Here is a 109,303-nt window from a genome sequence, read left to right as displayed (position 1 = left end):
GCAAAATGAATTATTTTGAAATATTTTCTAGAAGAATGTTATATTATTTCTGCATAAAACATAAGACATCAGAGACCAACTTTGGTGACATAATATTCACAGGTAATTTAAGATCAAGTCCATATGAGATAACAACAACAATTTTTTAGTGAATTACTATCTCATTTAAAAAAATTATTTATTTGAAAGGCAGAGCTAGAGAGAGATCTTCCACCTGCTGGTTCACTTCCCAAATGACCACAACAGCTAGAGCTGGGCCAGGCAGAAGCCAGAAGCTTCTTCCAGGTCATCCACATGGGTACAGGGGAAATTAGTTACAATTTTTACAAAAATATTTTATTTATTTATTTGAGAAGTAGAGTTATAGAGAGACAGAGAGAAAGGTTTTCCATCCACTGATTGACTCTCCAAAAGGCCGCAACGGCTGGAGCTGGGCCTATCTGAAGCCAGGAGCCAGTAGCTTCTTCCAGGTCTCCCACATGGGTGCAGGGGGATTAAGTCACAAATTTTTTTTTTTTTTAATTTTTGACAGGCAGAGTGGACAGTGAGAGAGAGACAGAGAGAAAGGTCTTCCTTTTGCCGTTGGTTCACCCTCCAATGGCCGCCGCGGTAGCGCGCTGCGGCCGGCGCACCGCGCTGATCCGATGGCAGGAGCCAGGTGCTTCTCCTGGTCTCCCATGGGGTGCAGGGCCCAAACACTTGGGCCATCCTCCACTGCACTCTCGGGCCACAGCAGAGAGCTGGCCTGGAAGAGGGGCAACCGGGACAGGATCGGTGCCCCGACCGGGACTAGAACCCGGTGTGCCGGCGCCGCAAGGCGGAGGATTAGCCTGTTGAGCCACGGTGCAGGCCTAAGTCACAAATTTTTAAAAAATATTTATTTTGGGGCTGGTGCTGTGGCATTGTGGGTAAAGCTGCCATCTGCAGTGCCAGCATCCCTTATAGGTGCCGCTTCTAGTCCTGACTGCTTCTCTTCTGATCCATCTCTCTGCTATGGCCTGGGAAAGCAGCAGAAGATGGCTCAAGTCTTTGGGCCCCTGCATCCACTTGGGAGACCCAGAAGAAGCTCCTGGCTCCTGGCTTCAGCTCGGCACAGCTCTGGTCATTGTGACCAACTGCAGAGTGAACCAGCAGATGGAAGACCTCTTTCTCTCTCTGCCTCTCCTTCTCTCTGTGTAACTCTGACTTTATTTGAAACTGTTACAGAGGAGAGGCAGAGGTGAGAGAGAAAAAGAGAGAGAGACAGGGAGGGAGAGAGGTCTCCATCCACGGGTTCACTCCCCAGGTGCTGCAACAGCCAGGGCTGGGACAGGCAGAAACCAGGAGCCAGGAGCTTCTTCCAGGTCCCCCAAGTGGGTGGCAGGGGTTCAAGCACTTGGGCCATCCTCCACTGCTTTCCCAGTCACATCAGCAGGAAGCTGGATCGGAAGAGGAGCAGCTGGGAGAAGAACCAGTGCCCATGTGGAATGCCAGCCTCTCAGGAGGCGCCTTAACCTGGTACATCACAATGCACAGTGCCGTCTCACAATCGCATTTTTATTTTTATTTTAAGGATTTATTTATTTATTTGAAAATCAGAGTTACACAGAGAGAGAAGGAAAGACAGAGAGAGAGAGAAAGAGGTCTTCCATCTGCTGGTTTACTCCTCAGTTAGATGCAATGGCTGGAGCTGCGCCGATCCGAAGCCAGGAGCCTGGAGCTTCCTCCAGGTCTTCCCAAGCAGGTGCAGGAGCCCAAGGACTTGGGCCATCTTCTACTGCTTTCCCAGGCCACAGCAGAGAGCTGGATCAGAAGTGGAGCAGCTGAGACTCGAACTGGCGCCCATATGGGATGCCTGCACTGGAGGCGGTGGCTTTGCCGGCTACGCCACAGCACTGGCCCCACAATCTCGTTTTTAAAGGCTGGCTATTTGCTGGGTTCTTTGGCCCCGATTAGCACTGAAGACAATGAGAGCACTTGGGCAGCGTAGCCGCTGTGTGAAATGCAGAGGTACATGTGGAGAGGCACACCTGCTAAAGATTAGATCACACACTTCAGAGTCAGTAGAAAGCTGAGTATCAAAACTGGCTCCCTAGAGCTAATATTTGTTCTAACATTAAAAGTAATAGTGGGTCCCAGTGATGTAAATTTGCTCCACTGATTATAAGGTTCTTTATGTTTTAATTTAGCGAACTTCCTTTCTATGCCTTCAGCTATTTTTTTTAGTGTGGTTGCTGTTTTTTTTTTTAAAGATCTATTTATTTATTTGAAAGGCAGAGTTACAGAAAAGTTAGAGGCAGAGGCAGAGAGAGAGAGAGAGAGAGAGAGGTCTTCCATCTGCTGGTTCACTCCCCAAATGGCTTCAATGGCTGGAGCTGGGCCAGGCTGAAGCCAGGAGCCTGGAGCTGCTTCTGGGTCTCCCATGTGCGTGCAAACAGCACAAGGACTCGAGCCATCCTCTACTGCTTTCCCAGGACATATCAGAGAGCTGCATCGGAAGTGGAACAGCTGGGACTTGAACCGGCGCCCATATGGGATGCTGGCACTGCAGGCAGTGGCTTTACCTGCTATGTCACAGTGCCAGCCCTGCTTTCAACTATTTTAATATGAATCTGATTTCCATGATTATATACTCCGGTGACAAAAGAAGTGATTCAGAAAAACCAGTCTTCCGCTGCGGCAGAAGGCCGAGGCGGATAAGAACGACAAAGCGGTCAAGGACCTGGTGGTGCTGCTGTTTGAAACTGCGCTGCTGTCCTCCGGCTTCTCCCTGGAGGATCCCCAGACCCACTCCAACCGCATCTATCGCATGATCAAGTTAGGCCTAGGCATTGATGAGGACGAGGTGACAGCAGAGGAACCCAGCGCAGCTGTTCCTGAGGAGATCCCCCCTCTCGAGGGAGACGAGGACGCCTCCCGCATGAAAGAAGTAGATTAGGAACTCTTTGAAGCTCCTGCCTCTGTACAGTGTCCCCGTGGCTCCCACAGCAGCCTTGAGTGGCCCTGTCCCACCTGGCTCCCCTGCTGATGTCTAGTGGTCTCTCTCCTGTCCTGTGTCTTAAGGCAGGAAACAAGGGCCTCAAGCCCCACCCCCTCCTTAATTTGACAGTGGGGTTGGATGTTGTGTATTGTTTTTTTTTGTTTATTATTTTGTTCTGAAATTAAAGTATGCAAAATAAAGATGATGCTGTTTTATACAAAAAACCAAACCAAACCAAAACAAAACAAAAAAAACACAAAAAACAAAAAACCAGTCTTCATGGGGAAATCATCCAGGGATTGGAGAGTTGAAGAAAATCCACCAAATGAAAAATGTACATTTCCTTGGTACAGAACTGACCATATTTTCAGCTGCACTGAAAACAAACTTCTATAAATAATCAGTTTGGAAGAATCAAATTGAAGTTTTTGTATAATTATTATATACTTATTCAATCTGAAAAATCAAAACTTTATTTGGGAATTGAATAATAATAAAGTTTGACTTCAAAGAAATGTGTGTTTACAACCTAAAAATGAAAAATCTGATGGTATGATCCTACTTTCTAATCATGGGCATGTGACATTGCACAGTGGAAAGTCCTTGTAAACAAAGTCCTTGACTCAAAAAGTAATTTAAGACCCACATGGAGCCATGTTTTTTTCACTTAGGGTAGGTTTGATTAAAATTAAGTGCGCCGGCGCCGTGGCTCAATAGACTAATCCTCCGCCTGTGGCGCCGGCGCACTGGGTTCTAGTCCCGGTCGGGGCACCGGATACTGTCTGGTTGCCCCTCTTCCAGGGCAGCTCTTTGCTGTGGCCCGGGAGTGCAGTGGAGGATGGCCCAAGTGCTTGGGCCCTGCATCCGCATGGGAGACCAGGAGAAGCACCTGGCTCCTGGCTTCAGATCAGCGTGGTGCGCCGGACGTGGTGGCCATTGGAGGGTGAACCAACTTCAAAGGAAGACCTTTCTCTCTGTCTCTCTCTCACTGTCCACTCTGCCTGTAAAATAAATAAATAAATAAGTGTAACTGAGAGGCCGGGGCTGTGGTGTAGTAGGTTCAACCGCCACCTGCATCCCATGTGGGTGCCAGTTTGACTCCCGGCTGCTCCCCTTTGGATCTAGCTGAATAGAAATGGCCTGAGAAAAGCTGTGGAGGATGGCCCAAGTCCTTGGACCCCTGCACCCACAGAGGAGACCCGGAGGAAGACCTATGCCCAGGGTCTTAAAGTCTCAAGAAGGCAAAAAGAGCAATGAGCTAGCAGCACATCCTCCTCAGAGGGATCTAATGTTATTCTCTGCACTGAGCGGTTTCTTGGCTCAGTTTCTGCTTTTTTGCTGTGCTGTGTGATGTGCTAGTCTTCTCTGAAGTACACTGCGCAGTCTGTAATCTCTCCGTGACAAGAAATCTTAGCCCAGATGATCTTATGAGTAATATTAGCCTGTGCTCATTATTTAACCATTTTTATTTTACTTTGTTGAAACTGCTTTCATGTCACCTGTTCCTCGTCACATGGAGGGAACAGACTCAGGTGGCAGCTTAAGTGACCTTCCAGATCCAGGGACAAGGCTTTCTTACTAAGCTTCACAACTGCAAACAACACAAGGGTGAGGACAGCACACAATTTAAAAAAAATATTTCATTTACATCAATTTCATATATGAAGTTTTAGGAACAGAGTGATACTTCACACCCTACTCTCCCTCCTGCCCACGTTCCCACCCTTCTTCATCCTCCCTCTCCTATTCCCTCTCTAATTTTTACAAAGATCTATTTTCAGTTTACTTTATACTCATAAGATTCACCCTACACAAAGTAAAGAGTTTAACAAATAGTATGAAGAAAAAAACACTGTTCTTCAACAGTAGAGACAAGGCTTAAACAATCATCAAATCTCAAAATGTTAATTTTACTCCAATACATTACATTTCAGGTACTCTATCGCTTACCACAGATCAGGGAAAACATATGGTATCTGTCTTTTGGGGACTGGCTTATTCCACTAGGTATAGTGATTTTCAGTTGCGTCCAGTTTGTTGCATAAGATAGGATTTTTTTTTTTTTTTAATCGCTGAGTAGTACTCCATAGTGTGTTTATACCATACTTTCTTTAGCCAGTCATCAGTTGATGGACATATGGGTTGATTCCATATCTTAGCTATTGTGAATTAAGCTGCAATAAACACGGCACAGTCAACTCTTTCACATGCTGATTTTATTTTGTTTGGGTAAATTCCCAGGAGTGAGATTGATGGGTCATACAGTAGATCTATTTTCAGATTCCTGAGGTATCTTCCACAATGGCTGCCCCAGTTTACATTCCCACCAACAGTGGATTAGGGGACCCTTTTCCTCACATCCTCACCACTATTTGTTGTTTGTTGATTTCTGTATGAAAGACATTCTAACAAGGGCTAAACCTCATTATGGTTTTGATTTGCATTTCCCTGAGGGCTAGTGATCCTGAGCATTTTTTTAATGTGTCTGTTGGCCTTTCAGATTTCCTCTTTTGAAAAATACCTGTTTAAGTCCTTTGCCCATTTCTTTTTTTTTCTTTTTCTTTTTCTTTTTTTTTTTTTTTGGGAAAAGTTGGTTTATTTGTTTTCTTAGTAACATTTCATAGGGGGGGGGGGACAAGAGGGGATGGTGGGAGTCAAATCCCTTGGGGGGAAGCTCCCAGAATCCCTTGTCCCTCCCCACTTTGGGCACTTGGGGGTGTGTGTGGGAGGGACAGGGAAGAGGCAGGGCGTGATTGATAAAGCTAAGCATAGACAAAGGCACTGGTGGGTTCCATCTTCGGCCTGTGGGAGGGCGCCCATGGCGGGGCCCCAGGTGAGGCCAGGGCTCCTGGGCTTCCCAGTCTGGCCTCTGGTCCTTTGCCTTCCCTTTCTTGCTTTGCCCATTTCTTAACTGGGCTGTTTTGTTGTCACTGTTGCTAGATCTCTTTACATGTTCTGGTTATTAATCCTTTATCAGTTGTGTAGTTTGCAAATATTTTCTCTCATTCCGTCAGTTGTCTCTTCATTTTGCTGAGTGTTTCTTTTGCAGTACAGGAGCATCTCAATTTGATGTCATCCTGTTCGTCAATTTTGGCTTTGATTGCCTGTGCTTCTGGGGTCTTTTCCAAGAAGTCTTTGCCTATGCCAATGTCTTGTAGAGTTTCCCCAGTGTTCTCTAGTAATTTGATGGTTATCAGGTTGTAGATTTAGGTCCTTGATCCATTTTGGGTGGATTTTTGTGTAAGGTGAGAAGTATGGGTCTTGTTTCATACTCCTGCATGCAGAGATCCAGTTTTCCAGCACCATTTGTTGAAAACACTGTCCTAGCTCCCGGGACTGATTTTAGATTCTTTGTCAAAGACAAAGATAAAAATTGGTTGTGTATGTGTGGATTGATTTCTGGAGTTTCTATTCTGGTCTATATGTCTTATTTTGCCAGTACCAGGCTGGTTTGATTATAACCGCCCTGTAGTATGTCTTGAAATCTGGTATTGTAGGGCTGGTGCTATGGTGTAGTAGGTTAAGCCTCCACTTATAGTGCTAGCATCCCATATTGTGCTAGTTTGAGTACCAGCTGCTCCACTTCTGATCCAGCTCCCTGCTAAAGGCCTGGGAAAGCATGTAAGATGGTCCAGGTCCTTGGGCCACTGCACCCACATGAGAGACCTTAAGAAGCTCCTGGCTCCTGATCAGTCCAGCTGCACCATTGCAGCCATCCAGAGAGTGAACCAGCAGATGGAAGACTTCTCTGTCTCTCCCTCTCTCTGTCTGTAATTCTGCTTCTCAAATAAATATAGAATTTGATAATTTTTTTTTACCAAGTCTCTTTAATACCAGTTAGATTTCTTGGTATATTTAAATGATTCTTCTTGTAATCAATTACTAACTTCTGCTTTTATGGAAGATGCAATCACTGTGTAGTTTCAGATCTGCTATAATGAGTTCAAATCAAGGACAACATCACAGTGAAAGCAAAACTACTTTTTCAGTTGCAGTGCAAAGAATCATTGACCACTAGAGTAAAAGCCCTTAGAGATTGGTCATTTCATGTTAGGATTTCCAGACCTGGCTGGACATCAGATTACTTGGGAAGTTGTTCAACCTCATCCAGACTTTAGTATCCAGAATTTCTGAAGATGAGGTTTAAGAATTTGTACTTTATGAAGTTTCCCAGTCAATTCCAAAGCAGCCAACCTAACTTTACACTACAGAGAGAAATACGGGAACAACTAATTGGCTGCCTACAACTGGCAATCAGCTGGGAGCTGAATATCAGGTCACAATGCTAGAGATTTTGATTTCATAGGTCTAGGGACATTGCATATTTTTAAGAAACAGTCACATGATTTTGAACATCACACATTAAGGAAGAATAATGCAAATTACTGATTTTTCATCTTAAAAAATTCCCAGCCTCATTTTAAAAAGATAAAAAACTCCTGATCCTCACTGAGAAGTCACTGATCTGATTTCCAAGAATGCCTTTCTGATCATTTTTCTAGAGTATACTGATCCTGAAGCTCATTGCTTCACTTTCCCACCTGCTGTCACCATACAGCACAAGTTGTCTCCTGTAGCTATAGCTCTCAACTGAAGTGCCCCACCCACAAGGGTGTTACCACTGGTTGTAGCAGGATGCATGGTGAATAATTTGTTCATTTGTTAATGAACTCTAATGCTTGCAAATTGGCTTTTAAAGCTCACATCCAATATTAGGGTCATCCTTCTAATAAACTTATTCATGACAGGTAAACGGAGAAGTTGACAGTTATGTTGTGGGTACACTATGAGGAGGTTTCACCCTCAGGGATGTCAACTATCAGATCCATTAGTGGACAAAGGTGGCCACCTACTTCAAGGAACACATCTTTTAGAAGCAGTTCAAGCCTGGGGCACAGATTCCTTACCATCAAATAAAAAGTTATGGCATAGCATGAAGGCAATTTACTGATTCCTGGTCTAAAGCTTCCTAAATGACTAGGATAATATTGAAGTATGTAGGTGCAAAGTGAAACCATGTCTGGAATTTGTTAAAAAACATAGTTAAAAATCCACAAAAGATACATGATGCAAATACAGCAAAATTTTGATAATCAAAAAGGAAGTGATGGATCTTTGGGGTTCATCAAATTATTTTCTTTACCATTGGTCTAGCCTCAAAACTTTTCATAAGTATAAAAATGGCTCATTATATAATTAAGATATCACTATGAAAATTTTGCTTTTCATGGGTGTTTTTCCTTTTCACATGCAAATAATCCATGCTCAAAAACTCCAAATTTAGTACCTTCAGTGTCTTTTCCAGTTAGGGTTGTCTGTGTCAAATCCAAAAGGAAGTACCATAAGAAGAATATGTGGTCAAAAATCTCAAAAGACAAAATCTCAAATGGTACAAGGGAGAAAAGCTAGAGGAAGAATGAACATTTTCAAGATAGTTTTGTTTTCACTCATTTACTTTTCAAAATGCTACTCTGTTTACTTAAGGGCATTGTCAAGCTTCTAGAACAGGAAAGTTACCATTTTTCATAGCTACACATATCACTTTATTGATTACTTATGCACAGCCTTTTAATAGTTATATACATAGGATCTCATCTATTAAAACATAATAGCTTTATAGCAGTCTCTTGGACTAGAACTTATAATAACACTTTTGTTTTTAGTGAATCCAGTTGTTTTATAATTTGTTACTGGAATTAAGATTTAGAATATGACAGGTGATAACTGCTTCAACTATAAAAGGCGTGATACACAACACTTGGTGAATAATGAATGAAGTTATTATTTATACAGTCACCATCACCTTATTTAAGGAAGCATTAAAAATAAGTATTTTGTTTATTTTTACATATTTATTTGACAAGATCGCCATTGCCCAACAAAATGCATTTACTATCATTAAAGGAAGTGCTTTTTTTGATGGAAACATCTTCATAAGTAATGTAGTTAAGGAGTGTAAGAAAATAATAACAAGAGTAGTATTCAAACAAGTATTTGTCAGCAAGAACTTATATTCTTTGCTTCATAGTACGGTGTACACTGATTTAAGAATCCTACAAGCCCAGGATGGGAAACACATGCTGTAAATAAAAGATATACACAATGCAAAATTTCCAGTTTTTATACAATATTAATAGATAATGACAGAATTTTACCACTATTTGTGAACAAGAGTATATGACAAGTACTATATGAAAAATTTTGTAATTTATATCCTTTATTTGTAATAGTCCTATAAGATAGATTTTGTTGTTGTTGTTTTTGACAGGCAGAGTGGACAGTGAGAGAGAGAGAGAGAGAGAGACAAAGGTCTTCCTTCTGTTGGTTCACCCCCAAAATGGCCGCTGCGGCTGGCATGCTGCGCCAATCCGAAGCCAGGACCCAGGTGCTTCCTCCTGGTCTCCCATGCGGGTGCAGGGCCCAAGCACTTGGGCCATCCTCCACTGCCTTCCCGGGCCACAGCAGAGAGCTGGACTGGAAGAGGAGCAACCGGGACAGAACCAGCGCCCCAACCGGGACTAGAACCCGGAGTGCTGGCGCCACAGGTAGAGGATTAGCCTAGTGAGCCGTGGTGCCGGCCTATAAGATAGATTTTTAAAGATGATTTAATATCACTATTTTCTTAGAATTCTATCTATGAACTACATTGAATCTGTTCTCTTTGTATTACCAGATTAACGTAAGAAATCCTGAGAACTGTGTTGGAGTAATTATCATGCATTTCCTGTGACCCTGAGAATCTAATGTATTAATAAATTACTTAAAAAATAACAAAATAAAAAACTTTTTTAAAGATTTATTTATTTGAAAGTCAGAGTTACTCAGAGAGAGAAGGAGAGGCAGAGAGGGGCCGGCGCTGTGGTGCAGTGGGTTAAAGCCCTGGCCTGAAGTGCCTGCATCCCATATGGGCACTGGTTCTATCCCGGCTGCTCCTCTTCTGATTCATCTCTCTGCTATCGCATGGGAAAGCAGTGGAAGATGGCCCAGGTCCTTAGGCCCCTGCACCCATGTGGGAGACTCAGAAGAAGCTCCTGGCTCCTGACTACAAATCAGCTCTGGCTGTTGTGGCCATCTAGGGAGTGAACCAGCGGATGGAAGACCTCTCTCTGTCTCTACCTCTCTCTGTAACTCTGTCTTTCAAATAAATAAAATAAATCTTTAAAAAAGAGAGAGAGAGAAGAGGCAGAGAGAGAGAAAGAGAGGTCTTCCATCTGCTGGTTCATGGCTGGAGCAGCGCTGATCTGACGCCAGGAGCCTGGCATTTCGTCTGGGTCTCCCACATGGGTGCAGGGGCCAAAGAACTTGGGCCATCTTCTACTGCTTTCCCAGGCCATAGCAGAGAGCTAGATCAGAAGTGGAGCCGCCGGAACTTGAACTGGTGCCCATGTGGGATGCTGGCACTGCAGGTGGCAGCTTTACCCACTATGCCACAGCGCCAGCCTCAACCTTTATCTTTTAATTAGAATTTAGGCCATTTACATTCAAGGTCATGGATAAGTAATGACTTGCCCATGCCATTTTCCCATAAATATTTCTTGTTTGCTTTGGATTTCCTTTGTACTTTTACTGGAAGATTCTCTGTCTTCACATTCTTTCATAATGATGACTATGTTTGCGCTTCTGTGTGTAGCAAATCCTTAAGAATCTTTTGTAAGGCTAGACAAGTGGTGACAAATTTTTTCAATTATTTTTGTTGTAGAATGTCTTTATTTCACCTTTGTTCACAAAGGAGAGCTTTGCAGGGTACAGTATTCTAACAGTTTTTTTTTTTTTCCCCTTAAGACTTGGACTATGCCTCTCCATTCTTTCCTAGCCTGTAGGGTTTCTGATGAGAAGTCTGCTGTGAGTCTAATTGGTGATCCTCTGAGAGTAATCCAGTATTTCTCTTATGCACATTTTAGAATATTTTCTTTATGTTTTACTATTGAAAGTTTGACTATAATGGGTTGTGTTGAAGTTCTTTTCTGGTTATGTCTATAAGGAGTTCTGTGTGCTTCATGTACTTTCTCCAAATTGGGGACGTTTTCTATAATTATTTCACTGGATAGACCTTCTAATCCATTCTCTCTTTCCATACCTTCAGGAAGTCCTATGACTTGCATGTTGTGTTGTTTGATAGTATCTCCTTTTAGTCTGGGTATTCTTTCTTTTGCCTCACTGAGTCTGTTGTTCAGATTTTCCACTGTGTTTTTTATTTGACATATTGAATTCTTCATTTAAATAATTCATTTTTATTTCTCTTCAAAAATCTCAATTTCATGGGAGAATTTTTAATTCACGTATGGATTTCTTTAATTCATGAATTTGCTTCTCATTCCTTCTGAATAATCCTATGATGAACCTTTTGAATTCTGTTTCAGGCATTTTGTCAATCTCTTCATCTACACATTCTAATATTGAAGTGTTTTTGTGTTCCTCTGATGGGGTCGTGTTGTCTTCCTTGTTCTTGCTTCTTGATTTTTTGTGTTTATTTTTAAACATTTGTGATAATATTTGTTGACTTTTTCCTCTGATGGCTTTTCTCTTTGAACGAGGCCTCTGTGGCTTAGTGGGGTGTCTGCTCTTTCAGTGAATATCCAGAGATCTGTGTTCGGTGTGGCCAGGGAGCTCTGGTCATTGCTCCAGGGTGGGGCAAGTTACTAGGGTAACACCCAAGTTGGATGTGGTAGATCTCTTTTTAGCAGAAGGGAGAGTATGATGACCTCTGTTAGCATAATCACACAGCACACAGTCTTAATCAGGATTTCTCTTTCCAGACACAATCTACAATGTAGCAGAGACAAGGATCCTTATTTGTGAACCTTTGCATCTGGACTAAGAAGCATCCCAGATGTTGATGCAAGAGACTGACAGGCCCATGACAGTCTTCAGAGCTTTGCTGGTCCTTGTGCCCACCACTCTTGCTCATGACTTCAGCACCCGACTCCTCCTTCATCCATTATTATAAATACAAACTGCCCAAACAACAGTCGATAATGTGCAGGAATTTGGTTTTGGCCAGCTGCTGCTGACACAAGCTAGATTTCAGTGATCTCTCCTCCTCAAGCCCTATAAAAATTTCCTCTTCATTTCCTGTTTCCCACCTTAGAACACTCCTTGGAGAAGGCCTACACCACCATTTTTAGATAGAGGCTCAATTTGAGAGCTTTTTCTTTTCACATTACATTCACAAATTAGCCAACAGCTATAATAGTGGAAGAATGCAAAAGAGTAGAAGGTGACAGGCAATTTGAATGTTGGCAGGCTTGGGTTTGAATCTAGATCTGCGTGTCACTGAACATCTGTAAAATGTGACTAGCAGCATTGATTCTGTAGGGTAATTAAAAGTGGAAATGAGGTAGTGTTTATGAAAATACCTGTCACTTGGTGGGGCCTCAACCAATACTAATATGCCCTCTTGGAAAAGTATTTCTGGGGGCTAATCCTCTGCCTATAGCGCCAGCACACTGGGTTCTAGTCCCGGTCGGGGCACCGGATTCTGTCCCGGTGGCCCCTCTTCCAGGCCAGCTCTCTGCTGTGGCCCGGGAAGGCAGTGGAGGATGGCCCAAGTGCTTGGGCCCTGCACCCACATGGGAGACCAGGAGAAGCACCTGGCTCCTGCCTTCGGATCAGCACAGTGTGCCGGCTGCAGCGCGCCAGCCGTGGTGGCCATTGGAGGGTGAACCAACGGGGAAAAAAAAAAAAAAAAGGAAGACCTTTCTCTCTTTCTCTCTCTCACTGTCCACTCTGCCTGTCAAATATAAAGAAAGAAAGAAAGAAAGAAAGAAAGAAAGAAAGAAAGAAAGAAAGAAAGAAAGAAAGAAAGAAAGAAAAGCATTTCTGGGACAAACATAAGGACTGTCATGGGCATGGCTGGTGTCTTCATGTGAGAGATGCAACCAAGATTCATGGTTTCCCCATCAACTGCTTTGTCAGGGACAACTGTCTGAATAATGCTGACAGACGGAAAACTCCAGATGCAGAGACAATGTCTTGTCCCTGTGTAACTTCAGGCCTAGCACTCTGCTGCCATGAATGACACGACCCTCACAATCATCACCTGCTCGCCAAGCACAGAAGCAGCTCCACTCATTAGCTTGCTTAGGCAGGACAACCTTCCTGTGAGACAGGTGTTATCAACTGTTCTACAGAGGAGTGACCTAAGGCTCAGAAAGGTTAAGTAAGTTGTCCAAGGTTACAAAGCCAGTGAGTGGGAGAAATGAGTTTCTTGGCCAGTTTGCCTTTAACGTTCTTTTCACTACACCACAGTGCTTGACCCAAAATAAAGATAACTTGGTCCAACCCACTAATGATGGTAACATTCAAATGTTGTTAAAACCTGAATTAAGCCTAAGAGAATCCCTTGCTATTTGGCTTTTCATTGTTTTATTTCTATCCTAGGCTCTACTTATCCCTTAATCCTCCAGGTCACTGCCTACCCTCTGAACATGACACCACAGAAACCAGAGGGACATGAGGACCAGGAAGCTGTGGCAGAGTGGTTCTCTCCGCTTCCCAGGTGAGAATGCCGAGTGCTCAGAGAGTGACTGCCTCCCACCTACGATTCCGCTTTTTTCTAAAGGATTCCCTCTGAGTCACATGCTCATAAAAGGCTAACATGAGCTTTTTTTCATTTCTAAAATGAGCTTTAGTTGCTCCTGTTTGTTAGAAAGCTAGCCATGCTTGTCTCAGAGTTTAATAAAAATTTATGAAATGGGGAAAAAAGCAAACAATTCAAGCAGAAAGCCATTAGAGACACATAAGACTTAATAAACAAGACTCTATAAAACACCTCACTCTTAAATCAGATGAAAATGCACCCTAATGGAAGGCCTCGTGGCTTAAGCTGTAAGAAAGGTGGTGGATTTGAAGGTATTATTGCTCCCTGCTCTGTGGATTTGCAAGAGTCATAAGCCTCTATGATGGAGGAATTGTCCCCTTAAGTACCATCTCCTGTGGGTCTCTGTAAATTGCATACTTAAAAAATTTTATTTATTGAAAGGCAGAGCCGCATAGAAAGAGGTGGGTGGGAGAAAAGAGCGAGTGAGCAAGCAGTCTTCCATCTGCTGGTTAATTCCCCAAATGCTTTTTTTTTTTGACAGGCAGCGTGGACAGTGAGAGAGAGAGAGACACAGAGAAAGGTCTTCCTTTTTGCCATTGGTTCACCCTCCAATGGCTGCCGTGGCTGGCGCACCGTGCTGATCCGAAGGCAGGAGCCAGGTGCTTCTCCTGGTCTCCCATGGGGTGCAGGGCCCAAGCACTTGGACCATCCTCCACTGCACTCCCGGGCCACAGCAGAGAGCTGGCCTGGAAGAGGGGCAACTGGGACAGAATCCAGCACCCCGACCGGGACTAGAACCTGCTGTGCCGGTGCCGCAAGGCGGAGGATTAGCCTGTTGAGCCACGGCGCCGGCCTCCCCAAATTCTCTTAATAGCCATGGCTGGCTCAGGCAGAAGCCAGGAGCCAGGCACTCCATCCAGGTCTCCCACACTGGTGGCAGGAACCCAAGCACTTGAGCCATTACAGGGTGTGCATTAGCAGGAAGGTGGATTGGAAGCAGAGGCAGGAGGGGTCCCAGACACTCTGATAAAGGAGCCTAACCTGCTGCACCACAACCTGTCAGTTGCAGATTTTTAAAGCTGCAGTTAGTAACTGTGTTTTTTTTTTTTAAATTTTTTAAAATTTTTTTTTTTTTGACAGGCAGAGTGGACAGTGAGAGAGAGAGACAGAGAGAAAGGTCTTCCTTTTGCTGTTGGTTCACCCTCCAATGGCCACCGCGGCCGGCGCACTGCAGCCGGTGCACCATGCTGATCTGAAGGCAGGAGCCAGGTGCTTCTCCTGGTCTCCCATGTGGGTGCAGGACCCAAGGACTTGGGCCATCCTCCACTGCACTCCCGGGCCACAGCAGAGAGCTGGCCTGGAAGAGGGGCAACCGGGACAGAATCCGGCGCCCCAACTGGGACTAGAACCCGGTGTGCCGGTGCTGCTAGGCGGAGGATTAGCCTATTGAGCCGCGGCGCCGGCTTTGTAACTGTGTTCTTTAAAATTCTGAAATCACATACAATTTAAAATGTTCCAATAAATGTGCACCTTATTAGAGAAATTGTCTACAATCTTTCCTGCTCGGTAATTCATATTACCGAATGCTACAGAGCATTTCCTCAGGATGCACCAAAATGCGGACCTACTGTAAGCATGTTTGTTTTCGTGCGTGCCATCACTTTGCTAGTAGATGTCTGTCAGTTTGCTTTTATCTATTTCTAAGACATATGGTAAGAGGCAGTCATTCAGCCGGCGCTGCGGCTCACTAGGCTAATCCTCTGCCTGCGGCACCGGCACTCTGGGTTCTAGTCCCAGTTGGGGCACCAAATTCTGTCCCAGTTTTTCCTCTTCCAGTCCAGCTCTCTGCTATGGCCCAGGAAGGCAGTGGGGGATGGCCCAAGTGCTTGGGCCCTGCACCCGCATGGGAGACCAGGAGGAGCACCTGGCTCCTGGCTTCGGATCAGCCTGGTGCGCCGGCCGCGGCGGCCATTGGAGGGTGAACCAACGGCAAAGGAAGACCTTTCTCTCTGTCTCTGTCTCTCACTGTCTATAACTCTACCTGTCAAAAAAAAAAAAAAAAGAGGCAGTTATTCTATTATTGATTACAATAACCTAATCTATCACAGGAAAAACCTACAAGCAATTTCAGGTTAACTGCTTCTTTCATTCATCTACCTTATCACTAAATAAACACAAATACCTAAAAATGATAACTATCATTGCAATACCTAGCTTAAGACACTGAATTTTTTTTGAATGTTTCTCTTTTTTTTAACTTTTATTCAGTAAATATAAATTTCCAAAGTATAGTTTATGGATTACAATGGCTTTTTCCTCCCCATAACTTCCCTCCCACCCACACCCCTCCCATCTCCTGCTCCCATTCCCATTCCATTCACATCAAGATTCATTTTCAACTATCTTTATATACAGATTGATTTAGTATATATTAAGTAAAGATACCATCAGTTTGCACCCACACAGAACATAAAGTGTAAAATACTGTTTCAGTACTAGTTATAGCATTAATTCACATTGGACAACACATTAAGGACAGAGATCCCACATGAGATGTAAGTGCACAGTGACTCCTGCTGTTGACTTAACAATTTGACACTCTTGTTTATGGCGTCAGTAATCTCCCTAGGCTCTAGTCATGAGTTGCCAAGGCTATGGAAGCCTTTTGAGTTCGCCGACTTCGATCTTATTTAGACAAGGTCATAGTCAAAGTGGAAGTTCTCTCCTCCCTTCAGAGAAAGGTACTTCCTTCTTTGATGGCCCCGTTCTTTCCACTGGGATCTTACTTGCAGAGATCTTTCATTTAGGTCCTCTTTTTTTTTTTTTTTCCAGAGAAGACACTGAATTTTTGTGAAGTTACTAAACTTATAAGTTGTTTAGTTGTTTACTAAATTTAGAAGAAGTTTAGTTTGGCATAGTTAGAGACTACATAATTTTGAAATAATGTATTTAAAACTGGGAGGTCACTAAAAATTAGTTTTAGGTAAACTTTAGGTGTTTTTGTCTTAACAAATAGAAAGACAATTGTTCTTAATAAAAACAGCATGGTCTTTGACAAAAGGTCCTAACAAGAACTAGGACCAACTGGTTTCATAAAAAGCAGTCCAGCAGCAATCATATCAACACTTACGTGAATTTAGTAGGTAATCTACCAACATTTAAATGGTCATTTTTAGTACAGCCAATGTGTAAATTTATTTGGCTTACTGAAGGTATATATTTCACAAGAAAACTAATTCCTAAGGCTTTTGGATGCCATTCTGTTTTTTCAGAACTTCTTTTATTGAAGTATAAATGCGATTTAATAAGCTACACGTATTTAAGGTTAGATATATGCACATACGTGTGAAAGCATCATACAGGCAAGACAGCAAACACGTGGCCCTCAAAGCTTCCCAAGCCTCTCTGAATTCTGCCTTCCTGCACTCTCTCTTCCCAGGTGACCAGTGCTTGTCACTGAGGGTTTGTTTGCATTTTCCAGAGTTTTATGTAAATCATACTATATGTACTTTTATTTGGTTTAGCTTTTTGAACTCAGTGTAATTATTTTGAGGTTCACGCATGTTATGATGTGTATCAGCGGATCATTCATTTAAAAATTGCTTAGTAATATCTGTATGCAAAAGCCATAATTTGTTTACTCATGTGTTGATGGACATTTTGGCCATTTCTGGCTTCTGGCTATTACATATAAAAATGTCGCAAACAATTACACAGTTGTGAGTATGGACATATAATCTCTTTCTAGAGTACAAAGACCTAGGGGTAGGATGACTGCATGCTATGGTAGGCAAACGTTTAAGACACCCCACACTGTGGTTGTAGCATTTCCCATTCCCACCATCAGTCCATGAGCTCAAGTTGCTCTACTTCCCTGCCAGCAGTTAATATGGTTGGTTCTTTTAGTCTAACAGGTTTTATAGTGATATTTCCTCAGGACCTTAATTTGCATTTTCCAAATGACCAATGGTGATGAGTCTCTTTTTGTGTGCATATTGACCATCCTTATATCTTTTTTGGTGAAAAAAATTTTTTTAAATATTTATTTATTTGAAAGGCAGAGTGATAGGGAGGGACACACAGAGAGATCTTCAAACCACTGGTTCACTCCCCAAATGGCCACAATGCCAGGAGGGTGGAACTCCATCCTGGTCTCCCACGTGAATAGTAGGGCCCCAAGTACTTGGCCATCTTCTGCTGCCTTCCTAGGAACATTAGCAGGAAGTTGGATTGTAAATGGAGCAGCTAGGATTGGCAACAGTGCTCCTTTGGGTGACGGCACCATTGCGGGTGGCAGCTTAACCTTCTGTATCACGAGAACAGCCCCTGGCGAAATTTCTGTTAAAGACTTTGGCCTATTTCATTATTAGTAGTAGTAATATTTTACATAGTGAGAGAGGGAGAAGCAGAATTCTTTTTTAAAAAAAGATTTATTTGAAAGGCAGAGAGAGAGAGAATTTTCCATCCTCTGGCTCATTCCCCAGATGGCTGCAATGGCCAGAGCAGAGTGTCTGAAGCCAGGAGCCGGGAGTTTCCTTCAGGTTTCCCATGTGGGTGTAGAGGTGCAAGCACCTGGGCCACCCTCTGCTGCCTTCCCAGGCACATTAGCAGGGAGCTGGGTCAGAAGTGGAGCAGCCAGGACACAAACTGCTGGGGCCACAGGTGGTGGCCTTACCAGCTATGCCACAACCCCAGCCCCTGGCCTATTTTCTATTTTTTTTTTTTTTTTTTTTTGACAGGCAGAGTGGATAGTGAGAGAGAGAGAGAGAAAGGTCTTCCTTTTTGCCATTGGTTCACCCTCCAATGGCTGCAGCGGCCGGTGCATCTCGCTGATCCGAAGCCAGGAGCCAGGTGCTTCTCCTGGTCTCCCATGCGGGTACAGGGCCCAAGGACTTGGGCCATCCTCCACTGCCTTCCTGAGCCACAGCAGAGAGCTGGCCTGGAAGAGGGGCAACCGGCATAGAATCCGGCGCCCCAACTGGGACTAGAACCCGTTGTGCCGGTGCCACAAGGCGGAGGATTAGCCTATTAAGCCACGGCGCAGGCCTGGCCTATTTTCTAAAAATTAAGTTCAGCTGTTGTGGTGCAGCGGGTTAATGATGTCATCCCATATCACAATGCCAATTTCATTCTGCTGTTTCCAATCCAGCTCTGTATGCACCTGGGAAGGCAGTGGATGATGGTCCAAGTACTTGGGCTCCTGCTATCCACGTGGAAGACCTGGCTTCTGGCACTGTGGCCATTTGGGGAGTGAACCAGCAGATGGAAGATTTCTTTCTTTTTTTTTCTCTCTCTCTGTTGCACTGATTTTACTTGAAAGGTAGAGATACAGAGAAAGAAGGAGTAAGAAAGACAGATCTTCTGTCTACTGGTTCTCTCCCCCAAATGGCTGCAACAGCTGGGGCTGGGCCAGGCAGAAGCCAGGAGCCAGGAGCCAGGAGCCAGGAGCCAGGAGCCTCTTCTGCGTCTCCCAAGTGGGTGCAGGGGCACAAGCACTGGGCCACCTTCTGCTGCTTTCCCAGGCTCATCAGCAGGGAGCTGGATTGGAAGTGGAGCAGCAGGGACTTGAACCGGCGCCTATGTGGGATGCCGACATCACAAGTGGAGGCTTACCCCTCTATGCCACAGTGCCTGACCCAAATAAAAAAATCTTAAAATAAGTATGACTGCATGTTTTCTTTTTTAGTTTTAGTCATTTGATAGGCAACAGAACAGAGACAGAAAGAGAGGGAAGGAAGGAGAAAGAGGTATTTTCCACTTACTGGTTCACTCTCCAAATGCCTGCAACAGACAAGGTGGGCCAGAAGTGCGGAACCCCATGGTGTCAAAGCGCTTTAGCTGTCACCTGCTGCCTCCTAGGGAGCTCACTGGCAGGGAGCTGAAGTCAGGAGCAGCGAGGACCTGAACCTAGGCACTCCAAGATGGGATGTGGGCATCCAAGTGGTGGCTTTACTACTGTATCACAATTCTTGCTCATTGCTTTGTTTTCTTATTGTTGGGTTTTCAGTATTCTTCATATATTCTGACTGTAAGTTCTTTATCAGATAAATGTTTTGCAAATATTTTCTCCCCATATGCAGCCTGTATCTTCATTCTCTTAAAATTCTTTTGAAGAACGAGCATTTTTAATTTTGGTGAAGCCCATTTATCAATTTGATTTTTTTTAGAAGATTTTATTTATTTAATTGAGAAGCAGAGTTACAGACAGAGGGAGAGACAAAAAGGTATTCCATCTGCTGGTTCACTCCCCAAATGGCCACAACGGAGCTGAGCTGATCTGAAACCAGGAGCCAAGAGCTTCTTCTGGGTCTCCCACGTGGGTGCAGAGTACTGACCACTTGGGCCATCTTCCATTGCTTTCCTAGGCCATAGCAGAGAGCTGGATCAGAAGTGGAGCTGCCAGGGCATGAACTGGTGCCCATAGGGGATGCCGGTGCTGCAGGTAGAGGCTTAGCCTACTACACCACAGTGCTGGCCCCATTAATTTGTTCTTTTAAGGATGATCCTATTGGTGTTATATGTAAGAAATTATTGCCAGAATAGGTGTTTGGCACAGTGGTTAAGAAGCAACTTGGGGTGCCCATGTCCTATGTACAAGTGCCTGTTCAGGTCTGGGCTCCTCTGCTACCAATCTGACTTCCTGCTAACGTGCACCTTGGGAGGCAGTAGAGGATGGCTCTAGTGCTTGGGTCCCTGCCCCCCACGTCAGAGATCTGGACTGAGTTCTGGGCTCCTGGCTTTGGCCTGGTCCATCTCTGGCTGTTACAAGTATTTGGAAAATGAACCAGAAGATGGAAAACCTCTGTCTGTTAATCTCTCTGCCTTTAAAAAAAATTGAAAAACTAATAGAAGTAGTTTAAAATTTTCTTTAAAAAATAAGTTTTTGCATAACTTGAAGTCACAAAGATCTTCTCCTTGTTTTCCACTAGAAGTTTAAAGTTCTACTTGAAATCTATTATACATTTCCAGTTAATTTTTATGGATTAAGGTATATTTTTTTGGTATATGGATATCCAATTCTTCCATCATTATTAGTTGAAAAGACTACTTTTTTCCACTGAATTGCCTGTATACCTCTGTAAAAACTCAGATATCCATATGTGGATTTCTTTCTGTGCTCTCTAATCTGTTTTTTGGTTTTCAGTAGATAAGTGTTCTACAACTTTTCTAAGATTTTTTTCTTAAGAATGTTATTAAAAGTTTTTTTTTTTTTTTTTTTAAATTTAAGAGACACAGACAAGCACACATACATGTACACGGAGAGGTGTGTTTCCATCTGCTGGTTCATTCTACAAATGCCCCCAACAGCTGGCGGCTAAAGCCAGGAGCCAGGAACTAACCCACATCTTCCACGTGGGTGACAAAACTCAATTACTTGAGCCATTCCCACTGCCTCCCAGGGTCCATATTAGCAGTCAAGAACCGCTAAGACCCCAACAATCAAACCTAGGTATTCAGATGGGACACAGGCATTTTAATTGCTAGGCTAAAATGTCTGCCTCATGTCATATTTTTTAATGGTAATGTCTTTTAATTACTATTTCTAATTGTTTGCTGCCAAGATAGAAATACAATCGATATTTGCAATGTTGACCTTCCCTGCAACTCTGCTAAACGCGTTAGTTCTAGATTTTTTTGTAGTCGATGAGATTATCATGTCTCCTGTGGATAGTTTTGTAGTCGATGGGATTATCATGTCTCCTGTGGATAGAGTTTACCATTTCTTTTCTACCTAACACAGATCCTCTTTCCTTTTCTTGTCTGATTGTTCTGGCCAGAATCTCCAGCACAATGACAGAAGTGGTTGTGGGCGTGAACATCCCCGCCTCGTTTTGGATCTTGAGAAGAAAGCATTCAGTCTGTTGCTACTAAATATGATGTCAGCTATAACTTTGCTATAGATGCCCTTTACCATTTGAGGACATTCCCCTCTATTCATCACCTACCTAGGGAAGTAAGGTGAGTCCTGGGGCCAGTGAGAAGAGAGGGGACAAGAAAGAGGGGAGAGCGAGAGGGAAAGGAAAAGGGAATGGAGAGGAAGAGTTAGAAAGGAGGAGGGAGGGACAGAGAGACAGTGAGAGAGAACGAGAGAAGTCATTTGGGGCATCTACTAAAGTCCTAGGGAGGGGCCGGAGCTGTGGCACAGTGGGTTAACACCCTGGCCTGAAGCGCCAGCATCCCATGTGGGTGCTGGTTCTAGTCCTGGCTGCTCCTCTTCTGATCCAGCTCTCTGCTATGGCCTGGGAAAGCAGTAGAAGATGGCCCAAGTCCTTGGGCCCCTGCACCCATGTGGGAAACCCGGAGGAAGCTCCTGGCTTCTGGCTTCAGATTGACGCAGCTCTGTCCCTTGTGGCCATCTGGGAAGTGAACCAGCAGATGGAAGACCCCTCTCTCTCTGTCTCTACCTCTCTGTAACTCTGTCTTTCAAATAAATAAAAATAAATCTTAAAAAAAAAAAAAAAAAAAAAAAGGTCCAAGGGAACATCTACCTGGAACACCCTTTCTCTGCCCAGGCTGAGGAGCAGACATCCCCTTGAACAGTATGAGCAGGGACCACACACTAGAGTAGACAAATAATGCTTAACCGTCCCCAATCAGTTCTATTTCTGAATCTTCCCCTAAGAACCACTTAGATCTGAGTTTAGGAAAGAGTGGTCAGGCACTGCCTTGAAGACTAAAATTCATCCCCTAGCTGGTTATCAAGAGATTTTTAACAATTAAAGTAAGGCATATTAAAAATTAGTTTGCACAAACATCAGTTCATGGATCAGGTAACACCTAATACCCAACTATGCTTTGAGGTTTGGGGTTCTGTCAGAGGGGCTTGAAGAAAGGGATTTTGTAAGGGTACTGAGGAAGCCAAGAAGTAACTGGTTGGTTAGTTTTGTAGTTGCTGTAGTTAAACAATTCTGGCAAAAATTCCTAGGTATGTAACTAGAGATTAGTTGTTGGTTATTCATTGGCTAAACTTGTAAGAAATGCATCTGACTTAGGTTTCAGTTTCCACAGATACAGACCAAGAGCATTAGTCTCTTCACTCCAGTGGCTTCCTATTGGATTCTCTAACAGGAGGCAGACGTAGTGTCCTCCTGATTGGTGGATGGTGGGGACAGTCACCCAGCTGGGGGAACCAAGCGATTCCTCCCATCACTCCTCTCTCCCTGGAGCACTGAGAGCCCCAGTGGCGATGAAGACAATTACAATGTAAGTGACACTGGCTTCATTTTTGAGGCAAATACAGTCCTCTAAGAGGAGGCTTCTAAGAGGCTCTGAGGGCTCCCCACTTCCTAGTTCTGTGTTTGTCTAATCCCCTGCACTTCAGTGCGATTCAAGTGTCACTTCAAAGACTGGGTAACTCGAAGATTCTCACTTCTGAGAGAGATCTTCCATCTGTTGGTCTACTCCCAAGTGCCTGAACACCCAGGGCTAGGCCAGGCCAAAGTCAGGATCCCAGGATCCTGATCCCACACGTGGATGGCAGGGTTCCAAGTACTTGAGTCATTAACTGGGTGAGGATTACTAGGAATCTGATGGGAAGCAGAGGAGCCAGGTACTGCAACACAGGGTGTGGGTCCCAAGTGGTGTCCCAACTGCTGTGCCAAATGCCCGCCCCTCCGTTCTTTTTCATGAACCTGAGTTTGAGAGGCATTATCAGCAATGTAAACCAAAGTAAAACCAAGTATGATTCTTGGTTATCACCGCAGCCAGCCATGAGAGGGGTCCTGGGTGCACAAATCAAGTGGCTCTCTGCAGTATTTATCTTGTTAAATACCAGTTTTGTCAATTACCTGTTAAACATTGATTGGCGACTAGTGTCAGGTCTATAATTGCACTATCAAGTTGATGAAACTTTTAGAGTACTCCTGTGTTAACAGGCCATACTTCACTACTATCAATAAAAAAGAATTCAGGTCCCACGTATATGGATTTCTGACTATGTGGTGCGTTACTAAAAAATCCAGTTCTTAGGCCAACCGCCTAATGTGCTTAATTAATTAATTAACGTCCAATCTGTCTCCCAGGCACTGGAGTTATGAAGATGGGCCACTTCTGCCTCTCGAAGGTTCTTAATCAAGGTCCTGGGTATGTAATTAAGGTCTGCTGTGAGCACGCTGGTTCTGGCAGTGTCTAGATCAGGCTCCTTTTGGCAGTGTATACATTTTGAACAACCAGTGTTTACAATATAAAGCCTATTTTACCTCACTTGAAGCATAATTTTGTGTCCCTATCACCAAAGATTTTATGGCTGTTTCTTTGCTGTTATGACTCAGATATGCGGCCCACAATAACAAACACTGTTCGAAGGGGAAAGATCATACCAGGTTCATGTTGTGCTGTGTTGGAACGCACCATGGTGAGAGGGACGGTCGCTTGTAAGAACAAGAAACCTTTAAATTGTGTTCATCTAACTACAGAATCAGGAGTAAGAATGTCTAAGACCAGGCAGGCGTATGAATCATTTTGAATACCACGTTCAGTTGTCTTCAATCTTGCTTTTGCCACAGGCAGACAAAAGATAAACATAGGCTAAACTGTTTGAACATGAGTAACTGCGTACCTGCTTTCTTTACCAAACTCCCCTAAGATGTCTGAAGACAAAATGTTTGTTCTAAGCGGAGGGTTCTTCACACTGAAGTATTTATGAGGTTTTCAGAGTAGTAATTTTGGACATGGCTTGGTAAAGAAAATATTTCAAAAAACCTAAAACGATATCACAAAAGGAAAATGTTACAGTCTCACAAAGAAACATATTCACTTAAGAATGTTTTGAAACAACGATAATTTTTATACATTCATTTTTGTTATAGCGCTATACACATCACACACTAAGGCTTTTTCTCTCTCAAAGTGAACCTAACGACAGTTGATTAGGGAGTTCTTGGCTGTAATTATGCTGAAGCAAACTGTGAAGGGGTCACACACAGCAGTGCCTTTCACATTTTTTAGGTAGAACAAAAAACCCTGTGGCTCACCTGGCTCCTCTTTTTTTCTAGTGCAAAGTTGAACACAAATAATTAGAAGTTTTTGGATTTTGTGTTACTTGCTTGTAAACAAAAATAACAGAAGACTTTGGTAGCTACTTACTGGTGGGCACTGGATCTTATTTTTAGAAGCACTGACATCAGCCGACTTAGTGTTATACGCTGAAATGTATTCCTTTGGCTGAACAATCAGTCTTATGAATCATCAGATTCTTGGCTATTATTACAACCAGAAAAATCCTGATTCTTAAAGGTGTACATTCTTTAGTGAAGTTGTAATAAATTCATATGGACAATCTAGCTCAACTGGTAGCAACTGTCTTTCCCAATCCAAATTATTCTGTGGCTAGATCAAGAACATGACATGCAAAATTCCCCTCTTTTTCTTAAACTTTCTCTACATTCCTACTATGGTCTGAACGTGAGTGCCCTCAAGGCCCATGTTAAAGGCACATTTCCTAGGGCGCCATTGCTGGGAGGTGGTAGAACCTTTACAAGGGGGGCTCTAGGTTACTGGGGGCCTTCCCTTGGAAGGTAGTTCTTACGTAATCTCTGGAGTTTCCACAAGAGGCTTGTTAGGAAACCCTGAGTTTCGGCTCACCACGTGATGCCTCCCCACCACGTGCTCTGCAGTTGCCATCTGCTGCCCTCACCACAGCCAAGCCAGTGGAGCTACTGATCTTGCACTTGAACCTCGAAAACTATGAGTTAAAGAAACATCTTCCTTCACAAAATTAGATGTCTCAACTACCTCATTGTGACAAAAGGCTGATGACGCAACTATTCCCTTCGCTACTTTTTCTCTTCAGCACATTTCATCATCTAACAACACACATTTAATTTATTGCCTGACTTAATCAATAAACTGTATGCTTCCTGATGGCATGCACTTCTGACTATTGACTGCTGCATCTCCAGTGCCTAGGAGCGTTCAATAAATATTGATCGATTTTCAGGGTACTCCAGTGCTTGGTTCTTTCCTGTCTCCAAATCCACTACTTTGTCTCCATCCCACTTCTCACTCTTGTCAACCCAACTCCAAGTGCTCTTAATGCTCTTAATGAATACCTTCCCAGCATGATTTATAAAAACACATCTGACACTAAACACTTGCCTTATGCTTAATGGTGAAACGTTAATTTACGCTGCTCTAAGGACTAAGAAAAGGATGCCTATTATCACAGCTGTTAACATGGAGGTACCAGTCAATGCCATCAGACACAACAAAGAAATGAGAGGTGGATCAGATAGAGGGAGCAAAGCACAAGATAAGGCTGGTGCTGTCCAGGAGTCAGCTTGAGGAAGCACTCACTGGTCAAACCTAAGATATCTTGAGCTCTCAAATAAATGAGGATTTAGAATTACAACCCACTGAATAAAACAGAAATCCATGAGCCCATACTGATATAAATGAATCAATAAAAGCCAAAGGAAGAGAAAGCACTTTCTTATGATGGAAACAACTACTGAAAATAAATGTACAGGAATGGTAGAAATAGATAATTCCTGTTTGAAAACTACATCGAGGTGGTTCAACCAGGTGGGAGTTGCCACTGGACGCTAAAGGTCAGTGAACGTGAGTTGATAAGGAGATTGATTTGCAGTGCTATCAGACCATCACTTCCCAAAATCCAAACCAAATACACAAGGAAAACAGGCGACTTGAACAGGCGATCAAAGTTCACATTAGCTGGGGGTGGGACAGGTGGCCCTCATGTGTGGCCCTAGGCACTGAGAAAGGCAGTGTCATTGTTGTGATCTTGCCGGCAGCTCAGCCTAAGTCCGTCAGGAGGAAACATCAGCCAGCCCTAAGTTCAGTGTCTTCCTATAGAATGAGAGGCCTGAGCTCATTAACACAAACTCTTTGACCCAAGGTTAAACAGAATGTTAAATGAATGGAAATGATCTGCCCTTGCTTAGTGACAAGGTATTCTATAGGTAAGATGAGCAACTCCTAGAGCTGTCAAGAATACCATTTCAAACATCTTATCTACCTTTAAGACTGTGTGTCCCAATTTTTTGCTTCAGAAGTTTGGATACTCTAAATATTGATGAAGGAAAAATATTAAGAGTAGCAGGGGGTCAGCACTGTGGCACAGCAGGTAAAGCCATTGCCTGTAGTGCCAGCATCCCACATGGGCACGGGTTTGAGTCCCGGCTGCTCCACTTCCAAGCCAGCTCTCTGTTATGGCCTGGCAAAGCAGTGGAAGATGGTCTGAGTCCTTGGGCCCCTGTACTTGTGTGGGAGACTCGGAAGAAGCTCCTGGCTCCTGGCTTCGGATTGGCCAAGTTCCAGCCATTGCAGCTATTCGGAGGAGTGAACCAGCGGATGGAAAACCTCTCTCTCTTCCTCTGCCTCTCTGTAACTCTTTCAAATAAATAATCTTAAAAAAAAAAAAAAAAAAAAAAAAAAAAGAGTAGCAGTACGCCATGGAAGGAAAAAGGACTGTGAGATAAGATACGAGAGTTATATTCCCAGCTCTGCCAATCCAATAAGCTGTTTGGCCTTAATTGATTAAAGTAAGAAATCAGTTGATTTGTCAATGATTTCTAAGCCCTGGTTGAGCCATCAAAATTCGTAACTGAAACATTCCTCTGTATGCCAGAAACTTCAAGATTTGAGAATAAGAAAATATGTTATGTCCAAAATTAGGATGGCCATAGATTAGCTATGTAGGTTTTGACTACTTAATTTTTATATGGGTATTTATTTTTGATGAAAAGCTTGAATTTATTTCAGACTGACCCCAGACAGAAGCTCCTTCAGGGTAAGCAGCTGTGTCTCTCTGCCTCCACCCAGTGGTGGCAAAGGCCAAGCAGAACTCGACGCCAGTCCCGGGAAGGCCCCAGGTCACTTCGGGACTGCCAACACTTAGCTCCCCTGCTGACACATTTCTTTTTAATTTCCAGTGTTTATCTGATCTTTTTTTATTATTACTAGAATTTTTACCCTTTCTTAATAAAAAGACATTAAATATCTCTTATACATGAGATTATTAATTTCATTCATTCTTTCAACACATATCTGAGTGCTTACTATAATGCCAGGAACGTGAGAAGTGTGGGACTCCAATGATGAACACAAACAGAAATGTTTGCTTTTGTGGCACTTATATACTGGTAATAAAGTAATTACAATAGTCCCTGGTTGAAGTGTTTTAAAGGAAAGATAAGCAACTGTGCGAGGATATATCCTAGCAGGATATCTATTTTTAGAATATGTGCCTACACACAGTGATACATACTTTGGGGGATGGCACGCAAGTCTAACCATGAATTCATCAGTTTTACAAATACCCAACAGACTTGGAATTTGGAGCATTTTGGAATTCAGATTTCAGGATTCTCACAGCATCCAGCAAGCCATCCCTCTGAGCGCTGTCCGAGTTGAGAAGGGAAGGGTCAGTGGGACTAACTAGAAAGACAGATGAGGAGGGAAAACACTGCAGAGAGAAGAGTGCGTGGCCTGGTGGCCAGCGGAGGCCCATGCGGCCGAGGCCCAGGACAAAGGCCAGGTCCCGGATAGGTGTGGAGAGGCATGTGGGTGGACCATGGAGCATACTGATTTCGATCATTATCCCAAGGGCGATGGGAAGCTGGCAGGAAGCGAGAGACAGGGCTGGGGAAGCCTGGCAGAGTTCGCTCCGCCTTCTGACGGGGCTGTTCTGGCTGCAGGGGAGAAAACAGGGCCGAGAAGAGCCAAGGGTGGCGCAGGGAAGCCAGTGAAGTAGTGCCGGAGGCTGAGCGCAGGCAGCGGCTTGGGGCAGGGACCAGGGGCCATGGAGATGTGCTAGAGACCCAGGAGACAACATCGCAGGGCTTGGTGATCCCTGGGTGCTGGGCTGAGGGAGACGGTCAAGGAGAAATCCTAGCCTTAGATGAGAGATGTCCCAGCTGGGGCTGGGTGTTGGGCGTGGCTTGCCTTATGCAAGGTATCTGAGTGACGTCAGGAGTGATGCCGCTCGCTCAGCTAGCTGGACGCGGGGGTTTGGGTCAGGGGAGGAGACCAGGTGGGAGAACTGGGAGTCAGGAGCAGACCGCCGGCACTCAGAGCTGTGGGCGCGGCTTTGTGCCTCGTGTCAGAATACAGGGGCCCAGGGGACAGCCGAGCGAGAACACCCAGCCCTGAGAAGTGCCCCCATCAGGGAGGCCTGAAGAGGAGGTGACTCGGGAGGGCACTGGGAAAGCAGGCGGGGGCCGCTGGCAGGAGCCAAAAGTGTGCAAGAGAGAGATGGGGACAGCAGCGTCCAGTGCTGCGGGAGCCCAAGCGAGGCGCGGCCTGCGGATGTCCGATCACCGGCGCTTTGTTTCAGAGAGGAGGGTGGAAGCCAGGCTGCAGTGGGGCGCAGGGTGAGACCCGGAGTATGTGATTCCTGACAAGCCCGCCTGTCGAAGGGATGCGGGATCAGACTGCAAACGAAGGTGGGGGGACCAAGGGCGACGTCCTTGTCTCCCCTTCCTTTTTGCAATGGGAGACCCGAACGTGCTTAAAGGCTGTGGGAAGGCGCCAGCTGGGCCGGAACAGGTGATCGCCCAGGAGCGAGGACGGGTCTCTGCGGAGCTGGAAGGAATGGGACCCCAAGCACGGGGAGGGAGTGGCTCTGGAGAGGAGGAGGAAGCCACGACTGAATGCCCGTGGCCAGCTGGAGCTGGAGGGCACGTGCTTCCCGCAGCCTGCTCCACGCAGAGGGGCAGGGAGGCCGGCGGGGAGCGCCCTCCTCCCGGGGCTCGGCACACGCCGGCCGCCCCACTCGGTCACTTGGGGCCTGGCCTTTTACCTGAGAGAGGAGGAAGAGTAGGGGCCGGGCGCGGGGGCGCGGGGGCGCGGGGCTGTGGCGTGCTGAGCGCACCTGCGGCTCTCAGGTGCCTACTGTCACAGCGGGCAGCGCAGGGCTGACCTTTGTCTCCATTTCAACTGCCCCCTCTGGTGCTTCTCTAAAAAGGAGAAAGTGGGGGGCACAGGGCTCGCCTTCCCGCACTACCCCCGCCCCCTTCCCAGCCGGGAGAAGGTTCTGGGTTCCTCTGTCCCGTGGTTCGGGGACACCGGCGGCACCGTTCGACTCTGAGCCTAACACAGCCTTGCCGACTTCACCTAAAAGTTGCCGTTCTCCACACGTGTGCTGACAACACGCATCTGGGAAACGTAAACTTCACACGACCCTCTCCTGGGGCTGGGAGAATCCGCTCTGGGGCCCTCGTTACCGGCCCCGGCGCGGCCAGCTGGCGAGGCCCACGCCGGGCAGGGCCGGCGCCGGGGCCCGGCGACCGCGGACGGAACCGAGCAGGGCCCAGCGCCGGGCTGCGCCGGCCAAGGGCTGCGGGCGGCGGCGGTTACCTGCTCCGCGCGGCTCCCGCAGCAGCGCCAGCCCCGCAGCCTCGGGGAGCCCGAGCGTCGCCCTGGAAACGCGCGCGCGGGGCCTCCTGGGACGCGGCGCATGCGCACTCGCGGACATGGGCGTGGCGGCGCGCGTGCGTCGTGCGCTGGCGCGAGCGCGAGCCCGTGCAGTCGTCGTGCGGGCGGTTCTGTGAGGCTGTGGTGAACGCGAGGCGAGTGTAGACGCCGGGACGGTGCGTGGGAAGCGGGTGGACCGCGAGCACGGGCCAGGATGACGTGTTTTCATACCGAAGAGGGTCTTTGGAGAAATTAGCTCTCGTCCCCAAACAGGGGGTGTTGGGTGTAGAGAATTGAGGATGTAAAAGCCACCCGGATGGCGGGATTGCCGGTGACCTTGAAATGCCTTGGTAGACACACGGCGCAATTTAAGCGAGTTAGCTGTCATTTTAAAACATTTCTTGAGGGGACGTTTTGAATTTACATGATAGGCAATGGCTTAATGGCCCTAAAGTCTAAACTCTCCACAGGCAAGGGCTATCTAGAAAAAACAAAATGGGCCGGCATCCCATATGGGCACTGGTTCGGTCCCGGCTGCTCCACGTCTGATCCAGCTCCCTGCTGATGCACCCGGGGAAGCAGCAGAGGACGGCCCGACTCCTTGGGTCCCCGCCACCCACGTGGGAGGCCCGGATGAAGCTCCTGGCTCCTGGCTTCCATGCATGCAGCTCTGACCATTGTGGCCACTTGGGGAGTGAACCAGCAGAAGGAAGAGCCCTCTCCCTTTCTCTCTCTGTGTAACTCTGAGTTTCAGATAAATAAATCTTAACAATGATCAAATAAAAAGATGTTCAGCTTCACTCATGTAAAATTTAAAACGGTCACAAACCATTGAAGCTATAGTAATCTGTAATTCCTATTAATTTGACAACTTTTAAAAGGAAGAGTTATGGAGAGATCTTCCATCTATTAGTTCACTCCCCAAATGGCCGCAATGGCCAGGGCTGGGCCAGGCTGAAGCCAGGAGGCAGGAGCTTCATCCGTGTCTCCCATGAGGGTCCAGGGGTCCATGCAGGATGCTGGTATTGCAGGCGTTGGCTTGATCTGTTATGCTACAATGCTGACCTCCAAAGATTTTAAAACAGAATTTGACAAACACAGGGTGTCGGTTCCATTTCTCCACTTCCTTGCTTTTCCCCTGCCGTTGCATCTATGCCATGTTGGAGCCCATGTGGACTAATCTTTGGCGTCACCCTCTTTCCTCAGAATGAGTGCCAACACATGCAATTGCAGAATTGAAGCACATGTCCACCTTGAGGCTTTCTGAATTGGGATGGAAATTGACTTTTGGGCAAATGTTTCGAATCCTTGGCCCACGCTGGGGATTTTCTTCTTCCTTTAACTTTTTTGTGCACGTTTTATTGTCAAAAATTGGCATCTTTAGCTGTATCCAGTTGATTATAAGAATCACTGAGATTGATTTCATAACTTTAGTGATCCTGTTACAGAACCCCGGGGTGGGAAATCTCTCTCGTTTAAACAGATGCCAGAGACAGTGGAGGAGCCAGAGCAGTTTGTGAACACCAGTGGGCCCAGTGGGAATCATTTCCCGAGACAGAGCCCCAACCCTAGAGTTCTCATAATGTTTATAGGTTCCTCAGCATCGTACATTAACTGTTACAGCATTGGTGGGTTTAAATTGCAGCCTGCGTGACTTAGGACCATACTTCCGATGGTCTGTGGGTCTGGAATGTTTGCAAAAGAGATACCTGGGGCAGATTTATAGGACAGATCTATGACTGGAGTTACAGAAGCAGAGCTTAGGAGGACATCTTCCCTCCCTAGGTAAGATAACTGCACACAGCTGCTTCCCCAGGTACCTGGGAGAAGCCACTTTTCTGGGTTCGTGTCTGGGGTCCGCTTTCCTTCCTTTATCTCTGGTTGCAGTGTTATTTCCCTACAACTGCTCGTCCTTATTTTGTGATTTTGAGATCTATGTGTAGTTTCTTCATGATACGTGTTTTCCATGGACTTTTGGAAGACCCCCTGTATGCATGGATTTCAAATTTTTTCTTGCACCCATAAACTTATCTTTTAATTCCATTTTCCACCAGCTGTTTGAAGTACCCTCTTATGCTGGGAATGTTTCCTCAAGATTGTTGTTTACAATGCATTTTGGTATTTCTGTCTAGTTAGGTTTATCACATTTCCCTTTATAGTTTCTGCGTTCAGTTTTTATGGAAGAGGAACAGGCACTTTCTTTTAAGGCAGACTGTTTAATCTACTTTTGATAGGGGTGGGTTGGAACAAAGCCTTCCCTCCCCATCCCTTTCTCCATCTGCTGACTGAGTATCCTAAAACTGAGGGTTTTAGGATACTTTTCTAGAAGGTGGTGAGTTACCTGTATAAGGTGGGTGCTGGGTGATGGTGGTTTTTGGTGGTGGTGGTAGGCTGACAGCATCTCCAGGTAGCCAGATTTTAGACAAATGTCACCCTAGACCTGCCAGTCTGGTGGCAGGTGGTGCTTCCAGGGCAGTATTGAGAGTGAGTCTGTTGTTAAAGAGAACATTTCCGTTCTGGTGTTCGTGTAACAGCATCCCGCAGAAGGAGAGACCCAGCTTCTCCCCCAGGGCCTGCTTTTGCTTCCCCTGCTAACAGGAAAACAAATGCCTCAGCCTTGTTACCATCTGCAACTTGTTTTTCTCCCCCTTGGGCACCTCCCCTCCCCCTTTCCTTCCTCTGTCAAATCCTTCAGCCATGTTAGGATCGATCTGCAAGGTTTTTTTTTTTTTTTTTTTCAGCGAAAAATTCTTTAAAGAAGGAAATCATTACTCTGGACAGAGCATATATGTCACCAAGGCTGCCAGTGAAGTGTCTCCTCTGGCTGATGGCTTACCTCTATTCTTTTTCGTTGATAGGGAGTTGGAAGTAGGGTTAATAAAACAATGTTTATTAAAGTACATTCCAAGAGATGAATGGGCCCATTGGCAGGAGAGCTGGCACGCTTTCTTCATGGTTTAGGGATTTTATCCCTAAAGCTTAAGGTGTTCACTTGTGATGTGGCTGTGGTGCTCATGATTTACACTTGTGGTTGACATCTGGGAGCTGCATACTTTTGTTCTCTCTGCACATGTGGCTATAAATTAGACTTTTTGGGTGTGACTGAGCTCCCATTTTGTCAGAACACTTTAACCACAAGTTAAATTGCAAAGTGGGCAGCCTTGGGTGGGTCCTGGCCAACAGCAGGGTCCTTGGTTTCACTCTCGGGGGAAGATCTTTTTTTTTGTTTCTTTGTTTGTTTTTTATTTGACAGGTAGGGACATAGAGAGAGAGACAGAGAGAAAGGTCTTCCTTCTGTTAGTTCACCCCCCAAGTGGCCGCTATGGCTGACGCTGTGCTGATCTGAAGCCAGGAGCCAGGTGCTTCTTCCTGGTCTCCCATGTGAGTGCAGGAGCCCAAGCACCTGGGTCATCCTCCACTGCCTTCCCGGGCCACAGCAGAGAGTTGGACTGGAAGAGGAGCAACTGGGACGAGTACCCGGCGCCCATATGAGCCCCTGCCACCCATGTAGGACACCCAGATGGAATTCCTGGCTCCTGGCTTTGGCTTGGCCCAGACCTGGCCATTACAGCCATTTGCAGAGTGAACCAGCAAATGGAAGATCTCTCTGTTTCTCTGTCCCCTCCCTCTCTCTGTGTCACTCTACCTTTCAAATAAATAAATAAATAAATCTTAAAAAAATTAAATTTCTTGGCAGAGTGAAATTGTAGGTCCTCTTAGAAAAAGGCTCAAATTTCCCAGCCCTTGGTAAAATAGTTGAGATTTGTGTTATCAAGAGGACACAGACTGATTTCCTACCTGGAGGGAAGTCTTGATGAGGTGTGATCCCTGTGACTGGGAGACAACTCCAGACATTCCTATGTATGGCTTGCTTTTGACACATTCCCGACTTGCAAACCTGTATTAAGGGAGAGGAACAAGAGCCCTGGGCATGGACTGTAAAATGTGAAATGGCATTCCAAACCATCGAAGATTTAATGACCATCCTGGTTCTAGGACTTCCTGATTTGAGGAAACCATTGTTGTGCACGAGAAACAGGGTGTGAGTCCGTGGGTCCTCACACAAAGGTTGGAGGCTGCAGATCGACCACTAGCATATTTTTCTAAACAGTAGATAAAGTAACTCGAGGGTGGTCAGTGTTCCTGTGAGTGGCTGCTGCTACTTGTGGTTTGCTGCTAGAAGCTGAAACGTTTACTCTGGGACAGCCTGCCACAGTTTACACACCCCACTGCCCCAAAGCGGAGCATTTTCTCTGGTCCAGCCAACTAAGCAAGTACTAGGGAATTCTAGACAAGCCCAAGGTGCAGCTAAAGCCTGTATCTACCTTACATACTGCTGCCTGCTCTGAGGAGGCCATTCATGACTTGCACAACTCACCTGAGAAGTCCATTCTAGGCAACCTGACTTGACTGCCCCATGTGTAGAACAGCCAGTGTCAAGGTGTCTATGGATGGGATCTGTTTCATAGATGGAGGGCAAAGGAAGGTCCATATTTGGTGGTAACTGAACACTAGGCCCTAGAGGGGCCTTGCCATCCAGGCCTTCCACCCAGAAAGCAGGAATCACACTTTCACTAGAATGCTCCATTTAGGACACAGAGAAAGACTGCCTACACTGGTTCAAAGTATGCCTTTTCTCTTGGACACCTCTACAGAGCTATATAGAAAGAAAGGTGCTTTCCTACTGCATGAAAGAACTGAAATATGCAGGAGAAATGTTGGCCCTTTTAGAGTTATTCATGCTGCCCAAAGAGGTAGTAACTACACACTGCTCTGGACATCAACAGCTTGACAGGCATGTTGCCAAAGGAAGGGGCAGAGCAGGTCAGATAGCAAAAATGACATCAAGAAAAGAGGAATGAGGGCTCAATCTTGCTGTTGGTCCTCAACCTCCAAATCCCCAAAGTCCTGAAATAGATCTAGATGGAGCCAGAGAACGGGGCTTTGACAGGATCTCCTGATTCAGGATGGTCAGTGCCTGCCTAAGGCAAGCTGGACCTGTAACTAGGAGGGGATCCTCTTGCTCCCTGAACACTTAATGAGAGATGTGATTGCTTGGTCCATACCACCACCCATTTGGGAGAGTTGCTGCCCTTCTATGGATGTAATGGTTCTTGCCAGGCCAACGCCTGTAGTAAACTACTAAAAAGGTAGTTGAGGGGCGTGGGCATTAGGTGCAGAGGTCGCTGCCACCTATGTGGGAGAATTAGATGGAGTTCCAGGTTTTGGCTCTGCTGGGCTCAGCCTTAGCTGATTGGTGGGCATTTGGACAGTGAGCCAGCAGGTGGGAGATCTCTGTTGGTTTGTCTCTCTCTCCTGTCAAAATTTTAAAATAACAAAAATTTAAAAAATAGAAAATCTAGATGAATGGTGTCTGATTACTGCCTGTGCACAGTAATTGAATCTGCTCTTTGCTGTTATTCTTAAGGTTTTTATCATCTGAATGAGTAACTGCTTGCTTCCAGCTGACTAAACCATTTTCTTTGTAAACATTAAAACTATGCAGTCACTGAGTGTTTCAGACTAGGATGCCTACTGTAGTTCTGGTTGCAACAATAGTGACTTCTACTGTCTTCACCATCCAGGGCCTGGCTGGAAACCTCCCAGGGTGTCACCCTCGGCCTTTCTCTGTGCTTCATCATGGTGGCCTTAGAGTTGTTCCTGTGACTGACTTTCCCAATGTCCATGAGAGAGAGAGAGAAAGAGACAGAGAGAGAGAGAGAGAGAGGGAGAAATCTCTTCCATCCGTTGGTTCACTCTCCAGATGGCTGCAACAGCCAAGGCTAGGCCCAGCCCAAACACTTGGGTTATCTCCCACTGCTCTTCTCAGGTGGATTAACAGGGAGCTGGATTGGAAGTGGAGCAGCCAGGATGTGAACTGGCGCCCCCATGGGATGCAGGCATTGCAGGTGGCAGCTTAACCCACTGAGCCTCATCAGATCTTCATTTTTCTAAATCGTCAGATCTTCATTTTCAACTCTGATATGCCCATTCATCTTTCCTACCAACTCAGCAGAAACGGGCTTTAAGGCCTTGTGCTTAGGAGCCGCCTCTGCAGGACCCTTGGCAGCAGCCATTGCTGCCTTCCTGGGTGCTCGCTCAGCCTGTTTCCCTCCCTGGCAGCCCTGATCGCTTGTTCTTGTTGAGCCTCTCCAGTTCCAGGTTTCTGATCTGTGCTGGCCGTCATATCAACCCCTGACACATTGGTGATGGCATTGACACATCGGTGATGGCCTCTGGCTTTGCACGGCAGGTGCTTTTCTTCTGAGGGTCTCCCCATCACCCCTTTTTGTGCTTTCTCCTGGAGAGAACAGTCCAGTTTATCGGCCGAGGATTCCTCTCGGCAAGAAACACCATCTCACATTTTGTGTTAAGAAGTTCAAAAACCATCCTGTGGGGCCTGGCATGGCACCTATTGTGTCCAGGGTGGGTCTTGCACCCACTGACACAGCACAGTTCAACCTTCACAGTAGGTGGGAGGAGGTGGGGGAGCGGGGAAGGGAAGAGGAAAAATGGCAAAGGGAAAAATTCTTTTTTTTAAAAAACAAGAAATTTATTTAAACAACAAGACTTTTAACCTGAAGGGAAATTTCTCTAGAATTCTTTTTTTTTTTTTTTGAGAATTTACAGATTGCCATACATGCAACAGCTACGTGCAAAAAATTGCTCTTGTTTTTACAATAATAAATGAAAAAACAAATTCTCCAAAGTCTGCAAGGATTTGTGTGTGTGTGTGTGTGTGTGTGTTTTGGTTGTTATTGTTAAAACAGAGCAAAATAACTAACGTATATGAAGGGTTGAATGAGCATGCCACTCATGGAGAAAGGGGATATTTTCAGAGAACCAGTGTTTTTCCCCATTCCTTCTTCATTTGATGTCAGTGAAAATATACCATTCGTCATTTAGTTAGAAAAAAAAAAAAAAACAAAACCGCAATACCCTTGTGCACACACACCAGTTACTTTATGTGTAATAAGGGAATGGGGACAGGAAATGAAAGAACAGAGAAAGCTCTACCGCAGCATCCAGGATGTGGTGGACCAAAGGGCGGTTTTCTAGTGAGAATGCGTCCCTGCTGCGTAAGAACGGGAAGTCAGCTTTACACGTGGGGTGGAACTGACTCGGGCCTGTGTACCGGGACCTTCACTCCCCTTTCTTGCCCCCAACAGGCGTAAGAATTCAAAGTGGAGGCATGATACAGCGGGCGAGTGAGTGAGAACAAGATTTATTTCAAAGTGAGAGTGAACGTACATGCACATGTGAGTGTGGGCTGCCCCACAAGGAGAGATACTCATCATGAGTGGGCCCAAGGGTTGCCTGAGAGGGGGAGGGGAAGGGGAAGGAGAGAAGGAGAGGATAAGGGGAGAGGGAGGAGTCTGAGCAGTACCTCCAAGTGTGGTCAGGAGCAAAAAGAGGTCTTCCCCTGCCTCAGCTTCTCTCTATCTGTAATTCTTTCAAATAAAGTCTTGAGAGAGAGAGAGAGAGAGAGAGAGAATCGGTCTTCCATCTGCTGGTTTACCCCACAAATAGCCTCAATGGCCAGGTGAAGTTACCATGCAGTGCTACACAGAAATTATGAAAAAGTTCTTCCAGCTTCATTTATACCTGCCTAACTCCCTATTTAGTGCCCTTATCAAACCCAGTGTAGTCATATGGTGATTACTTACGGCATTCCACATTAACAAACATGTCCCTTTGCCTGTCACTGTAGGTTACCCACGAAGTTACATAAACCAAACTGTAACAGCTGGTATCATTTATTGCGAGATCATCTGAGAATCTTGGCAAAGTGTGGAGCCAGTACCTCTTACTTTTGTAATCAAAGGGAGGCCAAGCCAAAAAGTGCCGCTATTTGACTTAAACACATCGAACTGAGCTGTTCAGTGACTGCCTGCTTCTTGACTGGGTTCCGCAGCTCCTGTCTGGAGTGGGTTTTGTACGTCAGAGACTTGCTAGATGTTATTTTAAGGCTCATTTGGAAGGTTTGCCGTTGCAATGACCTGAAGGTTTAGTGTAATAACCCTTTTACTGTAATAAAAGGTTCTTCCAGCAAGAATTCCACCTTCCGCATGTGAACATTTTCAAAACTTTCTAACAGAGTAAACTCCTTACAAAGAACCCATAGTGACATAGAAGGGAGCACTAGGAGTTTGTGGGCAGTGCCCCAGGAGGTGGTGTGGTGTGATGTGGTGTGGAGAGAACAGGGTAGGGGTCAAGTGATGGGTGGGACTTCCTGTTTACCTCCAGGTCGTTGTGAGCGGGGGTCATGTTGGAGCCCAGGTTTGGGGAGGTTTGCGCAAAGCTCCTAAGCAGACTTGGCATGTGGGTAATAGCTAAGAAGCACAGCTGGCGTCTCAGCAGGAGGGCAGCGTGTTTCTCCTGGCTTTGCAGGTGTCATCTGTGGAGGCAGCTCCTACCCTGTAGGACCAGGGGATGCGTACCCTTGGGAGATCATGGGAATCCAGCTGTGGTTATGTCGCTAACTTGCAACATCATTGAGAAATTGCCTAACATTGCTTTCTTGAGATTTGCAGAATAAAAGGCATGCTCATGTGACAGGCTTTAAGGTGGAAGATACACAATTTCCGTGTGAAAAAATAGAAGGTTTGAAAATACATGAGAAAATGAAAGTAAAAAATGATGTATAATCTTTGGGGTTTAAAATAAAATTTACGGGCCGGTGCCACGGCTCACTAGGCTAATCCTCTGCCTTGCGGCGCCGGCACACCGGGTTCTAGTCCCGGTCGGGGCACCGGATTCTGTCCCGGTTGCCCCTCTTCCAGGCCAGCTCTCTGCTGTGGCCAGGGAGTGCAGTGGAGGATGGCCCAAGTGCTTGGGCCCCTGCACCCTCATGGGAGACCAGGAGAAGCACCTGGCTCCTGCCATTGGATCAACGCGGTGTGCCGGCCGCAGCGCGCCAACCGCGGCGGCCATTGGAGGGTGAACCAACGGCAAAGGAAGACCTTTCTCTCTGTCTCTCTCTCACTGTCCACTCTGCCTGTCAAAAAATAAAAAAAAATTAAAAAAATAAATAAAATAAAATTTACAATTCTAGTGACTTAAATTTAGAGAACCATTAACCATCTTCACCAAGGACCGAAGTTTGGGGAAGTTAACTTTGCATGTTGAAGCCGGAAGTTAAATGTCAGTACTCCTCCCTGCTCCAGGAGAGCAGTGCCACCGCCTTCATGATGAGTGGCCGGGGACACTCAGTTACTTAAGAAGACTGCGCGTCTCCCAGGGTTTGGTGTAAACCACACTGTGGCTGATGCCCTGGATCTCGAGTCTGAAACTTCCGAAGAGTTTGGGCAGCTGGCATTTGGGCTTCTTCAGCAGACGGATCTTCCTCTCACTTTAGCACAGTTCTAATGATCTACATAAACAAGACAGGGGAGAGCCCGGTACAAACACCCCACTGATTCTTTCTCCCCTCGCCGTCCTTCACGCAGTCGGGGCCATTGCTCACCGCTGTCCTCAGGGCTGACAAGCCGGTGGCTGGTCCCCGCCTCGTCTGGGGTATGGGTTCCTGGGCTTTAAGAGAAACAGGTGGCAGAGGGTGAAAACTGGACACAGGCCACCGCTAAGGCGACTTGTATTGTATGAGTGCTTACGGAATTAAAAAAATTGCCGGCAGATTTTGAAACAAGGAATCTGCTTGTTACTGACAAGCTTCGGAGGGTGTTCCGACCCTTCTGGTTTGCTTGCCCGAAGCGCGGTGGCTGCAGCCAACTCCTGGCCAGCCGAGGGGGTGTCCTCTGGGCTCGTCCAGCCCCCAGGGGCTCCTCCCCACTGCCTTTCTGGTTTCCCTTTGCTCCTGGCCTGTGATTGGCGCGCTGCGCAGCCTGGCCTTTTAGGGAGTGCTGTTGGGCATGTGGAGTGATAAAGGGTCCAGAGGCTGCTTTTATCAACCAATCAAATATTTTCCTGACAGATCCCAAAATATTCCCGGGGCCAATGGAGGGGGAAGCCTGAGGTGCTTCTGTGCTCCTCGGGGAGGCAGCACCTCTTAAGTCGTGGAGGGAGGGGTGGGCCCTCAGTGCAGCCCTGGGCAGCCGCCAGCCCGCAACTGGCACTGGCCTGTCCCTGTCCCCGTCAGGATTTGTCTGGCGACGCGTTCCCTCACAGGGGTGTGTTGGGGGCAGGCCTCCCGCCCGGCTATCGACATGGTTATCAAAGTGTTTGTGGCCACATCTTCTGGGTCCATAGCGGTAGGTGTCTGGTGGTGTCCGTGGGGCTTCCCTCCTCGTCTACTTTCTGGGTGACCCAGGGCTGGGAGCAGAAGGAGCCAGAGTGGCGCAGCGCAGCTTCGGCCTTAGTTTCTCTTTCGCCCATCAGTCAGCTGCACCCTGCAGTGAGCGTGGGCACCCCTCGCTTTGTTTTCGTGGTGCTGAGAGAGCGTGTGAAGCGTGTGATCTGGACAGCTGGCGTGCAGGGGGGCTGGGGGCAGGAGGCGTGTTTGTTGGCGCTGGAGTTTTTAACGTGTGATTTGTTGCTGTTGCATGTGATGGAATCACAGATTTTTTTTTTTTTTTTTCGGGAGAGGGTTTCTGCCATTCATTCTACAAGACTTAGATTAATTTAAAGTTGCGAATAAATGACTCTGAAGGCGGTTTAGAGTGTGTGATGAGCCAGATTGCTAAGATGATTCCTGGGTGTAATTACTTGTACATGCGATATGACTGTACAGAAAGTATAAAGTTAACGTGTGTAATTCTAGTATTTGAGGAAGATGATGTCACAGCAATCAGAGCACATTTTTAAACACTCTGGGAATTCAGGCAGCCCTAAAATAGGAATTAAAAGCCAACCTCCATAACATTGGGTGGTCTGGTCTGAGACCACCCACCCTGTGATGCTGGGCTGCCTTTTGCTCAGCACAGACCGGTGCTGGGTCACCCGGGAGATCGAAGGGCCGTTCCTCCTAGGAAATGACTTGGACCTTGGCTTTAGCTTTGCTCCTGTGGTGTCCACCTGGGACTGACATTTCGGCCAGCATTTGGCAGAAGTTAGCAAGGCTGCTAGCACTCATATTAATCTTGAGAGCTGGAGATGGGCAAGGGGGCTGTTTCCTTTTATGTCGAGTCCCTGAGAATCGCTGTTGCCTTTAAGTGGGTTCCCAAGGCAAGATGCTGGCTGGAGTATCCCTGGCTGCTGAGAGCCGCCTCTCCCAGCCTGAAAGTTCACATGGTTCTCAGAGGCGGTGAGGGAGAGCAGGAAAAGGAGCTCTGGGGCCCCCTGAGCACTCGCCACCTGCGATTGTCTTAGTGATCCCGGGAACAGGTTAACAGAAAAAGACGAGTAAAAATCCCAGGTGTACAACTCTGAAAAATGTTCCATGACTCTTGACCACTGCAAAATCTTTGAGTTGACCTGTAGCAAATACAAAAATATTGAAGGAAAATGGCATTGATGAACTTTAAATCTGTTGTTCATGCTCATTGCTGAAACTGTTACCCCTCACCTGCCCATCCTCTGTCGGCTCCGTGTCTTGTGGCTCTGGCAGTGAACACATGCGCAGATTGCTTGCATTTATGGGATGTCCCACACTTTCAAAGTCTGGGAGCCTCGGAGGACCTGGAAGGATGCCCTTCATTCCAGGCTCCTGGAAAGGCGAAGTTAATTCTGGCTGCCTAAGTGCATGTTCCAGGGCCACTGTAGCTTCACGACCTTGGGAAAGGTATTTCACCTTGCTAAGCCTCAATTTCCTTGTCTGTAAAATGAGGATAAGAATAGTACCTGCCTCATGGCGTTGTCATGAGGAATTATGAAATCCAGGCTGCAGTGTCGAGTGATTACCCAGTCCTCAGAAAGTATTAGAGTTGTTAGTCAATCTTATAACTGCTGACCACTGTTAGTATCACTAGTGTAATTTTTACAATTATTAGTGTTAACTGACATTGATTAGAGTTATTATAATTACCAGCTAATATTTAGTAGATCTGGGCCTATAACCACTAGGTATCATAAGAACTGTTCAAAACCACATCAATGGAAGAATTTCTGTTCATAAAAAAAATGATTTATTTGAAAGGCAGAGCGCGGCAGAGAGCTTCCATCCATTGTTTCATTTCCGATGGCCACAATGGCTGGGGCTAGTCCAGGCCGAAGCTAGGAGTCCAGAGTTCCATCTGGGTGTCCCACATGGGTGGCAGGGGCCCAAGCACCTTGGGCCATTGTCCTCTGCTTTCCCAAGTTCATTAGCAGGGAGCTGGATTGGAAGTGGAGCAGCCAGGATAACAGTGTGCCGGGGGCCTGACTGTGCAGCTCTGGGCCCAGAGTACGAAAGCTTCTCCATGTATAGTCTTACTGAGTTGTCACCCCTCAAGAGGGGCTTTGCTACGTCCGTGTTGCAGATGGGGAAACTGAAGAGCAGAGCCTTTGCTCAGAGAGCAAGCTTCTGGGCTAGGATGGAAACAGGTTGTTTGTGACTCCAATCCAGTGTGCTTTCTCCTGTGGTACAGTGACCTCAGTTGGAAAGGCTCCTAACTGTACGAGACAATGAATGGGAGATGACAAGCGAGTGGCACCAAGAGGCACCGCTGTCAGATCACACCGACACGTTGGAGTAACTCACAGTGGCCGGGTGACCAGAGGTCAGAGAACAGCACTTGCTGATTGCTGATGAGCAAACGTGACAGGATAGGAAAACGGAGCTCTCCGAGCCTCTGCTGAAGTCCCAGAGGCTCTAGTGATACTGACCCCAGCTACCCCCAGATCCTGCAGAGCCGCCACCCAGCACAGGCAGTGCGGCCTTGGAGCTGGCCTGGTCCCAGGGCACTCGGAAGGGTGGAGAAGGGGCACAGGGAAGAGAGAGAGGGGAGTGGGTACTGCATAGCCCAGCCTTGAGGTTGCAGAGGGAGAGCTGAGGCTGTGTCCCCTCGGGTCAGCTCAGCAGGCAACGTGCCACGTGGAGAAGAACTGCACCACATGAGGGGTAGGAGCTCCTTGATCAGGGTCCCACCCAGGTCCCACGCTAGGGGAGGCAGAGCCCGAGCCAACTGCAGAGCGTCAGGATCATGGGCTCCCTTGCCACCTCTTCCCACTCTTCCTTTTTCTTCTCCCTTTCTTCGGGGGTGTGTGTTGGGGGTGGGGGCTGGGAAGTGGCAGTGACGCAGCGTCCCTGCATCCCACAGCCCCTTCCCTGTCCTGGGTGCTTTTGCTGTCGTGAGGCACCAGGACTGATGGTTCCTTCTAATGGAAGAATGCACTCAGGACTTTTGGAGAGAATTTTCCTCTCTTCAGAAGTTGTGAAATAAGATGTAATCCCTTTTCCATCCCACCCCAAGTCCTGAGGTGTGGGTAATGGAAATGGAAGCAAAGTTGGGGAAGTGGCCTGGACTGGGGCCGGCTGCCTCCTGGGCTGATCTGAGCTCCTGACAGTGACTCTGAGAGGGGTTTTGGAGGAGGGGAACATAGGGATTTGGGCAGCATAAAGGGGGTTGCCTTGGGAACTTCTCATCAAAAGCAAACCTGCTTTCAAAGAGGACACGTTGTCTTTTGGAAGCAGCAAGGTGATCTCTGAAAATGTCCTGGGGAATGAGGAATTGATAAAATGTCACACATAGTCGTGGGCAGGCTGGAAAGAGGGTGTAGAGAACCCGATTAATTAGACATAATGATTGGTGCAGACCCTGTCATCAGGGTTGATGAGAGTTCCCAGTGCTCAGCCAGCTGCGAAGCTGTGGAATTTGGAACCCAGTCTCTGGGCAAAGGAGTGGTGGGCCTGGAGCACTTGCAGCCAAGCCACAGAGGAGGGCGCCTCGCTGGGGAAGCGCAGTTCTTGTTCGTGGGGCCCCGAGGATCACCAGAGAGGGTCCTTCTCTGAGGGTTCTAAGAAGGTGAGGAGGCAGCCGTTTAAAAGCAGGAAAGACTTTTACTGAAGATAGGACAGTGTGACGGAGGGAAACAAGGTTGCCGTCGGCTGTGGGGTCTGAGAGGAGATAGCCCCTGAGGCGGTGGCTGTTTGTGGGGAGGGGGCCAGTGTGGGCTGGATCTGATCAGAGGAGGGTTTAAACCTAGGCATGAGGGATAACACACGCCACACAGTGTTATGTTGCCTGTGATGCTGACATCCCATATGGGTGCTGATTCAAGTCCGGCTGCTCCACTTCCGATCCAGCTCCCTGCTAAGGCACCCGGGAAAGCAGTGGAAGATGGTCCACGTGCTGGGGGCCCTGTGCCCACATGGGAGTTCCGGGCTCCTGACTTTGACCTGGTTCAGCCCTGGCTGTGTTGATTATTTGGGGAGTGAATCAGAGGATGGAAGATCTCTCTTTTTTCTCTGTCTCTCCCCCTCTCTCTAACTCTCTCTGCCTTTCAAATAAATAAAAATAAAAACGAATAAATCTTTAAAAAAAGTATAGAATCTAGACGTGAGCTTTGGGACTGCATATCCCTGTACAGCATTGACTGTGGGCCCCAAGTCCAGTTCTTGTACTGACCAGCTGGCCACAGGAAAGTAACCAGGGTCCTTGCCCCTGGAAATCATCTCCAAGGACTTGTTATTGGACTGTATTCTATTCAAAGGACTTTAAACCATTCAAATGTCAATAGTTTGGTGTCAGAGTAAAAACATTTAAAATTTCTATCTTACTCATAAAAGTGGCCATGTGTTTGCTTCTTTATCACCCCTACCACGTTCTAGATCTGTGTTGCACAAAGGACTGCTTTTCATTTTTTTCTCACCCAATTAAGCAGTTTGAGAGCCTGTTCACATCAAGTTCTTAGCTCAATGTCTGGTCAGCTGGGAGAGCCTATAAATAACTGCTCATTGATTGTCTTATTGATTACACCTTTGGGGAGTTTCTCCCTGGGGATTCTTTTTTTTTTTTTTGACAGGCAGAGTGGACAGTGAGAGAGAGAGAGACAGAGAGAAAGGTCTTCCTTTGCCGTTGGTTCACCCTCCAATGGCCGCTGCGGCCGGCGCGCTGCGGCCGGCGCACCGCACTGATCCGGTGGCAGGAGCCAGGTGCTTCTCCTGGTCTCCCATGTGGGTGCAGGACCCAAGGACTTGGGCCATCCTCCACTGCACTCCCGGGCCACAGCAGAGAGCTGGCCTGGAAGAGGGGCAACCGGGACAGGATCGGTGCCCCGACCGGGACTAGAACCTGGTGTGCCGGCGCTGCAAGGCGGAGGATTAGCCTAGTGAGCTGCGGCGCCGGCCTCTCCCTGGGGATTCTTAAAGGAGGGCCCAGGGTGTGCTGTGACTTGACACCAGTGTTTCTAAAAGGTGGCATCTCCCAGTTCCGAGAGTGGCTTCTTTGAACAGACAGAGGACATGATTGCAGTTGATTCTGCGGAAGGAGGAACAGCAGCTGGCACAGAGAGTCGTCAGGCGTGAGCTGGGGACTCATACTCCTATTTTCATAACTTTGAATGAAATGTGTTTTAGTATGGGTATTCTTGGTATTTTCAGTTCAAGGTAAATTATTGTTTTGCTTCTTAATCAGAACTCTTCTATCCTCAGTTTTAATTTATTTATTAAAATTTACTTATTAAAAATTAATTACTTTTGAAAAAGATGTTTTTTATTTGAAAGGCAGAGTTACAGTGAAAGGGAGAGGGAGAGGGAGAGGGAGAGGGAGGAGGAGAGGGAGAGGGAGATATCTTCCATCTGCCTGTTCACTTCTCAAACGGTCACAATGGCCAGGGCTGGACCAGGCCAAAGCCAGGAGCCAGGAGCTTCTTCCAAGTCTCCCACTTGGGTGCAGGGGCCCAAGCACTTGGGCCATCTTCCACTGCTTTCCCAGGCATATTAGCAGGGAGCTGGGTGGGAAGTGGAGAAGCAAGACTGGAACCTACACCCATATGGGATGCCAGTGTTGCAGGCGGCCATTTTACCTGCTATGCCACAACACTGGCCCCCAAAATTAATTAATTTTTTGACAGATATATATATATATATATATATATATAGAGAGAGAGAGAGAGAGAGAGAGAGAGAGAATCTTCCATTTCTGGTTCACTCCCCAAATGAATGCAACAGCCAGGTCGGCTAGGTTGAAGCCAGGAGCCAAAATTCCATCTAAGTAGCATGGGTGGCAGAGGCACAAGCACTTGGGCCATCTTCCACTGCTTTCCCAGACACATTAGCAGGAAGCTGGATTGGAAATAGAATACGGAGACTCTGTTATGGGATGCTGGGAGCTTAACCTGCTGTGTCACAATGACTCAGTTGATTATACCATGAATTAAGCATTGATAGTAAATGCCAGAATTTAAGTAGTTGCTCTGTTGGTCATTGATAACAAAGAGGTGTGATTTACGTTTTCCTTGTCTGAATACCTAATGAAACTATCAGTGTTGTATGGAAGCCCTGGAGAAAGGGCTGGGCACACAGGACACTTTGTGAAAACAGTTCGTGACTGCGTTCTCTCCTCTGGGGCAGATCAGGAAGAAGCAGCAGGAGGTGGTGGGCTTCCTGGAAGCAAATAAGATCGACTTTAAGGAGTTGGATATCGCTGGGGATGAGGACAACAGGAAGTGGATGCGAGAGAATGTTCCCGGGGAGAAGAAACCGCAGAACGGGATCCCCTTGCCTCCCCAGATCTTCAATGAAGAGCAGTACTGTGGGGTGAGTCTCCGGTCCTAGGAAAACCCGTGTGTGCGTGTGTGTGTGTGTGTTTGTCGGAAGTCTTTTTTTCTTTAAAAATTTATTTATTTATTTGAAAAGCAGAGTTAGAGAGAGAGAGAGAGGGGGAGAGACACAGAGAGATCTTCCTTCCACTGATTCACTCCCCCAAATGCCTGCGGCTGGCAGAAGCCAGGAGCCAGGAGCTTCATCCGGGTCTCCCACATAGGTACAAAGACCCAAACACTTAGGCCATCTCCAGCTGCTCTCCCAGGCACATTAGCAGGGAGCTGGACCAGACTTGCCTGGTGCCCATATGGGATGCTAGCTCTGCTTAACCTGCTGCACTACAATACTGGCCCTGCAAGTCCCCCAATTTTTTAAAAGTAGATTAATTTTGAGACAGCATTTGTAGTCTTAACCTATGTCTTGCACCTAATTCCTGGATGGTAGGTCCATGGTGGTTAATCAGTATTTAGGATTCAGAGAACTGTGGGAACATGATTCAGAAGTTTTTTGGATGATTTTAGGCACCTTAGTTTATTTTGGAGAACTGAGGTTAGCATTAGTTAGAAGGGGATTCTCTTCAATTCTGGAGGCAAGGTAAGTTTCACTTTAATAAACACTGACTTGCAGAAGTACAGTCTTTTTTAAATTTAAAGATGTATCTGTTGTTTGAAAGGCAGAGTTAGAGGGAGGGAGGGAGGGAGAGAGAGAGATCTTCCATCCACTTGTTTATTTCCCTGATGGCCGCAACCAGGGATGGGCCAGGACACAGCCAGGAGCTTCCTCCGGGTCTCCCACGTGGATGCAGGTCCCACGTGGATGCAGGGGCCCAAGCATCATGGGCCATCTTCCACTGTTTTCCCAGATGCATTAGCAGGGAACTGATCGAAGTGGAGGAAGTGGGACACAAACCAGAGCCCACATGGGATGGCAGTGTCACAGGCATCTTAACCCACCGTGCTGTGATGCCAGCCCCACAGGTAAAGTCATACCATTAATACAAAATACATTTGTATAAACAGAACTGTTTTGGACACTGTGACTACAACAGCACTTTTATTTTATACATTTAATAGTTTATTTGGGCACAAAATCACTTCTGCCTCAGAGTTTACAGACTATACTTAATAGATCAAATTATTGAAACGAAACATTAAAAAAAAAAATCAGAGGACCAAAATGCTGATCTGAATGCAGAATCGTGGTGGCTCGAGTCGGGGTGAGGGAGATGGAGGGGGTGGATGACAGACACCAGAACACAGTCAGAGGAGTTGTCCTGGGCCCCCACCACGGTGGGCCGACTCTGATTCACAATCCCCTGTTATGTATTTTTTGAATAGACAGAGAGGAGCTCCAAGGCTCCACGGGTGAATAGCGGCAAGGAGCTGATGGTAATTATCCTGATTGGATCAGCATACACGGCCTGCATGTGTTCAAACCTGACCTTGAACCCCAGAAGCGCACACAGTTGTCACGTTAGTCCCAACATTTAAATCTGTGTATGGAGACGGAAGTGCTTCCTACCCCGATTTGATCGTTGTATGTTTTCTGCATGGATTGGATTATCATACTGTACCTCAGAAATACATGCAGTGAGGATGAAAGACCCAGAGGGCATGAGCAGACGAGAGCTGTGCTCCGTGCGGGGAGGCGTAAGCTGTCCAGGTGGTTTCTGATGAGCAAGGAGGCCCCGGCACATCGGGGATCACCCCGTGTGTGCTGCGGCTGAGGGCTGGAGCAGGTGCAGGGGCCTGAACTCAGCTACACAGCACAGTCAGTTCCCTAGGGAAGGTTTTCCTTATTATTAAATTTTCTTTTTAATACTTTCTTCCAAAGTACCTGTCATCCAGCTCTAGCCAGAGGCCCAATCCCTGCCCCTGTCGGTCTCAGCAAATTCAATGGCGCTGGCTCACATCCACGCTGATTCATTGAGCTGGCGCCTGTGGCTGGCTCCACACTAGGGCAGAGCCGCCGAGCGGCCCCCATGGAGACCGGGGCGCTCACAAAGTCAAGTGTGCTCTTTCAAAGCAAGGCTCACGCACCTCGGAACTGAAGCAGGCGTGGCTTGTGGTGGGGGGCTCGTGTGGGTCCCCCTGCGGGTGCTGTCACAGAGGATCAGAACGAAAGGAGGGCGCTTTCTCGGGGTTCTGGTTGGCTGTGGAGGTCATAGGGAGAGTCTGTCCTGTGTCTCCCCTGACTTCTGTGGTTTGCTAGTGGTCACTCCAGCCCCTGCCTCTGTCTTCACACCGCACCCTCCCTGTGTTCACTTGGCCCGCTCAGAAGCACAACAGTTTTGCCGTGGGGCTCACCCAGACCTAGTATGACCTGATCATACAACCAGTGGCGTCTGTCAAGGTCCTGTGTCCAAATCAGGCCACTTTCTGAGGCTCCAAGTGGACATGGGTGTGAGGGGGGCGCTGTTCTCCCCAGCACCAGGCTGTGTGAACTCACGGGGCTGTATTGGCATCGTCAAGGAGGTTGCCAGAAGCCCCATGGCTGTGGGAATGTTTTCAAACCATCTTCATGTGGTCAGCACTGTTGAGGGGGCACATCCGGCCCCATCCGGCTCTCCTGTCCACAGGGTTTTCCTCTGGAAGCAAGAATCCCCCCTCTCCAGCCTCCCTCCCTCTACCTAACTCAGGTTTGTGAGAACTGGGGCTCTTCCTGGATGAGGAAAAGTAGAACGCGGGATGATGGCAGTGGTAGTGAGTACTTCTGATGTGATTTTTACAAAATAAATTAATGCACACATGGAGAAATTAAAGTGGCTGCAAAGGGTCTGCCGTGACTGTTCCCGCCAGGTCTGGCACCTGTCTCTCTGGCCCCTTCCCCCTGCCAGGCCTGCTCCACGGGCCTGCGACTGGGCTGTGCCACAGGACCAAGCTCAGGAGGTGCCTGTGCTAGGTTTCTTTCTTTCTTTCTTTCTTTCTTTCTTTCTTTCTTTCTTTCTTTCTTTCTTTCTTTCTTTCTTTCTTTCTTCTCTCTCTCTCTCTCTCTCTCTCTCTCTCTCTCTCTCTCTTTCTTTTGACAGACAGAGTTAGACAGTGAGAGAGAGAGAGACAGAGAGAAAGGTCTTCCTTCCGTTGGTTCACCCCCCAAGTGGTCTCCCATGTGGGTGCAGGACCCAAGGACCTGGGCCACAGTGGAGAGCTGGACTGGAAGAGGAGCAACCGGGACAGAATCCGGCGCCCCAACCGGCGCCGCAGGCGGAGGATTAGCCTAGTGAGCCGCGGTGCCGGCCTGTGCTAGGTTTCATACTCTGCCGCCGTGTCTTGAGATTCTTAGCAAACTTTGATCAAAGGGCCTCATAGTTTCATTTTGCTCTGGTCCCTGACAGTTGTGTCTCTAATCCTGCTCCCAAGCAGCCAATGTTGGCAGTTTCTTGCTTGGTTTTACAGAAATTTTCTCAGTATATTCGCAGTGCCCTAGCACTTAAAAAACAAGTGTGTGTGACCTGTATCCCCTTTCATTTGTTCGCTTAATAACGGTATCTCAGCAATCGCGGCATAGTGGCACCTGCTCCTTGTTGGAATGGCTGCAAAACTTTTCCGTTGTACGTGACACCGTTCTTTGGCATAGTCCTCTAGTGGAAAGCACTCAGGCTGTTTTTAGCCTTTTGTTATATGCACAGTGGTGCGGGAATCATCTCTGCACATACAGCCCCTTGTATCTACCACGCGTGTGCGGTCATGGACGTATAAAAGCATACACCTGCACATACTTGAGGGTGCTTCGAAAAGGTAGTGGAAAATGGAATCAGAAGATTCATTTATTTTGGCACAAAGGAAGTTAGAAGTCCATGCAGAGTTCTTTTTTTTCATAATATGCATTTTTCATGAACTTTTTAAAAAAGCTATGTTTATTTATTTGAAAGACAGCATTACAGAGAGGCAGAGGCAGACCTGCTGGTTCACTACCTAAATGGCCACAATGGCCAGAGCTGGGCAGGTTCAAAGCTGGGAACCTGGAGCTTCTTCTGGGTCTCCCATGTGGGCCCAGGGTCCCAAGGACTTGGACCACCTTTCACTGCTTTCCCAGGTCATAGCAGAGAGCTGGATCGGAAGTGGAACAGCCAACTCAAACCGGCACCCATATGGGATGCCAGCCCTGCAGGCACCGGCTTTACCTGCTACACCACAGCGCTGGCCCCCATGAACTTTTTGAGGATACTTCATCTGCAGGGATTTAAATTTTTTTTGCACCAAAATAAACATCTTGAATTCCATTTCCCATGAACCTTTTGAAAAGCCTCCGTGTGTGGGGGCGTTCCTGGAGGAGCGCGGGGTTACAGTGTGCATGCTTCTCTCACGGTTCTTTTCACAGTTGTTGGCAGATGGCCCTCTGCTGGGCTGCCCCGGTTTACGTTGTCACCACCTGGATTTGAGAGCACCTTGTTCCCTGTGATGCTGACAACGCAGTGTGCCGTACCCTGCTGGGTCTTTGCCAGTCTGTTACGTGAGAAATAGGTTCTCCCTGCTTTGACTGGGATTTCTTTCTTTCTTTCTTTCTTTTTTTTTTTTTTTTGACAGGCAGAGTTAGACAGTGAGAGACAAAGACAGAGAGAAAGGTCTTCCTTTTCCATTGGTTCACCCCCAAATGGCTGCTACGGCTGGCGCACTGCGCCGATCCAAAGCCAGGAGCCAGGTGCTTCTCCTGGTCTCCCATGCGGGTGCAGGGCCCAAGCACTTGGGCCATCCTCCACTGCCCTCCCGGGCCACAGCAGAGAGCTGGCCTGGAAGAGGGGCAACCGGGACAGAATCCGGTGCCCTGACCGGGACTAGAACCCGGTGTGCCGGTGCCACAGGCAGAAAGGATTAGCCTAGTGAGCTGCGGCGCCGGCCTGACTGGGATTTCTTTATGAGTGAGGCTGAGCGTCTTTTCCCACTATAAGCCACATGTATTTTTCTCTGTAACTGCCTGTATATAGCCGTTGTCATTCTTCTCTTGGGTTATAGCTAATGTTGATTGGTTTGTAAGAAACTTTACATAGGAAGGTGTTGTAAATATTTTCTTTCCCCACATTTATTTTTTCTTTTGACTTTAAAAAATTATTATTATTGGAGCCGGCACTGTGGCTCACTTGGTTAATCCTCCACCTGTGGCGCCAGCATCCCATATGGGTGCCAGGTTCTAGTCCCGGTTGCTTCTCTTCCAGTCCAGCTCTCTGCTGTGGCCCAGGAGGGCAGTGGAGGATGGCCCAGGTGTTTGGGCCCCTGCACCCGCATGGGAGACCAGGAAGAAGCACCTGGCTCCTGGCTTTGGATTGGCACAGTGCCGGCCATAGCGGCAATCAAGGGAGTGAACCAATGGAAGGAAGACCTTTCTCTCTGTCTCTCTCTCTGTATAACTCTATCTGTCAAGTAAATAAAAAAAATAAAAAATTATTATTATTATTTTAAAAGATTTATTTATTTTACTTGAAAATCACAATTACACAGAGAGAGGAGGAGAGGCAAACAGAGGGGGGGGGGGCTTCCATCTGCTGGTTCACTCCCCAATTGGCCACAACGGCCGGAGCTGCGCCGATCCGAAGCCAGGAGCCAGGGACTTCTTCCAGGTCTCCCATGTGGGTGCAGGGGCCCAAACACCTGGGCCATCTTCTGCTGCTTTTCCAGGCCAGCTGGATTGGAAGTGGAGCAGCTGGGACCCGAACTGGTGCCCACATGGGATGCCAGCACTGCATGTGGTAGAGGCAGGTGGCGGAGTGGGGAAGAGAGGAATCTCCCTTAACCGGTTTATTCCCTGATACCTGCAACGGCCAGGGCCAGGCTGGGCCGGGAATGGAAGAGGGGAACTGGGTCCCAGTCCCCACGTGTGGGGCAGGGACCCTGCTGAGCTTTTACCTGCTTCTCCCTGCCTTAGCCAGGAGTGGGGCCAGGACCTGACCCCGGCTGCTCCCATGTGGGATGCGAGCATCTTAACTGCCAGGTGAGACACCTGTCTCGTGTATTTTGAATTTTTTGAAGGGATGTTCTTTCTGTAGCTTAAAACTTTTAATGTTTTTGTGTGGAGAAAATTAGTAGTCTTTTCTCTTTCTGGTTCCTCACTCTGAATATTGTTTAGAAAAGGGTTCTGCACCCTAAAATTATATAAAAATACCCTCATGCTTTCTTTTAGTATTTTTGCAATGAAAACAGGATTTTATACCTGTTACTTTAATTTAAACCATCCTTTTAAATTAGGCCAGGAGCTGGCATTGTGGTTATAGCAGGTTATGCTGCCACCTGCAACACTGGCATCCCTATGAGTGCTGGTTACTGTCCTGGCCACTCCACTTCTAATCCAGCTCCCTGCTAATGTACCTGGAAAGCAGCAGAGGATGGCCCAACCCACTTGGGAGACCCAGAAGAAGCTCCTGGCTCCTGGGTCCAGCTTTGGGCTGGCCTAGCCCCGGGCTGTCGTGCTATCTGGGAAGTGAAACATGGATGCAAAGCCTCTCTCTGTCTCTGTCTCCGTATCTGTCTCTCTCTCTCTGTCTCTGTCTCTCTGTCTCTGTATCTCTGTCTGTCTCTGTCTCTCTCTGTCTCTCTGTTTCTGTCTCTGTCTGTCTGTCTCTGTCTCTCTTTCTCTGCAAATAAATAAATAGATAAACGATTTCTCTGCATTTCAATTAAATAGATAAACCTTAATAAAATAAATAAATTTAGGCCGGTTATAATGCAGGTAATTTGACGTATGCAGTTTTCCTCCTGTGTTACCTTCTAGGGTAAAAGTTATTTCTGCTCTTGAAACAAAACATCAAAGTCATCTGTTCTGCTTTGCTGTAACCTAAAATTTTTTTTCATTTTCATTGTGGAAGAGAAAAGTTTTCCCAAAAAATGACTTCTGCTTTAAAGATACATAGTCCTATTGCAAATGTGGCCTAATGAAATGAGCATGCAAGACAATTTAAGTTAAATGGTTTTTAATTTCTTTCAGTTTTGCTTTGAAAAAGATATTTTTAGTTTATTTCATGAAAAACCTCACTAAATTTGCTTTTCTGCAGTCTATGTATGTTTTGCTTTTTTGTTTGTTTGTTTGTTTATTTATTTGACAGGTAGATTTATAGACAGTGAGAAAGAGAGACAGAGAGAAATGTCTTCCTTTCGTTGGTTCACTCCCCAAATGGCCGCTATGGCCAGCACTGCGCCGATCTGTAGCTAGGAGCCAGGTGCTTCCTTCTGGTCTCCCATGTGGGTGCAGGGCCCAAGCACTTGGGCCATCCTCCACTGCCCTCCCGGGCCACAGCAGGGAGCTGGACTGGAAGAGGAACAACCGGGACAGAATCCGGTGCCCATATGGGATGCCAGCGCCGCAGGTGAAGGATTAACCAAGTGAGTCATGGTGCCGGCCCCATGCTTTGCTTTGTTATTAAAAAAAAGATTTATTTATTTATTTGAAAGGCAGAGTTACAGAGATAGAAAGGGAGAGACAGAGATGTTCTATCCACTGGTTTACTCCCCAAATGCCTGGGCTGAAGCCAGGAGCTGGAACTCCATCTGGGTTTCCCACATGGGTACAGGGACCCAAGTACTTGGGCCATCTTCTGCTGCCTTCCCAGGTGCATTAGCAGGGAGCTGGGTCAGAAGTGGAGCAGCCGGGACTTGGACTGTCACTCATATGGGGTGCCTGCTTCACAGGCAGTGGTTAACCCACGGTGCCCCAAGGCTGGCCCTGTGCGTGCTTCTAACAAAAGAGCATTCACAGGACAGAGTGTGAGGCTCGGATGGTCCAAGGAGACACGGCAGCTCTGAAGGACGTTCTGAAATGGTGTACATCGGACCTGCGCGTCCGTGTATCTTTGCACGTGGTTACACCGTGCATTACTGTCCTCTAAGGTTCCTGAGGGTTCTGAACAGTGGAGCAGGCGGTGGGAAACCTCAGGGACAGGCAGTAGCTGTCTCTGCCTGGGGCACTGAGGGGTTTGGTGTCAGGTGTCAGAGATAGTCCTGCCCTCTCACCCCTGCCAGCTTGGACTTGTGCAGTCCGTGCAAAACAGATGAAGATGTTATCCGGCAGCCATGGCACACGACTGTTAGAGAAAGGAGACACCCCATGAGAAGCCAGGCACAGCCGAGGCTGGGTTACCCCTCCTGGCAGAGGAATGCTGCCGGAGGGAGCAGAATCACTGTTGATGACAAGTGGGAATCTGTGCGTCTTAGTCCAGGTGAGGGCTGGGGTGGGACAGGGCAGCCTGGGCCTACACACGGCCAAAGGGGACCTGGCATTCAGCAGCGAGGCCAGTAGTCTCTGGCTACTTAGGGCTGTAAGGAGTGAGAGACTGCTAACTCAGGACGGAGAGAGGGCTTCTAGTGCAGTATTGTGACTGAACAAGCTGTTCTGTGTTCTTAAAAATGTATACGCTGTATCTGATAATACCCTGTGGTTTAAAGAGGAGCAGTGCGGTCAGCAGCTGTGTACTCACCTCCTAGTAGGAGATGATTTGATTTGAAAGGCAGAGTGGTAGAAAGAGGAGACAGAGCGAGAGAGCGAGAGTGAGAGCGAGAGAGAGAGAGAGAGGCAGCTGTTCCATCTCACCCACTGGTTTAGTCCCACATCCATGTTCACTGGTGTCACTCGCAGTGACAACAGCCAGGGCTGGGCCAGGCTAACATTAGGAGCCTGGACCTCCATCTGTGTCTCCCACGTGGGTGCAGGGGCCCAAGCTCTTGGGCATCTTCTGCTGCCTTCCCAGATGCATTAGAATCTGGATCAGAAGCAGAGCGGCTGGGATTCAAACTGCTGCCTCATTTTGGGATGCCAGCTTCGCAAGTGGCTGCTTAACTCTCTGTGCCACCACGCTGGCCGTGTTACTACAAACTTAGACGCCTGCTGGGTGCCTCTCACTGATCACATCCCTTCTCTCTGAGCCACAGATTGTGTTGTGGTCAATGTTGTGTTTCCCTTGGCCTTTCTTTCATGTCCCACCTACATTCTGTACACCTAACGATGTATTGTTTTACCTATTAAAAAGGTTCATATACGTGGACTCACACTCTCCGTATTCCTCTTTGTCTTGTTTCTTTCACCCAAGCCTCTTAAAGACATCCATATTCACTGGTGTCACTCATGCTCTGTTTATTTTCACCGCGGCAGAAAGGCCAGTCGGTCGTGTGGTTCCTGGTCTTTGGCTGTTCACAGATGTTCTCAGCAGGGGTCCTGGTGACATGCCAGTGTCCCTCGGTTCTGAAAGGAGTGGAAGTGCTGGGTGATAGCTCCGGGCATGTTTAGTTTCGGGGGATAATACAGTGCTTTCTGAAATAGTCCTGCCAGTTTGCACTCCTACCAGTGACAGGTGAGCGCTTTCCCGTCATCCACCTTGGACCTGGGTTTGGATGCTGGAGGGTATGAAATGGTAACTCCCCACGAGGCTTCCATTTGCGTCCTTGTTTACGAATGAGAGTGAACGGCTCTTCCTGTGACTCCTTTGTGCCTCCTCTTCATGTTTTTTTGGTGCGTTTATTGTTTTGGTCTTTTCCTTGTGATGTGCAAGGGAAGACACAGCCCTCCTCAGATCACACACTGTAGACGTCTTCCTCGGCCCCTGGCTTCTCCTTGTGTTCCCTCACCTGCAATCAGAAATCGATTCTCCTGTGTTGTCTTCTACAATTTTGCCTTCTCATTTTGGCTTCTTGTTGATAATTTTGACTTCTACTTCTTTTGTGGACCTAAAATTAAGTGGATGGTATGAGGTAGTACTATTCCAGTTTTTAGAAACGTGAATAGGGGCCAGCGCTGTGGCAAAGCATGTAAAGCCACCGCCTGTGGTGCAGGCAGCCCATATGGGTTCTGGTTCAAGTCCTGGCTGCTCCACTTCCAATCCAGCTCTCTTCTGTGTCCTGAAAAAGCAGTAGAAGATGCCCCAAGTTCTTGGGCCCCTGCACCCGTGTGGGAGACCCGAAAGAGGCTCTTGGCTCCTGGCTTCAGATCAGTGCAGCTCCAGATGTTGCAGCCATTTGGGGAGTGAACCAGTGGATGGAAGACCTCTCTGCCTCTCTGTAACTCTGCCTTTCAAATAAATAAATAAATAAATCTTTTAAAAACCCGTGACTAATCAATTATTGTACCCATATCCGTCCTTTCTCCATCTCTCCGCAATACCAGCTCTGTGAGCCTTGTGGGGTCCACTTATGGACGTCATGTCTATCTCTGTGCTCCAGTGTCACCTGTCTTTATGACTAGTAGCTCTATAATGAATCTTGTGTTTGTGCGTTTTCTTGGTTTTTCTCAGCCCTTGGCCTTTTCCTTTTAGATTAGTTACCTTGTTTGGCTCTATAAAAATCTCCGTAGGAATTTTGAGACTCTATGTATCAGTCTAGGAAGAATTGGCATCCTTAGGAAGCCTTTTTATAGAGATGCCCAACCCAAGGATATTTCTGAATCATCATATTTAGGTCTTATGTAATGTTTAAATATTCTTCCTACATGTCTTGCTGTTTTGTGGGAGTATCTCCTATGTTTCATGCCATCTATTTTTCTTTTTTTTTTGACAGTCAGAGTGGACAGTGAGAGAGAGAGACAGAGAGAAAGGTCTTCCTTTTGCTGTTGGTTCACCCTCCAAGGCCGCCGCGGCCGGTGTGCACTGCGCTGATCCAATGGCAGGAGCCAGGTGCTTCTCCTGGTCTCCCATGGGGTGCAGGGTCCAAGCACCTGGGCCATTCTCCACTGCACTCCCTGGCCACAGCAGAGAGCTGGCCTGGAAGAGGGGCAACCTGGACAGAATCCGGCACCCCAACCGGGACTAGAATCTGGTGTGCCGGCGCCGCAAGGCGGAGGATTAGCCTATTGAGCCGCGGCACCGGCCATACCATCTATTTTTCAAATTTATTTTTTCTTCCTGACTGTTGCTAATATAAAGATAATACTTAATATTAATATGAGTATCCATCAACCTTGCTGTACTCCTATTAACTATAGTATTTGACCTGTAGATTACTTGGGATATACTTATTACTTAAGGACAGTTTTATTTGTTGCTTTACAATGCGTCTTTTAAAAAAGGGTTATTAATTTATTTGAAAGGCAAAGTGAGAGAGAGACAGACACACATACACATATACACATGCAGGGAGGGAGGGAGAGAGAGAGAGAGTGAGCTTCCATCCATGGTTCCCTCTCCAAATGGCTGCATTAGACAGGGCTGGGCCAGGCCCAAGTCAGGAGCCTGGGACTCCATCTGGATCTCCCAAGTGAATGGCAGAGTCCCAAGCACTTGGGCCATATTCCACTGCTTTCCCAGGTGCATCAGCAGGGAGCTGGATTGGAAGCAGAGCTTCTGGGATTCCAAGTGGCCCTCTGATATGGGATGCCAGTGTTGTGGTGGCTTAACCTGCTGCACCACAGTATTGGATCCTGTGTGTCTGCTTTTCTTGGCTTACTGTGCTAATGAGGGCTTTTAGAATAGTATCAATCAGAAATGGTAATAATAGGTGTCTTTATTTTTCATTTTAAAGAATGTTTTCCCATAGAGTATAATTGTTGCTTAAGTTTTGTGTAAACTTCCCTTTATCCGGTTCACTTCCTTGTTTTCTAAAGCACTAAAAGATCATGAATAAGATGTTCACTTTTTCTGAACGTTTTGCTTTCTGCTGTAAATAGTTTGGCTTCCTCAACTCTAAATGTAATACACTACATCTGCAGATTTTTCTGTTAGATACCCATTCTGTTTTGTGGTTGCAGCATATTGCGTTCCTATGTATTGCTGAGTTTGGTCTGTTGATGTTTTATTTAAGATTGTTGTTTAGGATCCCTGTGCATGAGACAGAGAAAGGGATCATGTTGTCTGTTTCCAATTCTGGTATCCACGGTAGGCAGGCTGGCCTTGTTAAATCAGGTGGGGCCATCCTCCCCCTTTTTCCGTCTGTCTGTCCCTTTGTCCCTTTGTTGCTTCTGACCTCCAACCCCAGCCACTGTAACCTGCGCTGAGATGGTGGGTGCTGGATCCTTAAGCTTTTGTCCTTTGCAGTAAGTGCAGTGCCACGCTTGGCCAGTAGAGGGCAACAGAGGGGCATGGCTGGAGGGAGGGTCTTTCTGGTGGTTCTGGTGTTTGTATTTTGCTGCTTCCACTGGCACATGATGACAGCAGTGATGTGTGTGCGTGTGTGTGTGAGTGTGTGTGTATGTGTGTGCTCCTGTGGTGTTCTGCCTCTTGTGTGTGTGTGTGATCCTGTGGTGTTCTGCCTCCTGTGTGTGTGTGTGCTCCTGTGGTGGTCCACCTCCATTGTGTGTGTGTGTGTGTGAGTGTGGTGGTCCACCTCCATTGTGTGTGTGTGTGTGCTCCTGGGTGGTCCACCTCCATTGTGTGTGTGTGTGTGCTCCTGGGTGGTCCACCTCCATTGTGTGTGTGTGTGAGTGTGGTGGTCCACCTCCATTGTGTGTGTGTGTGAGTGTGTGTGTATGTGTGTGCTCCTGTGGTGTTCTGCCTCTTGTGTGTGTGTATGTGAGTGTGGTGTTCTGCCTCCTGTGTGTGTGTGCTCCTGTGGTGATCCACCTCCATTGTGTGTGTGTGTGTGTGATCCTGTGGTGTTCTGCCTCCTGTGTGTGTGTGCTCTTGTGGTGGTCCACCTCCATTGTGTGTGTGTGTGTGCTCCTGGGTGGTCCACCTCCATTGTGTGTGTGTGTGTGCTCCTGGGTGGTCCACCTCCATTGTGTGTGTGCTCCTGTGGTATTCTGCCTCTGCTGTGTGTGTCTGTGTGTGAGTGTGTGTGCTGGATTGGAAGTGGAGTCGCCAGGACTTGAACCAGTGCTCTGACAGCACTCTGACAGCACAATGAGACAGGTGTCCAAGTGGTGGTTCAGTCTGTTGTGCCACAATGCCTGCCTCTGTTTTGTAGTTTTTAAGTTTAGCATAAAGGTTGTTTGTTTTTCAAAATTGAGAGGAAGGTACAGAAATTTCCCATTAACCACCTGACCCCATATATGCATAGCCTCCATCACTATCAAATCCCTGGAAGTTTTAAATAATATATTATTATTTCTTGTTTAAAATATTTAGTGGTGTCCTCTCTTTGTTCTTAATATTTTTCCTTTGTGTTTTCTCTTATTCTTTCCCCTTGATTCACCTTGGTCATAGAGGGCATTTTTTTTCTTTTGGCTTATTGTTTCTTTTCCTTAATCTTTTTTGACTAATATTTGCTTACTTATTTGAAAGACACAGTGGCAGAGAGATAAGGAGAGACAGAAAGAGAGAAAGATCTTCCACTTTCTGGTTCACTTCCAAATGGCTGCAACATTGGGATCGGGGCTGAAGACAGGAGACTGGACTCCATCTGGGTCTCTTACTGGGGTGACAGTGGATGGGAAGCAGAGCAGCTGGGACTTGAACTGGTGCTCTGATGGGATGCTGGTGTCCAGTTGGTGGTTTAACCTGTTGTGCCACAGTGCTGGCCCAGATGTGGTTGTTTTAACTGGTGTCTTATCCACTAGGCCAAGTGCTTGTCCTGACAATCTTTAGTATTGGTTACAAACAGTCTGATGTTTGTTGCTGATATGAGTTATTTTACTCCAATGTGCAAGAAACTGTTCATTTGTCTATGTTTACTTGAAATATTTAAGAGCAGCACTACTGCTGGCACACTTGAAAGACTGTAAGATTACTCTGCTTACTAAGTAAATCGTGTGTTGCTTAGGGCCCCTTGGCCTGCTGGCCTTCTGTTACTCAGAGTGTGAAGAAACGTGTACGCTCTTGTTCACATTCTGATCCTAATACAAATCCAGTTTTGAAATCAGTCAAGAATTATTTGATCAGGAAGTCTCAAGAGTTGTCACCCCTGTGAAAACCTTGTCTCCTCTCACCACTGGCCCACCTGCAGACCCCCGCTGGGGATGAGTGGCAGTACCCCACAAAGGAGGGGGCCAAGAACTTGGCCCCAGGACCACAGCACCCTGCTGGCGTTGCTGGCTTCGGCACTATCACTACAGCTTTTGGGGTAGGAGTGTGGCGGTCAAACTGGTGAAGAAGCGCTTCAGCAAAGAACCATGACTTGTCCTCAGAAACAGTGATATAAAACTACAGCGCCAACATAAATCCAATGCACTCTGCATCTCTAGAAGCTGGTTTCATGTTTGTACAGTGCTCTTGGTCCATCACCCACCAGCATTCTCTGCATCTGTATGAGTCCTTTTATTAAGCTATGAAAATGGCTCTTTTGGCCATAAGTCACAGAAAGTTGTGAGGATTAGGAGAGTAGTTCCTTCAACCATTGATCTGACGGTACACTCACCAGCACCATGAGTATAGAGGAATTAAAAATGTAAATTCCTCACTTCTTTTAAAAGTGTTTAATTTAGGGGCTGGCGCTGTGGCTCACTTGGCTATCCTCCGCCTGCAGCACCGGCATCCCATATGGGCGCCGGGTTCTAGTCCCGGTTGCTCCTCTTCCAGTCCAGCTCTCTGCTGTGGCCCGGGAGGGCAGTGGAGAATGGCCCAAGTGCTTGGGCCCCTGCACCCGCATGGGAGACCAGGAGGAAGCACCTGGCTCCTGGCTTCGGATCGGCATAGCTCCGGCTGTAGCGGCCATTTGGAGGTTAACCAGCAGAAGGAAGACCTTTCTCTCTGTCTCTCCCTCTCACTGTCTGTAACTCTACCTGTCCAATAAATAAATAAATAAATAAATAAATATTTTAAAAAATGTTTAATTTATATTTATTTGGAAGACAGAGAAAGAGACACACACATGCACACACACACATATAGAGCTCCCATCTGCTCTGAGGCTGGGCCAGTCAGCAGCCAAGAGCTAAGCCCAGGCCTCCCACGTGGGTGACAGGGACCCAAGCATGTGAGCCATCACTGGTTGCCCTCTACGTGTGCATCAGCAGGAAGCTGGAATTGAGAACGGAGCCGAGCCTTGAACCCAGGCACTCTGTTGTGGTATGTGAGCGTTCCAAGTGGTGTCTTAGCTGCTGTGCCAAATGCCCACCCGTCTCTCACTCTAAACTGGACGCTGTTGCTCCTGAATTAAAATACCAGACAGCAGACAGAACAGTGGTCAGAACTTAGGAGCACTGTTTCTTTGAAGATTTAACAGAAGCAAGCACTGCCCTAAGTCCAGTGAGTACTGTGCTGCGTATGTGGGTTCCATTCTTTCAACAAGATACCCGACACTGGGCACTTTAAAAAGAAAAGAGGCTTATTTAGCGCATAGTTCTGGAGACTCCACAGCATGGTGCTGGCCTCTCTGGGCCCTGGGTGACGGTTGCATGTGATGGAGTCACAGTGCCAGGGGCGTGTGCAGAAGAGATAGAAGGGACAGAGAGGGGGCTTCCATTCACTGGTTCACTCCCTAACAGGCTGCAATGGCGGGGCTGGGTCAGGCCAAAGCCAGGAGCCAGGAGCTTCTTCCAGGTCTCCCATGTGGGTGCAGGGCCCAAGCACTGGGGCACCTTCCGCTGCTTTCCCAGGCGCATTAGCAGGGAGTGGAGCATCTGGGACTGGAACCAATGCCTATAGGGGATGCTAGCATTGCAGCTGGCAGCTTAACCCATTCGCTACAACACCGCCTCTGAAGCCGTTTTTTCTAATCAGTGTAAGCCCAGGCTCCACTGCCAGGCGGTGCACCTGTCCTGTCCCCCTGCTTGTGGACAATTGTCCTCCACGGCTGCTCTGCTTTGGTGGCCGTCACTGCTGCCAGCAGCCGTTGTGCCGGCTCTGGACGGCGCGGGGTCACCTGTGCCCTTTAGCTGTGCCTGTCATTCTGTGCCTGTTTAGATCCGCAGGCTTGGCGGCCGCTCCCCGGCAGGAGTCACGCACACGAGGCTTTCCCGTCCGTGTCATACGGTGGTGGACGTGACATTCCTGGCGACCTTGCTGCGCTTCCTCAGCTCTGGGCTGTCAGCCACTGGCTCTCCCCACACCTCAAAGCACAAGGCTTATCTCCCACGTGGGTTTTCAGGTGATGAAATCGCCCGTGCACGTTGCACACGCTGAAGGGCCGGCTGCTGTTGGAGGCTCCCACGCTCCCCCAGTCTGCCTTTGTGGGGAAGTGTCCTGTTGCGTGCTGGCCGGGCTGTCTGCTCCCAGTCATGACCACAGAGCCCACGCCTAGTTCCACCTGCTGACTGTTCATCTTTCACTTCACTCATGCCGTCACGAACTCTAGGGCTTGCGGGGCCTGGGGATTCTGTGGGTTCTCGTTCCTGGACACGGAAAATTACCTGAACTTCCTTGCTCCCTATCTCTGTAGAATTGCTCCCTGAATCTCTTGTTTCTTCCCCTGACCTTGGTGTGTGTGTGTGTGTGTGTGCCGTGCCGTCAGGACCATCACCCTGATCTCCAGTGGCTTCTACATCATCATCCCATGGCCCGTGGTCAGCAGCGTCTCCCGTGCAGCAGTTTATTTCAAGGCAATAGATTTACTTTTTGAGTGACTGCCATTTTCATCACATTTCTGAGGGCGATTTTTCCAAAAACCGGGTACCATGCGCCTGACCTGGGGACGTCATTAGGTGAACATCTTTTGCAGGCACCTCTGCGACACGCGTGTCGTCCAGGCCCCTTTTCCTGGGCATCACCACGTTGCGACTCTGTTTTCTGTGCTGCAAACCTGGCCTTCTGGAGAAGCTTCCTGAAACGGGTGCTGCCGGCGCTGAGTGTCCCGTGCTCAGCGCTGGCGCCACAGCAACATCACCAAACCCCGTCCAGGTGCCACTCTTCCAGTGTTCTCAGAAACAGAGCTATGAGTTTTGTGACCGTTGTCACAGCGTTTAATACAGACTCACTGACGAGAAAGTCCACAGATGACCAGACCATCATCCTAACGCCTTGCCTGGAACGCTGAGCTCCCGAGACCAGAGCAGCCCTGACCACTGGGGCCTCGCCGTGCTCGCCCACTGCCTGGGAGGACACAGATGTGGGTCGTGGGGGGCACGACAGGTGGCAGTGTTTGGATTTCCTTTTTCAGAGTTTGGGGAGGGAGTGGAGTGGAGGAAACCATGCGCATCCATGAGGGCAGAAGCCCCCTCCTACACGGCTTTTGTCATTTAAAACATTTTTTAAAAAAAACTTCTTTATTTGAGAGGTAGAAAAGCCGAGAGCCACCAAGTGAGCTCTCATCTGCTGGTTCACTCCTCAAATGACTGATGTTGTCCAGGATGGGGTTGGGCCAAAGCTGGGAGCCAGGAAGTCTCATGTTGGTGGCAGGAACCTTCCCAGGGTCTGCGTTAGCAGGAAGCTGGAGTCAGGAGCCGGAGCTGGGAATTAAACCCAGGCACCATGACGTGGGACATGCGTGTCTTAACTGATGTCTTAACCACTAGGTTAAGAGTGTTTAGCTCCTCGTGTAATATTTTAACAAGACCAAGAAATGGGAATTTCTTGGAATCAATGGGAATTTCTTCTTCTTTTTTTTAAGGTTTTATTTACTTATTTACAGAGAAAGAGGGAAAGAGAGAACAAGAGAGAGTGAGAGAGAGATCTTCTATCTGCAGGTTCACTCCCCAGATGGCTGCAAGGGCCAGCACTGGGTCAGGCTGAAGGCAGGAGTTGGGAGCTTCATCCAAGTCTCCCATCTGGGTGTAGGGGCCCAAGCACTTGGGCCAAACTCTGCTGTTTTCCCAAACCATTAGCAGAGAGCTGGATTGGAAGTGGAGCAGCTGGGACTGGCACTGCAGGCAGAGGCTTAACCTACTATGCCACAACACTGGCCCCTCAGTGAATATTTCTGATATCAAAGTTCTGTGTTTACCCATGATGCAATATTCTCTTCAACCAAGATTTGATCTAGTTTCAAAAAAAAAATGCATTCAGCATAAAAGAATAAAATTAATCGCTGAGAGACTTGAGGCAACAGGTAGGAAAATAATAGTTTTGGATAAGATTAGGGCATATGAATATGTAACATTTTCTCCCCACTACCAGTGGCCTTTATGTGGTTTTATGCTTCTTAACTAAGCAATGGCATGACTAAGTTGATTTGGGTATTGTCCTCTTCAAGCCGGGACAAACTGTTACTCAGTGAGTCTTTTCACTTAGTTTTCTTCCTTCCTTCCTTCCCCTCCCTCCCTTCCTTCTTTCTTTCTTCCTTCCTTTCTTTCTTCCTTCCTTCCTTCTTTCTTCCTTCCTTACTTTCTTCCTTCCTTTCGTTCTTTCTTCCTTTCGTTCTTCCGTCCTTCCTTCCTTCCTTCCTTCCTTCCTTCCTTCCTTCCTTCCTTGTGGACAATGAGAGAGAGAGACAGAGAGAAAGGTCTTCCTTTTTGCCGTTGGTTCACCCTCCAATGGCCGCTGCGGCCAGCGCATCTCGCTGATCTGAAGCCAGGAGCCAGGTGCTTCTCCTGGTCTCCCATGCGAGCGCAGGACCCAAGCACTTGGGCCATCCTCCACTGCACTCCCGGGCCACAGTAGAGAGCTGGCCTGAAGAGGAGCAACCGGGATAGAATCCGGTGCCCCGACCGGGACTAGAACCCGCAGGTGGAGGATTAGCCTAATGAGCTGTGGCGCCGGCCTTTATCTATTTATTTTTGAAGATTTATTTATCTGACAGAGAAGGAGAGACAGAGAGAAAGAGATCGTCCATCTGCTGTTTGACTTCCCAAATGGCTGCATAACCGGATGATGCCAGACTGAAGCCAGAAGCCTGGAGTTCCATCTGCGTCTCCCACATGGGTGACAGGGGCCCAGGCACTTGAGACATCACTCCAGGCTCATTGGCAGGGAGGCAGATTGGAAGCCAAGTAGAAGGGACTAGAACCCACACTGGTTTTGGGGTGCTGGTGTCTTAAGTGGCAGCTTAACCCACCGTGCCACAGTGCCTGACCCTTGATGAGTTTTTTTGGAACATTGTTAAAATTGCATCATGGCCTTGATGACAAAGATTGGCAGTAATAATGTGGTTGGGGGAATATCTTCTATGTTTTAATTATAAAAAGTTAAGCCCTTGTGAGCAGTTGACTGCCATGCTCCTGGCGAGCTGGTTAGGGCTGGACCTACCTGGTGAAGGCTCGGCCTTACCTGGGTGGGGTGGGGTTGGAGCTTCAGTGAGTTTGCTCCCAGGTCCCAGCATGCTCTGCAGTTTTTTCCATTGTGCCAACATAAGCCCTGCTCTAGGTCCTACATGGTCCTGTGGCCTGAGATGAATGTGAGTCCTTAGCAGCTACCGTGCTAATGGTAGGGAGAGTCCTTGTGGTCTCCATCTCGGCATTGGAGCCCAAATCTGTAGGATGTGGAGCTCCTGGAAAAGCCATTTGCTTTTGTATGTTGGATCTTGGGTATGTGTATGCTGGGTCTTGCCGGATTCCTGAGCAAACAGCAAGGGTGTGTGTGAGTGTGTCTGTGTATTCTCACTCTACAGGCACAATGGAAATATAGAAAACTGAATGTGAAGTTCACAGCTAGATGTCTTAACTCTTAGGGTTCATCACCTTTGACAAAACAAACTAGGATAACCTTCTGTTTTAGCTCCTAGCTTAATGACTGGTTAATAAAATCAACTTAATAAGATCAACTGAAGTAGTTTTCTGGGCTCACAAGTGTATAGTGCTTTAAACATTCTTTTTCTCTGCTTCCAGGATTTCGACTCTTTCTTCTCTGCCAAAGAAGAGAATGTTATTTACTCCTTCCTTGGCTTGGCTCCCCCTCCAGGCTCAAAGGTAAACTTGCACACCTTATCGTTATACAGGTTATAGTAACGGAAGGTAGGAAGCAGCCTGCAAGGTTGCTCAGTAAATGATAGTCTTACAGACGAACATTGTGTGGGTGTTGGGTTTAGCGGTTTAGACACCACTTGGGATGCCTGCAGCTGTATTGGAGAGCCTCGCTTGGAGGCCCGGCTCCCTCCTAATTCCAGCTTCCTGTGAATGCACACTGTGGGAGGCAGCAGTTAGCATCTCAAGTAATTGGGTCCCTGCCACTCATATGGGAGACCCAGATGGAGTTCTTGGATCCCAGCTTCAGCCTGGTCTAGCTATAGCCTTTGCAGGAATTTGGGGAGTGACCCAGTGACTGGAATCTCTGACTTTAAAAAAAAAAGGATAAACATGGTTTAACAAAATTTATGGGATGCTTCACAAATTTGCATGCCATTGTTGTGTAAGAACTTCACTCTATTGGCCTGATTTTAGTAGGGTCCTGCTGAAGTGAGCACAGACATGGTTTCTTATACCAAAAACATTCTTATGCCCAGGCATAATGCAGTTTTTTTTCCTTTTATCCAAAAAAATCCAAAAACTATGTTTTTCCTAATGTTGCTATGTTTTCATCTTTTTATAGTAAATTTTATAAGACATATGAGATATCATTGCCTTCAATAATCTTAAATACGTCAATTAAAAAGGTAAAAATATGAGCTCCCAGTTTCTGTTTATAAAATTCTTTCATGGCCGGCACCGTGGCTCAACAGGCTAATCCTCCGCCTTGCGGCGCCGGCACACCGGGTTCTAGTCCCGGTCAGGGCACCGATCCTGTCCCGGTTGCCCCTCTTCCAGGCCAGCTCTCTGCTGTGGCCAGGGAGTGCAGTGGAGGATGGCCCAAGTGTTTGGGCTCTGCACCCCAGGGGAGACCAGGAGAAGCACCTGGCTCCTGCCATCGGAACAGCGCGGTGTGCCGGCCGCAGCGCGCTACCGCGGCGGCCATTGGAGGGTGAACCAACGGCAAAAGGAAGACCTTTCTCTCTGTCTCTCTCTCACTGTCCACTCTGCCTGTCAAAAAAAAAAAAAAATTCTTTCATTATGAATTGACTTCTCGTATACTTTGTGTTGGTTGTTTTCGTGTATAATGGGATATGCCATTATGTTTATTATTTTATTTAAAATGAGTTGAACTTTGCTCTTTAGTCTGATAAAAAGGGAAAAAGCATCTAGACTCAAGAACAAGATAGATTTCCTCCAGCTTCCATGCTGTGTTGTCTCACATTTGATTGTGTCTGATTAAATAGAGGATGATGCTAACAAAGCCAATATTAGGAATTTGGATGTTGAATGCAGATCACGTGCTTCATTCTATAATGGCCATGCATTCCTTACCTTCACCAAGAATCTCACACATGATTGTCAGTTGACACAGACAAGTACACATTGTTTAATTCATTTATTTTTTAACTAAAAAAAGATTTGTTTATTTATTTGAAAGAATTAGCCAGAGGTTTTCTGTCCATTGATTCACTCCCCAAATGGCCACAATGGCCAGGGGCTGGGTCAGGATGAAGCCAGGAGTCAGGAGCTTCATCCAGCTCTCCCACATGGGTGGCAGGGGTGCAGAAAAACTTCTGCTGCTTTGCCAGGTGCATTAGCAGGGAGCTGGATGGGAAGTGGAGTAGCAGGGACTTGAATCAGTGCCCATATGGGATGTTGGTATCATAAGCGGCGACTTAACCCACTGTGCCATAACGCTGGCTCCTAATTCATTTAGTTTTTAATTAACTTGTCTGTTTGCACTTAGATTCATTTCAAGAGAGATTTGTGATGACTGGGTCCCAGTTAATTCTCACTACAGGAGAAGTGTTTCAAATTCTGCACCTTATAGAAACTGTTGACGAGTGTGGATATACTTTCATAGGTTAGAACTTGCAGGCATTTAAGATTTCTTGTGATTAGATGATTAAACACACACATCTTTGAGCTAATTCCTTCTCCAAATAGCAATATGTAGAATTTGCATTGGGATAAGGGGAGAAAAATTGTCCCTTTTAATTGAATTGCCTTTCTGATACGGTCAACTTATGTGCAGTATGCCGCACGACACTATTAACAGTTTAAAATGTGCTAAGTGCTATTATTTATCACTTAATATAACCTAATATTTGGTGTAAAATGTAGTTCACTGAGTCACATTAGCTTAGATATTACGTTTGAGAGATGGTGCCGTAGAGTCTGGTGGGGACCCTCACTCACCCACATGCAGAGAGATGAAGGAGGAACAGGTAGAGGGAAGAGAAAACACAAGGTTCCCGAGACAGGAGGGGCTGGGCAGCTTTGTAGGACTCCCATGAAGCCCATGTTGCTGGAGTGAGGGCAAGAGGCACTGTGGAAGGTGGGCACCTCATGGGCCATGACAATACTGTGGATTCTATCTTAGGTGCAGTGGAGACAATGAAAGAGTTTTAGGAAGAAGAGTAGTCTTTTTTTCTCCCTTTTTAAAAATGAAAATGCGGTCTGGCATTGTGGCATAGTGGGTTAAGCCACTGCCTGCTATGCTGGCATCCCATAAGGGCTCTGGGTCATGTCCTGGCTGCTCCACTTCTGATCCAGCTCCCTGCTAATGGCCTGGGAAAAGCAGTGGAAGATGGCCCGAGTGTTTGGGCCCCTGCCACCTGTGTGGGAAACTTGGATGAAACTCCTGGCTTTGTCCTGGCTCAGCCTTGCCTGTTGGGACCATCTGGGGAGTGAACCAGCAGATAGAAGATCTCTCTCTCTGTCTCTCCTTCTCTCTCTGTAACTCTTACTTTCAAATAAACAAATACATCTTAAAAAAAAAAGAAAATGGCTACTGTGAGATGAGTGGATGAAAATTATTGTGATACAGATGAGACATCATAGTAGCTTGGACAGGGTGGTGAGATAGGACAGGAGAGGAGCTGGTGACTTGAGGGTCTACTCTGGAGGAAGAATTGCTAAGATGTGTGTTGTGGTGGATTCGTTCTGAGAGGAGGAGTGTGGTGGGGGCAAGAGGCGCGGAGTCACCACACAGACCCCGGGAGTCGGGTGAAAGCCAGCCAGAGGAGAACAGCCAGCAGACTTGTTTATTTCAGTTGGTACAGCGGCTTATATAGCCAAGGCAGCCAATCCGGTCAAGGGCGGTCTATGCCTTAACCAATCACAGCCTGTTGCCAGGCAGTTTCCGAAGACATCCAATCACAGCCTGTTGCCAGGCAGTTTCTGTTGCCAGCAGCCATCTTGGCATGGCCTTCTCATTCCACCACAGATGGGATCTGTGCTCCAAGGAAGGCCCATGTGACAGGGGATATTAAGTTTGAATGAGACATATGAGCGAGACAGCGAGGTAGGCATCTGCAAGTTGATGTGCATGAGCAGGGACGGAGTGGAAGTGCATGAGCAGGGATGGAGTGGAAGCCACAGAAGCAGAAGAAGCTACGGGAGGAGGCCAGGCAGGGGTGGGGAGCAAGCTTCAGGATTCAAGCTGGGTAGAAGGGGAAGAGAAGCAGGCAGAGGTGGCTGAGATGGAAGAATCTGCGAGACCAGAGGCACATGGAGTTAAGGAATCCCGGAGCTGTATTTTCCCACAGAACAGGGTGAGGTTGGTCACATCGAGTGCTGCTGAGACACTGAGACAGGTGTGTCAGAAAGTGACCGTCGCCTTGGACAACGTGGAGGTCATCGATGACCATGACAAGGGAAGTGTCAGCAGTGGTGGGGACAGCGCTCTGAGGAGGACAGGTAGTAAGCATCAGAGACTGCGCACAGACAAGCACGAGTTTCCCACAAAGGGGGAGGGAGCTTGCACGCATCCTTGTTTTAGATGTGCCCCGCCTCTTCCCTGCCATTGGGAATTTAGCAGAATTTGTTTTTAGCAGAATTATGGTTTTTTTTTTAATTATAAGTAACTTTTTTTAAAAATTTATTTTTATTTATTTATTTTTTTTGACAGGCAGAGTGGATAGTGAGAGAGAGAGAGTCAGAGAGAAAGGTCTTCCTTTTTGCCGTTGGTTCACCCTCCAATGGCCGCTGCGGCCGGCGCATCTTGCTGATCCAAAGCCAGGAGCCAGGTGCTTCTCCTGGTCTCCCAAGCGGGTGCAGGACCCAAGGACTTGGGCCATCCTCCACTGCCTTCCCGGGCCATAGCAGAGAGCTGGCCTGGAAGAGGGGCAACCGGGATAGAATCTGGCGCCCCGACCGGGACTAAAACCTGGTGTGCCGGCGCCAATTATAAGTAACTTTGCAGTGATCATCACCAGGAAATAGTGTTCTTTCTTTTGGACTATTTTTTTTTTTTTTTTTTAGTTTTTGACAGGCAGAGTGGACAGTGAGAGAGAGAGGCAGAGAGAAAGGTCTTCCTTTTTCCGTTGGTTCATCCCCCAAGTGGCCACTACGGCCTGCACTGCGCTGATCCGAAGCCAGGAGCCAGGTGCTTCCCACTGGTCTCCCATGCGGGTGCAGGGCCCAAGCACTTGGGCCATCCTCCACTGCCCTCCCAGGCCCCAGCAGAGAGCTGGCCTGGAAGAGGGGCAACCGGGACAGAATCCGGTGCCCTGACCGGGACTAGAACCCGGTGTGCCGGCGCCGCAGGTAGAGGATTAGCCTAGTGAGCCGCGGCACCGGCCTGGGGTATAAATTTCTGTCTTAAGTGTATCTTTGTAACCCAATGTGCATCAGCAGGGAGCTGATTCAGAAGCAGAGCTGCTGGGACTTGAACTGGCACTCCAACATAGGCTGCCAACCTCAGAGGGGGCAGCTTAACCCTCTGCCACAATGCTGGTGCCATTTTTTTGTGGTGAGAATGCTTAAAATCTTATTGTCAAAATGGAATGCATTGTTATTTACCATGCTCGCATGTTGCATAATACATCTCCTGAACTTATTCCTCCTATCTGACAGTGCCTGGTCTCATTTCTCTATGAAGATTATCTCAAGACCTAGATATTTAATTTACATAAAATTAATGTAGATATAGTATTGGAAGGGTCAGATAGTCCTGCAAGGACTGTAACAGAACAGTGGGCCCTGCACCAGTGTGGCGTGCTAGGGCCTCATCTGCCCTGCTCCCTCTGACAATGCCCATGGGTCTGGGGTCCCAGTGGGACGTTACTGTGCTGTACGGGTTCAGGTGCTGCTGCACTCACCCTTCCGGCTGCCAGAGCTGCTGTGGAGATGCCGATGGCGGTCTGTCTCCAAGCCTTTCGGTGTGCTCCGGGGATTCTAGGACCTGTTTGTTTTCGAAGTTGTGGGAGAAGGGGCCTGGGAAGGCAGGCCTTCGCTTCCCTGTTGCGTTTGGGGCCTTGTGTGGGCATTCGTTTTCCTTTAGTTTGTATATTATCACTTCTTTTTGGAGTTTTTATTGTTTGAATGTTGGACCTTGTGAACTAACTCTCTAGTTTTCCTATCTTTTCTCTCCTATTTTCCATTTTTTTTCCTGTTTCTACTTTCTGGAATATTTCCTCAACTTTCTACTGTGTCTTCCCTCTGTCGCTATTTGTGTTTATTTGCTTGTTTTCCTATCATATCCATATTTCCTTTTATTTATTCATTTGTTTGAGAGGTAGAGTTACAGAGAGAGAGAGAGAGAGAGAGAGAGAGAGAGAGAGAGAAAGTCTTCCACCCACTGGTTCATTCCCCAGATGGCCTCAATGGCCAGCTGAGCTGATCTGAAGCCAGGAGCCAGGAGCTTCTTCTGGGTCTTCCATGCAGGTGCAGGGGCCCAAGCACTTGGGCCATCTTCTACTGCTTTCCCAGGCCATAGCAGAGAGCTGGATCGGAAGAGGAGCAGCAGGGACATGAACCAGTGCCCATGTGGGATGCCAGCGCCACAGGTAACCACAGTGCTGGGCCCCTGTCTGTATTTCTTAAGAGCTCTTTTTTATTTGTTTTCTCTGGAGGTTCCCTTAGCAAATAGTTTTTTGTCCTTGTTATATTCATTCATTATTTTTTTTGACTCTCAGTTTATTAAATACAGTTTTTAAAAACCATTTTCTTTAATTCTCTGTTTAAGTACCCCTTTTCTCAGTTTTCATTTTTATTTTTATGTAAGTATTTTTTCTCAGATGCCTGTTGCCCTTTGACTATTTGGATTTAAGGCAAGGTGCTAAAAAGTTGTTTGCAAGCTGTATGTGGTAGCTTCATTGTAGGGAAATGTCAAGATGAAATATATGCTTTTTAAGGGGGTCTGAGACTGTGGAATTTTTCAGTTGCTTTAGGCGAGGTTCCGAAGAGAGGAATCCTCCATCTTCTGAACTGGTGGTGATGATGGTGGTGGTGGAGGTAGTGGTGGTGGTGGTGATAGTTCTGGTGGTGCTGGTGGTGATGGTGGTGGTGAGGGTGGTGTGGATAGTGCTAGTGGTGATGGTGGTGATGGTGGTGGTGATAGTGCTGGTGGTACTGGTGGTGATGATGGTGGTGGTGATAGTGCTAGTGATGCTGGTGGTGATGATGGTAGTGGTGATGGTGCTGGTGGTGATGGTGGTGATGAGGGTGGTGTAGAGAGTGCTGGTGGTGATGGTGGTGTAGATAGTGCTGGTGGTGATGATGGTGGTGGTGGAGGTAGTGGTGGTGGTGTAGATAGTTCTGGTGGTGCTGGTGGTGATGAGGGTGGTGTAGATGGTGCTGGTGGTGATGGTGGTGATGAGGGTGGTGGTGATAGTGCTGGTGGTGATGGTGGTGATGAGGGTGGTGGTGATAGTGCTGGTGGTGATGGTGATGAGGATGGTGTAGAAAGTACTGGTGGTGATGGTGGTGATGAGGGTGGTGTAGATAGTGCTGATGGTGATGGTAGTGGTGATAGTGCTGGTGGTGATGGTGGTGATGAGGGTGGTGGTGATAGTGCTGGTGTAGATAGTGCTGGTGGTGATGAGGGTGGTGTAGATGGTGTTGGTGGTGCTGGTGGTGTAGATAGTGCTGGTGGTGATGGTGGTGATGAGGGTGGTGATGGTGGTGATAGTGCTGGTGGTGATGGTGGTGATGAGGGTGGTGGTGATAGTGCTGGTGGTGATGGTGGTGATGAGGGTGGTGTAGAGAGTGCTGGTGGTGATGGTAGTGGTGATGGTGCTGGTGTAGATAGTGCTGGTGGTGATGAGGGTGGTGTAGATGGTGCTGGTGGTGATGGTGATGAGGGTGGTGTAGAGAGTGCTGGTGGTGATGGTGGTGATGAGGGTGGTGTAGATAGTGCTGGTGGTGATGAGGGTGGTGTAGATGGTGCTGGTGGTGCTGGTGGTGTAGATAGTGCTGGTGGTGATGAGGGTGGTGTAGATGGTGCTGGTGGTGATGATGGTAGTGGTGATGGTGCTGGTGGTGATGGTGGTGATGAGGGTAGTGTAGATGGTGCTGGTGGTGATGAGGGTGGTGTAGAGAGTGCTGGTGGTGATAGTAGTGGTGATGGTGCTGGTGTAGATAGTGCTGGTGGTGATGAGGGTGGTGTAGATGGTGCTGGTGGTGATGGTGGTGATGAGGGTGGTGTAGATGGTGCTGATGGTGATGGTGTTGATGGTGGTGGTGATAGTGCTGGTGGTTATGGTGCTGGTGTAGATAGTGCTGGTGGTGATGGTGGTGATGAGGGTGGTGTAGAGAGTGCTGGTGGTGATGGTGGTGGTGGCAAGTGGGGTGGGGGAGAGCGAATTCTGACTCAGTTTTCTGGAAACAAGTATGGGGAAGGGGAATAGGAAGGTCTCGTCCCTTTCAGGGTGTGTGCTTTTTGTTCAGACCGTTGTTCTCTGCGTGGTTTCACACTTCAGCTGATATGCCCAGGAGGTGAGATTGCTTCTGGTTCAACTTCTTTCTTTCTTTCTTTTTTTTTTTTTTAAAAAAGATTTATTTATTTATTTGAAAGAGTTACATTGAAAGAGAAAGAGAGGCAGAGAGAGAGAGAGGTCTTCTATACACTGGTTCACTCCCCAGTTGGCTGCAATGGCTGGAGCTGCACTGATCCGAAGCCAGGAGCCAGGAGCTTCTTCCAGGTCTCCCACGCGGGTGCAGGGGCCCAAGGACTTGGGCCATCCTCCACTGCTTTCCCAGGCTACAGCAGAGAGCTGGATAAGAAGTAGAGCAGCCGGGACTCAAACCGGCACCCATATGGGATGCTGGCGCTGCAGGTAGTGGCTTTACCTGCTATGCTACAGCACTGGCTCCTCGACTGTTTTCCAGACTAAAATGCCTATTTAGGGTGGGACAGTCAGTTGTCTGCCACCCAGGGCTGTGGAAGGTGTCTAAATCTGCTCTTCCCCCTATGTCCTTTTTGTTTGCAATTAGGCTTAAGATTGTTTTCTGGTTATTTCTTATTCAACCATTCCCTTTCCTGTCTCTACAATTTTGTAGACTTTTAAAAAAATTTGCAATAGGCTTCTTGCCTTTTTCTTTTGTCCTTAAAGGCTTATCTCCCCCCTCCACCTTTTTAAGATTTATTTATTTATTTGAGAGGCAGAGTTACAGACAGACAGGGAGAGACAGAGAGAAAGGTCTTCCATCTACAGGTTCACTCCCCAAATGACTGCAACAGCCAGAGCTGGGCTGATCAGGAGCCAGGAGCCAGGAGCTTCTTCCAGGTCTCCCGGGAAGGTGCAGGGGCCCAAGCACTGAGTTCCACTGACTTCCCAGGCTGTTAGCAGGGAGCTGCAGCAGAAGTGGAGCAGCTGGGACTGGAACTGGAGCCCATTTGAGATGTCAGTGCTGCAGGCAGAGGTTTCACCAACTGTGCCACAGCACCGCCCCCTATCCTTTTGCTTTTAGATGTCTTAAGTATCTTGTCAGTGTAGTCCTGGTAAGAGGCTGAAAGAAATGCCCCATGAATTTTAGTTATGATATTTGAGATTAAAGTGTGTTTCTCTGGAACAAGAGATTTACTGAGGTATAATCCACATACCACACAATTCACCCATTGAAAGTGTTTAATTCAATGACTTTGAGTATGATCATGTAATTGTGCGACCATCACCACTATCAACCTTCAAAACATTTTTCTCATCCCAAAAAGAAATCTGTATTGTTGTTAAAGCTTGTATATGGGGGCTGGCGCTGTGGCTCAGTAGGTTAATCCTCCGCCTGCGGCGCTGGCATCCCATATGGGTGCCAGTTCTAGTCCTGGCTGATCCTCTTCTAACCCAGCTCCCTACTGTGGCTTGGGAAAGCAGTGGAAAATGGCCTAAGTCATTGGGCCCCTGCACCCACATGGGAGACCAGGAAGAAGCACCTGGCTTCTGGCTTTGTTTTTTCTTTTTCTTTTTTCTTTTAATTAGACAGATAGAGAGAAAGACAGTGAGAGAGACAGAGAGAAAGGTCTTCCTTCCATTGGTTCACTCCCCAAATGGCTGCTACGGCTGGAGCTATGCTGATCCGAAGTCAGGAGCCAGGTGCTTCCTCCTGGTCTCCCATGCGGGTGCAGGGGCCCAAGCAGTTGGGCCATCCTCCACTGCCCTCCTGGGCCACAGCAGAGAGCTGGACTCGAAGAGGAGCAGCCAGGACTAGAACCCGGCGCCCATATGGGATGCTGGCGCCGCAGGTGGAGGATCAACCAAGTGAGCCACAGTGCTGGCCCCTTGGTTTCTGGCTTTGGATCAGTGCAGCTCCAGACGTTGTGGCCATTTGGGGAGTGAACCAATGGACGGAAGACCTTTGTCTCTGTCTCTCCCTCTCACTGTCTGTAACTCTACCTCTCAAATAAATAAATAAAATCTGTTTTTTTTTTTTAAAAGCTTGTACATGTAGGATGAGTCAGTACTTCTTGCTTTGTTAGGGCTGAATAATGTCCATTATGCATCAGTTGAATGGATGGATTATTATAAATAACTCTGCCTTGACTGTGTGTGTCTTTTGTTTAATTGTATTTTCAGCATTTCCATTGCTGTATAATAGGCTGCTGTGCTTCAAAAGCTCTCAGTTTTAAAAAATGATGATGGCTGAGTTCTCCAAACCTGCTGTCCCCAAATTCTCAGGGGAGAGGCCCAGGGATCTGCACTTAGCAAAACTTGTTTTGTTGGCGTTGATATGTAACAACCATTCTGCTGGAGAACCATTGACGGCTGTTCCTGTCGGTGCCTGTCCAGGACAAGCGTCCTATCAGATTTGTTTTTGATGAAGAACTCAAACAAGAAGAGTTAAGGTTGCTGTGTTCCCTGACCTGTTTCTGTTTCCCTCTGTCCCTGGAGGCCACCAACATCATTAATTGCTTCTCCTCTCTCTTTCTCCACCCTCTCTATCCCTACAAACAAGGCATCGTGTTTTTTGCATTTTTAATGCCAAATTGTTATCATATTTTATGGAATGTTCTGCAGCTTGCTCTTTTTGAAATCATAGACATTTTATTAATCTTTTAAAACAACAAAGCAGCGGCAGCAATAAAAGCAGAAACTCCCAGACGGCTCTACAAGTTAATAGGTTCTGGGAGGTTCCAAATGGAATTCCAGCCATAGAAAAACTTAACTCCTATAATAGCGTTTAATAGATACCAAAGAAAACGTACGAATAAATGAGTCATGAGGCTGAAAATATTTAAGTAGCCTGCTCCAAATCAAATCCTAGGCCTAGAATTTGAGTCTACTGTTCCGTATAAATGGAAATCATGTAACATACATTAGTTCAATACCTTCTTCACTTCCCATGTTTGGGGTAGTACATTTATAGAAATAAACAATCTACTCTTACATATACTGTAAATTTAAAAAAGACTTAACTTGTCACATATGGAGGTAAGTATCATGTGAGTATTTTACCTTGAAATTAAAGTTATTGTTTATTTATAAAGATTTTATTTTACTTATTTGAAAGGCAGAGTTACAGAGAGGCGGATGCAAAGAGGGAGACAGAGAGGTCTTCCATCTGCTGGTTCATTCCCAAATGGCTGCAATGGCTGGAGCTGGGCTGATCCAAAGCCAGGAGCTTCTTCCAGGTCTCCCATGCGGGTGCAGGGCCCAAGCACTTGGGCCATCCTCCACTGCTTTTCCAGGCTATAGCAGAGAGCTGGATGGAAGCGGAGCAGCCAGGACTTGAACCGATGCCCGCAAGGGTTGCTGGAGCTGGCCCTGAAATTAAATTTAAAAGAGCGATCTGCGAGTGGGTATTTAGTTTGCCAGTAAGATGCCCTTATCTCTAGCATAAACCTATCTGGCTCCTGACGCCAGCTTCTGCTGGTGCAGAACCTGGGGGCAGCAGTAATGACTTACGTGGCTGGATTCCTGTCTCCCATGTGGGAGACCTGGATTAAGTTCCCGACTCCCAGATTTGGCTTTGCCCAGTCTTGGCTGTTGTGGGCGTTTGGTAGTGGACAAGTAGATGAGAGCTCTCTGTCTCTCTGCCTCTCAAATAGATAAATAAAAATCTTAAAAATGAAGGTTTAAGCATTTTTTTATATACTTTAAACAGGAGTTCCTGGTTGTTGAGAGAAAACTAGTTTTTACAGATTAATGATGCTTAATAAATATCAGAGAACTGATAGAATTAGAAAAATTACCCTTTAGTGAATTATACCTGTACTAACTCATTGCAGCACACACAGATCAGTGATAAAACTATTTGTAAAATGCATTAGGTAAATTTGTTTTTTTCGGGGGGAGGGAGAACTGGATAAACTTCTTATGCTAAACTACCATCTTCCCAAATAGTGTTTATTAAATTCAAAGGGGGAGATTTATAACAAAGAGATCCTCTGGCCACAACCTCAGCAGAGTAGCCAAACCCAACGTCACTAGCAGTGTGATGAACGTGGAGCACACACTCTCACTTGTTAAGTGTTCTTGCTGAGACATTGTAGCCAGCATCTAACCCAGTCTTCAGTTCCAACATCCATTTCAGGAAAAAACCCACCCAGACAAAACAGTTTTGGAGCCATCTTACAAGGTGTCTAGCCCAGAGTCAGAAACATCCAGTGTCATAGAAAGTCAACAGGTTAAAGGAAGTGGAACTGTTCTAGATGGAAATGGGCCAAAGAGATGTGAGAATTAAATGCATTGAATCAACTTGAAAAGAAAATCTAGGTCATAAAACGTAATCATAAAGCATTTATTATGGGCAGCTCAGGAAATCTGGGGGTGAATGGGGAGGACGTGGGTGGGGTGGGGGTTGTGATGGATGACGTTCAGATGACATTCAGCACTTGTGTTTGTTGTCATCGATTTGATAAACTGCCTGGGGTTATAGAAGAGAATCCCTAGTTTTTGGGAGACAATGCTGGTGAAGTTTCATGAGATACATGAAAAATGTTAGCAAATGTTGGATCCACGTGGTTTCTTTTTTTCACTATGCTATGTGTTTACCATGTTCATAATGAGGACCTGAGAAAATATTTGGTGGTAAGCACATGCCAGTGCAATACTGCTGGTGCTCTGTGTAGTTAGGATTCTTAAAAATGTCCTAATCAGGGGGCAGTGCTGTGGTGTGGTGGGCTAAGCCTCCGGCTGCGGTGCCAGCATCCCATGTGGGCACTGGTTTGAGTCCTGGCTGCTCCTCTTCTGATCCAGCTCTCTGCCACGGCCTGGGAAAAAAGTAGAAAATGGCTCAAGTGCTTGGACCCCTGCCCCTCAGGTGGGAGACCTGGAAGAAACTCCTGGCTTCTGGCTTTGGATTGGCTAAGCTCCAGCCATTGGGGCTATTTAGGGAGTGAACCAGTGGATGGAAGACCTCTCCCTCTGTCTCTCCCTCTCTGTATATAACTCTACCTCCCAAGTAAATAAATAAATCCTTTAAAAATATCTTGAGCATCCAAAAAGACAAAACAAAAAACAAACAAAAAATGTCCTAATCAAAACTCGAGTGGATTTCTCTAAATGGAGATTGATTTCAAGGCAGAAGGAGCCAAGACAGCCAACGGCCCTGTCCAATGTTACCTGTGTTTAATGTTACATAAATTAAAAAAATTATTTTAATTAATTTAACAGATTCAATATGATTTGTAGACACAAGACCATCATGCTATTCCCCCTCCCTCCACCCTGCTGCCTTCCTTCCTTCTACTTTTTTTAATAGTTTTTAGATAACATATTTAACATTTACATTACAGCAAAAAGACTTAATACTTGACTGAATAAGAAGTTTAACAAGTAATTTACATCCTCAGTCAAATATATTCATGGTAGATGTTTACTTCTGAAATGGGGAACACTCAGGTGATGTCAACTCTGATTCTTCCAATTGACTATAGAGAGCAGGGCGGTTGACTGCAAGTTGCCTCCTTTTTTTTAAAACTAGTATTATATCCACACTAGAACTGGGACTCAATTTCAGACTCTGCTACGTTTCATCTTATCCCATTTCCTTTAAGTCCCCAATCTTAGTTTTTTGATCCTGTCCTGATTTGTGTATAAGTGTTGCCACGTCACATGAAATGTTCTTTACATGGAAGCAAGCGATGGTTGTGGGATGATAAAATGTGGCTTAGAGAGACCTAAGGGCCATCCATTCTCGGTTTTCCCAGAGGGGAAACCCGAAGCCCAAGGGGCTTAAGTGATTTGTACAGAGATACCCCACCGATTAGCAGCATGGCCCTTGCTAGATCTTTGGCGCGGCCAGCCTTACTCAGGTTTGTAGGTGTTTATGCATGTGCACTGGGGGAAGGTACTTCAAGTATACTTGGAAATGCAGCACTTGATTTATGGAAATGATATTACTTGTCGCAGTGTCATGTTGTTGTAAACAACATCGTGGAGAAGTGTCAGCAAGGAAAATTAATCACTAAGGCTAAAAATAGCCACCCTTGGCAATTATGTAGAAAATATACACTTATAAAATGGTAATAATCATCAGAAGCAGCATTATTGCTTTCAGAAAATTTCTCTTATCTTAGGCAGGCGGGACCTGGCCGGTTTCCCCAAGAAGGGTTTGTAGATAAACGCTTGCACCAAGAGCCACTCTTAATGTGGCATTCAGGCAAGGCCTTGGTTGCATAACCAGGGTTTCCATTATGCCCTGTCAAGAAGGAAGACCGCGTCTTATTGGAGCAATGCAAATAGCAATGTTGCCATAAAAAGCAAAATATGTATTCCTATTCAATAAGCAGGTTTAATAAGAATTTTTGGGCCGGCGCCGCAGCTCAATAGGCTAATCCTCCGCCTTGTGGCACTGGCACACCGGGTTCTAGTCCTGGTCGGGGCGCCGGATTCTTTCCCGGTCGCTCCTCTTCCAGGCCAGCTCTCTGCTGTGGCCCGGGAAGGCAGTGGAGGATGGCCCAAGTGCTTGGGCCCTGCACCCGCATGGGAGACCAGGAGAAGCACCTGGCTCCTGCCTTTGGATAAGCGCGGTGCGCTGGCCGCAGCGGCCATTGGAGGGTGAACCAATGGTAAAGGAAGACCTTTCTCTCTGTCTCTCTCTCTCACTGTCCACTCTGCCTGTCAAAAAAAAAAAAAAAAAAAAAAGAATTTTTGGTCTGGAGGAGTTAAGCAGGGAGATTAGATGTCATTTAGAAATGTTTCATTTCAGTTTACAGAAACAGAGTCCACTACATGGTTATGATTTATAAAAAGCTTAAGAGGAAAGATAAAGGATTTCCTTATATATCCAGAATTGCAAGAGCATTTCTTGAAGGTCATGGAAGGGTGGGTGTTTGACCTAATTGTTGGGACACTGGTTAGGTTGCCTCTGTCCCATATGAGGGCACCTGGCTCTGGATTCTGACTCCAGTTTCTTGCTAATGCAGATCCTGGGAGGCAGTGGCAATGACTCAGATATTTGGGTCACTGCCAGCCACATGGGAGACCTTGATTGAATTTATGCTTCCTGTCTTTGGCCCTCTGGCCATTACAGGCATTTGAGGATTGAGCCAGAGGATGGGAGAGCTCTCTCTCTCTCTTTCTCTCTCTCTCTGCTTTTCATTGAATTAATTTTTAAAAAGGATTTATTTGAAAGACAGTTACAGAGAGAAGTAGAGCCAAAGAGAAAGGTCTTCCGTCTGCTGGTTCACTCCTCAGACGACTGCAACAGCTGAAGCTGCGCTGATCTGAGGCCAGGAGCCAGGAGCTTCTTCTGGGTCTCCCACGTGGGTGCAAGGGACCAAGGACTTGGGCCATCTTCTACTGCTTTCCCAGGCCATAGCAGAGAGCTGGATTGGAAGTGGAGCAGCTGGGATTCGAACCGGCACCCATATGGGATGCTGACGCTGCAGGCTTAACCCACTGCACCACAGTGCTGGCCCCAATGAATAATTAATTTTAGAAAGTTAATAGGGGGTGGCGCTGAGGTACAGCGGGTAAAAAGCCCTGACCTGAAGTGCCAGCATCCCATATGGGCATTGGTTCGAGTCCCAGCTGCTCCTCTTCCAATCCAGCTCTCTGCTATGGCCTGGGAAAGCAGTAGAAGATGGCCCAAGTCCTTGGGCCACTGCACTCACGTGGGAGAAGCTCCTGGCTCCTGGCTTTGGATTGGCACAGCTTCGGCTGTTGTGGCCACTTGGAGAGTGAACCAATGGATGGAAGTCCTCTTTCTCTGTCTCTACCTCTATCTGTAACTCTGTATTTCAAATAAATAAAAAAATAAATCTTTAAAAAATTAATAGGAAAAGAGAATTAAAAGCAACTTTATTTTGATGCAAAAGTTATTGAAATCCATGCATAGTTTTCTTGTAATATGCATTATCCAGGAACTTGTTGAAAACCATTTGTAGGATACTACAATGATCTGAACAATATTCCAAACAAAATCTAATATCATTCTGCACCAATTCCCTTAGTCTCATATAATTCACTATTATTCCCCTGGATATTGGGTTATTAGTCTCTTGAATCCATTTGTTTTGTCTTTTAAAAATATTTATTTATTTGAAAGTCTGAGTTACACAGAGAGAGGGAGATCTTCCATCTGCTAGTTCACTCCCTAAGTGGCCATAACAGCCAGGGTGGAACCCGGCTGAAGCCAAGAGCCAGGAGCTTCTTCCAGGTCTCCCACCTGAGTGCAGGGGCTCCAACACTTGGGCATCTTCTGCTGCTTTTCCCAGGCCATCAGCAGGGAGCTGGATTGGAAGTGGAGCAGCTGGGACATGAACTGGCACCTATAGGGCACCAGCTTAACATAGGCGGCAGCTTAACTGCTACGCCACAATGCCAGCCCAGTCCATTTGTTTCTTGACTAAGAAATTTTGGGTCAGTTCACCGATATTCCAGTTCTTTTACAATCCCATCAGAAATCTGCACCCCAAAGTGCCTGGCGTGTAGTCCTTTTCCATGGGCTCCGAACAGTCATTCCTCATGGGAGAAGAGGCCTCTGGCCTCTGGCTGGTTGTAAAAGCCCTCCAGGGAAGCATCAAAGTAAAGCAAGCTAACAAAAATGGGTGAATATTGAATGAGTCTGTCTTTCATGACTGTAATGACATGCCTGAGGTTGGGTATTTGTAGGGAAAGAGGTTTGCTTAGCTCACAGTTATGGAGGCTGTCAGCCCATGACTGGGTGGTCCCATCTACTGGGCTTCTCATGAGGGCCCACCTTGGTTGGGTCACCACAGGTAGAGGGAGTCATGAGAGTGGGAGAGGGAGAGGAGCCATGGGGAGATGGGAAGTCAGAGAGAGGGGAGGGCCCAGCACTGCCCTCCCACGAGGGCCACTGTGTAGAGTCCTCCTCCCTGAGTGCCCCACACTGGAGACAAAGCTTCCAATGCCACGAGCCTTTGGGGGACACACTTAGACCGCATGCAAACCATGGACGCGTGTGGTTGGCTCTTCCCGCAGTCGGTGGAGATGTGCAGTCATAACGATGTTGAAGTGTGGCATTTAGAGTCCTGTTGTGTGAGCCCACACAGTGTCGGAAGCCCTACGAGCCGCCCTTCTTGGGAAGGTCTAACGTTCACAGCTGGCTGGACACAGGCTCCACATTCCTCTTGTAGAGTCATAGTAGCATCTGCTACAGAAGATGGGTTTTCTGTCCGGTGAATACGCACAGGTTCTATATCTGGACAATCTAATTTTTGGCCCAAGACTTGGAATGAAGAGTTTTGGTACTCATTTTCTGGTGTGATTAGTGAGCTCTGATTGAAGGCAGCTGTGAGTATTGGCAAAATATTTAAATAAGGACAGCATTTCCCAGCAACCAGAAGGAGGAAGGCCACACTGAACAGACCACAGTGCCTTCGGCCCAAGGAGCACTGAACAGACCACAGTGTCTTCGGCCCAAGGAGCGCACAAGGTAGAGGCAGAAGGAGACGTGGAGGGGCATCTGATGGGAATCCTAAGAGACGTGAACTTGCAGCACAAAGCCATGGTCTGGAATTTTCCAATTTAAAACCACAGTGGACGCGCAGCATAGAGAGCGGGCGCCGCTGAGGCCCACACTGCAGCTCGAGGAAACCAGAGAGAGAAACACAGCCACCGGGAAATCCAACACAGAGGAAGGGAAGCCAGGAGCAGACGGCAGGAGTCTGGCGTCGGACGTGGGAGGTCTCACGTGTCTCACGTGTGGGTGAGAGGGGCTCCAGAAAGAACAAAAGACCACACGGGAAGGGCAGGAGGGTGGAGGGTGCCCGGGGCCTCCCACCTGAACTTGGGGCAGCTCCACCTGCAGCCCTTATCTCGCGCCTGCGCAGGGAGACCAGAGGGGGCGCTGTCCACAAAGCATCCTGGAAGATGGCCAGCAGCAGGGCTGGGCAGAGGAAGCAAGGGGAGGCCCCACCCCTGCCGAAGATCGCAGGGCACTCAGGGTCCTCCCCCTCCTTCCCCCCAGGCGCTGTGTTCCAGCTGCAGGAGGGGCCTGGCAGGCAGAGCCCTCTCGCTCCACCCCCAGCTGCCCAGTGTCCCGGCAGGGTCAGCAGAGGTGCTCGGCCCTGGGCAGAGCCGTGAATGTGAGCTGGCTGGTAGCAGAGCAGGCCCCAGGGAGCTGCCCTTACCCGAGAGGAGGGGAAAGAAGGTCAGGGCCTGGCGTCACCTCTACCCTGTGCACATGGGAGCTCCTGGGAGCTGTGAGACCTGTGCATGCCCGGCCGGGTCTCGGGAGTGGAGCCTGCCGGGGGATCCGTCTGCTGCCACTGCTGAGGAGGGGTTCTGGGAGGAAAACGTGAATGACAGTGAAGTCGGGTTTTCAACAGGCTCAGAAGAATCCAGGAATCCAAAAATCCAGGATATGTGATGGAAGATCTGTGTGAGATTCTTATAGGGACTCTACTTCCAGATGGGGTTGGAGAAAAGGCTCCTGTCAGTTGAGGGGAGGCAGCTAAACCACCCTGGAGAGAACTGTCAGTCTAATGGTGCCTCATTCTCTCATAGGGAGAAAAACATTAGTGAAGTAAAAAAGCATTGGCATGGAGAACAAAACATTTGGATGTTTCTAACAGCCTTTGGATATTTGGATATCATTCAGGCGATTTGGATATTTATAACATCATTTGCAGGCCATACAAAATAATCAGCTTAACTATTAGCCTGCTGTAGATTTGCTGAATTTTGAGTCCAGCCTGCAGTTGCCTTGGCAGGGCCAGAGGTTCCCCACCCCTAAGGGGCGGAGCTGGGGAAACAGGAGGGAAACAAACAGCTGGCGAAAGTAAGCCAGGAAGGAAAGCAGGAGAGAAAAGACAGACAAGCCCTGGGAGGAGCTGAACTTGTTCAGTACCTTTGACGAGGCTGAAATTTCTTTGGAAAAATAAAACGTCAGCCTTTGGATCTGTGCACAGCTGTTCTCCAGGTGGCCGGAGGGGCTGTTAGGTGTCTGTGACGGGGCTGTGTGTTCCTCCCTCCGGCCCTGTCAGTTCATGCTGGAAGCTGCTGATAGGAACGTTCATGTTTCTGTCTGCTGTGCCTTCCAGACCCTCGGTCATCATCGAGCTGTCTCTGTTTCTCTCTGACCATACTCCCGGTGTTTATATCTGTACTACAGGTTGAACGTCGCTAATCTGAAATGCTCCAAAAATTGAAGCTTTTGGGGCATCAGGGCTGTGCTCAAAAGGTTTTGGATTTTGGAGTGTTTTGGATATCAGACTTTGAGAATAGGTCATGCAGTAAAGCCTATACAAACACCCCGGAACCTGAAAAACTCCCAAATCGGAACATTCCTGGTGTCAGGCATTTCAGATCCTCAACTGTCCTCATGTATGATAATAAAGCAACTCCAGGTTTTCATGCTTGCTGTTTGCATAGTTTATCTTCTGTGATGCTAACTGCTATGGGCTTCATCTTTTCTTATGATTCCATATTTTCTTGGGGCTTTAAAAGTATTTTTTAAATTTTATTTCTCTTTGGTCTTCAAATTGGATCATTTCTGTCTTTTTTTTAAAGACATTTATTTGAAAGGCACAGTGATTCAGAGAGAAGGAGAGGAGAGAGAGATCCATCTGTCTGTCTGTCTGTCTATCTATCTATCTACTGGCTCACTCCCCAAATGCCTGTAAGAACCAGGACTGGGCTGGAGCCTGGAGCTCCTGCACCCAAGTACTTAGGTCTTCTAGGTGCATTGGCAGGAAGCTGGATTGGGAGCAGAGTGGATGGGATTTGAACTGGCACTCTGATATGGGATGCTGGCATTTCAAGTGGCGGCTTAACCTGCTGTACCACAATGCCCAGTTCTCTATTAAACCTAGCTTTATTTTTCTGTGGACATTTTCATTATGCATCCAGATAATTGAAGTTTTATTTAAAATATTATTTTTCAGTTCTAAAATGTTCTGTTAGATTTTAAATTTTTATTTATTTTAAAGGAAAAAATATACACATTCACACACACACACACATACACACACAATCCCTGTTAATTCACTCCCCAGGTACCTACAACAGCTAGGTCTGGGCCAGGTTCTCCTACGTGGATGACAGGGACCCAACTACTGTTTGTTAGTAGGAAGCTGGGACTGGGCGCAGAGCCAGGGCTTGCACGTAGGCACTGTGAGGTGGGATGTCTCCTAAGTGGAGGCCTAACTGCTGCATCCAATACCTGTCTCCATTTGTTTGATTTTTATAATTCCTGTTTTTTGTCTGGATTTTCAGTTTCATTCATTGAAAATATATTTTCCTTTACATATTTGAGCATAGTTATGATAGTTTTTTTTAAGATTTTATTTTATTATTTTGAAAGGCAGTTAGAAAGAGAGGGGAGAGACAGAGAGGTCTTCCAACCACTGATTCACCCTCCAGATGGCCTCAACAGCCGGAGCTGGGCCAGGCTGAAGCCAGGAGCCAGGAGCTTTATCCAGGTCTCCCATACAGGTGCAGGGGCCTGAGCACTTGGGCCGTTTTCTACCGCTTTCCCAGGTGTATTAGCAGGGAGCTAGATGAGAAGTGGAGCAGCTGGGGCTCAAACCAGCAATCGTGTGGGATGCTGGTGTTATAGGCAGTGGCTTAGCCTGCTGCACCACAATGATGACTCCTCCAGAACTGTTTAATTTGCAAAATTGAAACCCCGTCCATGTTGAGCAATAACTCTCCACTTCTCCCTCTCCCCAGCCCTGGTCACCACCATTTCTGCCTCTGTGGATTTCCCTGTCTTAGGTATTTCATAGAAGTGTACTTATGTGATGTTTGTCTTTTTGTAACTTGTTTCATTACTCTCAAGGTTCATCCATGTCGTAGCGTGTGACAGGATTTCCTTCATGTTTAAGGTTGAATGATAATTCCACTGAGTACAGAACACGCTTTGTCTGTCTGTTCTTCCATCGATGGGTGCTTGGGTTGCTTCCACCGCTTGGCTACTGTGGATAGTGCTCCCATGAATGCAGTGTGTAAATAATTGTAATTTGAAGTGTTATCTCCCTCGTGAATCATTTTGCCTTGCTTAATTCTCCTTTTTTTCCCCCTTTCTTCCGTTTGTTGGCTTTGTCCATATTTCATGGAAGATTTTGTCCAACGGGGACTTACTTGGCCATACTGGGATTGGAGTGTTAGTGAAATTGGATTTTTAACAAAGATTCATCTGACTTGATGTTTAAAAGATTTCAGATTTTGAAATATTTTGGATTTCTTTTAAGGTCAAGGATGCTCAACCAGTAAAGTCTATGCAGATATTCCAAAATCTAAGAAATATTTAAAATCTGAAAAACTTCTGGTTCCACACATTTCAGATAAGAGATACTCAATTTGTGTGTGTGTATACTCTTGAATATATACACAATTAATATACAGATGTAAATGTATGTTAAATGCATTTGTACATATCAATTACATATATTCAAGATACACACACATAAGAAGCTACTTCAAAAAAGTGTGGCAAAATGGAATTTAAGGATAAGTTTATTTTGTTGCAGGCTTTTTTTTGGGAAACCCAAGCACAGTTTTGTTATGATGCACATTTTCCACGAATGTTTTAGAGAGCCCTCAGGTATATATGAACACACACACATACACATACACAAACACACACATAAGGGATCTCCAAAACATTTCTAGAAAATGAATGCTATAAAAAAACTATACATGGGGTTCAAAAGTAAACTTCTTTTAATTCTACTTTGCATGAACTCTCTGAAGTAGCTATGTGTGTATAAATACTTTGAACAGACAAATGAAGTAGTTAAAATTCCTGACAGTTGATCTATTATTTAGGACACTTTCAGTTGTACCTGAACTATGTGCTAAAAGGCTAATAATATTCCTACTTATAAAGAATCTCAAAGAATTGTTGTAAAAGGCAAACAACTCAAGTAGAAATGGCAGGACACATGAGGGTAAGTATCTAAATGGGAAGTGTCAGTGGCTAGAAACTCCTAGAAACCTGGCTTTCCTTCCTGGTGATCAGGAAAATGTACATGAAAATGAAAATGAGATTCCATTTCCCCTCAACAGATTGGCAAAGATGAAAAAGAACAGCCCCAGCCCTCTTTGCTGGCCATGAGAATAAAGGAACACAGACCTTTTTTTGGGGCAATGGGGAGAAACCTCGTTTTTAAAATCCCAGCTTTTCATCCTAAACTGTGTTTAGTGTTGTTTGTAGGCACTTTATAAGTGTGTGAGCATTCTGAATGTCCATCACTTGGAGAATGTTTGAATTAATTTTTATGTATTTAATAGTATGCTGATTAAAAAAAAAATGATTAGAGCTGTGTGAATTAACTCAGAGGAATGCCCATGACGTATTGTGTTAGAGAAATCAAGTTGTGTATGGTGTGTTTCCACTTGTGTTTCTTAAAAGGCATACAAATAGCCTCCCTCCCCAAGCAGTCTCTATGTATATATTAAGATAGAGGTAGGTACAGACAAACTTTCAATATTGGTTATCCTGGAAGGGTGGGCCTAGCGAGTGTCTGTGTGGTTTGCTCTGTTCCCATGAACTTGAAGTGCCTTTGCAATAAAAATAACCTGATATTTGAGAGATTAGCAGCGGCTTCCTAAGTTAAAGGAGCAGAAGGTAGGCAGCCTAGACGTGGTCCTGCCCTAACTTGGACTGTGATGTTTTCTACTTCTGTTCTCTAACGTGTGGTGCCAATGAGTGGCCCACCTATGGAGGTCACTGTGTTTGAGGGGTGAAGACAAATGAGATTTAATAGTGAAAGACGCTGAAATGCAAACTCCTGGCCACATGAAAATACCCAGATGTTCTCTATTTGATGCAGGTGACCAAAGCTCCCGAGGAAGCCTCTTCCCTTCCCAATGGCGATGTGGTAGGAGAGGCGGAGAGCTCTGCAGAGGTAAGGGCCGGGAGCTGGAGCTCTCTTCGGGACGGCCACCGTGCCTATCTCTGTCTACCTGTCCCCTCCCCGTCTGTCTCTCTACCTGCCCATCTGTCTGTCTAGCCATCTATATGCCTGCCTGTCAGTCTGCCTGCCTTCCTTCTTTCTTTCCATGTCTATCTACTTCACCTAGCTGTTCTTTCTTCTATCTTTTTAAATAGCCTCCCTCCATCCAAATCCTAGCCTCCCTCTGTGCAAATCATAGACAACAAACCCTGCAAGTATCGACTGTTTTGAAGTTCTCTTCATAAGCCCTAATGAGTGATGACGACTCCTCACTCCTGGGGTGTGCTGGGCCGCTGCTGCCATCGAAAGTGACCTTGTAGGTAGACAGGAGGTCTGAGTTTGCGTCCCTTCTGCGTCATGTTTCTCAAGAAGAAATCCACAGCCAGAGTCGCGGGGCCTCCCTTGGGAGCTTCCCAGCGTTTGAGACACCTTGGGTTTCCTTTATGACCAGGGGGCAGAGAAAACTGAAGAAAGTGGAGAAACCGAGGCGGAGAAAGAGGGCAGTGAAGACGCGGGCACCGCCCCCGAACCTGCAGAGAAGAATGTGAGTGTCGTGCAGTGCTCACGGTGCTAAGGGGAAGCTGGGACAGGGGCTCTGATCAAGGCTTTCGTAGCTCGCTGTCTAGTTAGGTTTGTGCTCTCTGTCAAACAAAGGCCCTCATGTTCTGATTGTGCTTAGTGACAGATGCTAGCCGGCAGCACCCAGGAGCCCTGCCTGCTGGGAGACAGAGCTGACTGGGCATATTGGGGTGATGCTGATGGGAACCCAGGGATGAAAGGGGCCTTTGTGGAGGGAAACTGGCATTCAGCTCAAGGGCCAATGGGGAAAAGCGGGTCCCAGCGAGTCCAAGGCGTGGGATCTCACTCTGAGGGGTTCTCTTTCTGGGGCTCAGGATGGGAAGTGGAGTAGGGGAGGCGAGGAGGAGGTGGAATGGATCAGGAAGATCTGAGCTAATTGGGGTTCGAGGGGCTACTTGTTCATGGAATTCAGGAAGTGGGGTTGGGGTCCAGGCAATGGGGAGGCCCTGGCTGCCCTGAAGCCAGCTGGAGCTGGGGTGCAGGCATCACACCCCACTGGGGCTCCCTGTAGGAGAATTTCAGTGGGGACACCAGGAGCACTTCATAAATGCTGGGAACATTGCAATCTGTTTGTGTTGGTGACTGGCATTTACTAAGGGAAAATTATTTCAAATTGTATTCTTTTAAAAGATTGATTTATTTATTTGAAAGGCTGAGTCACAGAGTGAGGGAGAGACAGACTGAGATCTTCCGTCCGCTGGTTCACTCCCAAAGTGGCCACAACGGCCAGGGCTGGGCCAGGCTGAAGCCAGGAGCCAGGAATCTGGAGTTAACCCAGGTCTCCCACGTGGGTGCAGGGGCCCAAGCACTTGAGCCATCCTCCACTGCTTTCCTAGGGTTGTTAGCAGGGAGCTGGATGGGAAGTGGAGCAGCCGGGAGTAGAACCAGCTGCCGTATGGGATGCCAGCCTGCAGGTGGCTGCTTTACCCGCTATGCCACAGTGCTTGTCCCTCAAGTTGTATTCTTTGCCTAAAATCACTGAAACCTGGTTGTAGTCTCATCCTGTTCCACTTCTTCCAAAACCGGCCTTGAAAGTTGCTTTTTCTTTTCTTTTTTTTTTTTTGACAGGCAGAGTGGATAGTGAGAGAGCGAGATAGAGAGAAAGGTCTTCCTTTTTGCTGTTGGTTCACCCTCCAATGGCCGCTGCGGCCGGCGCATCGCGCTGATCCGAAGCCAGGAGCCAGGTGCTTTTCCTGGTCTCCCATGCGGGTACAGGGCCCAAGCACTTGGGCCATCCTCCACTGCACTCCCGGGCCATAGCAGAGAGCTGGCCTGGAAGAGGGGCAACCGGGATAGAATCTGGTGCCCCAACCGGGACTAGAACCCTGTGTGCCGGCGCCGCAAGGCGGAGGATTAGCCTGTTGAGCCACAGCGCCGGCCGAAAGTTGCTTTTTCAAAGGCAGCTCCCTGGGAGCTTGCAGATCTAAGGCTGAGTCCCTGGGGTGACCAAAGATAGAGAGAAAACCCTGTTCCTGCCTCTCCTCTGCACCTGCCCGAGGCCAGCTGTCCTCTCAGGCCGCAGTGGGCTGCCCTGGGCATCCCCTCACGTCCACTGCCCGCCACTCAGCACCGCTGACACCTGCCCTCCATTCCGGCCATGCACTGTGTCAGCAGCCCGCTTCCCTGGCCAGGTTCCCAGCAAAAATAGCTGCTGTGGAAGCTTCCAAGGGCCCCCACCCCGGGAGCCGCCCCTTCTCGCCTTCTCAGAACAGGGGGTGCCATGGCTCTAAGATGCCTGCACTCTGAAGCACATGCTTCTTCCCCTTTGTGCCAGGAGCAGCCCAGAGCTGGGCCCAATCACGCAGGCAATTCTAATGATCTTGACAAAACACTCTGTCAGTACAGTTACCTGCCAATCATAAAAGTCACTGTACATAAGCGGCATTTAAGGATCTGCCTGATGGAGGTTGTGTAATTCAGGGAGCTAAGTTTGGCAGTTTAAGTGCTTTTAAAAATGAATATAGCTCACCTTATGCCCAGTGGGATTGGAGGCAGAGGTAGGGTTACGTAAATGCCTCCGCTCAATATCTTAGTGACAGATTGAGTGCTGCCACATGCCAGGCAGAGTGCCACGGGCTGGGGAGGGAGCAGAGAGACGGACAGCAGCTCTGCTCCCACAGAGCAGGTGTTCTGGGGGGGGGGGGGTAATGCCCACAGAGCTTCGCAGCCTTCTCAACCTTTTGAGGTTAAGTATTTCTAGAAATTCACAGAGCAATGCCTTTCTCTAGTTAGCATATCCCTAAGAAATTAATGCATTCAGCCACTGTTAGAGACAAGGTCCCTCTGGAGCTGCTGTTAGCGGCTCTATGAGAGCAGGAACGAGTGGTCATTCCTGGGGGACCCCACTGCCCTCTGGGCTGGCTATAAGAACCACCACACCGTTGTTGATTTATTTAAAGCTATGCTTTAAATATTAAATGAAGATATTTATTTGAAAGGAGGAGTGACAGAAAGAGGGAATGAGAGAGAGGGAGAGAGGTCTTCCATCCGCTGGTTCACTCCCCAAATGGCCACAATGGCCACAATGGCTGGGGCTCTGGCAGGCTGAAACCAGGAGCCGGGATCTCCAGCTGGGTTTCCGACGTGGGTGGCAGGAGTCCGTCTTCCCCGGCTCCCTCAGCTGCGTGAGCAGGAAGCTGGGTAGAAGTGGAGTGGCTGGGACTCCAGTGGCACTCAGATGTGGAGAGTGGGATTCCGAAGCAGCAGCTTAACCCGATGTGCCGCAATACCCGTTCCCTGATCCCACTTCTGCCGGTACCTTGTGAATTCATCTGTTTCAACTGGGTACAAATAAAAATAATTGAATCTGGAAGAACATAAAACTCTACACAATTAATGATTCTGTGCTGCAAACGGTGAATTTTATTCTGATCCCATGTGGATAAGAAAGTTAATGTTCTTTGAGATCCACAGTGTTATTAGCAGATTTCGTGGGCTTGTGCATGCAGTCATTACAGGCATATTTCTTGCACTTACACCTTCTTTTCTGACAGTGGCTGTGTCCTGGAGACCCCCAAATGGAAAAGACACATGCCCTGCCCCCAGGGAGCGCACATGCAGACTGGGGAGGCAGATCAGGCAGTGGTGAGCACAGGGACGGATTCAGAGGCCCCTGACTCACCCTGATGGCTTGGAGCAGCCTTCCCTGGGAACCGGATTCTGAGCCGTCTCCTGCAAGGCACTGCCAACCTGAGAGAGTTGCATGAGGGCTGATGCTGTGGCGTGGTGGGTACAGCCTCCATCTGCATTTGGTGTTGGTTTGAGTCCCGGCTGCTCTGCTTCTGATCCAGCTCCCTGCTAATGCCTGGGAAAGCAGCAGGAGATGGCTCAAGTGCTTGGGCCCCTGTACACAAGTGGGGAGACCTGGAAGAAGCTCCTGGCTCCTGGCTTTGGATTAGGTCCAGCCACTGTGGCCATTGGGGTGGTGAACTAGAGGATGGAAGACCTCTCTCTGTGTCTCTCTCTTTCTCCCTCTCTGTCTCTCTGTAATTCTTCCCTTCAAATAAACAATAAAAAACCTTTAAGAAAGAAAGAAAATTGTATGTGATCTAGGATGGCTGAGAGAGTGAGGGGAGGGACAAGGCCAGAGGAGTCAGCAGACGGCTGACCCTAAAGAGCGTGGAGTCCTGAGAAGATGGAAGTTTCTGGATGTGAGGGCCGCATGGCGCCTCTGGTGCAGTGTCCAGGGCAGACTGGGGTGGGGAAGCCCAAGGGCTGGTGATCACGTGGGGATGCCTTCCAGCCAGCAGGGCAGCACTGATGGTGGTGTGCTGGGAGGGACAAGAATGGGCAGGGCCAGGCCGTCTTCAAGAGGTGCAGCCCATTCATCCCTGTGAAGAAGGCAGGACCTGAATTTTGTAACCAGAGCCAGGCTTGGTTTCCCTGGACATTATTTTAGCCCTAACCCTCGGTGCATCATCACCAGGGGCATCTCGTGAAAAGATGACTTTGGAGAGTCCCAGGGCTGGAAAAATCCTCATGTCCTGGTGTTGTCAGGTGCCCATGTCCTGTGCCAGTCTCAGAAATCTGCAGGTGTTGTTCTTGCACTGGCTCATGCCGTGGGCTAGGCCAGGAATGAGAGCTGTGCTGGATCCTACCCCATGACTTGCCCTGTCTGCTTTTGCCTTCTTTTTATTTTTTCTGAAAGACTAATTTATTTGAAATGCAGAGAGAGAGGGAGAGAGAGAGAGAGAGGGAGAGAGAGAGAGAGAGAGAGAGAGAGAGAGAATCTTCCATTTGCTTGTCTACTCCCCAAGTGGTTGCAGCAGCCACAGCTGGGGTAGGCTAAAGCCAGGAGCCAGGATCTCCTCTGCACCTCCCATGTGGGTGGCCAAGGTTCATCTGCTGCTGCTCTCCCAGGCTCATTAGCAGGATGCTAACAGAAAACCAGGATAGGCAGCTGAGGAGTGAGGACTCAAACTGGCGCTCTAATCTGGGATGCCAGTGTTGCAGGTGACAGTTTAACCCACAGTGCCTTCTCTTACCCTGGTGACGAGGGAAGCCACCAAGTCAGGATCAGCAGACTCCCCGAGTCCTGGCTGTGTTGTTTACTTGTCTTGTGACCTGTGACAGACGACTTAACTCTGTGGTCCCAGTGTCCTCTTCTGTCCACAGAAGGGGCAAGGAGAGAGGGTATGAGTGACCCCAGGATCCCAGGAGCTCCCTGACCTTGCTGTGAGGCCTTAGGAATTTCTAGAAGCTGTTTGGAGGACCCCACCTCTCTAAGTAGTTGCAGCACAGTGGCCCCAGGGATCTCTGAGGTAGGGCCATTTGGGGAAGGGACAGAAAAGTTTTTATTGGGGCCGGCGCCATGGCTCACTTGGTTAATCCTCCGCCTGCGGCGCTGGCATCCCATATGGGCGCCAGGTTCTAGTCCCAGCTGCTCCTCTTCCAGTCCAGCTCTCTGCTGTGGCCCGGGAAGGCAGTGGAGGATGGCCCAAGTGCTTGGGCCCTGCACCCGCATGGGAGACCAGGAGGAAGCACCTGGCTCCTGGCTTCAGATCGGCGCAGCACTGACCGTGGCAGCCATTTGTGGGGTGAACCAATGGAAGGAAGACCTTTCTCTCTGTCTCTCTCTCTCACTGTCTATAACTCTGTCAAGTAATAAAAAAAAAAAAAAGGAAACTTTTTATTTCCTTCTTAGAGTTGCGTCTCCAGGAGAGACAACTTGCCTCTGTCACTTTGATCTAGGGAGATGGAAATGGCTGTGGGCTGGCGGTTTGGAAAGTGGAGACTTCACCCATTCCTACCTTGGAATTTTTTTCTGTTACGAGAAATCAGTGTTTAAATACCACATAATTCATAAATGATATAATTTTCAGTAGAGGTGTAGCTTTTGATCTGCTTTTATTAACTGGTTCAAAGCCAAAGGAAGGTCATGCACAGGAGGGCATAACGGCAGGGAGAGTATTTTTGTTCAGATTTCACACTTGTTTTCATGTACAGTATGGGTTTCACTCCATAGCTCTGAGCATCTTTGGTATTCTTTGCATATAGAGACAAAACTATAGATATTTTCAAGCAGTATTACTAATTGACTCTACTTTCTCAGTGGGTGAGTGTGGAAAAAAATTCACCCCTGTAATGTTCTGAGAGCTGGAGATACTTGTAACGCATGAAATGATTAGGGATCACTCAGTTTCCTGTCTTTGCTGTTTACGTATGGGATAGGTCCATTATGTGGTGTTCATTTTGATGAGCTTCTATTAGTTTGCTTGATTTTGAGATTCAACTTAAAGCTTGCTTAAATCTATATATTTTCTTTACTTTTGACTTCTGGACCTAAGGAGGAAGAGGAAGAGAAAGCCACGGAAGAGGTACGTCTGTCTTTGACATTGTGATTAATTGGTTCGAGGACACATCTTCTCGAGTTGGATTAAAGCTTTCGGGGCGGTGCCCTTGCTCATCATTAAACAGAGGGGCTGATGGCAACCACACGCCCAGAAAATCCTCTTGCAACCTGCAGAGGAGGGGAATACGTTGGGGATGAATCTGTGTGAGGGAGGTGCCTGGAGATATAAGGGCTTGGCTAAGGGCCCTCTCTGAGCCTCCTGCTGTCGGGGGGTGCAGCTGGCCCGGTGATACCTGGATACCTCATGTCCCACTGGGCTGTGACCAGTGGCTCCAGGACTTCTGGTGGGGGTCCCTCCAGGAAGAGCAGGATGGACTAGGATGGATTTTGAACCTGCCCCCGCCCCAGCTGCACAGGAGGGGACTTCAGGAATTTCACAGAGAGATGGAGTCAAAAGATAAAGCATAATTTTTCATAATATGTGTTTTTCCATGAACTTTTTAAAGATTCCTCTTATAAATTCAGTAATATAAAGAGTTTAAGAAAGAGGTGTCTCACCATGAATAAAGGTAGAATAAGAGCAATTAAAATACAAGAGAATAAAATTATATAAAGACAAGAAATTAAGAATTGTATAAAACAGGAAATAAGTATTAAAAAATTAGGAGTGCTGAGGATACGACTTAGAAGTACAATGAAAACATTAGAGCAGAAAGGAGGATTCAGTATAAAAGCTACCAAGGGTGGGATCTGACCTGGCAGTCAGCATGCAGGTTAGGACAGCTGTGTCCCACACGGGAGGGCCTGGCTCTGGCTCCTGACGCAGCTCCCTGCTCCTGCAGACCCCAGCAGGCAGTGGTGACGACTCAAGTGCGTGGCTTCCTGCCATCCGCTTGCAAGACCTGGGTTGAATTCCTGGCCACTGGCGCTGGCTCTCGTCAGGAGTTGGCAGTGGCTCTAAACTCTGTTTCCCTCAGTTCTCTCTCTTTCTGTGTTTATGCCTCCCAAATAAATAAACAAAAATGAAATGAATTAATGAATTTTAAAAGCTTATTAAGGGCCGGTGCCATGGCTCAATAGGCTAATCCTCCACCTGCGGCACCGGCACACCGGGTTCTAGTCCTAGTTGGGGTGCCGGATTCTGTCCCGGTTGCCCCTCTTCCAGTCCAGCTCTCTGCTGTGGCCCAGGAGTGCAGTGGAGGATGGCCCAAATGCTTGGGCCCTGCACCCGTATGGGAGACCAGGAGGAAGCACCTGGCTCCTGGCTTCGGATTAGTGCAGTGCGCCGGCTGCAGCGCGCCGGCCGTGGCGGCCATTGGGGGGTGAACCAACGGCAAAAGGAAGACCTTTCTCTCTGTCTCTCTCTCTCTCACTGCCTACTCTGTCTGTCAAAAAGAAAAACAAAAGCTTATTAAGGGTAAAATGTAAAGGAATACATTTTTTTCTCCATTGCTTATAATTTAACATGCTTATTTATGTTATAGAGTTTGCACTTAAGTTACAGCCAGCATCCCTGAGTACAGCTGAAGACTTGCTGTTCCATATTGGAAATGGAGGTTACTTGAGCAGTTGACGAATTCAAGTGATCCATCTTAAAAACAGAGGCCTTAAAATTTTATTTGAACTTGAAATGTCTATTTACTCTTTTAGGTATAGGGCAAAGACTGTTTTCTTAAAATACAAGAACAGAGATTGGAATGTTGTTTCTCTTATTTTTTTTTTTTTTGAAGATTGATTGATTTATTTGAAAGTCAGAGAGGGAGAGAAGAGACAGAGGAAGAGATCTTTTATCCACTGGTTCACTCCTGAGGTGGCTGCAATGGCCAGGGCTGGGCCAGACAGAAGCCAGGAGTTTCATCCAGGTCTCCCAAGTGGGTGTCAGGGGCCCAAACACTTGAGTCACTTCTGCTGCTTTCCTGGCTGTTAGCAGGAACTGGATCGGAAGTGGTGCATCCAGGACTTGAACCAACGACCATATGGGATGCTGGCATCATAGGCAGTGGCTTTTTCCTCTGAGCCACAACACCGGTCCCATTCTTTCTGATTTGAAAACTTTAATTATTTGTATTTGTGTGAAAGGCAGGGTGACGGAGAGAGATGTGCAGAGAGAGAGAGAGAGAGAGCTCTCCCCTCTGCTGCTTCCCTCCCCGAATGCCCACAACAGCTGAGCCTGAGACTGGGAGCTGGAAGCCCAGTCTGGGTCTCCTAAGATGGCGGCAGGGACCCTAGCACCTGAATGTCGCCTGCTGCCTCCTAGGAAGCTGGACTGAAGTGGACTGGGGAGTGTAGGCGCTCCAGTATGCCATGCGGGTATCATACCCACAGAGCCAAATGCCTGTCCCTGTCTGTTGTTTTCCTAACATAAATAGGCTTATTTGCCTGTCTAGAAATTCCAGTTTTGGTTTCTTTAAAACAGAGCAGAATTTTAAAGACAATCATAAAGCCATCTAGATACATAAGCTGTCTGGATTTTGTGAATTCTGACACTCCAGTTTTGTTGACACATAATTTGATGACAAATTTATTTTTAAAGATTTATTTATCTGAAAGAGTTATAGAGTGAGAGCGAGCAAGAGAGAGAGAGAGAGAGAGAGAGAGAGAGAGGTCTTCCATCCACTGGTTCTATCTACAAATAGCCAAAACGTCCAGGGCTGGGCCAGGCTGAAGCCAGGAGCCAGGAGCTTCCTCCAGGTCTCCCACGCAGGTGCAGGGGCCCAAGGACTTGGGCCATCTTCTACTGCTTTTCCAGGCCATAGCAGAGAGCTGGATGGGAAGTGGAGCAGCGGAGCAGCCCGGACTTGAATCCATGCCCGTATGATGGATGCTGGCGTCCCAGGCAGTGGTTTAACCCACAATGCCACAACAGTGGCTCCTTGATGACAAATTTTTAAGTTGATTTAGATGTGTTTAGTTTTCCTAAAGTATTCCACTAAGTCCACATAGAAAAAAATGTTCTTTCTCTACTTATATTTCACTGTGTGTGTGGTGTGTGATTTTTGGCATCTGTTGTATGGTGGGTGGGTGTGTTGTGTGTATATATGCTATATGGTGTGTGGTATGTGCATGTTATGGTATATGTAGGTGGTTTGTGGTATATATGGTGTGTGGTCTGTATGGTGTGAACATGTGTGGTGTGTATGGTCCACGTGTGGTATGTAGGATATATAGTATGTATGGTATATGATTTGTGTGGTGTGTGGTATGTGAGTATGTCTATGGTGTGTGGCTGTATGGTGTGTGGTGTGTCTAGGTGGTTTGTGGTACATGTTTGGTGTGTGGTGTACATGGTGTGTATGTGATATGTATGTGTGCTACAGAGTGTGTATGGTGTGTATTGTGTGATGTGTATATGGTATGTGGTGTATGTTACATGTGTATGTTATGTGTCATGCATGGGGTATAGGGTATGTGACATGTGTGGCATGTGTATAGTATATGTATGGGATGTGTGTGGTATGTATGCATGATATGTGTTGTGTATGTGTGATGTGTGTATAGCATGTGGTGTGTGTTGCATGTGTATGTTGTGTCACATATATGGTGTATAGAGTATGTGGCGTGTATAGTTTGTGGTATGCATCTTGTGTATATGATGTATGGGTTTATGGTATGTGGTATGTGTGTATCTGTGTTGTGTGGTGTTATGTGGGCAGTACATGGATGTGTGTATGGTATATGGTATGTATGGTGTGTGGTGTATGGTCTGTATGGCATGTATGGTATGTGGTATGTGAATAAAAACTGTGTAATGTGTATGGTGTGAGCCATGTGTAGGGTATGTGGAGTGTATGATGTGTCCTGTGTTATGGTGTGCATGGTGCATATGTGGTGTGTAGGGTGTATAGCATAATGGTATGTGGTGTATGGTATGAGTATAGTATATATGATATATGGGTGTGTGATATATTTATAGTGTGTGTTGTGTGGTATATGTGTACAGTACATATGTGTGTATATATAGTATGTGGGGTATATGGTGTGTGCTGCACGTGTGTGTACAGTATGTGATGTGTGTATGGTGTGTGTGTGTGGCATGTAGGGTGTGTGATGTGTGTATGTGTGGTATGTGCATAGTGTGTGGTGTATGTATGTGTATGAGATGTGCTATGTGTATGGTACATGTGTGGCATGTAGGGTGTGTGGTGTGGGTATCTGTGGTATGTGGTCTGTGCATAGTGTGTGGTGTGTAAATGGTACATGTGTGTATAGGATGTTGTGTGTGTATGGTATGTGGCATGTAAGATGTGTGGTGTGCATATGTGTAGTATGTGGTCTGTGCATATTGTGTGGTGTGAGTATGGTACATGTGTGTATAGGATGTGGTGTGTGTATGGTACATGTGTGTATAGGATGTGGTGTGAGTATGGTACATGTGTGTATAGGATGTGGTGTGTGTATGGGATGTGTGTGTATAGGATGTGGTGTGTGTATGGGATTTGGTGTGTGTATGGGATGTGGTATGTGTATGGTACGTGTGTGTATAGGATGTGGTGTGAGTATGGTACGTGTGTGTATAGGATGTGGTGTGTGTATGGTACATGTATGTATGGGATGTGGTATGTGTATGGTACGTGTGTGTATAGGATGTGGTATGAGTATGGTACGTGTGTGTATAGGATGTGGTGTGTGTATGGTACATGTGTGTATGGGATGTGGTGTGTGTATGGTACATGTGTGTATAGGATGTGGTGTGTGTATGGTACATGTGTGTATAGGATGTGGTGTGAGTATGGTACATGTGTGTATAGGATGTGGTGTGTGTATGGGATGTGTGTGTATAGGATGTGGTGTGTGTATGGGATTTGGTGTGTATATGGGATGTGGTATGTGTATGGTACGTGTGTGTATAGGATGTGGTATGAGTATGGTACGTGTGTATATCGGATGTGGTGTGTGTATGGTACATGTGTGTATGGGATGTGGTATGTATATGGTACGTGTGTGTATAGGATGTGGTGTGAGTATGGTACATGTGTATATAGGATGTGGTGTGTGTATGGGATTTGGTGTGTGTATGGGATGTGGTATGTGTATGGTACATGTGTATATAGGATGTGGTGTGAGTATGGTACATGTGTATATCAGATGTGGTGTGTGTATTGTACATGTGTGCATGGGATGTGGTATGTGTATGGTACGTGTGTGTATAGGATGTGGTGTGAGTATGGTACATGTGTGTATAGGATGTGGTGTGTGTATGGTACATGTGTGTATGGGATGTGGTATGTGTATGGTACGTGTGTGTATAGGATGTGGTGTGAGTATGGTACATGTGTGTATGGGATGTGCTGTGTGTATGGTACGTGTGTGTATGGGTATGTGTATGGTACGTGTGTGTATAGGATGTGGTATGTGTATGGTACGTGTGTGTAGGATGTGGTGTGAGTATGGTACGTGTGTGTATAGGATGTGGTGTGTGTATGGTACATGTGTGTATGGGATGTGGTATGTGTATGGTACGTGTGTGTATAGGATGTGGTATGTGTATGGTACGTGTGTGTAGGATGTGGTGTGAGTATGGTACGTGTGTGTATAGGATGTGGTGTGTGTATGGTACATGTGTGTATGGGATGTGGTATGTGTATGGTACGTGTGTGTATAGGATGTGGTATGTGTATGGTACGTGTGTGTAGGATGTGGTGTGAGTATGGTACGTGTGTGTATAGGATGTGGTGTGTGTATGGTACATGTGTGTATGGGATGTGGTATGTGTATGGTACGTGTGTGTATAGGATGTGGTGTGAGTATGGTACATGTGTGTATGGGATGTGCTGTGTGTATGGTACGTGTGTGTATGGGTATGTGTATGGTACATGTTGTGTATAGGATGTGGTATGTGTATGGTACGTGTGTGTAGGATGTGGTGTGAGTATGGTACATATGTGTATAGGATGTGGTATGTGTGTAGGATGTGGTGTGTGTATGGTACATATGTGTATATGTTGTGGTGTGTGTATAGGATGTGGTGTGCGTATGGCACATGTGTGTATAGGATGTATGTGTATGGTACATGTGTGTATGGGATGTGCTGTGTGTATGGTACATGTGTGTATGGGATGTGCTGTGTGTATGGTACATATGTGTATATGTTGTGGTGTGTGTATAGGTTGTGGTGTATGTATGGGATGTGGTGTGTGTATAGGATGTGTGTATAGGTTGTGGTGTGTATGGTACGTGTGTGTATGGGCTGTGTGTATGGTACGTGTGTGTATGGGATGTGCTGTGTGTGTTGGGTGCCGGGGGGGCTCCCTCTGCTCTGCTCTGAGGTGCGTGGTTCCCTGGTCCTTGGGCCTTGGGCCCTGTGTGTGGGTGACGGTGTCGTTTCTCTTGGAAGGAGTCGGAGGAGGTAGCGGAGGAGAGGGGTGCAGAGGAGGAGCCGGGAGACGAAGGGGAAGAAGACTCCTAGGCCTGCACTGCACTTACTCACCGTTCCCAGGTAACTGCAGAGTGAACAGCTTGGCCCGGCCCCCGGGTTAGCTCCCTGGGTGAGGGGGCTTCTAGTCCCAGGCCACGTGTCCCGTCCGAGACCCCATATGCACACCCTCCTGAGGCCCGAGCTCTGCAGAGCTGTGGTGGCTGGGATTTCAGGGGAGAGGCTGTGAGGCCAGGGCGGGCTCGTTCCTGCTCGCTCCCTCCTCCTCCTCGTGGCCTCTCGGGCCAGGCACAGAGGGCGCTGTTGTCAGTGAGAGGAGGAAGAGGAGGATGATAGCATCAAGTGACGCATCTTGGGGACCCGGGGCGCTTGCACAGTGGGGGCGGCGCCTGGGCAGAGTGCATGGTAGCCGTGGGAATGTTGCCTTGTCATTAGAGTGAACTCCAGGACAGTGATGTCAGGGCTGTTGAAAGGGCACTTTAGACTTCTTCATGTGGGCACCAGACCTCCAGTGAGGAACGTGAGAGCGGGGCGGGGGCCAGTGGACCTGCAGGGGCCGGCAGGGGTGGGGGCACCCCGGCATCCAGCGCTGGCTCAGTGGTGGAACTCGGCCCCCTGTGGACTTACCTGGAGCAGCGCTTCGTGTGGCAGAGACGCTCGGACTTGGGTGAGGGGGGAGCTGCCCTTCCGCGTGTGCTTGCGAATGAAATGTGGATGCCCCCAAAAAGCCCCCTGTATTGTTAGGGCGCCTCGGAGCTGGTGAGGGTGGCTGTCCCCATTTAGGACTGGGCCATAAAGCTTTGATGACTCCCTCATTAAAATCCCGGAGCAAATCAGCCCATGACTGGCTGTGTCCCCGAATTCTCTCAGCTGTCTGAGCTGATGGTCCTGTGGGGTCTCAATCCCATTACTAAAGGATCCATTTTTGAAAAAAAAAAAAAAAGAAAAACTAGCAACTTATTTTAAGAAATTCTTCCTGAAGAGGAGGGGAAGAGGAACCGTGCCGGGAACAGGAACGGAACCCAACAAAACCCACGGGAGGAGACCCCCAAGTGATGTTTCAATCGGCCGCTGTCCCCTGGCTGTGAGGCTCTTTAAAAGTCCTGCTATTGTGAGTCACAACTGTAGAAAAAAAAATAATAATAACGGGCGTGACACAGCTGAGAGCATCGTCCTCGTGGACAGCTGGCTTCAGAGGCAGCGTGGGTCAGCAAGGCACGGCTGGGGGCCACGTCTGCCTGCTCCTCGCAGGTCCTGCTTTACGTTCGGCCCCTCGTCGTCTGTGGTGAGGCCCGAATGCCAGACAGTGCCTGAGTGAGCAGGGTGGCCCTGAGCCCGGAGACACTCAGTAGCCTTTAAAAATGCTGCCTGCACAGCCAGGCGTTCTGCAAACCGCCCACTGCCAAAGGCAAAACCGTGTCCCGGCCCGGCCCATAGACAGCGCTGGCATCTCACTTGGAAAGATGGGTTCAGGCAGAACTCAGCAGCCAAAAACACGGGCAGAATCCTTGTTTGGAACTGGAGGCAGAAATGAAATTGCTGCTTGGGTCCCCGGAGAACATGGCTTGGGATTCCGTCTCTGCAGAGGCTGCCGGTTACAAGGTTACAAGGTCAGCATCACCCTGTCCCCTCCAGCTTCAAGCCTGTGAAATTTCCTCTCCAGCCCAGAGCTATAAAGCCAGTCTGGATTTTCCCAGGAAAATGCAGCAGGGAAGTTACAGCTGCAAGTGCTGGCTTCGTGAGGGGGTCTGATACCTGTTAGCTCCGAGAAAGGATGCCAGCCTGGCTCAGTTTTCCAGGGGGAAAATGTGTTTTTCCTGCCTTGCACTGGGGACAGAGGATGAGTACTGGTTTAAAGGTAAGGGGAGGGGGGAGTCCAGGATGCTTGAGAAAGGAAGTGTTTCCGGTTCTGGGTGATTTGCACGGACCTCACCGGTTGAGCACCCCTCTTCTGAGAATCCCAAATGCCCCCAGATCGGAAGAGGATGCCTTGGGTTCATTTGGAGCATTTTGCATTTGGGCGCTTCAGCTCAGGGCTCCTCTGCCTGCCCTTGCCTTTGACGTGTGCTAAATCTTGGAGATCATGTCTTCCGTCTCTAACACCCTCTCCCTCATCCTTCCCCTTTCTTTCAGAAACCCCAAGCCACGAAGCAGCACCTCACATGCCTCCCCTCAAAGCACACGCAGTGAAATCCTTGGGCCAGAAGCTAGCACTTGGGGCTTGCTGAGGACGTGTGCCCCCCATCACGTGCTAGATGCACTTGAATCCACCTACACACTCCTGTCAATCTGAAACTCAGTGTGACGGCGACAGACGCGTGGCCTCATGTGCCTGTCACTTTTGGCTTCATTGCTTTTTTTTTTTTTGCTCTGCATGATTAGGTTTTCTTGTTCATGCTCTGAAGCCCTGCCTGGAGGCTGCAGACCTCTGGGGGACCCCAGCAAAGCATTTCTTCATGCCTGCCTTATGCTCCATGTCTCAGAATTAGCTTTTGAAAAGGCTGCGCCTCCCCGAGAACAGCCAGCTAAATAAAGACAAATGGCACCTCTCTCGTCCCAGGGAGCGTCCTTTCTTTGCTCTCCGTCCATCCACCTGCGGCAGCGCCTGAGTGGCCGGCGGCGCTTGCCTGCCCACCCTGGAGGGCTGTTTGTGCTGCCGTGGTGATTCACTCGTCCACACTTTCAGGCAGCTCCCATCGCTCGTCCCATCAGGGTGTGCCGCAGACGCACCGCCGTCCACTTTGTCCTCATAGCCTCCTTGCCCCTTGTCCACGTGGAGGGGGAGGTGGGTGTGTGTGTGTGGGGGGGGAGGGGGGCATTTACAGCCCGGGGCCTTTGCATACTTCTGAGCTGCAGGGAGCCGCTGCCGCCTGTGTCTGGTGCCGCTGCCGACTTGCAGTCATGGCTGCTGCATTCAGAGCCCTGGACTGTCATTTTGCCTCCGATGGCCAGGACCGTGTGCTCCGCGTCCGCATGTCCAGCTCCCGTGACGGCACCCCAGGTAGGTTTGGCGGCGCCGCTGTGCTCACCTGCCCCACCTTGCCGTACAGGAGCTGTTGTCTCTGTCTGGGAAGCGTTTGTGGCTGGCCCTCCTCCGGGCAGCTGGGCTGTGCCTTCCAGATCTCCTTGTAGCAAAGGCTGGCTCTGCGTCACTGGGGAGCCCGGTCTCTTCGCCGTGCCTTTCCCTCTTTCCTGGTCGTTATGGAAATTCCACAGGGGGTGCCATGAACTCTTCTCCTCCTGAGTCCGCCCGTTGGTTTGGCAGCCGAGCTGTTTGTGTCTTCTGGGAATGTAGGCTAGGGTCACACAAGTGCAGTGACCTCAGGAACTCTGTGGGCAGCCCTTGTCTTGTTACCATAGTAACAGGAAACTACATCTCAGGTGATCTTGTCCCCAGTGTTGAAGTCGTCCACTTTAAAAACATTCCTCCCCCTGCTGAAAATAAGGCAGAGGGCTACAGTGAAACAGAAGTTCACATAATTAAAAATTAATTTCTATTTTTGTTTCATTATTTCAAGTTACGTCTTATCTAAAAAGCCTGCATTTTTTTTAAATCACAAAATCCCACACACACAGAGGCCTTAAGCTTTTTGCTGTGGCTTAGAGCTGATTTTGAGCCTTTTTGTGGGGAGGGAGAATGGAGATGGATTTGGCTAGATGCCAATTTCCCTCCCATTGCTCTTTTTTTTTTTTTTTACGTGAAAACAAGTATTTGTTCTAACAAAAAGCAAAAATAACAAACCAGGCCACTTATTTAAATCAAGTTAATCCTTTCTCATATTTTCTGCTTTCCTATAGTTGAAAATTAGCATCCTAGGAGAGTATATTTATTTGCATTTCATTTTCTTTAGGGCATCATTGAAATGCAAAATCACTTAGATCAATAATGCCGAGCAAATAGTCTCTGTCCTCGTCTGGTTTCAGTTTTGAAACCGCGGCCTCAGTGCCTCAGTGCTCGGTGGAATTGTGGGGACTGTGATGCTAGAACGTAGTTATACAGTGTGGTTAGAAAATCCACCTGGGATACTCCCAGAAGTGAAATGCATTGGAAGTAGGGAGAAGCAACCGTTCAGAAGGAAGCCCCATGAATAAGCAACATAACTTTGCAGAAAAGAAAGGAAGAAAAGAGACATGGAAGAAGCCTATGCTGATCGGAAGTTGAGGTTCAAGGGCTTGGGTGGAAGGCGGTGTCTCTTCTCCTGTTTTAATGTCAGAGCAGCAACACATTCCCTTGTGTGTTCTAGCCGCAGAGCCCTAAGTGCCCTTCTCCCTCCTCTGTGGGCTCACATCTCCCTCTGTCCAGGAATCCTGCATCCCCTCCGTGTTGGGGATGGCTCGCGCTCCTCCTCGAGTCTGTCTCCTCGATTACAGGTCAGAGGCACAGGAAGACCCCGGAGTAGACTGGCTGCAGAGGTTCTTGGGGAATATTTCCAAACTTTTCCTTTGAAAACCGGTGTGACCATACAACCTGTGCAGGTGCGCGGGTGTCTCCTCTCTGGCGTGTGGTAATAATAGAGAATGGCCAGCAGGTGGTGATAAAGGACAAGCTTCTCAGTGTGGCGTTGCTGCCTCCGGCGGCCCTCTGGCCACATCCTAGAGCCCGGCCACTCTAAGTTAAAACTGGAAGGCAGCACGTGTGACTTGTCAGTGAGACAGAGAAGAAGCACCAGTGGGCAAATTAATGAGTGTATGGTTTATAATTCTTTCATACAAGGTCATTTATTTTGGGCGACATACAAAGTCTTTTTATTTTTTAAGATTTATTTATTTATTTGAAATGCAGTTATAGAGAAGCAGAGAGAGAGGTCTTCCATCCGCTGGTTCACTCCCCAGTTGGCCACAACAGCCTGAGTTGCACTGATCTGGAGCCAGGAGCCTCTTCCGGGTCTCCCACGTGGGTGCAGGGGCCCAAACATCTGGGCCACCTTCTACTGCTTTCCCAGGCCATAGGAGAGAGCTTGATCAGAAGTGGAGCAGCTGGGACTCAAACCGGTTCCCATATGGGATGCTGGCACTGCAGGTGGCAGCCTTACCTGCTGTGCCACAGCACTGGCCCCACGAAGTCTTAAAAGCTGTTAGAATCAGTAACTGGGGGGAGGACTTTGTTGTGGTGCTGCTTGGGGTTCCTGCCTCCCGCCTTGGAGAGTTTGGGTTCAAGTCCTGGCCCTGCTTTGACTGCAGCTCCCTGCTAATGCAGACCCTGGAGGCAGCAGGTGATGGTGCAAGATTGAGCCTGTTGAGTTCTGGGCTCCTGGTTTCAGCCTGGCGCAGCCCCAGCCGTTGTGGGCATTTGGGGAGTGAACCAGTGAATGTGAGATCTCTGTATGTCTCTGTCTCTCTGCCTTCCAAAAATCAAATAAATGCAAACATTTTGAAAAGCAACAAAACCCCCAGTAACCAGTTTTTTGAATTTCACCTCTTTGCCTTCAACGGCAATCTAACTCACCACTGAGTGAGTGGGCCATCTTGATGACGATGCAAAGTCTCCTTTTAGCCCATAAAGCGTTCCAATAGAGATAGAGGGGACCTTCAAGAAGTTGAAGGGAGATGGAATTAAACGATAAGCGTTTTGGTGCCGACACTTTTTGAAATGCAGGCGTGCAAGGTGTCTCCAAATAGTTCGTGAAAATGTGTATCGTGAAAAACTATGCAGCGGAGGTAAACTTCAATTCCATTTGCCCATGAAGCTTTTAAGTCCCCTTATAAAAATGGAACACTAATCAGCTAGTCCCCTGACCCAGTACTTTTGATTCTGATGGGATCTGTATCCCAAGTATTTGGAAATACGATCCTGAGCGTCCCTTCCATGGTCGTCTTGGGCCCTGGGCACGTGGACCTCTTTGTTCCGGAAAGACTACCTTGGCACTCGCTTTGCAAAAGCTGTACAGTGCCTGGGAGTGAAGGGTTGTCTTCTAACGCAGACTTCAGAGATGTTGAAGATGCAATGTTCCCAGCTGTGGGGGTTTCAGACTGGGAAGGGGCTCAGCCGGGTGGCCATGGGTTGCATGGAGGATTCTGTCACCTTCAGCACACGGTGGCCCTGGGGTCAGGGGACCTGCGCTGCTTGCTGTGATCCGCAGATGAGAGTGTCTTAGTTGAACCACTAGGGGCGGTTTCATTACCTGTATCTTTTGGTCTTCTGGTCTTTGGGCAGCTCCCTGTGCCCGGTCCCCAGCCCCAGTCAGAGAGGGGCTCAGACTGGTGTCAGCTGCAGGGCTCTAGAAATTGGCTGGTGCAGTCTCAGGTGGGCAGAGTGAAAAAATCGAAAACGGCCACCTGCCTCTTCCAGCCTGGCTGTCCCTGGACACCTACCACTGGCACTGAAGCAGGCACACAGAGATCACCTGGCGCCTGGTCCCTCATGGGGCTTTAACCTGGTGCCCAGTCCCTCGTGGGGCTTTAACCTGGCGCCCGGTCCCTCATGGGGCTTTAACCTGGCGCCTGGTCCCTCGTGGTGGCTTTAACTTGGCACCTGGTCCCTCGTGGGGCTTTAACCTGGCGCCCGGTCCCTCAGTCTCTCATGGGGCTTTAACCTGGCGCCCGGTCCCTTGTGGGGCTTTAACCTGGTGCCCAGTCCCTCGTGGGGCTTTAACCTGGCGCCCGGTCCCTCATGGGGCTTTAACCTGGCGCCTGGTCCCTCGTGGTGGCTTTAACTTGGCACCTGGTCCCTCGTGGGGCTTTAACCTGGCGCCCGGTCCCTCAGTCTCTCATGGGGCTTTAACCTGGCACCTGGTCCCTCGTGGGGCTTTAACCTGGCGCCCGGTCCCTCGTGGTGGCTTTAACTTGGCACCCGGTCCCTCGTGGGGCTTTAACCTGGCACTCAGTCCCTCGTGGGGCTTTAACCTGGTGCCCGGTCCCTCGTGGGGCTTTAACCTGGCACCTGGTCCCTCGTGGGGCTTTAACTTGGCACCTGGTCCCTCAGTCTCTCATGGGGCTTTAACCTGGCACCTGGTCCCTCGTGGGGCTTTAACTTGGCACCCGGTCCCTCAGTCCCTCGTGGGGCTTTAACCTGGTGCCCGGTCCCTCATGGAGCTTTAACCTGGCGCCCGGTCCCTCGTGGGGCTTTAACCTGGCGTCCGGTCCCTCGTGGGGCTTTAACCTGGCGCCCGGTCCCTCATGGGGCTTTAACTTGGCACCCGGTCCTTCAGTCTCTCATGGGGCTTTAACCTGGCACTCAGTCCCTCGTGGGGCTTTAACCTGGTGCCCGGTCCCTCATGGGGCTTTAACCTGGCGCCCGGTCCCTCGTGGGGCTTTAACCTGGCGCCTGGTCCCTCGTGGTGGCTTTAACCGTCCTCTTGTAGGGCATGCTGACTGAGCACGTGGGGTTCAGTGTGTTTTGTAGCCAGTCAGGTTTCTTTCTCTGCCCCTGGCAAGGAAATACAGCTCATGTGAAACCCATCACACACGTGGGCCCATTTCCACCTGGAGTCAGGGGATACAGGCGAGAAACGCATCCCGGCCTTCTGTCTCCACAAGGAGCAGAGGCAGCGTCTCCGGCCTTCTGCTTGATTGAAAAGGACATCTAAAGCTTGGAATAAGATGAGGCCAACTCCACCAACACGCAGCTTGTAGGCTCCGAGGGGTTAAAACAGGGTTCCCATGGTGCCGGGGGCTGAGACAGGAGGCCGGAGGGAAACAGTGTCCCAGGCCTTCCCCTGGGGTTTCCTGAGCCCCAGCAGGGTCTCTGCGGGTGTGATCAAGTTAAGATGAGGTCATTAGGGGTGGGCCCGGTGTCCTTATCCAGAGGGGAAAATGTCGCTTAGGGAGGCAGGACGCACAGGGAGGCAGCAGCTGCAAGCCCAGAAGACCAGGGGGTGCCGCCGCCCGGCTCCTGGAGAGGCCAGGCCGGGGTCTCATCGGGATCTCGGAATGAGAACCGCCCTGCTGGCTGACTTGACTCCCGGAGCCCATTCCTGTGGTCCTCAGCCCTCCGGCCTGTGGTGCGTGGTTACAGCAGCCGCAGGACACCTGCACACCT

At 47.8% G+C, this 109,303-nt stretch overlaps 1 protein-coding gene and 1 long non-coding RNA gene across 2 annotated transcripts; one reads left to right on the top strand and one right to left on the bottom strand.

Annotated features, from left to right (window-relative positions):
* Positions 1 to 19,760: 19,760 nt before the first annotated feature.
* LOC133747068 (uncharacterized) lies at positions 19,761 to 29,879 on the bottom strand. Its single transcript, XR_009864265.1, has 3 exons — positions 29,817 to 29,879; positions 24,058 to 24,200; positions 19,761 to 19,860 (listed from the first exon to the last, which is right to left on the bottom strand). It is a non-coding gene; the product is annotated as an uncharacterized LOC133747068 (long non-coding RNA).
* Positions 29,880 to 39,917: 10,038 nt separating this feature from the next.
* Positions 39,918 to 103,881, top strand: SH3BGR (SH3 domain binding glutamate rich protein). The gene is made up of 8 exons (XM_062204893.1): positions 39,918 to 40,081; positions 46,261 to 46,446; positions 65,932 to 66,012; positions 88,460 to 88,534; positions 89,034 to 89,126; positions 94,948 to 94,977; positions 101,287 to 101,388; positions 103,459 to 103,881. The coding sequence occupies exons 1-7, from the start codon at positions 40,037 to 40,039 to the stop codon at positions 101,356 to 101,358; spliced, it is 582 nt and encodes a 193-aa protein (XP_062060877.1). The 5' UTR covers positions 39,918 to 40,036; the 3' UTR covers positions 101,359 to 101,388; positions 103,459 to 103,881.
* Positions 103,882 to 109,303: the final 5,422 nt, after the last annotated feature.

This window comes from Lepus europaeus, chromosome 2 (assembly GCF_033115175.1).
Source record: "Lepus europaeus isolate LE1 chromosome 2, mLepTim1.pri, whole genome shotgun sequence".
NCBI lineage: Eukaryota > Metazoa > Chordata > Mammalia > Lagomorpha > Leporidae > Lepus > Lepus europaeus.
Note: the sequence above shows the minus strand (reverse complement) of the source record. Positions and strands in the feature narration are given on the sequence as shown.

What these genes read in the sequence shown, in the direction of transcription:
- SH3BGR (XM_062204893.1), top strand. Translation starts at nt 40,037, where the DNA reads ATGGTTATCAAAGTGTTTGTGGCCACATCTTCTGGGTCCATAGCG. An exon ending in CATCTTCTGGGTCCATAGCG is followed by an intron (nt 40,082 to 46,260) that starts GTAGGTGTCTGG and finishes CCTCTGGGGCAG; the next exon opens with ATCAGGAAGAAGCAGCAGGA. An exon ending in ATGAAGAGCAGTACTGTGGG is followed by an intron (nt 46,447 to 65,931) that starts GTGAGTCTCCGG and finishes CTCTGCTTCCAG; the next exon opens with GATTTCGACTCTTTCTTCTC.